The sequence below is a fragment of the Engystomops pustulosus genome, chromosome 1, assembly GCF_040894005.1.
Source record: "Engystomops pustulosus chromosome 1, aEngPut4.maternal, whole genome shotgun sequence".
NCBI lineage: Eukaryota > Metazoa > Chordata > Amphibia > Anura > Leptodactylidae > Engystomops > Engystomops pustulosus.
This window is the reverse complement of record NC_092411.1, coordinates 58999979-59131957: the sequence shown is the minus strand read 5'-3', so window position 1 is coordinate 59131957 and position 131979 is coordinate 58999979. Positions and strand designations below refer to the sequence as shown.

At 38.4% G+C, this 131979-nt stretch overlaps 1 protein-coding gene across 2 annotated transcripts; it reads right to left on the bottom strand.

The window, feature by feature from the left end:
* Window positions 1-47759: 47759 nt before the first annotated feature.
* On the bottom strand, window positions 47760-131689 carry PRDM6 (PR/SET domain 6). 2 transcript variants are annotated; one of them, XM_072119745.1, is made up of 8 exons: window positions 131568-131689; window positions 130472-130925; window positions 115569-115876; window positions 72117-72244; window positions 65000-65124; window positions 64542-64884; window positions 55021-55197; window positions 47760-48580 (listed from the first exon to the last, which is right to left on the bottom strand). In XM_072119745.1, exons 2-8 carry the CDS (start codon window positions 130914-130916, stop codon window positions 48466-48468), a joined length of 1641 nt encoding a protein of 546 aa, XP_071975846.1. In that variant the 5' UTR covers window positions 130917-130925; window positions 131568-131689; the 3' UTR covers window positions 47760-48465. The 2 variants fall into 2 exon arrangements, with proteins under 2 accessions (XP_071975846.1, XP_071975925.1); XM_072119824.1 differs by lacking the exon at window positions 47760-48580 and adding an exon at window positions 52975-53207.
* Window positions 131690-131979: the final 290 nt, after the last annotated feature.

Here is a 131979-nt window from a genome sequence, read left to right as displayed (position 1 = left end):
GACGTGACGTAAATCACTTTGTTTCATGATGTCTATAATGTGCTTTCTGTGAGTGGAATTTAGTGTTTCCACCTCGCTTTATTGCTTACACACCATAGATCAACATCATATTCTGCAGCCATTTTTCAGCCCGGATGGCAGTCAGGTTCCTATAGGCAGATAATTCAGTTATCTTCACAATGTGCCAGACAGCTTTTGTTTTTAGAGAAAAAGAACAAATGTGTTAAACGTGGATAAATCACCTAATGGTGGAAAAAAACATATTGACAATTCTCTACAGTTATATACACTTAATAGAATAACTTCAGCACAAAGTGAGAAATGTAGTTGGAGTTATTGCATTCAAACTGTGTATAACTTTACTATATACAAATAAGCCTCTCACACAGCTAAATCAGTTCCCTACACTGTGCTGAAGAGATGCAACCATGTTGAAACAGTGCTGTCTGTTCTTTCTGAAATAGTTCTTACTGAGTGTAATTTATCATTAGAACAGTTCTATGTCTGTCTTTAGAGTTACACTGCAGTCAGATTCATTATAGTGGCTTTGGCCCTTGATAAATCTGTTGCCATTGTCTTATGCCATGTGGGTTGTTATCGACAGTTGCATATAAAGTCACAAAATATCATCAGAACAGACCAGAATAGGATCTGGCAACAATTTGTGCCAAAACTTGCGCCTAAAAAGAAAAGTCGAAAATCATGAATTTAGTCCTATTGTGAAAACTAGTCTATGCAAATAATGAATTCGGTGCAGTAGGGTCTATGTCACAGTGATTTTGCATTGTCCTGTGTTCATTTGACAAAACAGAAAGTTGCAAAACAGCATTTGTACCACAACTGTACCAAAACAAAGCCCCACATAGACAAAAAAATCAATGATAAACTACCACCACTGTTTTGGTTTTAATCCCATATTATGTCATTAGCCTTCCTAAAAGTCATGCTTGATGGTAAAGGGGCTGCCTTACAAGGTAGCAAAAGAGGTGTGGTTTTCCATGTCCCATCCTGGAAAACTTATTTGCATATTTCCAAGAATCCCCTAGTGGATCATCAATGGCTATAAATCTCCACACACCTGTAAGGCAGCCTTCATTGACAAAGTCTCCTTAAAGCGAACTCCTACTCCCTGACCCCAGCTCTCCCATAAGCATTTTAGAATGTGATTCTCATGTTTGAGTTGACAATAATAATAATGATAACAAACCTTTATTTATATAGTGCCATTATATTCCTTTGCAGATCATGGGATACATATATAAATTAAATAAGACATTACAGAGTAATAACATTTTTGAAACAATAGGAATGATGTCCCTGTTCTATGAGGATGAAAGGGTTACATAGGCGGTGACAATGCTTGTACAGTGGAACAGCCATTCTTCAAGATATAACATAATTAAGCAAATGAATAAATATTGCTGAATGAATCAGTTACCAACCGCTATATATAATTACAGAATCCAGGCTGCATCTGTCTGCTGATTAAGCTGTTTAATGGTATCAAGTGGCGAGGAATTACATAGAGCAGAGGTTAGTGAAAAGCAAGTGAAAGTTAGATGCTGTTCCTAAGTGTGATAACCCTGCCTATTTTTTTGGGGGCACATTTGAAACTTTGATAACTGGGTATTAGTCTGAAAGTAGGAGGAAAGTATTCCAGAGAATGGGTGCAGCTCAGGTAAGTGGTTCAAAGAAGAGAATAATCTTCGATCACTGGCAGATTAAAGAGCACTGGTTTGGTCATATACTGATATGAGGGAGGGTAGGTAGAGCAGTGCAACAATGTGGAGAGCTTTGTGGATCAGGGGGATTAGTTTGAATTGAATACGAAAGGTGAAGGGCAAACAGTGCAGTTTCTGGCACAGGGTGCAGGTGTCCGTGTAATTTCTTGATGTCTGAAACGTATATTAAGAATAAATTGTAGAGGTGAGAGTTCAGTGAAAGAACCATGAAAAAGGGAGTTGCAATAATCAAGATGAGAGTGAATTACAGCAGCAATTATGGTTTACATGTTTCCATGTCTCAAAAAAGTTTTACATTGGGCCATGCACCAGATTTATGTGCTTAAAGGAAACCTACCACTTAAGAGTGGTAGTTATTCACATAGATACATGGCACCAGCTCAGGGTGAGCTGGTGCCGGAACATATTTTCTTTTTTTTTTTTTAATTAAATTCTTTTTATTTATGATTCAGCACAACATAACAATAAATGTACAATTCATCCTCTGTCAGATACAAAACTTTGTACATTTCCAATATACACTTATTGTAGAGATCCTTAACAGCTTATTTATGAATATACATTAGTGGTCTTTCACAGATAAATATAAATATACATTTTTTTTTTATTATATTCCCTTTACAACTCCCCACCCACCCCCCCCAGCGACTGGTGAATCCTAGCTAACCAATGTCTATACTCTCTTTTCCTAATTCCACTACTCCCATAAACAATTCATCTTACTCCTCAAGAGCTTCATCAGCATCCATTATTCTCATATGGTCCATTCTAGTTCGCCACACTTGAAACCTAGGTGGATCTTTGTTTTTCGCCGGAACATATTTTCATTAGCAGAATAAAGCAGAATAAAGATTTAAATGTTAATATAACTTATATCTCGGCGCACCGCACTAAGGCACGGTTTCTCAACTTTATAGCATGCATGGAAAAAGTACTTTTATTCATCTCCTCACCTCGCTAACATGCAGTCAAGGAAAGGAAATGGGGAAGCAGTAAAGCATCCCTGATGGCTGTCTGCACTCGCCACCCTCTCTTATTGTTGATGTCACTTTCTAGCTTGCCAAAGTATTTGCGCATGCGCACTGTTTCTTTGATCCTGGTGACAGCCCAGCACATACCCGGCCGCCATCACAGTCAAGTAGCTGAGTGACACTCCAGCCATGCAGTACTGAAAGCTGTGCCGATGATGGTGGCTGGGTATGCCCTGGGCAATCGCCAAGCAGCAGTGGGCAAGGGAGTGACTGCAAATTGGAGAACCTATTTGTGGTTTTGAAGGAGTAAGAGAGGAGACAGCTTCCCTTCCCTTTTTTAATTGTTTTTATCTGTCCATTTGATGTTCTCTCTTTGTTGTAGATACTTATCGATTTTTATGCTACATAACACATGTTGTCTATGCATTTTTGATGTAGACACACCACACTCCATTCAACTTTATGAGAATGGTGAAAATAACCAAGGCCGTAAATTGAATTGAATAGAGATCACTGTGCATGCATGGCCACCTATCCATCCGACCCCTGACTTCCTACCTCATTCTCAAGATATATTTAGGTCCCAGAGGCGGTACCCATATTGACATCTTATCCTGTAGATATTAGTAAAAAACACTTAAAACAAGAACGTCTGATAAATAAGTCCTTATACACACTGGTGTCTATGTAAAACAGTACTCAGTATTTTATCCAGCAATCCCTGCGATGGGTGTTGAGCAGGATTGTTACAGACCCGTTACATGTTTTGGTTTCTTTGGGATTCCTAGAGTAAAGAATTACATGTTTTTCTCATTATTAAAACACTCTTTTGACTGTTGTGAAATGTTTACCACTTAACACAATATTTATGACCTCATGAATGAAGATGAAACTTAAAAAGGAATGAAACTCTGCTTTCCCCAGTACATTTGCACCTCAGTCAGTTACTAGAAACCTCTCATTGCTTCCTGATTGATCTCTGTAGCATAAATACAAGCTCCGCAGATGTACCTTTATGGTTTGCCCTAATATTATAGAAAATGTTGCTATTTCCAAAGGTTAAGTGGCTGCAGACGCATGTTTAAAGTATAGTAATCCCATAGCTCCTCTGTGATGTACTTTAGCCTGATCTTGTAGGATTACTTGTAGTGTGTATTGCTTCACAAGAATATGGCTCTAGAATGACAGTCTGCTTGGATAGAGTCCAGGATGTAAAATAATAGGATTAGGAAGTGACATATAGTTGTTTTAACTTGCTATAGCATGAAACGTGCACACGCTTTCAGAACATACTTACTTCAATGTGAAGGATAAGTCACTTGCGCTTCTGTCTTATGTCATATATTTTAAAAGGAAATGTATGATGGCTCTTTAAGGAGTATCTGACACTATTCTGCGACCAGTATTACATAACATATTTAGTATAGAATGTGTGTAGGGCAATGAGTCCAAATCGTCACCTATTTGACAAATCAGAATGTAGGTCGTGTGTCAGGCCAAATTGTTTGATACTATGTAGTAAGGGCTGTGTAATTCTATTTTACAAAATGGTCTGGACCAGGAGAGATGCCTTACTCACGAGCAGTTATTACTATAAAGGTAAATGGGTACAGAGGCGGCAGGGCATGTATTGTGTTAGCTGATGCTTTAACCAATGCCTGTAGAATGGAAAGTGAGCTCATAAGGGGAATAATTCTGGCATCCTCTTCTGTACATGCCAGTACCTCATGGCATCCCATTATGTTAGAAGCATTTTGGAAATGTGAAAGACCGGAGTTGAGAAAGTCACATTTCCAGAATGCTACAGGTTTCTCTTAGGCCACTTACACAGATTAGGAAATTTTGACAAGAGTTTTACTTTAAATTAATCGTAGATACATAGATAGTATGCTATAGCAATTGATTTTGTAAGATAAAGTCTGTAAGAAAGCGCAAAATGCCTTTTACCAGGTCAAAATCTACTGTTGGACTATAAACCTCCCATGTAAATGTGTTTTCTAGCGATTTTCTTATATACCCCTATTCATTACTACTACCCATGCTTCAAACAGAATATGGTTCAGATAGATTGATAGATATATAGATAGAAAGATGACATTCTGATGTTCAATACTGTATCTTGTAATATTTAAAGGGAAAAAACAAAGCTGACAGGGAAGGGGAAAGTGCATATAATTTATACTGATGCTCCAAGAGCTAACATTCAGGCACAGATAACCCCTTAACAACTTGGCTCTTTTTTGTTTTTTCATATCCATTTTTCACTCCCCACCTTCAAAAATCAATAACTTTTTTATTTTTACATGTAAAGAGCTCTGTGATTGGTTGTTTTCTGCGCAACAAATTATTCTTCCATGCCATGTACTGCGAAGCAGGAAATACATTTTAAATGCAGTGAAAATGGTGAAAAAACGCATTTGTGCCGTTTGTGGGTTTGGATTTTACAGCTTTCACTTTGCGCCCCTAATGACATGTCTACTTTATTCCTTGGGTCGGAGCGATCATGGGGATAACAAATTTGTATAGGTTTTATAATGTTTTCATACATTTACAAAAATTAAAACTACCTGTACAAAATTTATTTTTTGATTTTGCCATTTTCTGGCGCCAATAACTTTTTTATACTTTGTTGTACAGAGCTGTGGGTGGTGTCATTTTTTGAGACTTTCGATGACTTTTTCAATGCTATAATTTTTAGAATCTTATGCCTGTTTGATCATTTTTTATATTTATACCATTATTATATTTTGATAGATTGGGCATTTTCGGACGCGGCGATACTTAATGTGTTTATAATTTTTATTGTTTATTTATATTTATATGAGTTCTAGGGAAAGGGCGGTGATTTGAATTTTTATGGTTTTTTATATATATATATATATATATATATTTTTTTTTTTACTTTTTTTTATTTTTCTATATGTCTCCTCATTCATTACAATGTGCAATTATCACATTGTAATGAATGGGTTAAAAAAAGACAGCCTCAGGTCTTCGGAAGACTCGAGGCTTTCATAGCAACGGATTGACGCTCCCCGCTGACGTCATGGCGAGCGATGAGGGCACTGCCATCCTTTTGAAGCCGCTGGCAGCTCTGCCAGTGGCAAACGGCGAGTTAACACCCACGACGGGTGCAAGCACCGATTGCGGGTGTTACCGGTAAGTCTTTGCTGCTTTATGTAACATATATGAATTTGTAACTGTAGGAAAATTACAGTTCTGTTCTGATTATGGAACTAAATCTGACATCACAAGGAATAATCAGTCCCTTCTGACAGCAATGTCAATAGAACTTGTTTTTGTCTGCAGATTTCTATTGTTGGTAAATATCCATGTATGTTGTTCATCTGCATTGATTCAGTCTTACAATTGAGCCGTCACGTGTCAGAGGATCCAACAGAAAGATTTCCTCTCAAATTCCTTCCCATCTGAATTCAATAAGTCACTGCCGTAGTGTAATGCTTTGGACTGGCAACTGATAACATCCGTGTTTGAAGTTTCTACATGTTATAAATTGTTGAAGAATTTCTTTTCATACTCAAAAGAGATCTGTAAATATTTTAAGATGTTAGGAAAGATTGTTCTATTTTCCCATACGTTGCAGTATTATCTATAATACACACTCTCATCAAAGCACAAAGTCTCACTTCCATCATCAGACTTTGTGTCCGAGGAAACCTGATGTGAGGCTTGTGAGCTAAATGTGAGCATATCCTTGGAAAAGCTTTATCATACACAGAAAGTTCTGGCAGAAACAACAGTGTAAGGTTTGGTTCTGATCAACTTGTGACTGGTTATCTTATTGGTAAAGGGATTTCAGGTTTAGGAATGGTTACTGATGGCAACTAATGGTTGGAGATGGGGTAGCGAAATTATATATTTTGAATGTGGGGATAGTGCTAAAAAGAAGGTAGGGAAAGGTGCAAGGGGGAGTAAATGCAAAAATAATCTAAACATTTACAGGTTCCCAAAGCACATGAAGGTTTATGGCATGATTATATGCAAGACACTATTGCTCCTGTGGATTATAATCTATAAAGTTATAATATTCGGGGTCGCAGGCGCACCCGTGCCCCTCTCTGCTGCCCCGGTCCCAAGCTGGCTCACTTACCTTGGCGCGATCGAGTGCTGACTCCTGTGGTACAGCACGCGTACCCGCCTCCTAGGGTGCATGCGCGCCGGCTTCCTGAGATTTAAAGGGCCAGCGCAGCGATAATTGGTGCTGGCCGGCTGCCAATTTCGAGATAATTCCCAACCCCTTCCTGTGTTCCCTGCCAGATCTGTGTTTCCCGTTGTGACGTCAGTTCCGTTCCTGATTCCGATCCTGTGCTGCCTGTCCTGACCTACTTCTACATCCCCGATTCTGATCCTGAATTTGCCTGACGATTCTGTACTTCGCCTTGGCCGCCACTGTGGACAAAGTCGCACCTGTGGAATGACCTGGTGGTACCACACCGCAACAAGTCCAACCTGCTTTTCGGCGGGCTCTGGTGAAAATCGGGTACCACTTAGACTCCGGTCCCAGGTGTCGGCTTACCTCATCGTCCATAGTGGTCCAGTGGGTCTCCTACCCCTGGTTCCTGACCAATATCATATGTTTGGTAAATTGAGTTAAACAGGGAGCATAAAGTGAGCGTTGGTTAAATATTTGTGCACATGAAATGTATTTGAGAGAAAGAAATGATTGGACATTATTGCATGTTGAATGTCTATCTGTCGCTTAACTATCTAATCCATTCAAAGTCTCCCAATGTTTTCTGCTGAAGGAGAAAACATAACAAGACAATTGTATCAATGGATGTCCATACAATGCCTGTGTCAAATTCATTGCTAAACTCACTTGAAAAGGTTTTTTATCTTTGTGACTTGTATTCTCTATTGTGTTTAGTTTGAGATATTTAAAGTTCTATGTTTTTTTGTGAAACATACAAATAATAGAGATTTGTATTCACCATAACTTGTTTTACACGTTTTTACACATCCTCTATTGGTGGTTTTGCGTAGCTACCTTTCTGCACTTTAAACAGCTATAAACCTTCCTTGGGGCTGGATTGGCCTGCCAGTCATTTGGTTTATGTAACTGTGTGTTTATTTTTCTTCATTTGTATTTGAGTTGCCTACTTTCTGCTTTGTTCTCTTGCCTCCTAATTTCTTATCACATTTTTTTTATCATCCATCAAGTTGTGCCATTGGTCTATTGACTACTTTTCTGAATCTGATTTGTCTGGTGCACTCTCTCTTGTTTTGACTTGCCTAGCTGCTGCTGATTTTGTTTTTTCCTTCTTGCTATCCCTTTCATTAGTCAGAGTATGGAACATCGCCCGATTGAATGCTGACATTTAAGGCAGTTTTAAGTAGGCAGAGTCATGGGAGGGGTGGTAGGTCTTATATATAGGCTCACTCCACCTCTCCACCATCCAGACACACATAATTAAACACACACAAACTTAGGTTTTTATACACCTGACCTCTTTTCCATTATTGCTACACCTGGTATGTATCAGCATTTTTTTTCTTATTATAGTCAGATGCAACAGACTGTGTTTTCCTGTACACATGGCCACCTCAAAAAGATACATACATGTTAGTTATAGAGACTGTAGTATAACAGTGATAATTTAATTCTTCATCAAGTTTTACTAAGTGCCTACATCTACAGATTCTGACAGATGATTTATGTCAGGACTGGACTATTAGCCATTGTTATTGAGATTTTCAGTAGACTTTAAGATCAATCAATGGCTGTAAGAATGCCTGTACAATCACTACTTATTGAATCATTGCTCCGTGAGATGCCACAGATAAAAGAATGTAGGAAGCAGGAAAAGTGAGGAAAGTAATATTTTAAATAACTAGGGAGTTCAGGTAAACTAAATTTATCTTTCTCTTAGGATACATTTTTAAACAACATTTTTATATTTTTTTTAGGAATCTTTGATGGTGTTTTAAATTTTATATCAGTATCTATATCTAAACTGTGGTTATATATCTTGCAATTTTAACTTTAAAGGAAATCTACCACCACGATCAAGGAGTGTAAACCAAGCACCCTGTGTGCCCATCTGACAGGATCAGCTCTTCTTTAAGCCTCTTATGCCGTTGTTTTTAAGGAAAAAGGCTCCATCAACAAATCAACAGCCCGGAGCCCTTGAGGCTCATTTCCATAATTTTAAAAGCCTTTTTTTTGTAAGATCCTGCCAGAGGGGGCACACACCAGTATGCCAATGCGTTTGGTTTACAATCCTTCATCCTGGAGGCAGATGTCCTTTAAGTTGGCCTCATAAAAGTTGTGACACTTTTGATGCTATTACCACATTTACATTACAGACAATAGGAATAAAACACAAGATAACACATCAATGCAAAACACCATCACTGCGGCAATGGATCATTTCCCAGCTGCATCCTTCACTGACATGCCATCTAAAAAAAAACACGAGTAACTAAAAATTTCTATTCTCATATTATATGTGTATTATATTTCTCTCATTTAGGTTTTATATTTCTCTCATTTATACCAGATAATAATAATAATAATTCTTTATTTATATAGCGCACACAGGTTACGCAGCGCTGCACAAGCATGTCAAATTGGTCCCTGTCCCCATGGGGCTCACAATCTAAACAACCTAACAGTATGTTTTTGAAGTGTGGGAGGAAACCGGAGTACCCGGAGGAAACCCACACAAACACGGAGAGAACATACAAACTCTTTGCAGATGTTGACCTAGGTGGGATTCGAACCCAGGACCTCAGTGCTGCAAGGAAGATGTGCTACTCACTCAGCCACCGTGCCGCCCTAAGATTGTAATTGTTGTATCACAAAACTCTGATACACTACCTTTAAGTTAGTGATAAGTTTGTGTTTATATATAATGACTAATCAGTGGGTGAAGTAATGCAGATATGAGAGGGAACCAATGAGGAGACAGCCTGAACCAATGGGGAGACAGCCTGAACCAATGGGGAAACAGCCTGAACCAAGGAGGAGACAGCCTGAACCAAGGAGGAGACAGCCTGAACAAAGGAGGAGAAGCCTGAACCAATGAGGAGACAGTCTGAACCAATGATGAGACAGCCTGAACCAATGAGGAGACAGCCTGTACCAAGGAGGAGACAGCCTGGACCAAGGAGGAGACAGCCTGAACCAATGAGGAGACAGCCTGGACCAAGAAGGAGACAGCCTGAACCAAGGAGGAGACAGCCTGAACCAAGGAGGAGACAGCCTGGACCAAGGAGGAGACAGCCTGAACCAATGAGGAGACAACCTGGACCAAGAAGGAGACAGCCTGAACCAAGGAGGAGACAGCCTGAACCAAGGAGGAGACAGCCTGAACCAATGAGGCCACTGGGGGAGTGTTTCAGACCACCACAGGCTCCTTGTAGAAAACTATACCTAAACATGCAAAATTGGGAAAGAAAAAGATCTTTTATATTATACATTGATCTAACTTGAGATTTCTTAGTTACCTTTTGTTTAAATTTCATAAGCCCACTAATCATTTCACGGTTACCTTTGGATCACTATGGAGTGCTGCTGTTTCTTCCTCGATTGTACCTTCCTGGACCCATGCAACTGCGATCTTTCTGATGCGGACACCCACCATTATGTAAACAGGCCCAGATTGGGCAAATTTTTGATGCTGCCCCTTACCTTGTTTTTTGTACCTAATTGTAGTCACGTATCATATTCTGCACTAAAGGGGATGAGCAGTGAACAATATTCACAACTCTGTAGTGTCATATAATGAATATATGTATATATTTTACAACAAATTCATTATTAGTAGTAGCAAGTATTGGAAATAGGTAAATAAGAATCCAGAACTTTGTGGTAAATGAGGAGTTATTAAATGTTCATTTGGTTTTGTACATAGAAAAGTCAGACCGCAGATTGTGTTTATACATGGGCCCCACTATGACTAGGTGAAAGAGGCAAGCAAACACACTAAGAATAGCACAACCATCATTTATAACAGCTGAAATGACTCTCTTAGGAAAAAATAATGTAGCGACAGCTTTTCAAGATTTGGTGACGTCTCACAAATTTGCGCATAAATGCCTTGTCAGTTAAAGTATCAGGTTTCCCAATTCCCCATGGATTACATCTGTGCAAGTCTATAATATATTAAGGAATCAAAGCCGCTTATACAGAACAAACAGAGGATTTAGCTTGGATAAACAGAAGAGAGCTCAATGTCTTTTATGTCCATGTCTGCGAAAGGCAAAAAAACGAAATGACCATAAATCATCCTAGTAAAACAACATGGTGTAAAATGCTGCGTGTTTATATTATACTTTATCCAGCCATTTGTCTGGAGTATATAATTCAGCCTGAATGTGCTACACAGGGACTAAGTTTGGATAAGCTGTCGTAATCAAAGACAAAAAAATGTATCTCGCTGTTTTATGACCAAAGCTTCACATAACTGAGGCCACTTGGACATTTGTGCCCTGTACACATTGCAGTTGTTTAAAGGGATATTTAATAAAAGCAGATTAATGGTGTATGCATTTTACTCCAAGTACTAGAATACTTTGTCTGAGTAACAAGAGGATAGCTAAATCCTCCATGGGAAGATACACAAATACCTGTCCTCCCCAAGAAAAACTCTATCCGTGTTATTATATCAATGTTTCATTCCAAACATAGGCCAAAGACTTGACCTGGTTTTTCGCAAATAACCCATCTGTGTTTGTTGGCCCTCATCAGCACCATGCAGGGTTGTGGTTAGTTATGTCATCACCTTACGGGAATACCAGTTTTACATAAAGAGAAGCAGTCATGCTGTATTTTTCAAATTTTAGTCCCTAACTAATATTGACCTAATAGCCATTGCAAGGACATAATTCAATAAAACCCACAGAAAAACATCCAGTGGGTGGCGCTGTTATGAATACAAATAGAACCACACAATTATGTTGTTGTAATTATATGCCCCCCCATAAAACACAAATTCACAGAAATATATGGGTAGAGATATAAATTTTAAAACAGGTTCTGGACCTCACAAGCTGAAAGTTTGCCGTGGTCACTTGTAAATACACATTTGTTTGGCAGAAAAGCCTGGAATGCTGTCATTTTTTGGGATTTATTTATGGATGGATTGAGTCTACATTCTTAAACTTGTACCCAAGTATTATATTTTTTCATAGTGCTGCTTTCCTTTTTCCTTTATAAATCTGTACATAAATCGGGTGTGCATATAAATTTGAGACACCATTACTAGCCACACTGCAGTAATGCTTTCATTTAAAGGAATTTACCTTTAAAAATATACTAATGAGCCAAGAAGGCACTGGGGGGTGTTGCCAGTGCCCCTCTGATCTGTAGCTTCACATGCTATTACAGTCTCCGCCTCCTCCCTCTGCACTTCCCACTCCTTCTACCTGATGTAATCTCATTGCAGCAAAGCAAGTTTCAGCACACAGTGGGAGGGGGGAAGTGCAGTGCTCCCTGCACGTTGTAACATCCTGTAAAGCTGCAGCATGGAAAGGCTCTGGTAACAAGCCCAGAGCTCTTCTGACTCATTAGTATAATTTTTAAAGTTGGCTATGGATAACAAATATAAGAAGGTTTATCATTCTTAATTTTGGTAAATTTCCTTTAGCAAACTCAAGTAAGAATACTACCTCTATTTTGCATCTACTGAAATACACTAAATTAGTTTTTAGCTTTGTAAATATTTTATTGTACAAAGCCATTGCCTACAGTGGCACTATATAAATCATATAAAAATAATAACTACAAAATACTTGTCTATAGCAGAAAGAAACTAAAATAGTATATAAAATCATATATAATATAGATGGAACTGTGTGTTTCCATTCCTGAGGAATGCTATTTAATAATAAACTGCTTAAGACGGGAGAGAAATATTAATCATATGTGTATAGCTCATTTTTCTCATGTCCTTAAAGAAAATTAGAATTGAGGTTAAGCTAATAGGGTGCCGCCAGAATCGGAGTTTGGGGACTGTATACAGTACCTGGCTCCCAGATAATGAGGAGATTTAGATGAGCATTCCTCATGTGCACTCCCTCTAACGTCGGCTTTAATGTACTAAGTCTCTTTAGATGTCTTCCATTTAAAGTGCCTCTACATGATAAGAGATGCATTTAGAAGACCTACCAGAAGACATTGGTAAATTGCACCATTGTAAACTTTTATGAATTTATATTGGAATACTGTATTTTTTTATTAAAGTCATAGACTTAAAGCCTGAGATTTCACTACTATTAGGTGCTGAATATCTGCCAGGTACATTGTATACAAAGAGACCCTGCGTGCATTAAAATCACTGCATCCGTCCCAGGCTCTGTTCACACTATATCACACTTTTCATCCATGTGGACGTATCTGTTATTATCGGCGTTAATCGGTTACAATTTGTTTTGTGGTTCCAACGTGAGATTAGTTATGATGAGTGTCAGGATTCGGGATCAGTGGATCATCTGGACCACCGTAGGAGGTGGTACTAGCCGACACCTGGGACCGGAATCTAAGTGGCACCCGGTCTTCACCAGAGCCCGCCGCAAAGCAAGATGGTCTTGCTGCGGCAGGGTACCACCAGGCTTTTCCATAGGTGCGGCCAGCCCTTATTTACAAAACTGTCCTAAGACAGAAAAAGAGTCTTATTGGTCAGGCCTAAAACTTTTATTAAATTACTATTAGTAACCAATCACAAGTTTAAAAATTTCACATGTTGTGGCTGCTGAGATTCATATATGAGAATCGGTGAAGGAGTAGCTACTCAGTCGAGGTGGCAGCCGAGGTCGAGGTACCTTAGCAGTAGACAGTCTACTGGTCAGGTCCAGGCACCGGGTCAGGGCAGGTGCCAGAAATGCAAGGTAAAGTCCAATCCGGGGTCAGCAACAGGAGGTCCAGGCAGATGGGAACGGTAACACAGGTACAACGGATACAGGAACACGGCAATACAGGATGCAGGAACACACTGGAACGCAGGAATACTCAGGAATGTCGCAAGGAAGCTTTCTCAATGGCGTAAGAACAAAGATCCAGCAAGGCATGAAGGGAGGTACCAGATTATAAGGTAGAGGTGTTCAGCCAGTGCACCAGTCAGCAGTGCACTGGCCCTTTAAATTTCCGACAGCCTGCGCACGCGTGCCCAAGGAGGCAGGGACGCACGCGCATGGAAGTCCGCTGGCGAACAGGGTAAAGGAAAACAACAACGGAAGAGGGCGGCGCCTCGCGTAATAACGTAAAGACAAGTAGGTGCCAAATGTGGTGAGAGAATGGGTGCTCACCTGGTGACCACTTGTGGGTAAGTGGTTTTAATTATCCAATAAGGAGAAGGTTTCTTGTTGTTTGTACAAAAGGTACAATTTAAGGTTACTGCAGCAACTCCTAGGCTCTCTAGAGAACCGGTAGCCAAGGACACCGTAACGTAAATGATACAAAATGAGAAAAAGAGATCTTTTGCTACCAATAAATATTGTGAATTTTGCTACCCTTGAAGATTCCATTCTACTCATTCTTTCCTACATTTTTTTGGTTACAAACGCACCCACCTGGCTCTCTCTCTTTTTCTCATTTTGTATCGCTGGCGAACAGGAGCTGGGACAGGTGAGGGGGGGCACACATAGGGACATGGATGCGCCCGTGATCCAAGAGAGGGATCACGGGAGCACACGTGACAATGAGTCAGGTTTCATCTCTGTTTATTGTCCTTGAGCTATAGTGCATTGGTCAGGTTTCCATGAGGTATTGTTTCTATATTTTGTTATAAAATAGCACATAATGGTAGGTTCCATTGTTCCTGAATAAGCAATAGAGATCTGGCAGAAACAAGTAGCCCACATGTGAGCAGAGTCTAAGTGGTTAGAGTCACATTGTTTAATGTACTACAGTATAAAATATGTTTAGGAACACTATAATAATAATAATTCCTTTATTTACATAGCGTACACAGATTATGCAGCGCTGCACAGAGCTTGCAAATCAGTCCCTGTCCCCAATGGGGCTCACAATCTAATCAGCATAAAAACTTTTTGCATCTGTTGACCCTGGGACTTGAACCCAGTACCCCAGCATTGCAAGGCTGTAATGCTAACCACTGAGCCGCCGTGCTGCACTAAACACAAAAAATACACATAAAAATACAAATATTTCAGCTCTATCCCTTTATCTCCTCCTTTCCTTTGGTGCTACTTTGTCTTATATGAGAAATATATAAAATAATCTGCTGTCTTCCACGAGCTCGGCCATTTCTGTTAAACAACTGGCTGTAGCAGTCCCTTCCCTGCTGTTCTTACAATGTAGGATTTGTACAGACTATTTTTATTGGTATAACTCAGAAAATGCTTTGTATTGCTGGCCATATGCTGAAGATAGCTAGTGTCAGTCAATGCTACCTGTTGTAATACGCAGCACCGCACCTGTTCATGGATCACGTCTCGTTTTACATTTTAGCGCTATTGTAGTAGACTATACAGCCTTGCAAAGGGGATATACACTTATATACACTCACCGGCCACTTTATTAGGTACACCTGTCCAACTGCTCGTTAACACTTAATTTCTAATCAGCCAATCACATGGCGGCAACTCAGTGCATTTAGGCATGTAGACATGGTCAAGACAATCTCCTGCAGTTCAAACCGAGCATCAGTATGAGGAAGAAAGGTGATTTGAGTGCCTTTGAATGTGGCATGGTTGTTGGTGCCAGAAGGGCTGGTCTGAGTATTTCAGAAACTGCTGATTTACTGGGATTTTCACGCACAGAGAATGGTCCGAGGGTTTACAGAGAATGGTCCGAAAAAGAAAAAACATCCAGTGAGCGGCAGTTCTGTGGGCGGAAATGCCTTGTTGATGCCAGAGGTCAGAGGAGAATGGGCAGACTGGTTCGAGCTGATAGAAAGGCAACAGTGACTCAAATTGCCACCCGTTACAACCAAGGTAGGCAGAAGAGCATCTCTGAACGCACAGTACGTCGAACTTTGAGGCAGATGGGCTACAGCAGCAGACGACCACACCGGGTGCCACTCCTTTCAGCTAAGAACAGGAAACTGAAGCTACAATTTGCACAAGCTCATCGAAATTGAACAGTAGAAGATTGGAAAAACGTTGCCTGGTCTGATGAGTCTTGATTTCTGCTGCGACATTCGGATGGTAGGGTCAGAATTTGGTGTCAACAACATGAAAGCATGGATCCATCCTGCCTTGTATCAACGGTTCAGGCTGGTGGTGGTGTCATGGTGTGGGGAATATTTTCTTGGCACTCTTTGGGCCCCTTGGTACCAATTGAGCATCGTTGCAACGCCACAGCCTACCTGAGTATTGTTGCTGACCATGTCCATCCCTTTATGACCACAATGTACCAAACATCTGATGGCTACTTTCAGCAGGATAATGCGCCATGTCATAAAGCTGGAATCATCTCAGACTGGTTTCTTGAACATGACAATGAGGTCACTGTACTCAAATGGCCTCCGCAGTCACTAGATCTCAATCCAATAGAGCAGTGGTGGCGAACCTATGGCACTGGTGCCAGAGGTGGCACTCCGAGCCCTTTCTGTGGGCACCCAGGCCTTCATCCCAACAGAAAGTTTGCCAGACAGGACTCAGGATTTCCTCCTGTGGTCCAATAGAGCCCAGGATGTGCCATTTTAAAGCAATATCATTGACTTCCAGCACTAAAGGAAGGTGTGGATAGAGATGGATTACCGTTGGAGTTCCTGCTCTGGGTCCCCTGATTCTCTCTCTTCTGGGGACCCTGGAGGGGTCATCTTTCTATTGTATTGGTGAACTCAGGACACCAATACGATTGGAAACCTTTGATACAGCATGGATCCATAAGTTACTACTTAAATTGTCATGTTGGCACTTTGTGACATGTAAATGGGTATTGGTTGTAGTTTTGGCACTCTGTCTCCAAAAGGTTCGCCATCACTGCAATAGAGCATCTTTGGGATGTGGTGGAACGGGAGATTCGCATCATGGATGTGCAGCCGACAAATCTGCGCAACTGTGTGATGCCATCATGTCAATATGGACCAAAATCTCTGAGGAATGCTTCCAGCACCTTGTTGAATCTATGCCACGAAGAATTGAGGCAGTTCTGAAGGCAAAAGGGGTCCAACCAGTTACTAGCATGGTGTACCTAATAAAGTGGACGGTGAGTGTACACTTATCACTTACGCACACCATAGAAAATAAGTGATTGTAAATAAATAAAAATATGAAATTGGAAATTAAATTTACCGCTGTAAATGGTACAAAGAGTCACATATTTGCTTCTTTGTATTATATATAATGAAAGTAATGTGCAGTTATTACCTGTTATTACCCATTTATACTACTTACTAGGTTTTTTTTTAACATTTATTCTCTGGTTATACAGATGGAGTAGATTTTTAGAAAACCATGGCATCTGCCAGAAATATAAATTTACTGGTTATAATCACCTATAAAAATATAAATAGGCACTCAACAACAGTTGAGTATCTATTAAAGTAAAAATCAATTACAATACAACACGTAATAAATCAGCCATATTGATAATGGGATGGGCTAAAGTGTTAATGAGCCATTAGTCCAATGTAAATATTTTACTTATATTCAATAATAATATTAGCACATAATTATTGTTTGGCTGATCTTGGAGATGCTTCATGCTCAGCAATATATGAGAGCCATCAATACATCAGAAATCTCAATAATCAATGTCAGTAAATGGACAGCAAATCACCCAGGTCCATATCCCAAATAAATAACCAATGATTTTTAGATGAAAATAATTGCACAATATCCTATAGATATAAATAAACATGTCAATTCACTTAATGGCTTTCAAAATATGTAAAATATTAAACTCATTATGGACAACTTGACATTTTTAGGTTCTAATCATAAAAGAAAAGACACTTTTGGAAAATTAAAATCAGCTATGTTGAATTTCTGAAATCATAGAAAGTTTTGGTATCATTATGAAACTGCTATTTTATGATAAATATCTTTTTTTATTGAAAAAAAAATCTTTTCACAAAAAAGAGAAATTATGCCTTGACAAGATGTAATTGAGACAAATGAATCTCTTCTGAATTGCTACTCCTTATATCTAATATTAAAGTTTTTCAGATGGGGGTCAACATTTCAGAAAATAAAGTTATTGTTTGTACAGTGAAAAGTTATATTTTTTTCCAATATACTTTCTTTATTAATTCCTCACAGTTTTCTTGATCTCTGCTTGCTTTTATTTTATAGAAAGCATCTATATTTACTGTGAACATCTCACGGGTGCACGACTTGTTATATCACTGAGAATGATCAGATCTGTGTGTTATAATGAACAGCACACTTGTGTGACATCACATGACCAGGGACAGATTTCTATCCACAGGAAGTAAACTTAGAAGCTTTCTATAGAACGACAGCAAGCAGAGATCTAGAAAACTATGAGGAATTGATTAAGAAAAAATTTGGTGCTTTAAAATTTGGAAAAGTATGTTTGGGGACCTGTTTCAGGAAATGACACCCGTTTTCCCCCATCAAAGAAATTCAAAGAAATTTTGAAAATGAATGTCATATTTTGTTGCTGTAGACTAGAGATTTTCGATCAGGTCACTGGAACCTCGTTTCGTTGATTTCTAGCAGAGGTGTTCTTGGACATTTGCGCTAGATGCTCCAACAGTAATCAGCTATAAGAACCATAAAAACTCATTGCATCAACATCTCATAAACTAGACCTGCAAGAGGGCAATGGAAGGTATTTTTGGAATCAGCAGCTAACCAGAATTAGGTGAAAAGCTCTAGGCACCACAAAAGTTTTTTTATTTGTTCCTCAGTGTTATTTGCTAAGATGTGAATACCCCTTTAACCTTCAGGTGCAGAAGAATAGTCCAACTTTTCGTATACATGGTGGAACTATAAAGATATTGGGGCTAAGGGACCGAACACCGCAAATCAGTGATTTGTGCCGAATTGCCCGGGATTCTGGCACCCGAGATCGGATTGTGGTGCATCGGCGCCGGCTTTCATGCAACAGAAATCAGGGGGTGTGGCCATCAGACAACCCGACGGATCGGAAAAAAACCGAAGAATTTTAAAAAGAATCAGCACTTACATGCACATGAAGGTGAACTTCGGCGGACCTAGGCGCAGCAGCGACACCTGCTGGATATCGGGTGCACAACCTTAGTGAATTCCAGCAGACCCGAATCAGCGTTGGACAGTGCACCGGGGATAGCGACTGGAGCAGGTAATTAAATGTGCCCCATTGTTTCTTACACAGGGAGCTTTGTCCTTTTCCATTCCCCCTTTCTTACCTCTGTTCTTTTTGTGTAAAAGTAGAATGTGTTCATACTGTATCTTCTAGCTGTGGATTCCTCTATAATCCTATAATCCTTAGGCCACTGGGCATGATGTGAGTTGTAGTTTTACTGGAAACAACAGATCTATGTCTTGAGCTCAGGTCTGGTCGCCTTGTATGGCTGCCGCTTGTCCCGCTCTTGTATGGTCCCCCCGTTCTTGTATCATGCACTCGTATCATTCCAGAGTTGATGAGGTTTTGGGGGGCAGGGCCACCCTCTCTGATTTTGTGGAACTGATTGTCACGCTGCAGTGATCACCTCCATGGACCATGTTGTGCTACGGTCCAGAACAGGATCAGGGGCTGGCCTTCATCAGCTCGGGCGCTGATCTTCCAGGCTCTGGACATCAGTTTGGGGCTTGTCTCAATTCTCCACATTCTCTTCTGCATGTCCCATATAGCTGTGACCATTACTGCATGGTGGAAACTTATACTGGTAAAGAACTACAACTCCCAGCATGCCCTGAATTGTGTGGTCCATAGGCCTTGTTTATCCTGTTACTGATGGCAGCCAATCAAAGTGAGCCTGCTTTGTTAATAATAAAGCTTTGCTATGGTTGATTGCTATGGGATACCAGGTCTACGTAGCACTATGTGGCATTGGCGGATGTTGTTTCCCCTAATTCTTTTCCATAATGTCAGTGAAGTTTCATCCTCATAGGCTGTAAGCTCTTGTGAGCAGGGCCGTCACTCCTATTGTTCCATATGACTGTTTGTACACTGTAATGTCGTATTTTATTTGTTTATTACCTCTATGATTTGTAAAGCGCTATGGAATATGATGTTGCTATATAAATAAAGATTATTATTATGGACATGTTGCGTTCAACAATGGTCTCAATAGGGAGAAAGGAGTAAACTGGTGCCAGACACCTCTGAAAAAAAGCTTCTCTCTTGAGAAAAAGGATTGAATCTTCCAATCCAACATGCCTGACGTTTCTACCATCACCCTACATCATCCTCTGAAAACAAGAACATAAACATGCTTAAGATGAATCTCAATACATCCCAAAATTCATTTTTCATACTCAACAGAGCAGAGCAAAAGCATCCACCTGTATACTCACATTTTGACATTTCATAGTATTGTTCTAAATACTTAGAACTCCATTCTACTGATTTCTACACAGAGAATATTTGAGGATAAAGTAGTACTAAGAGAAAAGTACTTTCATCATTGTGGGGGCTTTGGGCAGACCCTCCAAGTAATGCCCTGCCTTACAATATGCTTTTGGATACACTAAGTGTATGAGTTCATTGAAATATTATTACGATATTTGCTGTGGGAACCTTCTACAGTTGTAAATGTGAAACAAAACAAACAGGGGTCATTTAAACTGAACAAAATCCACTTGGCCAAGGGAGGACAATCTCTAGAAAATGTTGGCGGGCTTAGTTCAGAATTTATATTGAATCTTACTGTGTGGCCATTCAGCGCATGCCTCCATAGGGGATAGATTATCAACATTGTTTGGATGCTTACCAAGCAGTCTGTTTTGTATGTTCCTGGTTTAATATATTCCATATTTTCTTGTGTTAATTATTTGGGTGCAGCATTATTATTGTTGTGTTTGTGAACACCTTCCGAGACATGATATTGCTGTCCATTACGATGAGACAGCATATACAATTAGACTCTTCACTGAGATTAAGTTTTCATGCCGTGTTATGTTTTGTTTGTTTTGGAACATTCTGTATTTTTTCTGTTATTGAAAAATTATTCTCTTCCAGACAATAGTGTTTGCAATCTCATCAGTTGTTTTACAATCAATAATGTATTTACATAAAATGTTTTATGAATTCAGGTTAATTAGAAAACTATTTATTCTTATTATTTTAATTAATGAATTTTAAAAAATTGCAAAACCTATGACAGGAAAAGTTTTTCTGTCAGTCTGTCTTAGTCAGAGTTTTTTTTTAAAGAGGCTTATGAGGAGGGCAGTATTTGGCTCACCGGGACTTTTATTACTTGGGGAAAGCAGGTAAATCTCTTGGGAATTGAGCAGATTGTTCAAATACTAAATGGTGACATTGTCAAGGGCAACATTGATTTGGCAAAAAGGATGGTAGGTAGTGATGAGCAGACCCATTCAGGTTTGGGTACGCCGAGTTTGGCAGAACTTTAAATAATAATAATAATAAAAATAATCTTTATTTATATAGCGCCAATTAATTCCACAGTGAATTACAGATTCTGGGGAACATATGTAAATAATATAAGACATTAAGAGTAAAAACAGTCGTATGTAACAATAGGAGTAAGGGCCCTGCTCACAAGAGCTTACAGTAAATCAGGATGAGGGGGTGACACAAGAGGTATAATAGCTTGTATAATGGTCCAGCCATTCTTTATAAGGAAATAAAAGAGCCTAATAAATAAAAATGCTGCTGCTTGAACCAGTCATCAGCTGCCATCTTGTGTACAAAGTCCAAGGTCATTGAGACTACAGAGAAGCCTGGAGCTTGGTATCTGGTATCTGGATAACAGACAGGAGAGTACACAAAATTGGTTAACAAAGAGAGAGTTTGAGTTGCAGATAATCAGTGCTAACAAAAGTTTGGTTCAAATACCCTAACCTAATGTGAAACCCACCGGTAACACTTAAATGTCACCCGCAAAGCCTCTAGGATTATTGCTCCCTGTGACATCATGTTGTTACTGGTGGCGGTGAACCCAAATGCCAAATAGGGAATTCTGGCTAAATTTCTGGCTAAACCCTATGGGAATAGGTCATCTAACTACACAGACAGGTCATGTTGGAAAAAATGCTCTGGATCTCAATTTGACATGTGAAAGAGCCAATAGTGACTATACAACATATGATTTTACCAGATTGTCACAATAAATCAGAAATTCAAAAATTCTACTTATATGATGTAATGATAGAAAAGTACAAGTAGTGTTATATAGTTAATTTTGATGTGAATAGATTTATGTGCAGTGTAACTTTTATAAGGTATTATTCACACACAAACCTAATGGGGCAGATTTACTTTCCAGTCCCTGCGCTATCCCCGAGGTACGTTCCCCGAGGAGAATGCACAGCTGCCGCGATTCACTACCAGCGTGTGCCCGATATCCTGCATCTGTCGCTTCCCCGATCAGGTCCGCCGGAGTTCACCTTCTTCCCGGTGGATGTAAGTGCTTGGCTTGTAACACAATTTAAATGTTAAATCCCACGGTTTGTCCGAATCCATCGGATCGTCCGACAGCCGGGCCCCTGATTTCTGTCGCATGAAAGCCAGCGCCGATGCACCAAGATTCGATCGCGCGTGGCACAATCCCCGAAGTTGGGAAACCCGACAAAAATGCGGCCGCAGGACCCTTAATAAATAAGCCCCAAATGAGTTTCTTCTGTAGCAACATTCTTTCCATGTTTCCTAATATTGTAATGTTTTTATCTTATCAATACTGATATATCTGTCGAGTTTGATAGAGCTATAATGGCGATGCAGTGTGCTAGATACAGTACAAGCAGTGCAGAACGCTCATATATTCTACTGAGGGCAATGCTGACTTTTAACATAAAATTGAGCAAGAACATCCTGCCCTGTAACTTCTTACCAGTTTATTGTATTATTCCCATAATATAATAAATGATGATTGATGCCCTGAGATTTTACTATATTTTTCTTGCAGATAACTCTTATTCCCGTTAGATTCCTTCTCTGATATCATACATTCTTTATTTTGCAAGTTGCCAGTTTCTTCAAAGATAAACAGAAAATAATGTTAACTTTTCTTCCAAAAATCTATGAGCAATAACTATATGTGTGGCTTGGTCCATCGTGAAGAGAGACATGCAGCTTTGGCCAGCCTAAAAACTGTGTTCCCGTATCGGTACAAGTAATTACAGCCTGCTCTCACTTGTAAGACATTCTCATGAGAAATCATACTCTCGGACTCTTTATATGACACAATATGATTAAGATGCCAGGCTTTTTTTTTATTAAGATGTGTTTTTGGTACCATTTATTTCAAAACATATTAGATATTTTATAATAAGAACATACAAAGTATGACAATCATGTAAGCCACGTGCCAAGACCCCCTTATTCGCATCGTAACACTTGGTGGTAAAAAGGGTAAAACTAATGATTCGCGTAGCTGATGATTATTTGTGGGTGGTGTCCTAGGGAAGGGTCTTTAGAAACTTGCAGTAGAAGTAACTCATATAATGCTCATCCAGGAATCATGTCTGTGTTTTATACGATTTATACTGTTTTGATATCTACTATGCATTTTCTACAAATATAGTGCTAGAACGTCTATGTGTGTCTAAGAGTGTCTAAGTGAAAAGTAGTATAAGAGGGAAGGAAGGAGGATGACGTATAAAGTACATGGAGAAAGAACACTTTATAAGTCCCAGAGTCACTAAATTCCTTAATCCACTACAAGTCATGTGTTAGAACCCTTCGTTCTGTATGCATTGGAGGACACAGGCACCATGTGATGATGCTGCCAGAAGAAGAGCGAAGAAGGGGTCGCCTGGACTAGCAACTGGCCACATGTTTCATTCACATTTGGGGGGGTGGGGTGGAGGGGGCTTTATTTATAATTTTTACTGGGTGGAATCTGTTTATGGGGGTGTGAATACTATTATGATGGGGTGTGAAAACTATTATGAACAGCCCCATGCAGTACCGTGCTACGGTACAGCGGGCAACGACGGTGTGAATGTAGCCTTATGTGTATATGTTAAGTGTTTTTCACAAACAAAGTCAAATGTTAAATACATAGTCATATATGATTTTAAATACATGTACTGTAATTTTGTAGTATTAATGGCAATCCTTCATATGTGTCGTCTTCTACTGGGTGCTGCATGTAAGTGAAAGGTGCTGACCGTAGAGCCCTTCTGGTATGTGCCCTTTGAGAAGGGTGGTCTACTGAAAGAATATAATAAGACTGTTAAGGAATTTGTTGTCTCTGGTCAGTGTTCCAGATCACTTTCCATGTCATGGTTAACATCATCTTAACCATAGGATAACTTAACAGCCTTTTCATAATTACTTTGAACACTTATCATATAGTTTATGAAGTACCGAAGATGCATTTCAACTTGTTGCCTTACGCCCATCTTTAATCAGACACAACATTTCTTTACCTGCCTAGTGTGAGGTCTGCTGAATAGATTGAAAAATGTATTCAATTTTCAATTAACGAGTTTGGGTGGGGTCATCCAGACTCTTAATAAAGTGAACATTTCCTTGCAAATTGCTTCATTTATTAAAAAAGTTCTTCCTTTTAAATCCCTTACTACCCCAGGTGGGCTTATTCATCCTTCCCAATTCCCTGCTGGTGTCGGATTATATAAGGCACAGCCATCACATTCCAACAACATGAACTGTCTGCAGTCATACACTAGACTTGCAGAGGTTACCACAACAGTTTGTGGTTTACTGGAGTGGTCTAATGCAGCTTGGCACATTAAGGCTCCAGGTAATGTATGTGGTGAACTGTGAAGGCATGGAGCTGGTTGGGGTGGAGCCAAAGCATCAGTAGAAGGTGTGTATGTTTCCTTAATGATGCAATTTGAAATAAAAGTATAAAGTACAAAAAATGTAAATTATTTATTACTTATAGATATCTGTTAATTCTTGTAATATACAGCTGAGTTGGATGTAATCCATTTTATAGAGAACTAGCAGTAACTCCCGGCGTTGCCCAGGATAGTAAATTACTGCTCTTAGCTATAACAAAATAGAATAGGTTAACATTCTTCTCTGTCTGTCTCTGATCCTTTCTGTCACTATCTGTGTCTATCTGTCTGTGTCTATCTGTCTTTGTCTCTGCCTTTCTCCAAGTGTCTCTGACTTTCTCTGACTGTCTCTGACTTTCTCTGACTATCTCTGTCTATCTCTGACTGTGACTGTCTCTGACCATCTCATAATTTGTCTCTGTCACTTTGTCTACGGGAGGGTTTATCAGAAGATTCTGATAAATCTGAGCAGAACTGTTCTAGTTGCCCATGGCAACCAATCAGAGCTCAAGTTTCATTTTCCCACAGTTGTTTAAAATTATAGCTGATCTCTGATTGGTTTCCATGGGCAACTGGAACAGTTTTACCTAATTTCTGATAAGTTTCCCCCTATCCATCTTACCTCACACATAAGTGTCTTATGCTCATTGCCTATAGTAACCAATCAAAGCTCAGAGCTCATATTAATGACCTATGGTAGAATAGCAACCAATCATGGCTCAGGTTCTAACTGCCACAGCAGCACCAAACAATGCCTCCTTTATATGGTGGTTAATAAGTGTACAGGCAGTCCCTGGGTTACGTACAAGATAGGTTATGTAGGTTTGTTCTTAAGTTGAATTTCTATGTAAGTCGGAACTGTATATTTTTTTACCCCAGCCAGAATTTATTTGGCCCCGGTGACAGTTGGATTTTAAAAATGTTGGATTGTCATAAGAACCAGGATCAATAATAAAGCCTAATTGCAGACATCTTGCAGATAACTGTTATTGTCTACTGTAGCCTAAGGATAAAGTACAGTAATTTAACAATATCCAGAGGTCCGTTTGTAACCTCCTGTATTTTCAAAAGTGCAGGGTTAAAATTTCGGCTCAAAACTTAGTCTATGACGTTCCCTAAGAGCGGCTGTGCAAAATTTGGTGATTGTAAATGTGGCGGTGCAGATTCCTTTAGTGGACACACGCACACACTCAACTTTATATATTAGATACCCAATCAGTTCAGGATCGTGATACACACGATGCTTGTTAGAAAAGGACCAGAGAGTTGATTTCAGGAGATCAGGCAGTGATGTTGGGAATACTCTTTAGCCAGATACATCACTGCCCCTTCGTCCCTTAGGTTCCTTGCACAAGACCCTTGCTTGTGAATCACACTAATCGGGGTGCAAAATCCCCTAGAGCCCTTGACCAAGATGCTCTGTGCCATATATGATATCTTTTCATATCAGTGGAAACATATCAGTGATTTCTTCCTTACTCCAAATGTGAGACATTTGTGTGATGATATCTGGCAGATGTTGTATAGGTACATCTACTTCACCTAGAGGTCTTTTAGAATGTGAAAAATATATCATAACGATACCTCTATACTATGTTGTCATAACTTACGTTAATTGTCAATGTGCATACTAAATAAAACTGTTATTGAACCATAGAATGTGAAAAATACAGATGCCACATGAGTATCTACTGTCCGTATTTGTTAATCATTTGAGGCAACACAATCATGTAATGTTCATAGGACAAGATAATGATATAATTTGCCAGCCTTCCATTCTTAGATATGGATCATACATAGGCTGTTTTTGCAGACATATGGCTCAGAAACATTAAAAATACTGAAGACACACTGACCTCAAAAATGGACAAGGGTTCAATTGTTTGTTGGCAAAGAAATTAACTTTTGTGTGCTGGTAGCCGGACTTTTAAGAATAAGGCAATATTCAGGCCTTCATCTGCTTTGTACTATTTTTGACAAATATTGTTGGTTTCTTTCATATGCATCAGGCACCAGGGGTAGTGAACCCTTTGGACCACCGCAGACGATGACTTAAGCTGACACTTGGGACTGGAGTGTAGGTGGTACCCGGTTTTCACCAGAGCCCACCGCAAAGCAGGTTGGACTTGCTGCGGCGTTCCACAGGCTTGACTTTTTCCCCTGTGGAAGCCAAGGTGAAGTACAGAATCGTACAGCAAACACATGGTCAAGCAGCACAGCAGCATGGGATCAAAGTCAATAACGGAACCAGGGTCACAACAGGAAATCACAATAACAGTGCAGGGCATAGGAACAGAGCTTTCTCTAGGGCACAAGGCACAAGATCCGGCAGGGTACACAGGAAGAGGCAGGCTATTTAACAGCCGGCCAGCGCCAATTAGCCGGCCACTGCCCCCAAAATCTAAACAAGCTGGCGCTCGTGCGCCCTAGTAGACAGGGACACTAGCACTGAGCCACGAGAGACAGTGCTTGAGCACGGCAAAGTAAGTGAGACAACAGTGCACACGGGTGCACCTGCAACTTGAGACATGGGTCACAGGGGCACCCGTAACAATATTTGACAATTAGTATTGCAATATTTCATGTATATGCCTTCTTCTCAAGGAAGTTCTCCTCCTCTGAAGGCAACTACAATGTGGGTAATTGTGAACTTTTGTCCATCAAATGAGCGTTTGAGAAATGGAAACACTTTCTTGATGGGGCTAAATACTGAATCACTGTAATCTCTGATCAAAAGAACATATTCTATTTGGATTTAGATTTGTGATTGTCTCAGATGCTCGAGAACAAAGGAAAGATATATCCCGCTCTCAGATTTTGGAGTAAACTCTTTGACTATGGTCTCTTCTGTAATTATGGGTACATCCTAAATTCTCATCCTGCAGAGTCTATGAATCCCTCTGCCAAAATGACATATGAACAACTGTGCACAGTCTGGGCCCAGGTTCTTTCAAACCCAGCTAAAACCCATGAAAGGCAAATAAAAAACAGTCACCTCAGTTTGTTTTGGGGGAGCATGTTTGGTTGTCTACCATAAACTTTTTCTTTACAAGTTACCTCACACATCCCCTTCCGTTCATGATCTAGTTCATTTAATGGGTTATGAGGTCTTGAGGAGCGGCAATGGATCTCTCAGCCTTCATGGTCCATGCCTCCTCAGGTTATATCTTCACCATAATCCTTCCAGTCTATTGACCAGTGGCCCCTCATAAAAGAAGGGGTACTTTTACATATTTGCCTGTAAGTTACGGCTAAGGATGCTTTGATATGTCAATTTGCTTCATGCACCATACCTGCTCGAGTTCATCAATAGCTAACCTGCTGTTTATGACTAGAGTCTCTCTCCACTAATGTTACTACCTTGTTCTTCTGTCTTTTCTGAATTTCAGAGTTCTGGTACAATAACATAAGAGGTCTGTCTGCCACAGGCCCCTTGTCTGCAAAGTGTTGGCACTTAGTAAGCTTGTTGTGTATCCTATTATTCTGTGGTCTGAAAATCTTAACCCTTTGCTTGTATTAAAACTATCCTTTTACCTTGTGATTTTGTACTTCATTTGCCCGCTTCGATATCTGTTTGTACTGTCTTGTCATTGTCTCTGTGTTTTGCAATTTGGTGCAGGAAGGTAACGTCAATTAGGGTAGGGGAGGAGAGCAGTCATGGACAGCTGAAAGAACCTTTAGTTTCAGGACCCACTGTCTCTGTCACATAGAGCCCACTGTCACCTGTCCATTTCCAAACCCTACATAACAGAAGTATAACCTTTTTTGAGTCAAAGACACATAACCTTTTAATAGTCAAAGCTTATATTATTTTAAGCATTTTTATGTATATAATGTACACCACATAATAAAGGAATCACAAGGAATAAAAATTGTATTTCATGTCTAACCAGAAACAGCAATAGACAGCTCATCAGTATCAAGTATTTGAAATGTACAGATCTCAATCTTTTTTGCTCAGGGACCTATTGTGGTTCTTTGAAGTAAGGCAGTATGTTTGTAAAACCGATGGCGAAAAAAGAAAAAAAGATACATTGTGAAAGGTTATGTTTGTTGATCAATAAATCATGATTGCTATTGATGACCTGCTGATTCTTACTGACATGAAGTTGAGAAATGCTTTTCTACTCTTAGCACCAGTTGTGTTATTACATGGTAGAGGATACATCAAACAGCAAAAAGTTCTAAGATGAAAGTAGGTATTTAATATAGTCCCTCCAATGGTTGTTTTAAGCTGTTTATACTGGAACGGGTTGAATTTCAAATGGTTTAAACAACTCAGACTTCTGAAAATAGAGTCACTTTCCAAACCCGTGTAAACAGAACAAGCCTCGTAATGTAGAACGTGTTTTGTTGCTCTGTCAGTCACTGTTGACTTGCTGGAACAAAACAGTATAAAAATCAGGCATCTGTAATAAATTCAATTCATGTTTGTTCTTTCACATTAGCTTTTCTTTTTGCATTCTAGTAAAGAAAATGTAAATATATATTTTTCTATAATTTTAAATATTTTGTCTTCTGCAAATTTTATTTGCTTTCCTTTTAAGCCTTTAAATTGTATATTAAAGGCAACGATCAATGTTGCCAACTGTTCATAAACTGTTAGAAACACCTGAAAAGGGTTACTCACTAGTTTGTATGATGTCCCATGTGTATGATTGTATAATAATAATAATTCCTTTATTTATATAGTGTACACAGATTACACAGCGCTACACAGAGCTTGTCATATCAGCCCCTGTCCCCATGGGGGCTCACAATCTAATCAACCTACCAGTATGTTTTGGAGTGTGGGAGGAAACTGGTGGACCCAGAGGAAACCCATGCAAACATGGAGAGAACGTACAAACTCTTTGCAGATGTTGACCCTGGGACTTGAACCCAGGTCCCTAGCGTTGCAATGAAGTGGTGTGTGTTGTGACCACTGTTCCTGCATCATTTAAATGAAAAAAGCGGATGTCCAAAAAGGATAAGATAAATACAATCACTTTATTCGTTCATCAAAAAATAAGAGGATAAAAACATTTAAAAAGCACATAGAGGTGCTATACAAAACCTAGTGTCCCCAGGATACCAGTATAGATTAACAATCATGGTAAGACAGGCTATATTTATGCACAGTATAAATTGTTAGCAATTAAATACAATACTTCAATAATGATACCCACAAGAATGGTAAAAAAAACATTATCAAACATATAGTACAATAATAGCCATGCATTACCTAGGTAAACATAGGTCAGTGCTGGACACTAGAGACAATGATATCCACGCGTTTCGCCTGTGTATACACTGTCATTCCTGCATGTAGGCAGAAGCAGTTGACCCCATGCTCTCTATATTGGGCTTAAAACGGATGAGGCCGGCACTCTCTTGTTCATGAATAATCGGGAATCCTTTATAGGTCCATGGTAAGAACAGCAGTTACAGACTTGTACAAATGAGTAAAATGTTGAAGCTAATATGGCGCATTTCAGACCTGTTGTTCTTTAGGCATAGTCTATAGTCAGAGACTTCTATGACTTAGGATCAACAGGTCTGAAATGTGTCAGATTAGCTCCACCTTTTTACTCATGTGTACGAGTCTGTAACTGCTGTTCTTTCCATGGACCTATAAAGGATTCACGATTATTCATGAACAAGTGAGTTCCGACCTCATCCGTTTTAACGCTATGTTACTTGGAAAAAGAAAGGCATTCCTGGAGGATTGTGCACCTGGAGCTGTGCGGGTTTATTGGTGTGTGTGCATACACATTAGTGTCATGCTCTCTGTACTGACTGGAAGCCTCCATTACAATTGTGGCTTCCATAGAATTGAATTAAAGCTGTGGCTTTTCAGCATAATAGTTAGGTGGGGTTGTATGTTGGTATGTTGCAGTTACATCATAAATATAAATTCCTGGCCAAATTCCTTTGAAGATAGGGAACATTTTAAACGTTATGTGATTTTTCTTCCCAGATGGGTACCATAGGTCAGATTTTGTTTCTAAATAATAAAATATAGCAAGGAAGACTAGGAAGACACTTGGAATAATAACACTGAATTGGAAATGGCTTTCATGTAAAATTAGCATTCCTGGCTGCCTGTTTTCTAGAAATAGACCTTAACAACCATATATCTCCCATTCAATTCAAGATAAACCCTGTCCATATGAACCCCCACGTAGGAGACAAACAGAAGCCCTTCTTCTTGGAAACTCCACTCATTCATGTATTACATAGACATCTATTCATTTAAATGGCCCCTATGCAATATTGGATTAAGTCCTGTTAACCACAAGGGAGTTTATTGCATCAAACTCGCATTGTGAGCTTGCTGGAACACCTGGCCCGACTCACAAATTGGAATTGAACTGAAGCGTTGGTCCAGATGTTACAGTAAGCTCACAATGCGCGTTTGAGGTGAGTTTGACGCATCAAACTCACTTGTGGGCAAGAAGCCTTAGATGTTTTGGTGCATCATCAGCCCCTTGTTCTGTTTGTTTAAAGCCATTATCAGCCATGAGATTTTCTGTGACCATAGAAGACGTGACAAAGTTTATAACAAAGCCTTTATTTACAATGTGATGTCAAATAGTTTTGTGTAAAAAATCACAAAGCTGTTAAAGCAATTAGATAACCAGAAATCTTTGCAAGTTTTCAGACCACAGAGTCCCATCCCCAGTCACATGTACACATGAATTATATGTGCCACATTCGGGCTAATTTGTTGCCCAAAACACAGCCATTTACATAAATTCTTGGTGTCACATCAACTCTTTGTGATGGAACATTATTAGAATCAATAGGTTGTGCTCTTATGTTGAAAGTAAAGCTATATGCACATTTTATAGCCAGTTATTTTCAATGTGTCTGTAACAAGAACTTAGTAATTTAAAGCAACGCAAAGTAACAGAAAATGCTGCATAAGTAAGAGAAATGCAAGACAAAGTGCATTTTCTGATGTTGTTCTATATATCAACCCCCAAGAGTGGTGTAAATGTTTCAACAACATCACAGCTGGAAAACATAAAACCCTGTGCCGGACCTCTGTTCCTTCTGCTGAGTAGTTTTTAACATTTAAGATTCCTTGAGTGACTAAACATACTAGGGGAGATTTATCAAAAGTGTTGCAAACTAGAACAGTGCAGAGTTAGACTAGACCAGATATATCAATGTGTCTGATCCTAATTCATAAATGTGGAGTAGTGTAAGAATGTTATGTTGGACTTTGCATCTAGTGGGGCAGATTTATCAAGCTGTCTGAAAGGCAGAATATTTCCAGTTGCCCATGGCAGCCAATCACAGTTCAGCTTTCATTTTACCAGTGCTCATGAATATTTTAAAGTGGAGCTGTGATTGGTTGCCATGTATTTTTCCTCTCCTCCTCACCATCTCCCTTCCTCTCCTGCCTGCTTAATACATATGGCAGGAAGTGGGGAAGGGGGAAGGAGTTGAAGGAGTGTGGAGGAGAGGAGACTGAGACAGGCAAACATAGGCTGCAGCTGCCCCCAACCATTGGGACTCACTACACAGAGCTGGCAGGGAGCAAGGTTATGTAATATAATCTATTAAACTACTGAAATGAGTCAGAATGCTGAATTTAAAATCAGCATAGCAAAGGCTATTGCAACCTGTCACCATCTAAAAATTACATTGCTGGTGACAGGTTCTCTCTAAAGTTATTGAGCTGACAGCCAAGAAAATAGAAAAGCACCAGGAACTGAGCCTATGTTGACTAGACTACTGGGTCAGAACATCTAAAATTTTCTTCTACTAGACATGTAGCATTCGAACAGACCTGTGACCTGCTAACTAGCTGGCAACTTACAGTACAGCAAACGGATCCTAATATAAGAGAAGTTCCAATTATTGTGAAATAGCATGCTCGGTCTGAAGCAGCATTGAGATATCTAAGAGTTTCTTCCTAACTACATTTTACCCACATAAACCACTGTAACTTTTAGAAGTGTCAGTGTCATTATACACTGCTAGAATTGCATTTTATTCATTAGAACAGTAGAATCATTGTCATTTTACTTGTTATACTAGATTGAAGATCAGATGTTATGCTGTGTACAGAAGTTTACACTTTGTTGCAAAATGTAATTCTCATATGCCTAGCATTCATGTCTATGAGCAATGATAGTATTAAAGGTGGAGATTTCTCATGAAGAATAAGATGGCACATGTATCAAAGTTTTGGCTTCCCTTTTTCTTAAATTTTTGAGGTTTTCATGGTTCCTGTGCTCATTTTTAATTGTTTTTTGTACTTAAAACAGTCTCCTTTCATTTTCTAGTTTCCTGCAGTGTTCCCTCAGTTATCACCTTAATCCAGGTGTGAAATTTGGGACTTTCTTAAAAAGTTGCAAAAAAGTAGCACATTTTTATCACAAATCTGCAGCTTCCTCTGACCAGGCGTAGAAAATAACTGGGGAACTGTTTGGGACTTTTGTTTTAAGAAGTCACAAATTCCCTACAGATCAAATGGCACATTAAAACACGTTAATACATGTGACCAGCAGAAAAGCCAAGAAAAGTCTAAAAAACTGTAAAAGCAAGACTCATGATACATGTGCCCCAGTGTCCTATTGTTCTATGCATTTTGCTATTTTACTGATAGAAATATGTGCTTTGTACTGTAATAAACTGGAGTCAATCTTTGAGATCACAACTGGTCTCATCATGAGTGACTCAACGATTACTCGTTATGCTGATGCCTTTTAATTTATCTATTTAGAGATCAAAGGCGGAGTGAATTTCTATCATTCTTCTAAAAAAGACTTTTATTTATACATTTACTAAAGATCCAGTTATTGAAGTGGGGAAGGGGGCTCTGGCATGGCGTCAAGCTATCTCGCCTCCTAACTGATTCTAACACTGCTAACCCTGCCACCTTAGGAATGAAAAGGTGGCTGTGTGTGACACTGAGGAGAATTCATGAGGATGCTGATTTTACTTCAGCAAGTCACACAAAGCCAGCTACTCTTTTAAACCCCTCATTCACCCCTCCATCAGGAATTCTCTTCAGCGAGTCAAAAGGCCAATATCTCCCTCATTCCCGAGTGTCAGTGTCAGTTAGTAGGCAGGGTGGCTTTACTGTTTCTTTAGTAACAGAGAACATCACTAAAAGTCTATTTTTATAATGGTGGCTCCAATCCCATGGGGAGAGCCTATAGTGAAACATGACATCTACATTATGTAGTTTGTGAGGGAGCGGTCACTGGTGACAGGTTTTTTTAAAGTGTAAATTGAGTACAGGCAGTCCCCGGGTTACATACAAGATAGGGTCTGGAGGTTTGTTCTTAAGTTGAATTTGTATGTAAGTCGAAACTGTATATTTTATAATGGAAGTTCTAGACAATTTTTTTTCTTTTGCCCCAGTGACAATTGGAGTTTCAAAATTTTTGGTGTAATTGGACCAAGAATTATCAATAAAGCTTCATTACAGACATCTTACAGCTGATTATTGCAGCTTGGGACTATAGTAAAGCATCCAGAGAGCTTCACCAGAGGTCACAGTGGGCAGAGGGGTCTGTCTGTAACTATGGGTTGTCTGTAAGTCGGGTGTCCTTAAGTAGGGGACCGCCTGTAATTATAATATATAAAGTATTTTTCCTGCTTTTATGAGTCAAACGCACCTTCCTGCTATTTTATCCCTCATAACATGTTGCAGTATAGTTCTCACATGAGCACCTTATAATGTGCATTTCTACATTGTTACAATGGGGCAGTAGGTCAATTGCTTTTAATAATCCATTGCCATCCATTGTAGAATGAACATTTATGGAAGGCTAATGATAAAACCCAGCACCGTACATCATTAGCATCAGTCAATAAAACACATCATATTAGTGCTGAAAACTCATTATTATTATTAGTGTAACAATTATCTATTTAGTTTTATTTAATTGAAAAGAATTGTCAATTTTGGGATTTTTGAAGATGTATCTATTTTTTAATGTTCCCCAAAAAATAGTTTTCCTCACCAAAAATACTGTCAATAAAGGTTTAGAGAACAACATGAAACAAAAGCTCTAACATGAACATCATGAAGCAAAAGCTCTAACATGACTAACACAGCACCCGATATCTGCTTCCATCTATCATCAGGCATACAATGTCAGTAGTTATTGATTATGTAATGCATTCACATTTCATTTACCCATAAGTATTATGTTTGAGCAATATAATACAGGACAAATCCATTTGCAAAAAAATATGCAATCACACATAATGGTATTTTTATAGGTAAACTCATCGCAGTACATCTCGGTTGTGTTGTACCACGAGATATAAAATTATTTTATTTGTAATAAGTACATTAGACTTTTGGCAAATTATCCAGCTTTACAATGAATGGACGTTCAATGTAAACATCTATCAATATTGTAATGCAGTTTTGAACAAGGTTAAGGATAGGATGAGCTTAATCAATGTGAATTATTTTTTTTACTGCCATAACTGAAAATAGCAATATATTTCACGTCTATAAAAATAAAGTAAAATACAAATCTGATATATGCACATCTCAATGCCATAAACAACACAAATACAATAATACGCCAGGAGTGGAATGTTAGAAATGTAAAAGTGATGGAATGCCCAATATAATCAGAGAAGAAAATATTTATTTTTTACATTCGCAGGTGTAAAGAAGCAATTTTAGGCCTCATCAATCAGTTAAAACACTTTATTGGATTCAATAGAGGTGTATTATTCATGCCTTCCACTTTAATGTTTTGACTTATATTTTAGGCTTTCTATGCAATAAGGTAAGTAAACATCTGTATACCGGCTTAATATACAGATCTACTTGAATCTTTTTTTGTGGCAGAGTTAGGCCCCTTCTCCACTGGCGTTTTTCACGCGCGAGTTCTGCGCGTGCATTTGACGCTCAGAACTCGCATTGCACTCTGTCCCATTGTATTCAATGGGTCTTTCTCCATTAGCGTGGTTTTTAACGCGCGTGCTTGCGTTCGTTTGCACGCGCGTCAAAATCGCAGCATGCTCTATTTTTGCGGGTCACGCGCGTTTTTCACGCCCCATTCAAGTCTATGGAGATGCATCAAGAACGCATTGCACTCGCAATCATTGCAAGTGCAATGCGAGTGCAATGCGTTTTAAACGTAAGGGTTGCTAGGTGACCAGAATAACATTATTTCCCCTGCTCGCGATCGAGCATTTAATTAAAAAAACACAATGAAGAACAGTGAAGAATAGAATAAAATCATTGTACACAGTGAACACAGTGACCACAGGATCATTTAAGATAAAAACACAGTGCAGAACACAGTGCAGAATAGATTACAGATGTTCGGCACATCTGCTACTTGTCGGGAGATACGCGCGGAGCGGTGTGAACAAAATAGCATGTGAAGAACAATATATATGTGTGTAGAACACATTGCAGATGTATTTAAACATCTGCAATTTGTTCTTCACACACATATATATTGTTCTTCACATGCTATTTTGTTCGCGCCGTTCCGCGCGTATCTCCCGACAAGTAAGCAGATGTGCCGAACATCTGTAATCTATTCTGCACTGTGTTCTGCACTGTGTTTTTATCTTAAATGATCCTGTGGTCACTGTGTTCACTGTGTACAATGTTTTTATTCTATTCTTCACTGTTCTTCACATCTGCTAAATTGTCGGGAGATAATATACGCGCGGAACAGTGAAGAATAGATCGCCGATGTTTGCAAATTATCAGAAGACATTATTTTTCAATTAAATAACACATTTTAATCCCAAACCATGGTCCCTTTGAAATATGCTCGAGTCTCCCATTGAATCGCGCGTCAAAAATGCGCCGAAAACGCAAAAAAAACGCAAATTACTCCAAGGAAAAATGCAACAAAAACGCAGCAAAAACGTCAGTTTTTCACGCATTGCACACGCACGTGAAACGCAACGCTAGTGTGCAAGAGGCCTAAGAGGAAATATATCACTAATTTTCTTTTTGACGTATTAAATAAAATAGAGAATCATATAACTTTTTTCACATTTTTTTTCAGTTTTTTAGACTTTTTAATTCTGTTCTATGTACTGATTATGGGGGCTGACTGCGCTTCTTCTAATCTCAGCCATAGGCAGCAAGCGACTAGCAGACTCATTGGGCTCTTTGAAGAGTGTCCTAGACTTGCTCAGTGTAGATAAGAGGTGTACATGAGCTGTGACATCCGTTGTCAGTACTGCAGGCAATGATGGGGTTTTATATAGTGATGCCTATCTTCTATTGTGATCCTGTCTTGTCTGTGATATAAATTAGATAATAGCTGCAAATACATTTTTTACAGAAAAACTTGCTTTACAAAATTAGGTCACCTTTTGGTACCTTTTGTACTATGAAAACAAGCTACGACAAGGTATGGGCAGCAGTTGCAGAATAACAGCGACACAGACAATCAAAATTGCAACCAAAATATATGTTCACTTGGTCTTAGATGTCTTTTCTGCAACAACATAAAAATGTCTGTGTTTACTGTGTGGTAAAATAAATCATTACCTTTTTTTTTTTAACTGATTTTATTAGTAATCATGGTCACAGCGTTCATTCAGCTTACATTGAGACAACAACATCTGTATACAAGCAATTGGAATGGTATAAATAAAACAGTACAGCGTATAACATGCTTGTGCATCGTATTGAATAAAGATACTGCAATGAAATCTCTTTTCTGTTTGATTGTACAGTTGTGCTATGACATGAATTAAATAACAAAAAAACAAAAACAATACTAAAGTGACTAGAGTCTTCACCAGGCCCGGCGCCAGCACCCGGCCAACCCGGGCAAGTGCCGGGGCCCCGGGATCAATTGTACCAGTGTCGTTATAAGACACTGGTACAATTGATCACCATCCGGATCGATCACTTTTCTGCCTCTATGCTGCGCTGGTCGGGAGCGCAGCATAGAGACAGAATCTAAAACTCACCTGTCCCGGTTCCCACGATGCGGCGCTCCGCAGGGTATGCGACGGCTCTGAAGCCGGCGCACATGATGACGTCATCGGATCACGTGTGCGAGCTTCAGAGCCGGCCGTACGGGAAGCCCAGACTGAAGACAAAAGACAGCTGCAGGCGCTGCTCTGGGCGAACCAGGAAAGGTGAATTCTTTTTTCTTTCCCAGAGGAGGGGGGGGGGGGTCAGTGTGTCAGCAGGGGTGGTCAGTGTGTCCACAGGGGGAGGGGGTTCAGTGTGTCTGCAGGGGAGGAGGGGTTCATTGTGTCAGCAGGGGGGGTTCAGTGTGTCCGCAGGGGAGGGGGGGGGTCTAGTGTGTCCACAGGGGTGGGGGGGGTTCAGTGTGTCCGCAGGGGGGGGGGGTTCAGTGTGTCCCCAGGGGGAGGGTGGGTGAGGGGGTCAGTGTGTCCGCAGAGGGAGGTTGGGGGGGGGGTGAGTGTGCCCGGAGGGGAAGGGGAGTTGGTTAGTGTGTCCGCAGGTGTAAGGCGGGTAGTCAGTGTGTCCGCAGGGGGAGGCAGTGTGGCCACTGGAGGGCGGCCCACGGAGGGGCCCACTAAGGCTCTGTCGCCCAGGGGCCCACTAATACCTGGAGCTGGCCCTGATCTTAACTCAACTTTTCTAGTCCCAACTGTGTATCAACTTCAGGTGAATAACATGTCAGCCCCCCCTTGGGTTTGTACTCCTGTTATTCTCTCAGCTTCTGTATCTCTTTTCCCCGTTTCACTCAGAGCTGATCAGCTATCTTGTCCAGGGTCATTCTCCCTTGTGGAGGGTTATATCCAGTCATTGGCGGTACACTGCTGCTTTATGTTGTAGTAGTAAGATCCCTCAATTCCTGCCTAAACCTGCGTACTGAATAATTTGTGTCCCCCGACTCGCACCAGGTCCCCTACACTCGTTCAAATTTGTCTGGGCATCTTCGATGTTTGTACACCAGTTTTTCGTATGGTAAAATTTGGTTGATTTGTGATTTCCACATATTCAAGTTTGGAGTATTAGCATCATACCATCTTAGAGCTATGCACTTTCGGGCCATAAATAGAGTTTCCCTTAGGAATATAATTTGGTAGAGAGACCAATCTTCTTCAGAAAGTAGGCCCAAGAGGCATGCTTCAGGGGACATGGGGATGGGAATGTGCATTAATGTGGACAAGAAGCTAATGATGTCCTTCCAAAACTCCTGTATCGGTGGACAGACCCAGCTCATGTGCCAGAAATGTGCCCCAAGCTCACCACCCTCCTTGCCATGCATACTGGTGTTAGGTAGGTCTGGTGGGTGAAGTATAACTGAGTCATTCTATTATTTGCTGAGGGGGATACTTTGGTGTGAGCAACGAGTAGCTCGTTAACAGACTCATCCTCTAATGTTGGAATGAGTATCCTCCATTTATCCAGCTCCCTGAGTGAGGTGGGTGTATAATGCAGATATGATACTCCTAGGGCCTTGTGTTTTGCAGATCCCAACTAGGGTATGAGGAGATAGGTGTCCTAGGGGGAGGAAACTGAGACTCCAGGGCATGTCACAGTTGTAGGAATCTGTAGAAGAAATTCCTCCCTAGTTAAAATTTTTGTTGCAATTCCTGGAAGGAATGAAGAACCTTTGCGTCATACACATCTCCAAGTGTATGTATCCCCTTGCTTTCCCAGAGGGCTCCCCCCTCCGGCTGTTGTAGCTGTGGTAAAGATGGGTTATTCCAGAGTGGCATCTCTGCTATGATGTTAGTAAACCCTGTTACTTTAGTCGTCACCTGCCAAACTTGTCTAGCTAATCTGTGCAGGGGGAGTAAGGGAAGGTCTAGGTCAGGGTTAGGTACCAATACTGGCCATAGGCTGGGGATGCCCAAGTGGTGCTGGAGGTGATGTTCTGTGTTTGGCAGTGGTTGTTCTATGACCCAGTGTCTGAGATATTTAAGCTGACCCACTATATGGTAAAGATAAAAGTCTGGCAGGGCCATCCCCGCCTCGTCTTTGGGGCGTTGCAATGTAGTTAGGCTTAACTTGACTCTGGATGTTCCCCATATGAAGGTGCCTATAAGGGAGTGTAGTGTTTTGAAGAACCTCTTTGGGATCAGGACTGCTGCATGCTGCAGTACGTATAGGCATTTGGGCAGAATAATGAGTTTTACCAAGTTTATTCTTCCGGCTGTTGAAAGTGGGAGGGTTTTCCACGCCTTACAATTGTCTCTAGCAAAGGACAACAGTGGGTCCGTTACCCGTTTACTTGTGTTATGGTATATCTTGAAAATAGTAATCCCTAAGTAGGTAAATTCACTGACCACTTTCAGTCTTTCAACAACCTCAGGTCCTGTCCATGGGGATGAGCCTACCGGCATGTACACACCGATTTGGACCAATTCACCAGTAGTCCCGAGTATTCCCCAAACTCACTTATGAGGGAGATCGCGTGTGGTAGGATAGCGCCTGCGTCAGACATAAACAACACCATGTCATCGGCATATAAGCCGACTCGGCCCTCTCTCTCCCCCACCCTTATGCCGCAATAGACTTAAAGCCGTTGGCCGCAACATTTTTTTGCCAATGAACCAGCTGTGAGAATAAATTTTCTACAAGGACCTGAGAGGGGATTGGGTCTATTGTCTAGCCAAAAATGTATTTGTATATATTTGTGCACCCCACCGTAACTCCCTGTGCTTTTCTGTTTGATGCATCCCCTACTTACATTGTTCTTTTTCCTGAAGCTGCCCCCTCCCCTTTTCTGTAGCTGCTCCCTTCCCATGTCCTCTTTCTTGTAGCTGCTCCCTTACCATGTCTACTATCCTGTAGTTGCCCCCTCCCATGTCCCCTTTCCTGTAGCTGTCCACCTTCAATGTCCCATTTCCTGTAGCTGCCCCCCTCCCATGTCCCCTTTTCTGTAGCTGCCCCCTCCCATGCCCCCTTTCCTGTAGCTGCCCACCTCCAATGTCCCATTTTCTGGCACAGATCCTTTTGTCTGTGTCGCTCTTTTCTCTGGAGGATCCAGGGAGCATCGGATGATGTCACGCTGCCTGCTTCTTGACACAGAGCAGAAGGCAGGAGTGGAGCCGGGCAAATGAAGAGGACGCGAATGGCTGCGTGGGAGCATGACTGGATTGACTTTAACAAAGGGCTGCATATTATAAAATAAGGGAGGCTATATACTATAGATGGGGGGCTGCATATTATATAATAAGGCGGCTATATACAATATAATTGGGGTTGCATATTATAGAAAAAGGGGGACTGTATAAAATAAAATGGCTGTATATAATATAAGGGGGGCTGTATAAAATAAGAGGGCTATATATAATATAAAAGGAGCTGTATTTAATAAGGGGCTGTATAAAATAAGGGGGGCTATATATAATATAAGGGGGTGGTATATAATATAATTGGGGGTGCATATTATATAATAAGGGGGCTGTATATAATAAATGTGGCTGTATATAATATAATTGGGGCTGTATATAAAATAAGGCGGTGAATATAATATAAGAGGGGCTGTATATAATAAGGAGGGCTGTATATAATATAAGGGAGCTGCTTATTATATAATAAGGGAGGCTGCATATTAAATAATAAGGAGGCTGTATACAATATAATAAGAGGGGGCTGAATATAATATAGAAAGGGTGGCCATATAAAATATAATAAGGGGGCTGAATATTATATAATAAGGGGGGCTGCATATTATATAATTAGGGGGGCTGTATATAATATAATGGGGTATGTATATAATTTATTTAATTTTTATATATAAATTAAATTAAGATGATGCTGTATATGATATATGAAAACGGCAAGGTTCAGATGAGAAACAGTGAACTGGCGCTAATAAAAGTGCATGAATGATGCTCTGCACCCAAGTAATTTTTTCCTTTTCTTGTGCTGCCCTGTTCATAAAATATATATATTAGGGGGTCCAGTAGGGTCTAGTAGGGTCCAATATATATATATAATAAATGGGGTGCTATATGTACTATAATTAATTAATAGTATATATTATAATAAATATATATATAATAATAAATGAAGAAGGGCCACACTGTGGATTCTACATCCACTGTGTGCTGGGGTAGCAGAAAGGTCCATTGTGTTGTGAGGTTTATATGATTTAGGAACACTGTTATTTAGTTGACCTTACTGTAACCGACTGTGGTGTTTTATGGTTTGAGTACGGAGATGTGGTGCTGGTAGAGTAAGATATCTGGCAGCAAATTCAACAGTCATGGGCGGGAGAAGACGTAATAAAGTATTTTTCCCAATGGAGCAGATCGTCTGGTACTATTGTCTGTGTCACTGAACTACTACTAGCTCTTAACATGTGTGGTGTCAGTCACAGAGACAATTACTATTTTTTTTTCAGGTTCTAGATGCTTGTGGGCCGAGCAAATCCTGGAAGCACGGGTTGTCCGGTGTTGGGGGGGAGAATTATCAGCATTTAAGAAGGTGCTACAGTCATGAAATTATCACCAGATGTAGGCAACAACCCATCCAATCCACACTGCCAAAGAAATCAAGCCACACATTATGTGTTATAACGAGAAATGAATCAAGAAAAAATTATTGCACAATGCACAAGAAAGAGAGGTGCAAAAAACTATGGATAGTCATCATACCACCTGAAATGTATCAGTAATTAGAAAGCAATCCTGCCACTTACTGAAAAATACTATAAGATGGTAGCACAGATGGCCTATAGAAAGGTGCCACACAATTAGGTCTCATGATGGGTAAACCAGTGAGTTGTCTTATGACCTTCACAACCATACTGTTGGCCCTGGCTACAGAAAAGTTTCTAAATTGTTGAAGGTCCAAGTACACACTGTTGGGTGCATCAGTGGGAAGTGTAAAGAACATCATTTCACCAAAAAACCCTGACAATGTGCTCCACTTAAGATTTCAGATATAGGCTTGAAAAGAACTAGAACACATTTTTCCTGGATTAGTTTATAGACATAGTGAGACTAAAGCAACTTGTGTATCAGGTCTTCCTTATAATTCATGACTTTGTGGTATCTGATTTAACTTGTTTAGTATTTATCTTGCGGGTATGGCTAATGACTATCTCAGAGATGAGATGATGAGATCCATTAGCCTATTGCACACAATGTCAGCTGTCCTATATCTCTGCTGTAGCTTGTAGTTCTCCTCATGCTGCTGCTGCCGGCAGGATGTCAGTGTATGTGTCAGTGAGAGCTCCGTCCTGGACTGCAGGGGGCAGGGCTAGAATGCAGGGAGCAGAGACAGGGAGAGAAACTCAGCATGACGTTCAGACAGAAATCCAAGATGGCGTCCCCGGCCCTAAGTCAGAAGTTACCGGGTCGTGTCTAGGGGAACTGAAATTTTGTACACATGGACCAAGACAGGTTGTAATTATATCTGTGAAATGCTGTATTTTGGTTAATAACAGTGAATTAGAGAATGTGTTAGTTTATTATGCTGAGTACATTTAAGAAACTTGTCTTTGTGGGAATAACCCTTTAACCCCTAATACTCCTGATATATCAGTAGAGCTGATGCTGAATTAGCTGGAGATTGGAGTTGGACTAGAATCATAAGAGAGAGAAGAGAGTCTTTGATCACAGTTCCAATGATACTTGTACAGGCAGTCCCTGGGTTACATACAAGATAGGGTCTGTAGGTTTGTTCTTAAGTTGAATTTGTATGTAAGTCAGAACTATATACTTTATCATTGTAATCCGAGCCAGAACTTTTTTGGTCTCTGTGACAATTGGATTTTAAAAATGTTGGGTTGTCATAAGAATCAGGATTAACAATAAAGCTTCATTACAGACACCTGTGATAACTGTTACAGCTGTTTATTGTAGCCTAGGACTAAAGTACAATAAATTACCAATATCCAGAGGTCCGTTTGTAACTTGGGGTTGTATGTAAATCGAGTGTTCTTAAGTAGGGGACCACTTGTATCATGCTGCTGGCTTCGTCCTAGCCTGAGATATATCTGGTATACATAAAATTAGATTTAGATTCTGCTAATTCTGATGTGGGTGGGCACTTCCTGGTTGTGACATTAGCTCACCCCACTGAAGCTAGAAGCGGAGAGCATGTTTGTAATTGTCAGATCACTATAGGTCCTTTCCATTGAACTAAGTACTTTCAAATGAAGCAGGACAGCATGTTTGTATTAGGCTGCCCTGAAGCATGTGATAAGTCACATGCTTGTGACATCACTACAGGCCCTACAGACCATCTCAAGAAGCCTTCTGTCATCTCTTGTTGTACTATACAGTTGCCTGTGACAACCAGAAAGCATGGCAAATGGAGATTAGCCTGCAGGGCAAGGTAAAACCTCTGCTAGCAGCTAAACGCCTGCAGACAGCTAATTATAGTAAATTAGAGAATTGCCTTTCTTTTTATTAGGGCAGAGTTAGGCAAAAGTTTTTATACTTCACAGTATTACTTTAAGGAACTGACAAAAATATACAAGGATCAATGCACCTCCTGGTGGGAAGTGCAAAGTGGAAAACTATTTTAAGAATAAAATTGTGCTCAGTGGATTAGTAATCAGGATTACTCTTACCCCAGGCAACACATTTAAACGCCCCATTCTTATCACTAAATGGGAACAGGAGGCCATGGCCAGTTCCCTAAGATTTGTGCAACTGTTGCTTGAGGAAGAAAAATTAAACTTCGACTCTCTAGAGAAAAGACTACAGGAACAAATCAATATAGTTTGTAAATTTCACACTGAACCGGAGCTCTTCTTTTCTTCAAATCATCTCCATATCCACTTCACAGCTCTTCAAAGTGTTCACCGGGTGTGAATAAAAAGTACCCAATGAGAAAAATCCACAATCAAGACCATAGGCAATGTAAAGTTTTCCTCTTTAACCTTAATATCATCATTTTTCAGGTTTAATTTTCTAGAGGAAAAATTGTACAGACAGAGCATAGTTTTTTGTAATAATAAATGAATTTATTGTATTTTACTCATATTTAAGAGGATAAAATGCGCACATATAAAAATATCACAACGATGGCAAACCACCGTGCCTGACATAATTCACATTACTCCTCTTTCAAAATTTAAAATCCCAATACTTTCTTCTTATTTAATTTATACACATATTCCTATCTATCATCAGCATCTAACTATATACAACAATCAAATACCCAATTTGCTCTCTATTTCTTCTTATATTTTTACATTTTCACAGCATACAACTTATTTTTAGCGTTATTTCGCTTTTTCATTCAAATGGGCATGTGAACTATCTCTACCAATCCTGCTCCCCTTTTCCTAGACCAATTGAGATCATCGGTGGGCGATTCTTTTCTTCCAATTGTTAACATACTGTATATACTCGAGTATAAGCCTACCCAAGCATAAGCTGAGCTACCTAACTTTAACACAAAAAACTTGGAAAACCTATTGACTCGGGTATAAGCCTTGGGTGGGAAATGCATTGGTTTCCAGTCAGTATTAAGCAGACCAGCACATTTCCTCCAGTATATAGACTGCCAAACCCTGCCCCCCAGTATATAGCCTGCCAGCCTCTGTCGATGCTCCGGTGCCTCTTCAGGTCGTTTAGCTCCTCTTCCGGTTCTTCGGGTCCACACCCATGTCCGGCACACACAATGACATCAGCTGCTTGCTCACATCATTGTTTGTGAGACGCCATCATCAGGAGGGGACCTGAAGAGGAGCCGAACTACCTGAAGAGGAGCCGAAGGACCTGAAGAGGCAACGGAGCATCAGAAGCAAGAAGAGGACCAGCCAGGGGGCGTCAGAAAGGTGAGTACAGTGTTAATTTCTTTTTATAGACTCAAGTATACAGGTGTCATCATCCTGCACCTATGTCTAGTTGCGCTTACAATGAAGCGATCGCCTGTGAGTAAGATTTGGGAGGTGGAGCTTATATTCTTTAAATCCTAGTTTAGTAGGTGATTTAGGTTGTTATCTTTGTAGGGCAATTTCTGCAGCCCTGCCCTTGTTAGGACGGAACTCTTTATATAGGTGATAGAAATAGCTATTTCCCCATGTTTTCCCTACCAGAGCGGCCATCTGGGATGCTGTACAGACATATGTATATCTAGTACTGCATTTACATTTGTGCTGGATTAGCATATAGACATAGTGAGAATAGGGAAATTTGTGTATCAGATCTTTCTTATAATTCATGTAATTCATGACCTATACATATCTAATTTAGCTTGTGTATTAAAAAAGATTATTAGAAGAGTTGTTACTGAAAAACCTAGAAACCAAAGGTAATGTGATCATTTCAAAACAATATCAAAAGCAGCTTTAGAAATAGTTTTATTTGGAAAATTGGTGACATGTCCAATACTTATTCCACCTGCTGTAGATGTTATATTTAGTTCAACCAGAAAGTGTCGATGTGTTTTCAGGGTATTTTTCCATCTCATTTTCCCTTTCCATTCCTACTGCATAGATGTACTTAAAGACCTGTCACCAGAATTTTACCCGTCACACCAGTAATTTCTGCTGGTAAAAGGTTAAAAGTCCTCCCCATATCACCTAAAATTATCTGCCACTGAGGTTCTGTTCCTTATTAAAGCTGCTTTTCTTATATGAAAATGAGTAGACAAAGAGTCAATACTGAAGAGAAGAGTCATGTTACTCCAGGTTGCCTGTGAACCACATCTCCTTCTTTTGATTGACAGCTCTGTGTCTTTTCAGATCTCAGTCTAAGCAGACAGGAAACCCTCTCCCTGTCGACTTCATGGTATAAGGGTTTCTGGAGAGGTGCTGCCTTCCGAGAGTCTCTTAGAGCAGCCGGATTGATATTCAGGAGAAACAAGAGACAAAAAAGAGAGAAAACAGGTGTGCTGACCTTGTGAGGTAGTTTTGACTATTGCACTAGAAAAGCGAGACAGGTTAACCCCTCACCTGAAGGCATATAAATATGCACATGTAAGATGTAGACGATGCACACCGGCAGCCAGTGGTCCCTTGGTGTCCGCAGGTCCTGTCCCAGTCAACGGAGTTACAGAGGTTCAAATGGAAGCACCCAACAGGTAAGATGAGGGATGTTATGGCGCCGTGTGGATCCAGGACACTACACTTGTGTAGTATGACTCAAAGGAGCTTTTATTGAAGGTAAAAAGCCATTCCAAGCATGCAATGGCTTTTTACCTTCAATAAAAGCTCCTTTGAATCATACTACACAAGTGTATTGTCCTGGATCCACGCCTGTTGGATCCTGTCGACTTCATATCCTTACCAGAATGCTGTCCCTCTCACTGCATGGTGAATTTAGCAGTGAGCACTTTGTGGGAGTCTGTAGATCTCGTCACGATTTCACGCACTCTGCAATGGGTTGAGCCAAACTGCGGTGGGCGGAGTCATCATAGACAAAGGCTTAAAAAGTTTTGGGAACAACTTTACTGGTGGGCGGAGGCAAATTTAAGCTGGGACACCTGCACTGCACTTTTTAACAAAGGCACAGTGGGGGGTGAATGAGGGTTACTTCACCTGTTCTTTAAGGTTCTCTTTAAGTTCTCTCTCAACAGAAAAATCCCTATTCTGCTAACTTATTGTAGAGTGCAAGATGATTATCTTTTCCATCTATATTCTCTATAACATGAATATACAATCAGGGATTTTGCTCCATATATAACGTGTGTATCTTATTATCATGAATAGCTGTGATAGGTGGTTCTCCCCACCTTGTACTGGGAATTGCCTGTGTGCTCGGGTCCATCTCAGGCCACTTCTGGTACATAGGTGACACATATAGTAAATCTCTATAGCCTTAAGTAGAGAAAGTGTTACATCAGAGCCTTACCTATGATACAGGTAGCAACAGCAAGGGAAAGAAAAAAAATGTACAAAAAATGAACATGTACTAAACAGGGGCACGGACCAGAGAGACGGCAGTGCAGGATGCCAGGAGGGACCGCGGAGGTAAGTAAATGTTTATTTTTTTAAGCAGCCCCCTCACGGAAACATATAATTTTTTTAAGGTTTTGGACAACCCCTTTACCTTCTTTAGATTTTATTCCCTCTTGTACTCTTCAGTTTGGAATAAGTGATTTTAATGACATTTCAGCCATTTCATTCAGTGTATTGTTCATATGGATGCCATAGAAGGAGTCACTGGATTGACAGTATAATGGATTATGCCACAAAACCAGGTAAGAACCTGGCATGTAATACAATAATAGCCATGCGATTGGAACCAGAGAGATTGGCTTCAGCTGCTCATTGGGATGACTTCATTAGACAACCATTTATTTGTAACTCTATTAACCCATTTTGAGCACAATTTGAAGAATAGCCATTTGAAATATCTATACATATATATTTTATTTGGAATATTGCAACATGTTTATTTCCCCAAACGATCCCACTTATCATAAACAATGTCTATGAAATTATTTAACATGAAAAGTGCACAAAGTATGATTTGTAAGTCGAGTCAGTAGAAGGTGGATGAGTGAAATGTCCTCTTTGGTCAGTAATCAGTTCCAAATGCCTCAAACATGGCTCCTACTACAATGTCCCATCATATCGGCCGGGCAAATACTTCAAATAATCAACATCATCAACATTTTCTTCTCGTCTTTTAAGTTCCATTGTCTTTAGGACAACCCTTATTGTCCTGACCCCTCACATTAGAGGAATGGTATCATGCTACAAAAGGTGCTTTACTAAACATGTCCATGTGCCTTCATCGACAGAAGTGTGGGATTGACAGAAGAACTTGACTTTTTGCTTTGGTATTAAATAACATTTTTCTTTACAAAATGCATTTAGAAATAAAGCTATATATAGATGTTGGGACTGAAAAGGTTAAGTCCCTTTGTCCTTTCAAATATATATCACCCCCACTCATAAATAAATAAAGTCTTTCTTGGTCTCTCTTCCGTGCCAAGATCAATATCTCTTAACATCTTACTTATTTTATTACTGCTTTTGGTTTTCTGGGCCTGATTGAAAGTTGTTCGGAGGAAATCTTTGGTTTTGCTTAAGTGTCCGTGACATTTAATCATGACTTTCCTTGCAGTTTAATTCCAACCAGTCAATCAGTTAATCCACTTCAATTGATTCTGTGCTCTCTGTTATCGGCTTGCACTCATTGGGCATCCTCTGATGTCGACTCAGCTGAGTGGCTTGTGTGAAGCTCCTCTCGCACCTCTCGCACCTAGTGGAGGCAAAAATTAAAAAAAATTAAGGCTGTGGATGCTTTGGTGTTGGAGTCAGAAGTTTTATCAGTGTACTTAATAGGAAGAGACACTCAAAAGTGGCCTCTGGTTATATCATCCAAAAAGGTCTAATTGGTGGCTACTAGCAATGTCTTAGTGACTATAATGGGGCATGGTCTGTCTGACTCAGATCACAGAAACCTGTCAATAGGATGGGGGAAGGTGATTTCTCTAGAGAGGCCTGTCTTGTCCCTCCGCTGATCACTGTCACATCAAATAGATAAAGAACAAAAAGAGATTTTTAGGAGAGAGCCATCAAAGTAGCATCTAGTCTGTGGTTTTCTGCTCTTCCAGCTCTTGAAAGAAATTGATGACAAATAGAATTTCACTCCCTGCTAATGTGAAATCTAGAATTTAATACGTTGGGTTCTTGAAGTAAGACATGAACTATGATGTATGCATTACTGGAGTTAAGAGCAAATACATGTTTTAAATGAATTATAAATAGATGCTTTTATCATATCATACACACATGTTTTACAGTTTCACATTTTTAGTATTTTTCCCCCAAAATTCTATATCTCTACATTTACTTTTTTTTGATAGGTCCATTAGATATGAATACAATTTTGGTTTGATGACAAATGTTTGGGAAAAAGCTGTTATTGTAGCATGTCAGAAGTTTTGGGTGTCTAGGTGTGGAGGCCTCCAGCAATCTCTGAAAAGAATATGTAGATAAGAACTTTTGTTTCTGATGAATTCTACTCAGCTCACATGGAGGAGAAGTGTATGGATCCATATGCATTGAATGAAGATGATATGGTATTTGAAAAGAACCTTAAAGGCGTTCTCCAGAAATCCCACAAGTCACGCCAGTCTTCAGGTCTCCAACACTGACAGCTGTAAATAGGTCATGGGACCAGCCTAACAGTGGTCTCCTTAGACAATGAGACTTCACTTCCTCTTACAGGAACCCTGAAACTTCGAGCTAATAACAGTAGCAAGAGCTGAAGCAGGGTTAAGTACGATTTGTTTTATTGTAATTGCGCCCTGGCTATAGATATTAATTACTCATCCTTACAGAAGGTTATTAATATCAGCTTGGTGGGGATCTGACACCCACCAATCACCTGTTCTCAGCAGACAATTGCTCAGGTCACCCTTCTGCATGTGTTTCCTGCTGCTGCTAGATTACACAGGTGAGGGAGAGAGTAGGGAGTTGGATGAGACATGTTCTGCTCATTGTAACAACTTGTGAATCTGCAGCACTTAGGGGCTCTGGTAATGCCCCTAGAGCGTTTTAAGCTCATTATCATAATTTTAGAAGGGAGGAGGCCATGGATAACAAATATAAGAAGATTACAACAGTCACAGTCCCTGGATCTATGAGTAAGTGTCCCTGGTTTTTCATGCTTAACTTTGATGGTAAATTTCCTTTAATTACTTAATAGGTCATATAAAACTATGATTTCAAAACTGAACATCCCCTTTCGAAAATTACACTTAGGATAAAAGAGAATTCTTTAAAAAGTGGAAAAGTGAAACTAATCTTTCTGTTCTTTATTTAGTTCTTTACAACACATATTATATATTGTTTTCAGGAAATGTAAGCACATGACGTGTTCACAAAATATCTTCTCAAAGAGAAAGCTGATGGTTGCAGGTCAGTGCAACCTGGCCCATTCGAGTCAGTGACAGTACATTGGCAGAACAACTCTAGTTTATAGGATTAGATTACTGTGATTACTGTATATGGGAGTTAAAGATCTTTTTTTTTTTAACCTTAGATAAAATAAGGTTGGAAATCACTAACAGATGATATCCAGTTACAGACGGAAAAGTTGCTCTTCAGTTCAAAAGCTCTAGGGAAGAAGATCTGACACTCGGTTAATGTGGATTTCACTCCATTATACTAAACTTAGAACCTCAGTCTAATAGTCACTGAAAAATAGACATTATTATAAATAATATAATTGAGGTGTAATGTACCTCATGCCTCCTAATGTAAACATTTCCAGTGCTGAGTGCTTTTTAAGCCTACACTATATCTGTGACTACCCGGTCTGATGGATGCATTTTAAATCTCTTTACTTTCATCAATTTGTCTCTGTCCCCAGTCCCACACTAAATATACGCTACTTAAAATGCATGAAAATGTTCCTTTAGACTTCTGGCAATATATTCACCTAAGCGGCTGAAGCCGTTAAGCATATCCTTCTAAATAAGTTGTTTTTCCTTGATTGTCTTTCTGGGAATATTCTTAGCAGTCTGTTCTACTGTTAAAAAACTGCACTGTGATCTTGACAAATGTAAAATGTCAGCTTTAATGTATCAGACCTATCAGCTCAATGAAAATAACTCAGAAGTATTGATTGTCTAATGATTTTTGGTGTATTCATTAATGTCTATGGGCAGATGATCCTCTCCGAGCGCCTGGAGTGCTGATGACACATTAGTGTATTGCTGATTGTTTATTAGAAAACTGATTAGTTAGTGGATTGGTGCGCCAAAATATACTACCTTTTACTGCATGACAAACTTGGAACAGAGGCATTTACAACTTCCCAAGTACTTACAGACCATTTCACAGGTCTGCATTGCCCTCCCTTTAATCGTAATGTCGTTCCAGCGTTAAGGTGATTGTATGAGGCAAAAGAAAAGGGGTTATTCTCTCTTTTATACAGTACTGACACTTTTGATGATGTCTGTGTGCGGTATGCAGATCGGCCCTATTTATATGCATTGGATAGAGATTTATCATTAAGAACATGTACCACCAGGATGAAACACTGTGTGCAAATGAGCCTGAGGGGCTCCAGTTACACCCATGGAGTCTGTAGCCCCTTAGGATCATTTGCATACAGTCCTTCATCCTGGTGTTAGATGTCTTTTAAGTTTCTGAGGTAAAACTATTTTAGTTGCCAATGGAAACCAATCAGAGCTAAGCTTTAATTTTATAAACGGCTGTGGGAAAAGCTCTGATTGGTTACCATGGGCAACTAGAACAGTTCTGGTTTAAGAGACTTATAAATCTCTAATTCCATTTATCGTATGTTCGCTGAATAAGCTGTTTTTCTCAACCAATGTTCTCTCCAGAACATTTTACCAATGGAGAAGGTAATCCATATGTGAGACAAATCATATCACTGGACACAAATTACAATATGCCTTATCTTGCATTAAATTATTTAGAGGCATGGATGGTATTTTTCAGGAATTTATCAGGTGTAGAGGAAAACGAGACCCACTTCATCTAGAACTAAGGACCAGAGCAGGTCTGGAACGCGTCAAATGGCATCGCATATACTCATGGCTGTATGTTTGTAGTGCTTTTATCCTGAAGAAATAAAGAATATTCCACCTTTTATTCAAACAAGTGAGTGCTGATCTTTCTAGCCTTATCATTGGCCAATTGATCCAATGAATGGCCTCCTTGGACCAGAGGATAACATAGGAAGCGGAGTCCCTTAAAAGACAGAAGTGAGATCCCATACTCAAGGAGGCCAATCATTGAATGAAGTTACCAAGGTGGGAACCAGGAGCTGGAGTGGGATAAGTATGTGTTTTCTTTTTTATTTCTTAGCCCTCACTATTGCAGGCCTATATTCACTTTGGAAAAACACCAAATTCAAATGATTCCTAGTCTGTGAAGAATTTAAGGTTATCATTGATGTTCATTGGCCAAAATAATTGGATCTACATTGGCGGGTCTGGCCAACCATTTAATGTGTATGCATGTTTGACTGTTGTTTATTTGACATATGTTGAGAATAAAAAGGTTCTGGAATTAGAAATTGGAAATTTTTGATCAAAAGGGGTATAGTTACAGCCTGTTGAGTGTGACTACTGGGTCCAGACCCTTAAAGAGGATATTTCTTCAACTACAACTATTTGATTGGCATTGTTCCCCTAAAACAAGCTAATAAAGACTGATCTTGAACAGGCTTCCAATAAATGAAATTTTCTCCTATCTATGGGATAGATGATAAGTGTTTGATCTCTGGGGGTCCTACTGATAAGATTTCTGGCAGTCATGAGAACAAGGGCCCAATATTCCCCTAAAGTGACCCATGACACCCAGCCTCCACGTCATTTATGTTAACAGACCTGTGATCTGTGGTCATCTTAAGTTCCACAAAAGTGGATGAAGTGCATGTCAGGTATTTGCACCTCCACTGCACTTTTATGGGTCCGTTCACGTGAAATGGAGGACTACATTTTATGGTTGCTGTGATATTTGTCTTTTTGGATGTGCTATTTTATACAATGTTTAATGTAAAAAAAATAATTATTCGACAAGCAATAAATCTACATATTTGACCACAATTCATTTTATTTTAGATACAATGACATTTTTTGGAAATCATATATTATTAATACATATTTTGCACTATACCGGATCAGAAATAAAGGTGTAATGCTAAGGGTAACAGATACTTAAGACCTTAGCATTAAAATAAATCTATTTTCCGTTTTGACCTCAGAACCTCTTCAATTAATTACTAAAATCTATTTACACAGCAGTCAGGGGAAATCAATTATATATCTGACAGGATTTCACTATCTCTTTTTCCATTTCTTCAAACAGCAAAGCCCTAATGGGGACTATTTATCACAGCGCACAACCTGTGAATACAGGAAGAGGATACATCATAACATACAGTAACTCTGTTGCATCTTTCTTCTGTATTTCAGATCTGGAAACATCTGTCACTTTCCTTTAGGATGTACATTTTTTAATACTTTCTGTAGGATTACCCCCAGGAATTGTTCAACAATATTAATTCTAATACCTATGACAATCATATAATGGGGTAGTTAATTTCCACTATCTTTGTATTTCAATCCACATGATTTTGGCTATTTGCACAGGTTATGTTAATAAATTACACCGTAAAAATAATAGTAAAAATGAATTCTATGTCCTTTTTGTCAAATATCTGCAGTTGACTAGATGATAACAGTCAAAACCAGGGTTTTTCTCCTAGTTCAATTTGGCTACTTATTCCAATCTCTTATTTCTAGTATATGAAGCAATAAAACTACAGTTGTTGAAAAAAAAATTTGTAAAACACTTTTTAAAAAATATATCACTTTAAAAAATAAATATGGAATCATTTAGACCACTGAATTGGAGTCAAGGAGGATTATTACATTCTTTTCTCCTTTTTGCATTCCTTTTTGCCTACTTTTTGGGCCCATTGGTGAATTTGTACCTATTTTTACATGTTTTTCCCATGCCCAGTAAAGCTCAGCCCCACCAAGTTTCCCAGTGTTGTGCTTGATGTATCTTTGGAATCCAAATGTTGCACAACAGCTGCAAAAAGTCCCAATTTTTTGTGCAGATGAACTCTAAGATTAAAAGGGGTTGCTTTGAAAATTAAGACTTTTAAAGAAAGAGTTGCAAAAATACAACAGACTTTTAAAAGACATCTACTACCAGGATTGAGCAATATAAGTCTGGCACCATCTGGCAGGGTCTGCTATTCTTTTAGCTTATTCCCTGGTTTTAAAAAAAAGGCTTCTACAATTATGCAAATGAGCCTGAAGGGCTCTGCCCTCCATAGTTGTTAATGGAGCCTGGAGTCCCTCAGACTAATTTGCATAATTTTTTAAGCCTTTTTTTGAAAAAAACCACGGCATAAGAAGCTAAAAGAAGAGCGGATCCTGCTAGAGGGGGCACACACCAGTGTGTCAGTGTGCTTGGTATACAATTATTGATCCTGGTGGTAGATGTCCTTTAGGGCAGATTTAAAACCCTCTAAGATAAATCAGCCCAAACCCACCAGATCAAGATAAATGACTCCCAATGAGTTTGGTTTGAAACAGAGCCAAAGATTGTACAAATTATCAGACTTCTCTTGCATTAAACTATATTTGTTGTTAATAATTTAGAATTCATATACCTTATTACTTTTCCTGTTTTACCACCAGTTTTCTGTCTGACTTTGCACTAGAAAGAACGTACAAACTGCTTGCACATGTATTTATAAAGTGTCTGCACCCGAGTTTGTGACTCGTTCAATAAAGCGACTCGACAGAATTCTGTATGTTAAAGGTTCACCAAAAATATAATGGTGCACACTTCCTGTGCAGTGCAGAAGTGAAGAAGTATTCAATAATCTGGCGCACCCTGCACTTTCAAGCTCACTTTTCATAAATCTGAGCCATTGTGGGGTTCCTTACTATTGCCTACAATACAACAATTACATCTGCCACTACTGAATTTATATATTATGACAATTTACTTGATTTTATAAAATTCTTGAAGGTTCCCATTGCATTAATACTTTTGATGAAATACGTTATTTTCTTAGAATCTGATAGCAGTAAGGTCTCAGCCTTGGGCCTCTCACTATTGAAGTCATATATTTAAAAAAAAAACATAGTTTTCACATTTAGTTAATAGTTTAGTAAATGTTGATAACTAACTACTCACTTAAATGGTTTTTCCCCTGTGTGTGTCCGGATGTGGTTGTTTAATGTAGTTGCTCCAGCAAAGGCCCTGCCGCAATAGCCACACTTAAAGGGACGGTCACTTGAGTGGGTAACAACATGGTTCCTTAATTCTGATGGCTGAGAGAACGACTGGGAACAGTGTCCACACTGGTAAGGCCTAAATGGAATTAAAAAAAGAAATCAGATCTTTCTAAGTGGACCCAGAAGATGAGAACTTTAGGACATAATTTAAAATCTGCATCACTCTGAGCTAGTATTACATCTGACATCATAAAATAAAATCTGTTAAGGAAAATACAAACTATACAGCAAACATTTGCAGCAAATATATTATAACTGTCTACTATAAAAAGGGGGCAATTGATCAATCTGTCCACGCCAGAATTCAGGAGTAATTTCAGCCTGAAGTGCCAAGTGCCACATTTATTGAGGGTTTTTGACCATTTTCGGCCAGTTTAATGACTAGTTCAAAACGGGGGGCGTTACCTTGGAAAATAGGGGCATTGCTTAACACAAGTGCCAGAAAATTCAGTCTGAGCACCAGAAAATTCGGACTTTAACTACGTCAACAAATAGCTTGTCAACTCCACAATTGTAAACTACTCCAGATACATCATCCAGCATGATTTATCTGGTGCAGAATGCTACTGTGGAGTCTAACTCTGCACAGGTCTATTCACTGACACTTTATTGAATCTCCCCCAATACTGTATGTCTATTTAGAAACCAATCACAGCACACCATTATTTTTTTAACAGCAGAATGCAAAATGAGTACTAGGATTGGTCATTACAAGCATCAAAGGGAGTTTTATAAATCTCAAGCATTGACTCTTACTAGAAAAAAATTATGAACTATGGAGCACACATGTCTTCAAAACAAATGCAAAAATTTTAATGCTAATGAAAAAACCCCCAGTTGAGAATTGTGAAACATGTGACTACGAGTATGACATGATAACATAATAAACTTGGCACATAAAGAAGTGAACCACTTTGACACAATGACATCAGACATCAGATTGTGTTCATGGTGTTCAATTCACCATGGAGCAGTCATCTATTACGTGGAAAAGTACTGAGGTTTCATACTGCATCACTTTCTAGGTAGTTAACTAAAACTTTAAAAGTAGTTTACATTTGTAATGATTCTCAATATTTTTATACAGGTTTGCCTTAGGTTTAAAAAAAAGGGTAATTATAAGCCCTAATCTTAGACTTAATATATGTGTCAGATTTGTTATGGTTTTGCCTAGGGATCACTCTCTAATATGTAAAAAATAACAATAATAATATTGAACAATAAACTATTGAACAATTAATAACAACAAGATTTACTTCATCTGAGAAATTAGTTTCAGATTCCTTTTTCAAAAAGTAAAAGACTTAACCACCGTTCTATAATGAGACTTTATGTTTTTGTTATTTATTTAATGACCATTTGTATTAACTCAGCATTTACAACAAGTGAGATCTTTGTACTCCATTCTTTTATTTCATTACATAATGCTGGAGATTCCCTGGGGATTTTGGAAATTTAGACTCTTTCTGATGATTGGGTCACCTGGTTCATTAAAACCATTCTGCTAATGGCTAAAACGAGTCATTTCACATTTAAGGGTCAATAATTTGTATCTTCGCTTCTTAACTTTATTAGGGGAATGTTTTTATTTTAATACACAGAACATGTTAGTAATATTGAGCAGATTTGTGGCTCATGGCCTCTGTTAATAAAGGCATTTAGGTGCCCACAATGGAAAATAACTCAGAGATAAAAAGGTGGTGCTGGCAGCCACTCAAGAGTTTGGCTCCAAGTATGAACTTTCCATCTGGATATAGTAAGGTGTTTACTACAATGTTTATACTAGAACTGTTTCTTCTGTTTAGTGTATAGTATTTCATTTGACGGATACCTTAAAGAAATATTCATTTGAAACATACACAGGAGTGCTGCTATAGAGGTCGTAGAGACACAAGTATATCTGGGCTGTGGAACCTGAGGGAGTTAAAAGGGGTTCCAACTTTCGTCACTTAAAAGTTTCCGAGGTAAAACTGTTGTAGATGCGCATAGAAACCAATCAGAGTTCAACTTTAATTTTATAAACAGTTTTGGGAAAATGAAAGCTGGGCTCTGATTGGTTGCCATGGGCATCTAGAAAAGTTGTGCTCTCAGACACTTCTGATAAATCTCCACTAACGAATCCATGTTCACTAAAATAACATCACTATTCCAACAGCAGTGAAGTATCATACAATTCTTCTCTCATGGTGGAAAGGTAATTTTGCTATTTTAATGAACACCATGGGAGTCTTGTATCTTTAGTTGGGTCATTTGTGCGTGTCTTGTCTTGTTTATTCCAACTTTTGTACTTGTTTGAGTTATCTTCACGGTTGATATATATCCGGCATCTGAGTCTATGAGGTTTTGTTACTTTTTATTCAAAAGTCGCACAAATCTCTACAAGTTTTCTTCAACTTCCTTTAAAGATTTTTCTACGCATGGTCAGGACTAAAGTTTATTTGCAATTTTTTAAATTGTGACTTTTGCATAAGTTCACATCTGGATTTGAAAGATATATCAGGCGCAACTGAATAATTATTGCATGGCTAGTTTTGCTAAGCGAGTGGAAAAGTTCCAAATTTAGGCCCAAATATGTGAAATGTATCCAAAAAAAGTTGCAAAAATAAAAGAAATAAAGAAGAAATTTGTAAGATAAATGACCCCCCATGAATAAGTATTTAGAATTATCGAAAAAGCTGAATAGTGCCGGATTGTTTTCCGCCTGTGGTCTGGACCCAAGCTTTACATAATTTTAATATCACTTTTTTGTCAAAACCACGGCATAAAAAGCTAAAAGAAGCACAGATCCTGCCAAAGGGGGCATACAACAGTATGTCAGTGTGCTTGGTTTACAATCCTTCATCCAGGTAGTAGGTTTCCTTTAAACTCAATAGGCTTCCTGAGATATGTAGAGTCAGAGGTGTCTGGAAGCCACTGACCTATTCATTGTGAGACATTACATGTTACTAAACATTTAACCATCTAGTGCAGTTGTAAAGGAGTTAATAAAAAAGTTCTTCCTACCCACAGGTATTGTACAGCCAATTACAGCCAATTACTCTTCTATAAAGTGTCAACCCAAGTAGTTTGCAACAACTGCAAAGTAATTGCTGGTAGTATTGCTTATAAACTCTGCTGTCACATATTACATTGTGAAATATATAGTAAGTCATGTACTGTAATCATACCGTATTGCTAACCAATTAGTCTAATTAGCCAGGTGCTAATGTGAACAAATACTAAAGGAATGTAAAGGTTGACAGTATTGAATGTACAGGGATTTGCTTACGGTAGTTTGTTTTATACTTTGTCATCTAATGTATCTCAACTTCTATTACACAGGTCCTGTAGATACTTTACAAAGGCAACCAAGCGTATAATAGGAGGCATTATAAATTAACCTGCTTGACCTTGCTGTCAACTAGGAACACAGATTTAATTATTTCAAGTTTACGGGCAGCTCATAAGATTCTCCTATGCAACGCTTTAGTTTTACTTTCATAGCGATGCTCCTTCTGTTTCATAAAATGCTAATTAAGGAATCATTCACATACATATATTACAGGGCCATAAAGGGACACATGTAGAGGTGCATCAGGCCTCATTGAATCTCATATATTAGACAACATAGAAAGTAACAAAAAAAAAAGTTGAATATGTGACATAGAAAATATAGCTGAAGCAGATGATTAAACCCTGTGGTTGCTCGAGGGTCTTATACTGGTTGTACTAGCCCTACAAAGTTCCTGCTGATTCTCTGGATGGTCCAGACTTTGACACAAAATTATTGGCTTCCATAGTCCAGCAGAAGGCGTCTTCATTGGTAAGTGACTAGGGCGATCACTTACTGAGCTATTTCTTATGGGATGATATACAACTATTATGGATTATTAGAACTTATGGATGATGCATCCTACATTAAATATGCATATCCATTGTAAATGGAGGGTGAGCCCTCAGCATCAGCACTATGGTAGAGCCATGGTACCAGTCTTAAAACATAAAACATAAAACAGCTGTTTGTTTCAGGTGTGGGTTAAGACTGCAATGGGCCCTGGGTTGTATGAATATAATAGACCCTACAAGTCTGGTATCACTTCCTACATATGGTACCAGAAACAAGCTTCCTGGAGAATGCTGAATGCGCCCCCTCTGCCTGCTTTCAATCTGTGGTTTCAGGACCTTTGGATGGCCTTTATGTGCTTTGAGAGCATAAACAGATGTATGAGGATCTCATGGGTGAATGTCCTTCGGAATATGAAATATGGTTTTAGTGGCCATTGGTCCACTAGAAGGCTTGGGCCCCAGGCTACCACCCCAATCGTCTATATTATAATCCACTACCATTTCCCTGCTTTCCTTTCTAAACACTCAAGTTCCTACAAAAACTTTAATCTATGTCATGATTATTTAGCTTTTAGCCTGAAAAGGGATTATTAGCCATCACAACATTCAACTGCTTCTGGTGGAGAGTCGTATATACTTCTTCCATAGAGATTAGCTTATTTGACTTAAGATAAGATACAACTAAATATTAATGAATATTATTTAAAAAGTTAAAATATGATGACAGATATTTACATCATCAGTATGATCTGACATCATGGCACAGAGGGTTGTCATTAGTCTTAGAGAACTGCAGATATGAATGCCCCATTCTAATGTAGGAATTATTTCCCCCACTACATGTTGCTATGTCATAAGCTAGATCTACATGTGTGTTGTTTAATACAGCTACGGGGAGTCTTGGTACCTTCGTAGTTCACCAACAACAAAAACTTGGCATCCAACTCTGCTTAAAAGTGTTACTTATAAAATTGTCAAATGCAGATTATTTCCTGCTGAAAGTAGATCAGTCTTCTCATCAGTATTGATCGCAACTCTCCATGAAAATGCTGTTTCTGTAAATATAGAGAATAAGCTGCCATAAGTCAATTTTATTTATAGGATTTTATATCTCAGGGTAGGAAGATCTGTTCTTGCACAGTCTGCAGTTTAATGCTGAGGTCCCTGTATTTTCTTTACTCTCTATTGGAAAAAAACTGCCATATTTCCTTCTATATTATGATAATCCATGGAGAATCATGTTCCCGCACATCTGAGTTATGAATTCAGCCCATGCAATTAGCGCCTTACAGTAGTTGCCTTAATGTGAGCATAAATCTCCTATTGGAATCCTGTCACATAAGCCGTTTTTGGTGTTATGGAGCCGCAATGCTTGGTAGAGAAACATTAGTCATTTGGAGAAACATGAGGTGCTATTAACACTCAGAACAATGTTACTAAGTGTTTATCTGTGGCCTGGCAGAAATGTAGCATCCCCAATCAATGGCTTTAACTTATTATAATAATGAAGATGTGATCCCTGCTCTGTAATAATGTTGATCACTACTTGGATTGTCACCCTCTAAAGGCGCCCCCCCCCCCCCCCTGTCCCAGTGGATACATCAAAAGACTTACACCTTTTTATGTATCCATCGGGCAGCCCCGCCACTGGGTGAGTCTATGCCAGACCCAACCAAGCATAGTTTCGCATAAAAACCTGAGAACAAATTTTTGCAAGCTTTTAGAAAGTGCGCGGGCACAGGACAGTTCACATGGCTTGCACACAGCCTCATGCATTTCAATGTGGGGAACAGTTGAAAAATAAAATAATGATCATGTTATTTTTCTTGTGAGTCCTCTAAGATAGCTTTGGACAGGTGCTAGACATGGTTTTCATAGCTAGCACACGGCCTCATGCATTTCAGTGGGCTCATGCAGTTGGCCGTGGTTTTTACACCCCCGTGTATGAGCCAACTGCCCAATCTGCAAGATTCAGAGCAGATCTCCTGTTTTCTTATATGAAGGCAGCATTTGTACCATTGAAATTGCCAAGTATTGTGTATGCTGGATAAAAATGTCAACTGCTTATTCATCAGCTGGAGAAATTATTATGAAGAAGCATGTCCCCAATAATTGGCCGAAAAGAGTAAAATTAAGTGTAAAGGGGTTAGACTCCTTGAACTTGATAAATGGAATTGATAGGAGGTTTTCTACAATTATAGCTTAAAAGGATTTTAATTTATAATGGTATTACTCGGAAATGGCATTTGAGATGCTTATTAACTGAAAAGGAGCTCCCTTAAAATGTCTGCTTTAAAGATTACTCATTTCAATGTTATCATTCTGGTGCTGGGGGGGCTACCTAAAACAGCAGATTGGACAGGGTCCCAAACAATGAAGCTGGACCAATCTAATAGGATAACCAGGGCCAGAATATATGGAGGGATCCAGGGGCGCATGTCTCATGGCCCCTAACAGTTTACTCATAACAAGGCCCCAACCAGCACTGTACATGCACCTCCCTCCAAACTGTGACAGTGACCCACTGGCTCTGTCAGTGATAGCATGCCCACCCAGTCTACCTGTATTTAAGCAGTTTCTTCATGCAGCCTGTTTTTAAGGAGCTGTGCTGAATACAAAGTGACACTGGTAGGCTAAACTGGTTGCCAGCCAAGTTCTAGCAAATCAGTGTTAGGTTTACTTTCTCCCAGATCAAATGGCCTAAACTGTGAGAAGAAGAGAAATAACTCTGGAAAGCAGCGTGGGACTGGTGTGACGACTAAGAATAGTAGTCAGTACTACTGCCACTGTGCCAGCTGGGCCAGCAGCTAGGCTTACATGGAAGTAGGAGAAATTTTAGATATTAATGATAATTTAGAATAGTAATGTGTTAATTTAATAATAGTAATAGTACTGTCTAGGCTACATTTTGTGGGGGGGGCAACACCATATTGTGCACCCACCTACCTTAATCGGCCCTGAGAATAATAACCTTGTTATGGATAAGTTATCAATAATGTCATTGAGAAAATCCCTTTAACAATACAGGCGGTCCCCTACTTAAGAACACCCGACTTACAGACGACCCCTAGTTACAAACGGACCTCTGGTAATCGGTAATTTTCTGTACTTTAGCCCTAGACTACAATAATCAGCTATAACAGGTATCACAAGTGTCTGCAATGAAGCTTTATTGTTAATCCTGGTTCTTATGACAACCAAACATTTTTAGAATCCAATTGTCACAGAGACCAAAAAAATTTGTCTGGAGTTACAATGATAAAGTATATGGATCCGACTTACATACAAATTCAACTTAAGAACAAACCTACAGACCCTATCTTGTACGTAACCCGGGGACTGCCTGTACTCACAAAAAAGTGGGGATTCAATTGTATTCAATCACAGCTCTATAAGGCACATAAAGGAACATGCTGTGGACCTCATATTATTTGTAGAAGCCTGTGTATTGTAATAGATAATAGGCATCTAATACTACTGTGTGCATGATCCTTTAAATCATAAATGATCTCTATCTACATATCAGTTTTGCTTATTCAATATGAATATTTACTTTTTCCTGCAAAAAAAAAGCAAGCAAGACAGAATATTAGATGAAATTAATTAGATCTCTTTCTCGCCTGCTAGCTATCAGGATTGTCAGATAAACGAGCTTTGATGCATAAATAATGACTATATTATATCCACGGTGCCACTGGCCAAAGTACCAGAAATTCTAATTCACTTGTTCAGCTAAATTTCATCTTCACTTCCCAGCCATAAAATTCCGTATTGACAAACGTTCAAACCAACTTTGACTCTAAGGTATCTGGTCAACATTTTTCTTCTATATGGATATTAGTTTATTGAATAAATGGCATCTGTTTTCCTCCACATCACCGCTAGAGCAGGTATATCTTTTTGACAGCTCCACACGATTTATGGCTTTGCATGCTCTGAAGAAAAATAGTGCTAAGCAAAAAATTCCAATTCATTGCCTCTTAGTACTTAATTAAGTTCCTACACACTGTACACCGCAGGTGAACCCGGCAATGACTGTCACATAAGCACTGAGATGCAAGACATTCTCTCTCTGGGAGACATAAAAGCATTTATACAATCTTGGCTTGATGTTTTCTGCCTTTGACAGTCATTAATCTGCCCGTGTATGATGGCCATGAGAAAATAAAGCATAAATCGCAGATAGGGACACACTGTTTTAAGGTCACTGCACCTTTAAAATTGCATTTCAGCTCATTATGAAGACAGTTGTTGCTTTCCCAGTGTGTAACTTTTATCCTAATAAAGCTCAAAGCAAATTTAAGAGGAAAGATTTTTGCTGCAATGACGTAATGGACCATGGTTTTGATTAGAGATGAGTGAATTTGTAGATTTGGTACAAATCTGGCAATTTTTTTTTTCACAGAATCAAATACGAATATTTCTTATAAGCTTCGAAGGAATGTTGAATATATCATAATAAAGGAACCCAGATGCAGTGGCCTAAGATACTAATAAAATCACATTAGAAAATGTACATCTATTAAGGACCTCAAAGGAAATCTTCCATCAAAATTTGGCATGATAAACCAGGGACATTTACTCTTAGATCCAGGCACCGTGACTGTGCCTTCCTATATTTGTTATGCATGGCCTTCGTCCTTCTACAATCAACTTTTAAAATTATGGTTATGAACCTGAGGGGCTACCCTAGCCTTTCCGTGCACATGTTCTGAAGGAGCATGGGGGAGGGGAAGACAGTATATCAGTCTGTAGAGCCAGTTCACATAGTGGGTAGGGTAGAACAATATAAAAAAATTTTTTAGAAGGATAACAAATATAATAAGATTATCATTGTCATGGTGCCTGATTTCCTTTAGCCTTAAAAGCTATATTATTGGTCAAAGTGATACTGTGTTTAAATTTTACTTATGTGTAAAGCTGCATTTACACTAACATAGGTGGCAATGGGCACACAAACCAATATGGTGCCACACTGCTCCATAGACAGGGAAAAGATAGGACATGTCCTATCTTTCCCCATTTGCATGGCCGTACGCCTTGCATCTCTATGGGGACGGGTCACCGGGCAGCCAGGCTGGCATACATTTCTGTGAATTCGTCCTAAGTTGGACAATATATTTTTATCATAATAAACAAAAGGAATTTGTGCAAACAACATCCATTAATAATGGGTGAGAATTTTCCTTTTAATATTGTAATATTTTCAAAGGTTTACTTTAGGTGACCATACACTTGAGCTTATTTTTGTCCAAACCATCCAAATCATTTTCAGCAGGACTGGCCCACCCTCTAATGAGTATGGGGGTGTCCTGACATATCTTTAACATAAGCACAATGAGCTGTTGGATACCAACAGATGTGTATGGTGGTGCATTACTTTCCTTTCCCTTGGACTAGAAATCAGCCAGATGACCTTTACCTGCCTGTTGACAGCAATTACATGACTGTGATATATTGTTGTTCTTCCAAAGTTTAAGGGAAATGGGAAACAGCTTTAGTAATTAAAAAAAAATAGTAAGTGCCTCTGTATATTCTAAAAGAGACTACAGCTAAAACAAACTTTATGACACTACTCATGTCATTTTGTTTTACCTGTCTGGATTCTGCGTGCATACGTGCATCTGTAGTAGAATCCTTTGGGTAAAAGTCTTAAAGCATTGTCCACATTTCCACAGATGCCAATCACTGAATTCTGAGTTGAGTTGACTTGTTGAAGTTGGGCTCGCAAGAACTCGTTGATTTTTGGCATTAAGCTGGTTATATCCTGTGTCCAGAGGCCCGGATTTATCCAGAAGAGAATAGTTTCTATTGCATGGAGTCTGTGGAAAAACTACGGATCGCTGCAATGTAGAAGAAGGCAACTTGCCATTTTTGTTGAAGGATTGTAGAGAGTCTTGTCTGGACATGGCTTCAATAACAGGTGATGGAACGTTCACTAGAAGACAAAGTTATTTCATTGTTAAAATATAGAGGGATACTCGATGCTACAAAAATTGTGCATAAATTGAGCATCATTGAAAATTATGACAGTGTAATGAATAATGTCTTACAGTTTTCATCCTGGGCGATGCATTGTAGTGGAATCCCAAAGAACGACGTGTAGCTGTCATTGTACCACACCAATAGCTCTGTACCCCGGGGAATGTCAATACAAGCTCTGTAGAATATGCTTGATCTGGTGAAATAACAGAAAATCAATCATACTTGATCTATTTCTTCTATCAACATCCTTCAAGCAGAAAAATGACACAGCATCAAAATACAGACAGTTTTTGACCATATATCAAGCCGTGAAATCCACAATACTGACTGCAAATAGTTACAGTTAAAACTTGAGTTTTTTTATCTTGCAAAGAAATTTTTTTTTCCTAATTTTTGATGCAGTAGAGCAATTACTCCACTTACAACACCAAATACACGCAAGAATGTACAGAATAGGATATGAAACATCAGAATTGCAGGTCAGGCAGCTTTGTGGTCTTTGAAGGTAACAAAGTTTATTCTAACAAATCCAGAATGTTCCTGTTTATCAAAGTAATTTCTCAGGTTTAACACATGAGATTTACGCTTCTCAAACCATTCAAAAAAGATATTGCTGTTGTCTCAGGGAAGACTTTTTTCTCTATGGAGGGTGGGTGGCAATGTGTTTTTTGACTGGAGTGATGTTTTTGTGTTTGTAAAATGAAGCAAGAAAAAAAAATTTAATTACTTGATTAAAAAATGTATACATTTTGCTCTAAAGTACTACATGGTTTCAGATAAAACCTAGTTGACAAGCAACCTGGAAACTGGTAAAGGGTCCAGTAGGCAAACTTGTGCTGCCTTTCCCCCCTTGGCTTCACGTGATTGACAGCTCTCTCCCTGTGTTAGTCAGATTGGGAGATACATTTGGCTCCAATGACCACTTTTTCTTGTTACCAGCTTATTTCTACATTTACTTTAGTGGAGGGTGAAAGACCCTGATTTACTCCCATTTACAAACTATATTATATCCAAAGCTGAAGTCTCTATTCAAAATACCACACGTAAGAGAGACCTTTTGTAAAGCAAATAACCTTGGTAGTCCCACATTTATATACTTTTATATACCGTATATTCCGGCGTATAAAACAACCTGGTGTATAAGACGACCCCCTACTTTCCTGTTAAAATATAGAGTTTAAGATATATTCGCCGTATAAGACTACCCCTTTTCCAACGCATACAAAACACCGGTAAAAATTTAAAAAAAAAACAGATTTGAATTTAACATGGTCCTTTTTTTTTATTTAAATTCTTATGACATGCAGGTATATAGCAGGAAAACTGTCGCTCATAAACATAAGGCATACAACAACAACATTACCATCGTCCATTTTACTGTAAATGTTACCATACTGTACCTTAAATTTTTATTTTATTAAATATTCCATGCCATGTACTCAGAAGAAAAAAGAAGAAAAAAATTCCAAATGCAATGAAAATGGTGAAAAAACGCATTTGCGCCATTTTCTTGTGGGCTTGGATATTACGTCTTTCACTGAGCGCCCCAAATGACATGTCTACTTTATTCTTTGGGTCGGTACGATTAAGGGGATACCAAATTTGTATAGGTTTTATAATGTTTTCATACATTTACAAAAATGAAAACCTCCTGTACAAAAATTATTTTTTTGATTTTGCCAACTTCTGGCGCTAATAACTTTTTTATACTTTGGTGTACGGAGCTGTGAGTGGTGTCATTTTTTGCTAAATTTGATAATATTTTCAATGATATCATTTTTAGGACTGTATGACCTTTTGATCACTTTTTATAGATTTTTTAATATTTTTCAAAATGGCAAAAAAGTGCCATTTTCGACTTTGGGCGCTATTTTCCGTTACGGGGTTAAACGCATTGAAAAACCGTTATCATATTTTGATAGATCGGGCATTTTCGGACGCATCGATACCTGATGTGTTTATGATTTTTACTGTTTATTTATATTTATGTCAGTTCTAGGGAAAGGGGGGTGATTTGAAATTTTAGGTTTTTTTATTATAATTTTTTTTTAACTTTTTTTTTTTTTTATTTATACTATTTTTCAGACTCCCTAGGATACTTTAACCCTAGGTTGTCTGATCAATCCTACCATATACTGCCATACTACAGTATGGCAGTATATGGGGATTTTCCTCACTCATTGTAATGAGGGGTTAAAACGGATCGCCGCCCCCGATGACGTCACGGGGAGCGGCGATCCCAGATAAGATGGCGGCGCCCATGCGCCGCTATCTTTTTGAGGCTGCCGGCAGCTTTGCCGGCAGCCATCGCTGTGAAAACACCCTAGCACCGATCGCGGGTGTTACCGGTAAGCCTTTGCTGCAATATGCAGCAAAGACTTACCGGCTATGGAGAGGGCTCAGCCTGTGAGCCCTCTCCATGCAGCGCGACCGGCGTATAAGACGACCCCAGACTAAACAGAAGATTTTTCCGTCTTCAAAAGTCGTCTTATACGCCGGAATAAACGGGTATATTTTTTGTGTTTATAGAAAACTAAAGACTTTAGAGCAGAACTTCTTTAGTGGAAGGTTCATACATAAAATTTGTCCACTAAGACCCTGATCACCATTTATTGCAATTCAAATAAAATATGGTGGCAAATGTGTAAATTAAGGTCATGTTACATGGCAATTGGGGACTTGTAAACTTGTCTACTATTTACAATAACGGTGTTTTGTATGGTAGGGTGCTCTTTGGGTCAAACAGCAGGGCCAGAATAGCTTGATGTCATCCATTTGCAACTGTTTTGGTCATTTAAGAGAAGACAGAAGCAGCACCTTCCTCTCAGTTTTCTCAAATACAGCGTTCACTCGAGGCAGCTGCTTGGTCCATCTACATCAATTACTGTCCAGACTGTGACTATTTGTCATTATAAAAGTGCTGTTTTCACCTGTAGCTGGGGCTGCACAGCAACCCCAGTAGCAGAGGAAAAGTTAAATGTAAAAAGAGAACCAAAAATAAAGTTCCCAAAGGTCTATTCTAACATAAGGAAAAATACATTAAGTAAAAATAAAAGTAAAGAAATGGGTTTTTTTAAATATACCACAAAAATCTATTTTCCCTTCTAGTTGCTAATGTAACACTTTACAACTTACCCTAAACCAGACATGTTATATATCAAAATTTGTGTTATAGTAAAACACTATTATAATGTCTATTTTAGGGAAACACTTTGTTACAGTGAGAAAAAAAAGCTAAAAAATAGATATATACATATATATTAGTATTATATCAGCTTTTAATCCTAAAGTAAAAAATTGGACCAAAAAAATAAATAAAATAACAATCCCATATTTCTCACAAAAAAAACACAGCATAAATTTCATAGCCCAACAAATTTAAAAATGTAGAGCCATTGAAAGAACACAAAAAATTAAAAATTGAGTCTGACCCAGAAGGCACTAATTGCTTTGGTCCTTACCCCATAGATCGTTGTCCTATATGGGGAGTTGTAACACAAACTATTAGCTACTAAGTCTACATTGCATTTTACATTACATTTTTTAAGAACTGAGTAACCCTTGAAACTAAGCTATGACAACATCATACTGCGATGAAAACATTATTTTCTATAACGGAAAAGGGACTTGTTTTTACATAATTAATTATCATAATCCTTATTCTGAATTTCTCTAGATGAACCTGTTATACAAGCACTTGATATAAGGTATCATCACCTTTCAGTAAAAGAAATTTGTAACAAAGCAATTTGGTTGTAGTGTAACGCTGCCGACATATGGGAATCCTCCCTTGCATTTTTCACCAGAGTGAGATATGCACTTGTCAACATATTTTGTCACCACAAACTGCCTCCTGGCAACAGAATCATAAAGATCAATAGAAAAGTGCAGATCCTCAATATTTTACCTGCAGCTGCAAAACTTTCATTTATCTTGTTATTCTCTCTATTTACAGCCATTTTGTCTCGGGAGGGCACTGCTGGCTAAGCAGAACATTTCTACAGCTTTCTATGAATATCTGTCAGAAAATCTCAACTTGGCCTATTTTTTTTTTCTGTACTTAAACTTCCACCTTCGCTATAATTCACAAGTTTCTTGACTCCACTGCAGCAATGAAAATCATTTTGTTGTAGATTTAAAAAGAAAAAAAAAATCAATAGTAGGTTCTAAAACTCGAGAAGAATCAAGTCTACTCTGCGCTCGACCATTCCAAACATTTCATCTTTCACTTTGGCTCTCCGTAAAGTAAACAAAGCGGAGTAGCAATGAACGTACTAAAAAACCAAATGACACAGTTTGCTGCTGAAAGAGCAGAACTGTTTTCAGGCGATGGGTGGTCTCTGAGGGTAGACCGAAAAATAGTGTAAGCATACACCATTTCTTCCAAGCGGATAATGCTTCCAAAACTCGCACAACTCTCTGCATGCTGAAGTACATCAAAGGGTTTTTTCTCGTTTTGGATAATATTTCCTTTGCTGACATGTATTTAGTATTGTGGTTGGATGACTCATAAAGATAGCTTCATGGCGTCCTAACGCTGTTGAAGTAGAACACATGCCAACGGACATTATTGTCAGCCTCAAAATAAAAACAAAACGTTCAACCGAGGGTCAATCAATCACACAGTTCTTTGAAGAAAATTCCATTTAGATATTAGACATCATAACATAGTCAATTCAAACCAGCTGACTTTTCGTGAAAAGGACAACTTTGGACAACGCAGAAATAGGCTGATGCCTTAAGTGTTCGTTCCCTGAGGCTCCGCACTCTTTGGTGACTGAGCAGAGTTTATTTAATTTTCATGGTTCATTGCGTTGAAAGCTGAAACAACTGAAACCATACTGTACTGAGCTGTTAACATCTCATCTGGATGTCAAAAAAAATGCTATTAAAATGTCTGATGCATGTAACTGTTTGTATTTTCCCTGCTTGTAACTACATGTTTTCTAACTTCTACTTAAAATAGCTTCCAGAATTTAAGCTGGATTACAATATGAGTAATATGTTAGTCCCATCTTTATAGGACATGTCTAAATTAACGTTAGACCTCTCCTATTACACCTCACTGTACACCTTAAAACCTGAAACCTCAAGACCATTTTCTCTTTTTGAAGAAAGCTGTGATGACAGCTCCAAATGGTGTAGTATATTTTTTACATACACAATTAGTGTTAACTTCACATCTCCAGATTTTTGTAAGTGAAAAGAAACAGAAGACCTTGATGGATTTATCAAAAAACAAACATAAATAGACCCCAGTGGACCCCATTCACTATGATGTGGTCCATCAGATTGAAAAACTTGGCTTCTTGCTTTTACACCTGTAATTTTTGGAAGAATTTTTGATGAGGTCTCTGATAAAAGACTCCTCTGATATAGACTCATTTATATATGTAAATAACCTTAGTCTCAGTTCACATTTGCGTTCAGCAGGTTCTATTCCTAATTCTGTTATGAATTAGAAGAAAAAATAGCGCTGCAGCCTGCATATTATTTCCTTTATTATATTGGAATTACAACAGAAGGCAAGCTCCCTTGGGCTCATTTTAAACTACTGTTCCGTCACTCCATTAAAAAAGGAAAGAACGGAGGTTTAACGTGTCACTTAAAAAGCCCAATAGTCAATAGGAAATGGAACAGAGACTTTCCGTTCACCTGCCTTTCTAAGTTTTTTTTACACTCTCTTAAAATGGAGATTGTATCAGAAACCCCTGACCCAACCTAAACTTTAGGCATAGGCATTCTTTATATACATGTGCATGTATGTAACAAAAAAGACTTCTAAATGTAACATTTCATCAGAGGTATCACTATAATGTGTATGGAAGTTGCAGTTGTGCCATGACCCATTAGGATCCATGCACCATGGTGCACCATTGTTTCCATAATTCACATTGGTTCCAAGTAACTTCAGTATTCTCTCGATTTATGTAGTTGCCTGAGAATATCAATATTCTCATATGTGTTAATCTTCTATTACTTTTTAATTCCGTTGGTAGAATGTTAATAAGATTTGATTATGCACTGGCGTATAATTAAGGTTCTGCCCTGGATACATCACGGGATATATATGGCGGTCGGGCTATGCAGCGTACTATTGCCTGGAGGGGCCCTGCCTGGTGTAGAATTTTACTGTTCCTTGAAAATTCACTGGCTGCAATGTGTAAGCGTGGAGCAAAAAAACGCCTAGCGCCGGCCCACTCTGCTGCCGGCCACACCTATTGTGTCTCTACGACCATTTGGCATAGAGGTGGTGTAAAGCAGATAATGCTCACAATATCTGGAGGTTCACAAGATTATTCCGGTTCTTGTAAGCCTTGGCAAATTTCCCCGTTTGATACTAAAATTGGGTCTGAATTATGCCCAAGATTGGAAACAATTTTAGCCTTGTAAGTAATGTTTTCACATGTATGATTTTTGCTAAAAAATAATGACAAAAAAGTGCACATATTGTCATTCATATTAGTGTATTGTTATATATAAAATCTAAAGATTACATAGTTGTGGTCAGACTTACAGGGGTTGGCTACTTTACCTTACGTGTTACACCACTTTCCTGTCTTTAACCTCATCAGCCAGACGTTCCTGTCCATAAAATGGCCACCGGTACATGGTCATGTGACCATTATCTGTCCATGAGCAATCGCCCTGCCAGGTCCTTATGATAGTATTCATGAATAAAAGATTAAGGTTCTGACAGGACAATTGTTCATGGACAAATAAAGATCACATGTCTCTCCATCTGGGGCCATTTTATGGACAGGAAAGTCTGATGAGATAAAATATTTGCATATCATTAAAACAGAACTTTTCATAGATGCATATCGGTAAATTACCTATTATCCTGCCCCCATATTTACACACACTGATGTGAATGAGCATCATGCCATGATATGAGTTTCCAAAAGCTTCCCAGTCTTTACATATTTCTGAATTTAGTGGGGGCTCATGCCAGGTAAGTATAAGTTGAAATGTTAGGAAATAAGAAGAATTCCACCAAAAATGAATTTTCCAGTCTAGGTTATTTTAAGAGCATTTCTGTTTTTTGAAGTCTAGCAAACATACTGTGTGATATATACATTGTTCTCATTCCTATGGCCTTCCTAACCGAAAGCATCTGTATTTCTAGAATCTTCTTTTATCAAAATGAATTGAGTAGTGGAATGGTATGAATGAGTACTTTACCTGTACTGAACTACTGTCAAATTCTGTTCCCCGCAGTGCCGAGCGCATCGGACGTACCTCATCCAGCTTGACTTACTGGGTTCTCCGCCATCAATAAAGTGCTGAAGTGTCCCATCTTGGTCATATATCTAGAGGGGAAGAGGTTGCAGGTTCAATGTGTTATTCATCTACATTAAGAGTCAGCATTCATTTTCCAGTTTGTCACCAGTGCCGCAATATATCTTTGATAGGAATTTAGTACTCGGTCATTTGTCAACAAATTATGTGACAATCTAGAGGGTCATTTAACTTGAGAAAGAAACACATTGTGATGTCCTATAAATTCATCCTGTTTTATCAGTCCAATCTGAGGAGTATTAAACACAGTTACAGAACATCTCTGATGTCCCTGTGCTTCCCACACAGTATTTTGGCTTACTCATTGTGTAATGAGCTGCCAAGCAAGAGAAATTAGTAATTAGATGGCAAAGGCATGCAAAAAGATAACTTATTTATTCTTGCAAAATCTACTTTGTCTATTATGCTCTGGATTTTTCTCCACTGCCATGCTCATAAGATAATGCAGAATCCACATAATTCCAGGAGCATATGAAAACCACCCATATAATACATGTATGGATATTAAGTCTTATGGGTCTAATAATATGTTAAAGTAGATAATCTAATTTTGGTGCCTCTACCTGGCAGAATCTTTGATTCCTCTTCTCAGCTGTTACATTCTCAGTCAATCTGAGAGTGCGCATCTATGGAGAAGTTTGGAGGACTTGCTGTTGGGGTAACACGTGATATTGTTGGTAAATGGCCACTATACAAATTCTCTGTTTTCCGCCTACAGTTTCCCCTACAAGCATGCAATGAGGATAGGCATAAGCCACTTCCAGACCCCTCAAGCGGGGACTGATACAAAGTAATTTTGGACCTGTTCTTTCTTGCATTTGTAGGACAGGTGGAGGGTCCCCATACACAAAGAACAATTGTTCAATCCTTCACATGGGCAAGCACATGGTTTAGTGGATAGACATAAAATCTATGAGAAAAGTTGAAATATCAACTGTAATGTATATCAAGAAATATGACATTTTACATCTATAAACTACTTGGCTGTTTAAACTATAAATTATTTGGTGAATTAATACAGTCTCTCCACTACTGCAAAGGCAGCACAAGTAGCTGTAGCTCCCAGGTTAGTAAATGACTGCTCTTAGCTATAACAAAATAAATTGGTTACCAAAAACTTTTTATATGTATCTATCTCTCCCTGTCTGTCTCTCACTCTCCCTGCTTGTTTCTCTGTCTTTCACTCTCCCTGCATGTCTCTCTGTCTCTCACTCACTCTCCCTGTCTATATCTCTGTCTTTCACTCTCCCTGCATGTCTCTCACTCACTTTCCCTACATGTCTCTCTGTCTCTCACCCACTCTCTCTGCCTGTCTCTCACTCACTCTCCCTGCCTGTCTATCTGTTTCTCACTAATTCTCCCTGCCTGTCTCTCTTTATCTCACTCACTCTTCCTGTCGATCTCTCTGTCACTCACTCTCCCCTCCTGTCTCTCTGTCTCTCACTCACTCACTCTCCCTGCCTGTCTGTCTCTCTGTTGCTCACTCACTCTCCCTGCCTGTCTCTTACTCACTCTCCCTGCCTGTATCTTTGTCTCTCACTTACTCTCCCTGTCTGCCTCTCACTCTCCCTACCTGTCTCTCACACACTCTGCCAGTAACTCACTCACTTTTCTGGCCTGTCTCGCTGTCACTCACTCTCCCTGCCTGTCTCTTGCCTACTCTACCTGCCTGTCTCTCACTCACTCTCCCTGTCTGTATCTTTGTCACACACATACATATACACACAGATACACTTAGCTTTATATATTAGATATTGGTGCCAGTGCTTGTACTACATTATTGATTTTCAATTTTTGTTCCTGCAATACCAAAGTTATAACATGAGCACAACTGCTCACAACCTAAACTGACACTCGTGCAAGTGATGCCGCACTATGCCAAATTGAATCTGTAAAGAAACTGATCGGCCATATTGCATTTTGTTTGTTTGCAGAACTCACATCCTTGCTTAGTCCATGGATTGGGTGATTATATCTCTTGGCTTATGATTAGCCTTACAAAGAGAATACTAGTGGTAAAATCAATAATACAGGTTATTGTAAGCATAATTTATTGTTATTTTTATATAAAAATAAAAAAATTCTATAATAAATTCTGAAACTTAACATACATATATCTGAAATATCAGTGTCTGGGTGGTTTCTGCCCCCATATCATACAGTCAAAAGTTCACATATGTTGTAAATATTCATTGAAAAATCTCCTTAGATCAGCAGCACCGCACATACATTCAATTAGACGTTATGATAATATTGACTTTTGAATTTTTCTTTGTAAAATAAGGTTATTTCTGAGGTTTAGCGGAGTGGTAATCTGAACGTTAACTCTTTGCCCGGTAACCTGTAATGTGACAGATGTGGTACAACTAACCCCAAGTTACAATAAAGTAATACAAGAAAGTCTGAAGAATTTAGCTAAGGAAGGATTATATATAGATACAGAACGATTACATTAACACAACTATTTGGCTGGAACAGTTTCGTGGTCATGTTAAACTGGACCAAAAGACTCTCATAGTTTGTAGAGGGGATAATTCCCTCTAGATCTGGAGCATTGCGAGCTGTGTCCAATAATGTCTCCATTATATTAATATTTTCCATTCAATTACTGGTTTTATTTACAAAGGCAAATTATTGATACTATAGAAAATATTTTTTTTTCGGAATCCTACATCCATTCTGTGAATGAGTAACACTATTTTATTATTAGGGGGATATAGGCAGACAAGTCACTGCACAGGCTGCACTTGTCTTATCATGACAGCTTTGGAGAAGTATCTTCTGGAGGATCACCAGAGCTCGCTTCTTATGTTGGAGTTCCCCATCACTTTGTAAATAAACATGTAGTACTTTTGATGTTTGGCCTAACAGATATGGTAATCCCTGATTGGCGACAGTCTAAAATTAGTCTTGGAATCTAAAAGATTTGTCTGTCCCTATCTTAACGATAGAAGCAGTTAGACCAGATACTCAAGTATCTTCAAAATTTGTCAAGCTGCAAAAACTTGTCTTTTAGTCACTCGTATAATGTCTGAATGGACTTTTTATGAGTAGACATAACAAGAAATGTCTTACTACGTGAACTGTATCTGGCACCATATCCAGTATAAATACTATAGTAATTATGATGAGGTTTTTATAAATCTATTACTGAGAGACAGCTGGTGATTCATTAGCATCATACAAGAACTGATTTACTGTATTTCTTCCCATGAATTAAACAGTATTAGCTCTTCAAAGTTAAATTATTTGCATTTTTGTAAGAATTAAGCTTTTTTGTAATTATATAAATAATATTAACTTATCTGCAATCAATTTTCCTTTCTTTTAATTTTGTAGCTACATCCTTAGACGAAAAACAGAAAGTTCAGAGCAGCACTGCATAAAGCTGGGTGCAAATCTGTGGGTAGAGGACATCAATACATACTTATAGGAACAGGCATCACTCCAATGTAGTGTCAAAATCAGGGTGTCTTTACTCCATATAGCGAAGTATCGGTGACGCAGCACCTTCCTCAAACATAGTGTAAGCAACCAGCAAACAAACATATGCACATGCACCACTGGTCAGAGACCGGACCGTGTAATCATCAAATATATACATTAATTTAATACAATACAGTGTTAATCCTTCTGTGTGAAGCATAGTAAGTGATATAGGTTATTAGTACAGTGAAAAAAAATTATATAAGGTATAGCACATGTGTTGGTGCATATAAACATTAGTTGTGCCACCTATCGGTGTTAAGACCTCCCCCAATTTCTGTTCATAATTCATAACTTTATAGCTACATCCATAGACGATTAGGTTGTATTAACATTGTGTCTTTGCATTATGTTATGGATGCATTGGGAGGATTCCAAATGTGTCTTTATGACGTATGGCTAGGACGTATCCGTCTATATGTGGATACAGTGGGATCTGTCCTCCGGGCCACCCGATTGAGGAGGGAGGAGTGAACATTGATTGGATGCTGCCCTTGTTCAGGGTGTATCCACAGTGATGTCAACGTCCTTATATGGACAGTGACATAACTGTGATCTTCCCTAAGGCCTAGGGGGAATGCGGTACTGCTGCATTGGCCCCCCATAAACTTCAGTGGCCTCCACTGAACGTTTTGAAATAGGACATAAACTGTGCAGCTGGAGGCAAAATGTATGCCTCGTATGCCAGTATATGCATACAAAAAACCCAATGTGAACCTAACCTTATATATAGTAGTCTATATACATTTCTACATGACTGTTAAGCTATTGTCTATACAGTACATAACCCTAGACTATGCCATAACAATGTAAATGAAAATGCCCTATGCTCACTGTATTCAGAAACAAGGGATATAATGTGGAATGAAAAAAAATTGTTTGACAATGTTATTTCTCCACTGAAAAGTGAAACAGATTTCATAGAAAGAAAACCACCAGCAACCCTGTTGTTTCCTCTGTGCAAGAGACAGACACAAGGATCTAGTATAAAAATACTGCAAACAAGTGCATCACCCTGGAGCCCTGTGGATCTGACATGGGGATAAGAAAGGGAAAAATTCTACTTTTCACGTTTGAGAGGTTGTACTCTCAAATTCACAAATGAATCATGGGGGAAGCTCCCATTAGAATACACTAAATAAGTATTACTATACATTAATAGGTAATAATAGACAACAATGTTGTGAACATTACCTTTATGTGTTGTGAAGAAATACTAAATAATCTGTGAAAGATAAAATGTGTAACCCCAATGCTAAATATTTAACAAGCCCCCCCCCCCCTCGGGTCAGAGTCTGGCATCTTGTTGGATTTACATTGTCTGCTCTGCTTCTTGTAAAGGGAAACCTTTCACTGGAGAGAACTTATTAAGAGCACATCAGACGCACTTATCAGACTCTTTATGTAATCCATATGTAATAACATCCATTACTCTAGTGCTCTTGGTGTCAGTGTAGGGAGCTATTGATGACCTATAGTCCATGAGCGGCTTTTCTTCTCTTTTGTAATTTAGTTGACATTTTGTTTTATAAAATAAGTATGGCTGATATATAGCTGTCACTATGAAAATTCTGTGTGATCTGCATGCATCATGTTATAGAGCAAGAGGAACTGAGCAGATTGTACACAGTGTCCTATCTGCAGGCAGGAGGAGCTGAGCAGATTGTACATAGTGTCCTATCTGCAGGCAGCATATTATATTGAAAAAGAGGTGCTGAGCAGATTGTACATAGTGTTCTTTCTCCAGGTAGTGTCTTATAGAGCAGGAGGAGCTGAGCAGATTGTACAAAGTGTCCTATCTGTAGGCAGCATATTATATAGAAAAAGAGGAGCTGAGCAAATTGTACATAGTGTTCTTTCTCTGGGTAGTGTCTTATAGAGCAGGAGGAGCTGAGCAGATTGTACATATTGTCCTATCTGCAGGCAGCATCTTATAGAGCAGGAGGAGATGAAAATATTTCTTTATGGTTGGTTTTGTGGAAAAATATTCAGAATAAGGTTAATCATTTCTCATTCTATGTCTAGGAGTCTTGTAGGTAGTCCCCATCAGTGATTGAGAATTGTCACTGTGTACACACTGGTGGGATGAAAGGGAATGTTGTCAATACATCATTAAATATACTGTTATACTTTTTCAGCAATAAATTAAATATCAATCTTCTCAGCTCATCCTGCTCTATAACACATAGTCCTCAGTTCTAATACAATGGTCAATGTGACAGGTTCACTTTACTGAAAAACACATCCTATAATATTACCATAATATCTCAAAGAAGTATAATAATAAAAGCAGATTCCTCTGATCAACTGATTTTTATGGTTCGTTGAATCCCAGTTAGGTTTTCCGTAGGATGGAGAAGCAACAGCAACTGTCACCCAGAAGGAATTTCAACTAACCTTGAGCTATCTACAAGAGATGTGGTACTGGAAGAGGGAAATGTAAAATGAATCCAGCACCAGGCTACAGCTGGAGCAGGGACTTTTGTGGGAGTAGGTTCATTTTAGGGGCCTCTCATGGTAACTATTTAGACATTATGAAAAAGTTGTTTAATAATATTAAGGATATGGTACTTGTAAAATTATACTTTATAATTTGTCCTTGTGTTACAATGCTGGATGACATAACCTGATCATGTTCTCAAACATCTGGAGCTTCATTCATGACTTTGATCCTACAAAACGCAATGCTCTCTACTAAATTTGCAAAAGCACAAGATGGTGCATATATTTTTTCTCATTATAATTCCATAGTCTCTCTATGTAACAACAAAGTATTTCTGTAAATTGTTAGAGGCTCATCATTTCCTGCCCAACTCTGAATGTTCCTTATCTTCTAGATTGTCAGAGACCTGAGTACACAGCGGCTCAATCACTCACACTGGTGGTCTTCATTTGACAGAAGAAAATGACTAAGGATTAACTACTATCTTGCTTCAGTCTGTAGCTGTAATATGTCTTGAAATGTTTTACTTTTTACTTTCAAAAAAAGGTTGGGGTGATTCAAGCATCCAGTATCTTTCTGGAGCCAGATGACGCTTGACTAGTGAGACCGGCCTTGCTTTGATGTTCCACTCATTCAAGAAAGACCTGCTGGGAAGAGAATTTTATTCCTTCAAATTAAAGTGAAATATTTCTTCATCCAGCTGTTACGTCTGACATGCCTGCCATTTCTCAAGACACTGGAGAGGCGCCATCTTCCATACTGTGATGTCCACCTATCTGAGCAGCATCTCCCTTAGAAAAACAATGTGCAATAAATACTGGAGTCATGGAGCTGACTAGAAATGATCAAGATGCGGCGAAGAATAAATCCACTAGTCAATCATAAAACTATTAGTGTGAAATTTGTGCTGTTTGCCTCAGAAACATAAGCCAAGGTAAATTTTGGAAATGCTATTATTATAAGTAGGTGTATTATAACTGATCTATAACAAACCCTCTATGATATACTGAACATGATATCACAGTGTATCATATTAAATTATAGATTCTCCTTAATAAAAAAACATTTGGAATGTTCTCATACATCCAAAATTTACTGATAGCTTTTGAAAATATTTTTCAATTATCCGTAAGCAGTTGTTATAAACAAAGTTCGAGGAACCTTGGCGAAACGGATGCTGAGAACCTTTTCACTTCTCCCCATTTAAACTGTATCTGTACCATGTGACCTATTATAGTTTAAAGTTGCAGTAGTAGGGAGAAATAAGCTCCCCACTCTGAGATTCAGCGCTGACCTTTACATTAGGGGACCCCCAGACATTATTTTGGATGCCTCCCCCTTCCCTTAGATAACTTATCTGCCTGTAGCTTGTAGCTTCTCCCTCCTCATGATGTGTTGTTTGCTGGCAGGAAGTGAGTGTCTGTGAGCTCCATCCCGGACTGCAGGTGGGCGGGGCTAGAGAGCAGGGAGCAGAGAGAGAGAGAAACTCAGCAGCACGTCGTCACACAGAAATCTAAGATGGCGTCCCCAGAGATTACAGGGTCGTGTCTAGGGGCAACTGAAATTGTGTATACTAGAACTGATAGGGGCAGGTTGGACTTATATCTGTAAAATGCTGAGTATATTTAAGAAACGTGTCTTTGTGGGAGGAATACCCCTTTAAGCAGTTTGTGTAAATCAGCTTTCTGTCCAGTATCCAATGAAAACTGAAAGATAAAAGAGCCTGATAAAGTGTCCAATGACTTAACTCTTCACCGGATAGTCTAATCTCCTCAGAGAGCTTATCCATCAAGGGAACTATTCTCTAGGTGTGGAAAGAGTTAATCATACGTCTTACTATGTGCCTGAGGTGGATGGAGCTCTGAAGGCTTTCAAATACACTGCAGATGGAAGAACAGAAACAAGACACAGAGAAGCTGCTTTACTAGATCAAGTATATTATAGAGTTTACTATAATCACCTGCTGTATTCATTTTTTAATTAAAAAAATGCTTTAAAGGTTTAATAACTCTTAAAAAAAATATTAATACCCATATAAAATGTGGGAAAACAATATTCATGAATTGGAGAACAATTAGAATACATTTGTCAGTGTAAAATTTGACCAGTATACCAACCAAATTGGTAAATGTTCAATGTATATATATCTACATATATCTAAATAATGTTAACATTATTCAAACAGAAATCTAGGTAATATAGCTTTATCCTGGGTACAACGTGCTGGATCAAGGGTACTTATCCTTTTTGGGGCCAATGGTGCCTCCTGTAGCAGTGCCAGATATACCACCTGTACACTCTTCATTCACATGCTCTACATATGAATTTCCTATAACTTTGGGTCTACTGATAACCATATACAAACAAGCTGAGTGTAGTAAGAACCACAATCTCCTCCATCGTCCTCTAACATATATATCAAACACAGAGAATATAGATAAACAAGCACGACTCTTGTTGGTTTAGGATCTGTAGACATAAAACAATAGGATAGTTTTTACCAAGACTTTTTGAAAAGTTGCTTTATATTTTTATTTTACATGGAATAAAACAATAAAATGTGGTAGGGAATTTGGAAATATCCTGTATCTCCAATTGCAGATGATCATAATAATTCTTTATTTATATAGCGCACACAGATTACGCGGTGCTGCACAGAGCTTGCCAGATCAGTCCCTGTCCCCATGGAGCTCACAATCTAATCAACCTACCAGTATGTTTTGGAGTGTGGGAGGAAACCAGAGGACCCGGAGGAAACCCACGCATACACAGAGAGAACATACAAACTCTTTGCAGATGTTGACCCTGGGACTTGAGCCAAGGTGCCCAGTGCTGCAAGTCTATAATGCTAACCACTAAGCCACTGTGCTGCCCCATATGGAACACACCCAATAACCCGCACCAATACGTCTAGAAAATAAAACAGACGGTAGGTTTCTCTCTTCAGTGTATACAATATAACATAATATATGACTTGTGTAATGTATTCTAGTCTCTGTGACGTCAGTCCTAAATGCATTCTATTGACAGCAATAGTTTTTGTGTAACAGGACAAGTTCTGTTTTCAGTTTGGGTTCTCACGAGGCTTTGAGTAAACAGTTAGTTCAAACTAATCATGGAAATCTCTATCAGCTTATATTTATGAAGTGAAACTTTCCAGGCAATAAAACCCCCGTCATAAGATTCATATACTGTTAGCAAAATACAAGAGTTATTCCATATTTTTCTCATCCTTCAGAGGCTGGAAATTCATAATAACATTTTTATTTCAATGTTTTATATATTTTCTTTACATATCAGAATGGAAACAAATATAATTCACTTTGAATCATGGTATTATGTAGATCTCTGGGAGGATGGCACCTAAGCCTATGGCGGCTATAGACACTTTTGGATGGACTTGAAGATTTTATGTATCTGCCTCGAGAGAAAAGTCTGAGCATTTGTTAGGCCAAAAGCTGATTTTAATCTAGCGATGTGCAAGATGAGAGTTGATCTACTTCTACTACTTCTCTGCTACTAGCAGTATGGCTGCCGAAGGAGTAAGGTCCTGATGATAGATAGATGTCTGGTATCTATTTCCATGTGTTACAACATATAAAACATGATACTGGTAAGTAAAAATAGGAACACCTCTATGGTAATAGAAACTGTGTTAAGAGGCCAATAGACCAATTCCAAAAGTATAATAACATTGGGCTAATGTCTTGCCAGGCATATTTTTGGTGTATTCGGCATGAAGAAGTAATAGTTTCAGCTGCAGTGCCTAAAAACTGCAACTTTTAAGCCATTTTGCATCACATTTTTAGTGGGTATAGCAGGTGTGGAACAAGGCGGGCAAGACAATAACCTACATCACAAAATTGTTGCAGGTTATTATGAAGATGAAATGTATTGTGACATTGATTTAAAAAATGACTAAAAGGTTGAAACAGGTTGTATGCTGGGAGCACCGATGATTAAGACTAGCCACATAGGGGCAAATTTACTTACCTGGTCCTGTCGCGATCCCTGATTCAGACGGTCCGACGAAGATGAAGTCCGGCGCGATTCACGAAGCTCATGCGCCCGAGCTCCTGCATCTGTCGCTTCCCCGCTGAGGTCCGTCGGAGTTCACCTTCTTCTTCCCGGTGCTTGTAAGTGCGTGTCTTGCGACAAAATTGGTAATATCAAATCCAGCGCGTATTCCGAATCCGTTGTGTTGTCCGACAGCCCGCCCACTGATTTGTGTCGCGTACAAGCTGGCGTTAATGCGCCAAAATCCGATGAAAGTCCGGGAAACCCTATGAAAATGTGCTCTGTGGACCCTTAGTAAATGAGCCCCATAGTCTCTGTTGGGTATAGCAGTAGCAATCTAGTGTAGACCATGGGTCTCAGACAGCCTTTGAATTGCACTTCTATGTACTTCTTTTCAACAAAACAGAAGATATAGGGAGGATTTATCAAGAGCTGACCAACTCCGAACATCTCCCTGCCCACTTGGCTTGGGGGCAGTGTAAGGGGGAAAAAGTCACAATTCCTGGCATTGTGCCAAGTGTTATGCTTATATGCCGATACAAGTTTTGATAAGTCACCCCCGTAGAATGGATGAGTACTCTTACATTGCTGCCTAGTTAGCCCTGATTATGTCATGGCATTTAAAGCCCTAATAAGTAGATTAACCAGTGGAATTTATGTAGTTTTGTCTGAAAACAGTTAAAATGCCTCTGCTTCCAAAATAACCACACATGTAAATCTATAAAGATCACAATGTACTATTTTTATCCTCATTTTGCTGCTTTGTACTCATGAAACCACTCACTGCATTTGTGGCACCAACTAAAAAAGCATTCCTCCACTCACTCACAGTTTATGCCTTGCAAAGCATTGGAATAATACAGGATCTGGGAGCCTCAGTATAGATTTTAGAGAACCAGAAGACAATGTGCTCAAGTCCATGTGAATATTTTCAGAACACAACAGCTACATAAACATGGGATCATTTAACAGACAAAGCACATTGTGAGGTTTTGACAAGTGATGGCAGAGTAACTACTTCCCGTGTTCAATCTGATGGCGCTACAGTCAGACGACAAAGAATGGCTGAGAACAACTGCCCTTACATAGATGACCAGAAGTTGCAGAAAATGTTTATTTTATTGAAGTAATATTCTCCTGTGGTTTTACTTCTTTCCAGAATTGATTACAGTTTTATATCTCGGGTGGAATGCCACTTTCTAAATTATTATGTTTTTCTAAGTATCCTGCATTCTTTCTCTCACCCGTATAAGAAAGCTCCATTCTCAGACACTCCATACTTTGGCAAAGTGACCTCTTGCCTACAGAGTCTCAGATGACATACAATTTCAATATTTAAAACTATTAGTCAAAACATTCCTTCTGATCAGAGACTCGGATCGGCTCTGGTAGTTAAAAATGAGCTGGTATGTTTGCTTCTGTAGTACTAAATGAAAATTGTTATAGCTCTGGTCACATGGTAGGAATTGAAATAATTTGATATCAAATGATGAAAGTAGCTCATTTATGTAAAGTAAATACAATGGTTAGTTACGGTGGTGCTCAAGCACAATTTCTAGGCAATAATTTGTTTCCTGACCTAAGTTTCATACAATATAATATAGCTCCTTAGCTCATACTGGATTGACTAGATGGGCAGGGTCAGCTCCAAGTTTCAGTAGGTCCCTGGGCGACAGAGCCTCAGTGGGCCCCTTTGCAGTGTACTTACATGGTGGCATTAAAATCCAGAAAACAAAACAGTTTCCTGTTTCCTAAAATATTCCCTAGTTTATCAACCCAAACAGTCCCTCTTGGTTATTTTATATAGCCCCCTAACCCCATATGGATTCATTAGATACAGCCCTCCTCAACCCATTGGATTCCTTATGTACAGCCTAAAGTTGCCCCCCCCCAGCAGCTCTGGGCCCCAGCACTTGCCCAGGTACGCCCAGTTCTGGCACTGGACCTGTAGTATATATATCAGATACTCTACACGAATTGTTAGGTCTACACAGTATCCCCTGGATGGGAACAAAATAATTCACAAAAAATGTTGAGAAACTGAAATGCAGATCCTTGTCTAGTAAGAGTTGATTTATCCTGCATGTTTTGTATTTGAAAACAGGTTGTTATGTGATCAGTAGAGATGAGCAAATAAACCAACATTTGATTAGTAGAAGCTTCATCAAATTCTTCTAAAGATTCACTCGTCCAATTTGAATTGGTCTGAATCGAAGTTGCTACAATTAGAAATTGGTATGCATTGATATATAACCCCTCTAGTCTAGTCATTGAAAACTCCTATCCCATTTACTAATTTTTTACAAATGTTTGGTACTAGCCACCATTTTGAAAGATTTGTCCATAGAAAATCTGAAAAAAAATTAGATTTGGTCTGAATCTACAAACTAATAGAGGTGTTCATCTCGCTAATGCATTCCACTACTACTCCCAAATCATCTTGGACCTTGGGGAGACCAGGGTGGGGTGACTGGAACTGCGCTAGTTGGATGGCAATCATTCAGGAAAGGTGTCCACACTTCATAAGTATTGGTTTAAATGTTGCTTTATTGATGACGTGTTTCGGAGACACACCGTCTCCTTCTTCAGATCAATGCGTGTAGCAAGTATTGCTGATAGAGGTGGACTAACTAAGTTAGTTTCTGCCGTTCAAGTCACCCCTCCCTGGTCTCCCCAAGTACTAACCACCAAGAACAGTCTACTCACTGTTCCTGACTGTTGGGCAGCTCCTCCTGGAAATTTAATGAAAGGCTTAAACCCCCACCCTAATAGCGATAAATGGGGGTCTCCACCGTTTGATTGTGATTTATCTACCTTAGAGCAGCGCAATCTTGCTTTTATATTTCCTAATATATCATCTTAGAGACCAAGTTCTAACCAATTAATTCATTAAGCCTTAGTCGACTGGATCCTATAAAGGAATGTCTTTGTGTGTCTTTCAAAGGGAAACTAAGGTAAGTAACTCTCCTTATACATGGTATGTAAATATGCATTTGATTTATAACCTTTCTTCATGGCCTGGAAAAATAAGTTCACTAATATTTCTTCTGGAACACATGGGGTCTGAGAGATGAAGAGGTCTAACTGCAATAACATTTTTTCCACTTCACACAATTGGTAATTCAGTTATCTGTTATTGTAAAGCAAATTGTAGAAATAAGTGTACCAAACCAAATATGTGAACATACGAAAATGAATTCTTGCAATTCCTTTACATACAACATAAGAATACAAATTGGGGTATTGTCTTCAGACAGTTTTTTGTCTGACTTTGCACATTCTTTTTAGTGAAAACTGCTTGCACAGGTAATTAAGAAGTGTCTGAGACACCTTTGTGTCGCATATGACTGTTTTGCAGCGCAACTGCACTATTCTTCACACAATAGAAATAAGCGGTGTTCCGGTGCTCAGTCGGACTGTGCGCCAGATTTACCATGCAAAGTCCAACAGAAATGTGTCACACGCCCTATGTTAAAGATGCACCAAAAAAAAGTGGTGCACTCAGTCAGGGCAGTGCAGAATGGGCACCAGAAATCCTGAATCTGGCACACTGCACTCTATATACTCTATATAGTGCAGTTTGCCCTGGTCTTAGTAAATGTGCCTCAAAATTTTTAATCCGGATTTACATGTAGGACATGTACAGATATATTTTGGGTTTTCTTTAGAAACTGAAAATAATTCTCATGTTTCTGCTTCTCTTTTTTTTATTTAAAATTATTCTGTGCCATACGCAAATTTTACATAACAGGTTATTGGGGCAGAGAGCTGACTCCATCTGGTCTAGCAGTCATTGTGGATGGCAAATATTGGTGCCAACAAAAAGCCTTGTGATACATCTATCAAAGCTTTTAGGACATTTTTTTTGCAAAAGGGGCGTGGGTGGGGGCGTAAAATAGTCTGTAGACCATAAAAAGCTAGTGCCGCACCAGTCTGAAGTAGAACCCTACGATCTAATATAGTGCAGGAATTCATCATCCCAGAAATACAAGACTAGTTTTGTTAAGCTCTGCACTGTAGGACCAAGCAACACATTATTAAATCCCCCCTATATATAATAGAAACCATAATGTTCCCTTCTTTCCCATACTGTCCTTAGCTAAAGTGTGCAATAAGAAAATAGAAAAATAAACCTGAACAAGCTACTTTAGCATTATTCATGTGGAAAATGCCTTAATTTCTAACACGATAGATAACGCAGTAGATGGGCATCCTGCCAGGCGAGACAACTAGAATGTAGCCATCATTTACCTTGGCACAACACAAAAATATTGTGATGCAAGTACGGTACCTTTCTTTGGGTCAACACAGCTGCTACAAATCTCTGTTTTCTTTGGTTGACATCTATTTAATGTAACATTTTCTGAATATGAAATTAACAAAGATCAAAGTCTGTCTTCAAGTATAAGTGGTATGAGGCTACATGTGGTTCAAATCTGGTACCGGCATCAAGTGTATCGTAGAAGCAAAACCACAATGTTCGGATCATATTTCTAAACAAATAATTGTATTTCACCATGTCATGCTGAACTTTATTTGATCTTTATATGGATAAAGGCTTCACGTGAGAAAATAATGTTTTGAATTAAGAATACCACTAAGGTTTATTATGGGAAACATAATTAATAAAGTAACAGTTACCAGTCATGACAGGTATTATGTATTTTGCTGTCAAGAAATGTAATGTTCATTAGTGGTAGCAATGTCTATTAATATTTTATTACACTTAACATACTGCATAGCAGTTCATACTCAGTTCATTTTGCTATAACATAATATGAAATATTTGATTTTTAAAATGTGGTTTATGTCTTATAGAGTTCAGTAATTAGAAACAGGCATGGATATTTCTATTCTCTCATGCAGTATATTGCGCCCATTAAGTCTAGTAAGATATATGTGTCGTTTTTACCTTGTTGGCATATATACTACTTCTCCATAGATTTTCAAGTAAGAACAAATTAACAATTGGTTCCTGTACAAAATTAACTGCAGAGTTCATTGAATAAATGTGGCGCTGCTGAGGAAGGACTAGGACATTTCTACATAAAATGTATGTATACAAGAATGCAATCAGCAATTTTTATACTGCCACCAAGTTACTTAATAAAACTCCTAGCCTAGGCAGATATTTCAACTTGTATGCAATTGTCTCTACCCCATGCAATTCATTCTAGATTAATAGAAATACCTGATAAAGGTGGGTCACACTTCTAGGATGTGCACCTATCGCTAGAACAGGGGGCCTTTGTTGGGATTCAGAAAAAGAGCTATTTACAATTTACATTGTTAATGGCTCCATGTCCTTTAAGGGACTGTCCACGTTCAGCAAATAATTAATATGGTTTGTGTAAGGAAAAGTTATATAATTTTCAATTCCTGTATCAATTCCTCATTTGTAGATTTGTAGATCTCGGTTTGCTGTCATTGCATAGGAAGCTTAATTGCTACCTCCAGTGAATAAAATAATCTGTCCATGGCCATGTGATGGACATGCATGTTAATAAGCCGTTATATCACAGCAAGTAATCAGGGCTGTGTGATAATAACAGCTCCTGCACCTGTGTATCTATCACATGACCATGGACAGATTTCTATCCAGTGGAAGTAAGCATAGAAGCTTTCTTTAGACTGGCAGCAATCATTTAGAGATTTAGATAATGCTGATGAATTGGCACAGAAAGTATGTTGAAAAATTGTATGACTTTTCCTTACACAAACCATATCAATTATTCGCTGGAAGTGGACAACCCCTTTAAGAGCACTAAAGTAAACCTACTGTGGCTTTATTCATACAGTAAGGAAGGAATTCCACATCACAAACTACATGATGATCATAAGTTTCTTAAGCTGCACATTGGTGAAAGGAAAGCAGCTGACTTAGACAGAAATATATATATTTTTCATGAATACAGTCCTCTGACACCCATGGATAGACAGAACATACAAGAAGAATCAGTAAAGATGGTGTCATGATCTCCTCTCTCCCCTGATGACCATGTGACTTTGTTCTCCTTCTTCCTTCTTAGGACATGTGCACCACATCTTGATTCCTTCAATGTCACTATCCAATTTCTGTGGCACCTTACCCCAAAGAAATGGGCTTGAGTTTTGTGGTCCTTAACTTGCGAATTCCCTGTAAAAATGTTATATAACTGATATCTTACCTCACTTTTTCTGTCTCTTGTACGCTTGTGTCCTTGTTGCAACAAAGTCTGGGTCCCTGTACCAAGGTTTAAGAGTGGAAACCAACAGTATCACTTGGTTACCACTAGTGATGAGCGAGTGAACCCATTAAAATTTGGGTTCAACAAAGTTCAAAAAACCTGTTTGGGTTTGAACCCAGACCCCAACCAGTAACACCTGCAATCAGTGCGGCAACAATTGTAGGTGTTAATCCCATTGGCAGAGTCACCAGCGGCATTTAAATTATGCAAGGTTGCATGCCAACAAATACATCATCAGGGAGCGATCATCCACAAAATGGCAACGCCCTGCACTGCAGGCAGGTAAGTACCACATGCAGCCGCTGTAATGTAAATGCTGCTTGTGACTTTACCAGTGGCATTTAAAGGTTTTACTAATGTGATCATGCCAGCATTGTTTGTAGGCATTAAGGGCGGGTGGTTGAGCTGAACTTTGCTGGGTCCGCTCCACACTAGTTACCACTCTATTAGTAGATCCACATGACACAAGCTATTTCATGTGGCCTTGATGTACGGCATAAATGTTACCCCTAAAACCTTTAGATTTACATTTACCTTTCCCCGTTATGTCTCTGAGCATGGTAGACTCCACCTTCAAAAGTTGATCAAAGTGTGAATCAGCCATAAATGTGTGTCTGACCTCTCTTGGTCCTTCTCTGGATACTTGTGACCATTCGGAAATGAAAGTAAGCATTGAATTTCTGTTCATATGTTTTCTGCCCACATATTAACTTCACCATGACATATGTATACAAACCTGCAGTCCATTAGGAACAGTCAGAAGACAGTTCCTTTCATTTATCTGTTAAACATATTGTTAGATTTATGATTTGACGTTTGTCTGGTGTCTGCTTAGGAGTTAACCTTCCACAGTATTAGTCAGGACAGATCACACAGAGAAGTATGTTGTTCCTCCAACACTATGTCATGAAGACTTTCTTCTTGATGAATATTCCCTACATGTGCCCAGTCGGCTCTGAAAGTTAAAGTCTGAGTCCTTCACTTTTACTTGGCCTGTTTCTGCATTTAGAAGATGGATACAAATGGTTTTCAAGCTAAGTTGACAAGAACACAATAACAGTTCAACTCCCCCTTGACCCGTGTGAGGTACATCATTCTGTCAGCATATAAACAAACATGTGATAGGCGGCAGTTTAACAGATGCACTAGATATCATGTTAATATCTATCACAAAGTTCACAGCAGTGACAGCTAAGGAGGACTTTGAGAAATATTGATGAAACTTAACAAGAGTCTACTGATAACGAGTCAGTATTGATGCAGCTCGTCCAGCACTAATGGACGTAATCTCCACATCAACGAGAAAAGATGGCACAGACACGTAACAGAAATTTCATCCTAAAAAGATCTTGTTCCTGTGTGAAAAGCAAAGCCTTTAACTGTATTAAAATTATAATGATGTATATCTAATCTTCATTATGCTTCTTTTGGCCGACATATTGCAGTATATATCATCTAAATCATAGACATTTGTTAATGTTTTTGGAGAAAACTACATGAAGATTGCATAGACAATATACCTATGTAGTAACATAAAAAAAAACACTTGGGGGCATGTATGTTGTGGGTCTTGATACCCCCTCGTCCATGTGCAGGCTCTACCAGCTCTCACTACAATGGACTTTAGCAGAGGACTGGTGCCCACTGTAGCAAGCTCTAATGCCAAAGTTTCTGAATATGACGGAGGCCGGTAGTCTGGATTTTTCCTCACCTAAACCAAACCCTCATTTTAGAAGTTGTCAAAGTTTGTGGAAAACCGAAATTTGAGCAAAACTTTTTGTTCAAATGGAGTTTCGAGAAAAAAGCCATCCATACTCGCCCCTCTATATTTTCAATTATGCTTGATATTTACTTAGCAACAGTCTAAAGTTTTGACACAATTTACACCTTCTTTTTTCAATAAAACCTCCCCTTTTTATTATCTAAAAAGGGGAGTCTGTCAAAATGTGAAATAAAAATGATTGGTTTATTAGAGGCATGGCTTACCATGTCCCATTCTTACACACATATGATACAGAAAGGTTATGTATAAGTGTCCCAAGAAGGAGGTAGCTCTAAACCTTTACTAGAAGCACAGTAGTCCCAATATTCCCAACGCAACTATTCTCCAAATTCTCTCCATTCTCAAGATTGCTACAGTTAAAATATAGATAAAACCGTATACAATCAAAACAAAATAATCAGCACAAATTTAATTTGATTTTATTTAAGGTGTTTACTTTCATAGCAAATTCTGAGAACAGTATCCAAACTGTAGAGTAGCGAAACATGAGCCTGTAGGTATTAGGGGAATACCTATTACACTAGAGGCAAACATTTTTGGCATTTCGAAGAACATTTCTAAACATTTTCTCCTCTAATTCTTTAGTCAATGAACCATGCTTCCCGAGGGACCTGTAATTCCAGCATTTAATCAGTATGCCCCTTAAGCCTGACTTTATGTTTGCCTCTTTTTATCCATGTACTGTATATCTTTGTGAGGTTTTTGACTGTTCCACACAGATAGCTGGTATGCAATATCATGGTGTTAGTGAATGCTTTGCAGATCGGAAGACACATGGAGGTCAGAGGAGGAGACATTAAACTCTGAAGTTCTTGTTACGCCTGTGTAAAATAAACTGCTCCCAGCAGCTTGACATGCTCTCACTTGCCATGTTTGGAGAATGATTTCCAAAATAAATCTTTACCAAGATCAATAGACTTTAATATTTGAGAAGACTTTTTGCTTCTTTGGTAATTCATTTAAGAGTAATTTAATTAACACAATGAGAAGAATACGAGTAGTAATGAAACTATATCAACTCCAGCTGACTGCAAAAGAATGAGCCATTTACCATTATATGCCAACTCTACATTTTACTCCTTAGTGTTATTGACTTACTAGCGCCTTCAGTTTAGAAATCTTGTTGCACTCCTTTGTTTTTAGATTTTATGTGATCCTAACCTGTTGCATACTTGCCCATAATATTACATGTATGATATGTATGTATACAAAATATATATTGACACCCAATCCATATAGAAAAACTAAGGGATGGGGGGGGAGTATCATCTTCTGCTGATATGTAGTTAATGAGGATTGCCAAAGGGTCTATTGTTGAAGCTATATCCCTTTATAAGTTGTAAGTTTTTATCTATGATGGTATTTATGTATCAATATTCATTATTCCCAGCACATATCAAGAACATGGCTGCCTTACAATGTTATAAAACATTTCCTCAAGAGCTCATCATAATTTGGTTATTCCTATAATGGATAAGTGGCACAATAGCAAAACAATCAGAGATTCCCTGGGTACAAAAACACACATTTAACAAGACGGAGGATAATTAGAGTGAAGTAAGTGGGAAAATAAGAAATGTTCTCTAATAAGACATATACATATATATAAAGTTTCTATTGTAATATTGATTTAAGTAACGTTTCTTAAAGGGGTTATAGCAAATGCACATTCGCATACATGCATTTCTTCCATTGGATGTTATTAAATAAAATATGTACCTGTTTGAAGATAATTTCCCACAAATTATATAGTCTATTAAATTAAGGACAATTGTACTTGGATGCGACCACCACAAAGAAACAAATTGTTTTACATATGAAATGGCTTAGAGTTACTGCATGTTCCACAGCTATCCTGTGTTAATGATCTCTGAATCCAGGCGATCGGTTACCTCAATAGCACATGTGTGGCTGCATGCGGGAGTGGTCGTATCCACGTACAACTATATCATTTCTAAGGGGCAATGGGAAATTATCTTCACACAGGAATATTGTTTTTATAACATGTACCGTATATACTTGAGTATAAGCCGAGTTTTTTACCACAAAATTTGTGCGTCGGCAGCCGGAAACGAAGACAGAGCACAAGAAGAAAGAAGAGGACCTGCAGAGGCGTCAAAAAGGTGAGTACAGAGATTCTTTTTTTATAGTCTTAGCATACTCGGGACAGGCTAACTCTATACTGGGGGCATGGGCAAGCTCGCTATATACTAGGCGGCATGTGCTGACCAGCTGGGGGAATTGGGCTGGCTAGCTATATGTATATATGGCTGTAGGTTTTCCAAGTTTTCTGTGTTAAAATTAGGTAACTCGGCTTATACTCGAGTATACACTGTAATTTAAGAAATTTATATACATGACAGTTGAATTAAATTAAATGTGAATGACCAGATAAGAATACCTCTTTAACCCAAATCAAGAAAGTAAAGGTATATTCTATCAATATAGAATAATCTGACTTCAAAGAATAATGGATCAGATCCTGGTCCAATTGGATCCAATACTTTGCATATTTTTTGGAAGCATGTGATAGTCACTAATTAAATTGGTTTTGGCTCAAAAATAAAAATTGAGCCAGAATAAAGCCAACAATTTGCCACTTAATCTTAAGGAACAGTAAACCAAAAAAAGTACATGTCTGGAAGAGGTATATTATTTATCACACATTCTTAGCCACTGTCAAAAATTTGGCAGGTTTTCAGCCTGGATTGCCTACAAGTTTATTTTAACTTAATATTTGATGGAATTAGTGAAATAGATGGCAATAGATTGTATTCAATGGGTGTTAATGCTCATTCTCCTAAAGTTCTACCTGTGACATGTTTAAGGCCCTGTGCATACGATTGTGCTCATTCCCTGAAGTGGTCGGATCCCATGAATTGAGCACAGTGTAGTGTACAAGAGTACTTGCATCATAGAAAAATATGATGCAAAGACTCTCTGTCCACCAGCCTAAGAGCTATGTCAACATTGTATTCTACTGTATTCTGCATTCTGTTGGGTCTGTCGAAACTGAGCAGCACATGGGTCTGTTTCCAAGTACAGAGCACTTTCATGTGCAGGGGGCTTACGTTTGTAGAACTACTTGCAAAGAATAGAGAGTGGCCATGATCTTCAGTAAGTGCTGGGGTCATCTAAGTTCCACTAGGCAAAGCAAAATAAGGTACGGAGAACTATGGAAGGCTTCCAGTGCACATCATAAATAAAGTGAAAGCGCTAAAGAACTAAGATGTCTACAGAAATGAAAAGGTCACCATAACTCTCCATTTTGATGTATAGGCGCGCTACAGACAGAACCTCCACCCTGCACAAAACGAACTTCCAAAGCAAAAAAATGAACGCCCTTTAAATAGGTGTCTCTTAGCAATGGAAAACACTTCAAAAACGCAAATACATAATTATGTTATTACAAGTGAAAACGACCTCATAAATATTAAAATGTATCACATTATATAATATAAATATCATTCAGGTCATATTTTTTGAAGGCTTTCACTTATGTAGTTTGACCTCCCTGCCAGCAATCCCGTCTGATCCCAAATGTCACAGCTGCGTGTGGCTGCAGTGATGATATATGTGCTTTCTTTGGACAAGTATAAAGAGATATGTGATATCCACAAATGTATATTAATAAGCCAAGTGTGCTGGTGTTGGGCGTGCCTCGGGATGGTTGGCCACAAAGGGAAAAAAAGGAAAGTAAAAAGAATAATCGAGGTATATTTTTAGGCATTCTGTTCACTTTTAACTTACTGAACATATGTGGAATACTGTAATTCTAATCATGATGTTAGATTCTTCTAGAAACTTAAAAATATTAACAAAAAGTTTGATAATCTTACACTATGTCCCAGGACAGGGCACCCACAGTAAAACATCCGAAATATGCACATGGTAATGATTATCTTTGCCGATCATCATTGAACTTTATTCTTAGCCCTTACTTCTTCAAACCACAGATTATGGTTAGATCTACTCTCGTTTAAAAGGTTTTTGGTTTTCCTCTGCCATATGATATATGGCGGATGTCTTTGGTTCCACCACAGTTGATTGGTTTCAAACTTTGACTATTAAAAGTTTTATAAATTCTTGAAACCTTGCTATTCCCATATATTTATTGGTAATATATTGCAGTGGGACCTACCTGCAAAATGCAGTTGTTTTCTATGCCGTGTTAATGTAATCCTCAACAATGCTGACACATAAAACCCCAGCCTGAATCAGCAAAGTGACTTTGCCTGAGGTGGAAAATGTATAGAGGTGCTGCTGGGGAACCCCCACGTATAGATCACCAGTACAATTAAAATATTTTTCTTCAAACTTAAAAGTTCTTACAATCTGATAATCTTTTATAATAAAGTCATATTAAGGCCAATTTAAAGGGAATTTGTCATCAGGAGCCCTTTTTCTGGCTCCCCTACGTCCCTATAGAGCAGTGGTGACGAACATATGGCACGGGTGCCAGAGGTGGCACTCGGAGCCCTTTCTGTGGGCACTCAGGCCTTCACCAGAGATGACTCCAGGTATCTTCCTGCAGTCCCAGACAGCCCAAGACTTGCTGCGCTCAGTGCAATTTTAAAGTGACAGTGCTACCTGGGACTACTGGAGAAGTGGGAAGGTGTGGACAGATCTGGATTATCATTGTAGCTCCTTCTCTGACAATTCTTCCTGTTTATGGGACCCTGGAGGGAAGCTACAATGATCATCCAAATTTCTCCTATTTTCTGCTTTATTGATGTCCTCAGAGTGCTGGTATCAATGAAAGCTGTGACAGAGTAGGGAGTATAAATCACAAATGAAATTTCTGTGTTGGCACTTTGCGATAAATAAGTGGGTCGTGGTTGTAGTTTGGGCACTCGGTCTCTAAAAGGTTCGCTATCACTGCTATAGAGAATAATGTACACATTGCCAAATATTATAGTAAAACTGGCTTTTTGGAAACAAAAAGATAAGTTATATAAAAGTTTACCTTTCTGTATGCAGAGCTGTGTCCCTAGTCCCTTGGGAGTGGCCAGTGAGGAGTGATTCCCCCCCCCCCCACTGGGAAATCGCTCCATCAGGCAGCGATTTAAAATTTAAAAAACAGCCATATGCACCATATCTCCTCACCCCACCGCTTCCTCCATCAGGACATCATAAATGTCTGCCCCACTCCTCACTGGCCACTCCCAGGGAACTGGGAACACAGCTCTGCATACAGAAAGGTAAACGTTCATCCAACTTAGCCAGTTTTATTATAAAACCTCTTTTGTAATGTTTACACAATGCTCTATGGCAGTGGTGGCGAACCTATGGCACGGGTGCCAGAGGTGGCACTCAGAGCCCTTTCTGTGGGCACCCGGGCCATCGCCCCAGCACACCAGAGAGGATTTAAAGAATCTTCCTGCAGTTCCAAGCAACTTAAAAGATGTTACTTTCAGTCATATTTTGATACTTACTTCGCTACTTGGGACTGTAGGAAAAGGGAGAATGAATAGACAGGGCTGAATTGTCTTTGGAGGACCTCATGCTGGCCCCTACAGGTCTACAGAGGGACACTGGAAAGAAGCTAAAATGATTCAAATTTTCCATGTTTCTACTGTGTTGCTGTCCTCAGGAGGCAAATATGATTGTTGAAGAACAGGGAGCAGTAAGTTACGGCTTTAATTTTTGGTTGGCACCTTGCGATAAATAAGGGGGGTTTTGGGTGTCTTTTTGGACACTCGGCCGCTAAAAGGTTCACCATCACTGCTCTATGGGGACATGGAGGAGCCAGAAAAAGGGTTCCTGATGACAGGTTCCCTTTAAAGGAATTCTGCATTATAATAATAATTATTATTCATAATAATAATAATAATTCAAAAACAATATGTTTAAATAGATTTTTGAGTGAAGTAAGCAAATATCATTATGAAAAAATGAAAAACGATAATCTGCACTTAAAGGAGTATTCTCATCTGGGCATTCACATTCAGTTTCATTAATCTACCATATATAAACAATTAGATGTTATTAAAAAAAATGTTCCTGTGTGAAAATAATTTCTCATAAATGTAGCCATGTTGTCCCTTAGAAACGAGATAGCTTCCTCGGTTACGACCACCCCACACTCTGGCAGCAGTGGCCAGAAATGCGCTATTGAGCTCTGCCTGACCACATGGCTTTAGCAATCGTTACCACAGGATGGATGGGGGACATGCAGTAACTCCCGGACATTTCATATACAAAAACTTTTTGTTTATTTGTGCAATCCCTCCAGGAGAGGTGGTCGTATCCAGGGACACAGTCTTGTTTCTAAGGGACCTTATCACTACATTTATGAGAAATTATTTTCACACAGGAACATTTTTTTTAATAATATCTAATTGAAGAAATGTTTATTTATGGTAGATTAATGAAACTGAATGTGAATGCCCAGACGAAAAAACCCTTTTAATGTATATGCAGAATTTGCCAGTCTGTCATTTATAATCTATCACAACAACTTGATTTATTCTTTGCTACTTCAGTATTCATGTTACTCTGATCTGTAGTTGTTTCACTGGAGAGATCCCATGCGAGTGGCATTGTTTCATTCAACTCGTGTGACAGATCTAAGTGGTACTTAAGCACAAGTTAGCAGCTCTTGAGTCTCTTGGACAAGACTCTTAACCCTAGGTCAACAATATGCTGGAAGGAAGCAGGAGCTCATTTGTACAGAGACTTAAAGTTAATCCGCTGCCTTTGTGTAAGTGCTGCATTTGCTTTAATAAATTATAAACCAAGCAGAAATATCAGAATGTAAATATTTGTGTAGAGGAGAATGACTGGTTTTACAATATAGAGATGACAGTCCAAAAACTGTGCCTCACTGCTTGTCTACATTTAACCTGGTTAATTCTGTGTGCAGCTATGTTGTCATTGGAATGTGTTTCCATCTACCGGTATATAGGTAAATTATTGGCAACGTCATAGTATCATAGTTAAACAACAACATTGGCACTTCAAGCCCAACCCATTACTCTTACATTATACAGTTTTGATCCAGAGAAGGCAAAAAAAATCCCTGCAAGGAACATGGCACTTGGCCAAATTAGGGAAAAATTATTTCCTGATCCAAATGTTGTCAGAATAACTCCCTTATCTAAAACTTGTCATTTATAGATCTTCAATACAGCCGATAAATATTTAACTATTATGATTGGTTCACAACCTGAACTCTACAACTTGCTGTATATACAGTGGGTAAGGAAAGTATTCAGACCCCTTTACATTTTCCACACTTTGTGTCATTGCAGCCAATTGGTAGGATTAAAAAAGTAATTTTTTGCTCATTAATGTCCACTCTGCACCTCATCTTGACAAAAAAAACTGAAATATAGATATTTTTGCTAATTTATAAAAGAAGAAGAACTGAAATATCATATGGTCATAAGTATTCAAACCCCTTGCTGTGACATTTATATTTAACTCACATGATGTCCATTTCCTTCTGATCCTCCTTTAGATGGTTCTTCTCCTTCAATTGGAGTCCAGCTGTGCTTAATCAAACTGATTAGCCTTGATTAGGAAAGGCACAAACATTACAGCTCACAGTGCATGTCAGAGCACATGACAATCATGAAGTCTAAGTCTAAGGAACTGCCCAAGGAGCTTAGAGACAGAAGACCGAGACAAAGCACAGATCTGGCCAAAGTTACAATAGAATTTCTGCAGCACTCAAGGTTCCAAAGGCCTCCATAATCCTTAAATGGAAGTTAGGGACAATCACAACTCTCCGTGACCTGGCCATCCAGCCAAACTAAGCAATTACGGGAGAGGAGCCTTTGTGAAAGAGGCAAAGAATATCCGAAGAAGAGTCCCACAAAGTCAACTATCACTGCAGCCCTCCACCGGTTGGGGCTTTATGGCAAAGTGTTCTGATGGAAGCCTCTCCTTAGTGCAAGACATATGAAAGCCCGTATACAGTTAGTAAAAAAACACACAAAGGATTCCCAGGCTATGAAAATATGGAAATAAGATTCTCTGGTCTGATGAGAGAAAGACTGAACATCCTGGTGTTGATTCTAAGCGATATGTGTGGAGAAAACCGCCATATAAGTTGTTACATTCCTTCCTGGCTTATGTAAAGCGCGTGCAACCTTTTCAGCGTTTGTCACTTTTCTATGGAACTTGTGACTCAAGTACAAGAACTTTACAAACAGAATTATTAAAAAGCCAAAGCCCCTTTAATAAATCTGAATGTCAGTAGAGCACCAATACTATAGAATTGTCCCAAGGAGCTGCCCTCATAACTAACCCCCAATCTGTTAAGGTAGTCTGGTTTTTCTTACACCATAAAAAACTAAATGCCTTGCATCATATTTCTAAACCTTTTAGACAGATTTAGATACTTTTATAACTAGTACAACAAAAGAAGTTGGCACTGAAAATCATGTAAATGGCTCAAAATTTAGGTGCATTTTTCACTTGTCAACTTATATAGGATGTACAAATTTAGAATAGAGAGTCTTAAGTTTACATTTTTTTTTAGATACTTTTGAAAAATCTGCCCCATTGGTTTTTTTTTGCAGTATGTAGATGGAAGGTTGTTGAAATCTTATCTACTACCACCATGTATAAACTGCTGTGAATCTAAATTGTGTTTCCTAGGTTGGAAAATGCTCTAGATCTATATATATAAGGTGACAAAGACGCAAGTCAAAATGCTCGGTTATTCATCTTGTATATCGCTGTAACTGCCTTAATTTTTATGGATATAGAATAAAGAATTTTTGAATTTTATTGGAGCCCTCGGAGTGCAGGATTTATTTATCTTTACTATATATGTAAGGTGCTTATAAAGTTTGACAACCTAACATATTATAAAAGAAGTGCTCCATAGGAAAACATTTGGAGGGGTTGTCTGGGATTACTTATCTTTTCAGTATAAATAAAATTATCATACTCAACTTGCTCCATGTCTCCCGTGCCATAGATGGTGCCTTGGGGGTGCCGGCATCTATTTGCACATAGAGGCTCAGCTCTGTTGCAGTGGTTGCACCGGCTGCAGCCTACAGCCCGGCATCATAAGTTGTAGATGGTGCTAAGATATCTAAATGATGTCCTCTCTGATCCTCTGTGTACAAACTGTGGCTGGCAGTGAAAGGCTCGGTTGTGCTGTAACTCAGCAAGGTAAGTATACACTGTTTGTTGTTTTTTTATTCCTCCTGGGAAATTTTCAAAATAATTATTAATCCGGGACAACCTCTTTAACTGGGATATTTTATCATTGACCAAGGAAATCTACCATCAGAACCAACGATAGACCCCTAACACTTACATGTTCATCCAATGAAGTAGAGTCCTGTGCCGTGTTTTTTTTTTAATGCAGGAATATGCGCAATTTGTAGAAAAAAAGCCTTTTCGTTTCAAGCACAGAAGGATCATACAAAAAAAAGGGCCACAATGGGTTGAGGCTATCTAAGCATAGTGTCTATTGTCTATTCGCTTTAATACATTGATGACGCAATAATTTGGTTTGTAAGGTATGAATAAGGCTGTGGTTGTATTTATGGATATAACATCCTGTACTTTAATAAAACAATCATGTTAAGAGTCTGAAATCTCTCTGCTTGGCAATAGATGGCAGCAGATTTCTATTACACGGATACAGATAACAAGAGCGAATAAATCTCCTATATTTTGCTCTGTAAACTGTAAGCAATAAAAAGACTCGATTAAGAGTTGAGACTGCTGTCATTCATTGTACTGAAGACTATGTGTCTGGATCAGGCTTTTGAAGGGAATAGCGGATCAGAGTGACTTGCCCCTCCCATGTGACCGGTCACAAACTGACTCCAATTAAAAGTGCTCAGTAAGCAGGCTTGGCCCGTAGAAAGTGCTTTGAGAGAAATGAAGCCCTTATGTTCTCTGCTGTCATTACATTTGTTAGGAATATCATCACAATGTGGAAGGAGTTAGCTGCAGATTGAGAATTTAGATAGATTAAATCATCACATGGACAGGATATTTATAGCCGATGATTTATTAACTGCAATGCAGCAAGAAAACACTTTCATCCAGGCAAAGGGTTTTGTGCTCTAGTTGTCATCCTCTACTGGTTATTTTCCTTATCAATTGGTGTAAATGAGTTTATTGGGCTTACGTGTATTGATTGATATTCTACTAACCTAAAGGGGAAACTGCCATCTCATATGTCCTATGCTGTATATATGGAAAACAAGTTATTTCTATCACATTCTGTATGACTTATTGGATGACAATTACAATAAATAATAATTGTTGCTATAAGCTCTTTCTCCACTATAACATAATTACATAATTTGTATAAGTACATAGGAGATTATGTACTATGTCATTTGAATGTGCACATTTTTGTGTCTGCAATGGAATCTGTTAACATTGATGCTATGGTTTATGGTCTTTAAATATCTGTGCAGGAAGTGATGGAAGTTCTCATCTGATAACAGTTCTTTTGATTTATTATAATACGTCAGATTTCTTTAATTAGTAGGCCCCAGGGCGACAGAGCCTCAGTCGGCCCCTGTGCAGCGAGCTAATGTGGCAGCTCTAAAAATTCAGAAACTGAAACAGTCTCCTGTTCATTAGTTTTTCATACCAAACAGCCCCTTCATGATTATTTTATATAAACCCCCCTGACACCCTATGGATTTATAAGATACAGCCCCCCTCAACCCTATGGATTCCTTATGCACAGCTTTATGTGGGCAGCTCTGGGCCCCAGCACTTGAACAGGTACGCCCAGTACTGGGACCGGCCCCCGATGAGGAGCATAGAAACCATTAAAGATTGTGGAATGTTGTTTTTTGACAGAATAATGGAACAATAAATAGTGGTGGATCATCAAGTGAAATAATGAATACGATAGGGCACGGTCATCTTCATACAGGGCCGGTGTCTGCTGTATTATAAAGCAGACACCTACTATTAACTGGCCCTATCAATGCTGGCACAGATTATGGGCCTAAGGTCATGGCATGATCTCTCTGGTAAGGGAAGAAACATATTACCAATAATCTGCAATACAGACTTAAAAAATGTACCATATATACTCAAGTATAAGCCTAGTTTTTAAGCACAAAAAAATGTGTTGAAAACCCAAACTCGGCTTATACTCGAGGAAAAAAAATATATAGGTTTTACCAGGTTTTTGTGGTAGAATTAGGGGCCTCGGCTTATGCTTGGGTCGGTTTATACTCGGGTATATACGGTAATTTAAAAATAAAAATTCAAATCACCCCCCTTTTCTCTAAGCATCTGAAAATGCCAGATTTATTAAAATATTGACAGAAATATCCCATATGATGAATGCCGTAATGTTAAAAAAATGTTTTGCCATTTTGACACCCATAAGTTGACCATCTAGAGCAGTGATGGCAAACCTTTTAGTAGCCGAGTGCCCAAACTGCAAGCCAAAACCCCCCTTATTTATCGCGAGGTGCCAACCAAAAATGAAAGCAATGTACACAGAAAACCGTGGGGCCGGCAGTAGGTCCTCCTAAGATAATTCGGCCCTTCTCCCACTTCCTACAGTCCCAAGTAGCGAAGTAAGTATCACTTAAATATATGACTGAAAGCAGCATCTTTTAAGTTGCCTGGAACTGCAGGAAGATTCTTTGAGTCTTGTCTGGTGTGATGGGGCGATGGTCCGGGTGCCCACAAAAAGGGCTCTGAGTGCCGCCTCTGGCACCCGTGCCATAGGTTCGCCACCACTGCTCTAGAGGATCTGTGAGCCTTGACATACAAGAAGTAGAGGGTGAATATACTGATCAGCTGTTGGAATCCACAAAGAAACAAACATTTTTATTTTCATCAAAATTTCTAGCAGATCACCTTGTGACTACAGGGATGGAATCCGAGTCATGTAAACTAAGCCCTGTGTTTCTTTTTCTGAAAACTAGTAAATAGCATAGGACATGTCAATCAATGGCTTCCTGTGCTTTTATCCCATCCTCGAGCACTTCTCCAGTACAAGTTCCCTCTCAGCAGACATTGATAGCAGACATCATGGTGAAGTAGATAAATGGACAGAAGCCAAACTTCAGCTCGCCTTGAATGATAACTTAAAGAGCATGTCCTGGTCACTTATTGACAATTATCCCATCACCCCTGTCACAAAATGTGAGGCGAACAGGAATTACAAAGAGGCAGGAACTTAAATTATCTTGATTTACCACCAAAATGACAGCTGTAATATGTGGCCTAGAAGCCAGAGAGTAAAGCACATGTATTCATTATCTAAAGTGATATGTATGGATATGGCTGAGATGTAAATAGCATCTACAGGGCTGTTACCTAAATGTTTAATGCAAAAGTTTATCATGTATATTCAAAGTTTAATTTAAAAGGTGTAAACTTTTTTTTTAATCTAATAAGAATATTATAATATTTATTATATATATTTATATGTAATAGTAAAAAAAATACAAAAAAGGAAAATAAGGTAGGGTGCTATCCTTACCCCAAAATTAAGTGCAGAAGAAAAACAAATCCAGAAAAAAGGCCGCACTTCCAAAATGTGATAAGTTGGTGCTTGAGAAAGGGTAAAGCTAAAACGTTACATGAGATGAAGTAAATCGTCCAACGTATCACATTTTGGGAGTGCTGCCTTTTTCTGGATTTGTTATTCTTCAGTACGTATACATAATAGTAGATACATATTATTATGATAATATATTTTATTCATAATAATGATCATTATTATTGTTATAACACTATAAAGAATAAAATATATGTATATATATACATTACATAATAATAATACTTTTCTGATAATAATAATCATTAAAAAATATAAGTAGTGTCCCACTACACATGTATGATTGCCTTTATTAGAGGAATTAAAAACAATATTAAAAGATAGTATATAACATGTAAAGGTTGTCTGAGTTTAGAAAAAAGGGTCTTTTTCCCAAAACAATGACACTTTTTTCATTCCCAAATACACAATTGTTGTGTCTAGAGTAGTAGCTGTACAATATGACATAATTGTTTCATTTTATAAGCTGATAATAAAAATCTGAATATTTATACATGATACATAAAAAACATGACTTTGTTGGGCTGATGCTAGATACTGATTTTGATAAAGCTATTACTTTATATATTTTTTTTCAAATAGAGACATCATTGCAATTTTTTATTTGGCTGGTTGAATTAAGGAACAATTGTTCTGTGCCTTTAAGCAGTTGATTTGAATGACTCCTGCTCTGTCAGGGAACATTCCTTAAATCTCAATCTGTGTAACCTGACATTTATGGCGCGCTGATTGGCCTCTGTCAGTAGCACCGGTTGTAAATTCCCTTTGAAAATCTATGTGTTAACAGCTTTCAAACCAGCAACAAGATGACTGTCCTAATCTATCTGACAATGACTTGAACCTCTGCCCCTAGTGAGTAGGTAATTCAGACTGACCTAAATAATTTACTGCATCACATCTACAGTATTTATACATAACGGAAAATTAAGTCTAAAATACCTTAAATAACTAATATCCATATCTTTTTCCATACTACTTATATTATATGACAGTGTATAGTTAAAGAAAAATCATACAGTCCGTGTATGAAGAAACCAAGAATGATATCTATAATAATAATCTTTAATAAATCATAGGGGGCATATACAAATAAAATAAGACATTACAGAGTAATAACAGTCATATGAAACAATAGGAGGAGGGCCCTGCTCACAAGAGCTTACAGTCTATGATGATGAGGGGGTGACACAAGAGCTTACAGTCTATAAGGATGAGAGGTGACACAAGAGGTAAAAGAGATTGTATAATGGTACAGCCATTATATATAAGGGAACAATATATAATTAAATAATTTGTAGGAAAAAAACTCTAAATTACTTAAAGATATAATACCAGGACAGCGCAGTACACAATAAATGCTGAATATCATGTAAGAATATTAGAATATTTATCATTACATTTTGCTTTAAATGTAACTTTATCTTCAAAAGTTTTGATCTTCATTGTTTTTTCTATGTAGAAACGAAAAGATTGATAGAAAGGCTGACATCTCAGCAAATGAATTCATATATACACAGTTTATGACAATCTATAATACAATTTGCCCATTTTTTCAGTAAGGGCAATGTATCTTGGAATTCTACTTCAAAAATGGCCTGGTGTGGTTCCTTCCATCTAAGATAGGGATGGTTTACATTACACTGTATTCAACAGTTTCAATTCAGTTCCATGTCCTTAAAGGAACACACCAGCCAAAGCTAAAAGGTATCATAACCTATTTTTTTTTGACCTTCCAAAAGCTGCAGGAATTTAGCCAAAGCTAATTCACTCAATAATGCGTGGCACAGGGCCTAAAGGGAGGAGAATGACTCATTTGCATTGTATTCCTAGAACCTTGCTATAACCTAGAGTCATGCTCCTTCCTCCAGGCCCTGCACAAGGTATAATTCAATTAATCAGCTGTGACTGGAGAGGAAACATGAAGCGGCTTAAACCAATTCAGACAAGATACTTGTTCACATTCTTATTTTATTTTCTGATGTTTTATTCTATTTCCTGTACACAATCATGATGCTAGTAATACAATTACAGGTTTTCCTTAAAGGACGAGTAAGGGGGAGTGAATAAATTATACGCTGAGGTGCTCAGAGGCGTTCCGATGACATAAGCCGGAGCACCTCAGATTAATTTGCTTAATTTTTAAAACTCTTTTTTGGCAAAATTGGACCTTTCTGGATTATAGCAAAAAAAAAAATTCTTCTAGAAGAATCGTAAGGAGCATGACAGTAGGACTAGTCTACCATCAGCTAATCCGATGGTAGATATCCTTTAAAGTTTGATAAATAAATGAGGGTATTTTCTTCTTGTAGAATAAGGCATTTTCTCACAATGGTATGTGATGTCATACTTCTAGGGCATGCAATCCCGTGCCAATTAATGAGGGTCCAAATGTTAGAAACTGCCCAAGAGAGACAGATATAATAACCGACACCACTACAGTTTACTAAATACTTTCCTTCCCCACATTTAGGGTCTATTTGTGCAATCACTGGGTGATACATTTCTGTCTGGGTCAAGAAAGATACATGGAAGAATCACTGAAGATGGCCAAAACCATCGAAATCCCATTATTACAGACTTAAGCAAAGGCTTGCCAAGCCAACATCAAGTAACATTTTCACACGCTATTCAAGAAGCTAAAAACTGAAGAGTGAAATAGGAACAAGCGGCCGTGCAGCAAATGTCTGTGAACATTCAGAGCAAATATAATGGCCATTTAAATTGAAAACAGAACTTTCAAGAAGTGGAAAATCCTAGATGACAGATTGCTCTGGAATATAATTATAACTTTTACAAATGTTTGGCACACATTTCCTTGTGTATTAGGATAATGTGAAATGGAACACTTATTCTCTGTGTACAGCAAGGACTCCACAAACAGTCCAGGCAGTTATTTATGGGAGGTAGGGTGGAGCTGACAGCCGTTCCCCTAGTCATTAGTCTACACATGTTTTCCTTAAAGGGGTTATCCAGCTGTTTACAACTGATCCCAAGGATAGTAGTAGTGATCCAACACCTTGCAAGAACAGAGCCAATGCCCATTTAATGGCTTATGGTTGGATAAACCCGTTAAGGATAATGTTAGAATGACAGAGTTACAATATGCTACAAGGTGTGACCTATGATACATGTGTATTGCTTGCACAAGATGTATAGTATGACATGTACTCTAAGAGGAGAACCTATTAGGAAGGACCCAATTGGCTTAGTATGTATTCTATTATGTATAGACAAAGAATTAATGCTCTGAACAAACAGAAGTTGGCTATGAAATCTTATCTACCAAACATAGTTGCTCTATTAGAACAACTGCTACATGACTATCTCCTGATCAGTAATATTGTCTAGGTATCGAGACCATAATTCGGACATATAGCCAGGCTATGGCCAAACGCTGCAGTTAATACAAAATTTCCTTGAGTTACCCAGCAATTGTTTCACTAGATCACAGATACTATTTATAGCAGTATGTTGTCAATGGACTCCAGACTAAAAGCTGCTATTAAGTATTTCCATTTCCCACCTTGGAAAACATGTGCATATTTCCCCGAATTCCCTAGTGGAGCATCAATGGCTTTAAGTCTCCACACGCCTACAAGGCAGCATTAATTGGCAAACTCTCCATTTGGAGAACTCCTACTTCCTGGCCCTAGCCAATAGCCTCTCACTCAACCAAACCAGTTCCCTACACTTTACTGAATAGACCCAACCAGGTCGAAACAGTGCTGTCTACAGTTGGGAATCTGTTCCTTCTAGAATACAAATACTGGTTTGGCTCAATCCCACATTATTTTATCAGGCCTCTTGTACGTGTTAAGGGGCTGCCTTTCAGGGTGCGTTCACACATTGCAGTTAAAACTGCATCGCAATCAGCTTTGAGGTGGTTTTAGGTGCAGTTTTGTCAATTGAACAGGTGAGACATGAACTCAACGAGTGAATTTGATTTTGAAGGGGAAACCTGCTCCACAAATGTCATTCACCCGTTCAGTTCATGTCTTTCAACTATTCAATTGACAAAACTGCACCTAAAACCACCTCAAAGATGATTGTGATGCAGTTTTAACTGCAACGTGTGAACGCACCCTCAAGGTAGCAAAAGGAGGCACTGTTTTGTCAACTTGGAAAATATATTTGCATATTTCCCAGAATCCCCTAGTGGAGCATCAATGGTTATAAGTCTCCATAGGCCTATAAGTTGGCCTGAACTGGCAAACTCTCCATAAGGTGAACTCTTACTTCCTGATTGAAATTTATTGAGAAGTATCAAGGATCACTGAGTAGACTATGAGTAACCACTGTATACAAATATGTCACAAACTTTATCAGTACAATTATTAAAATAGTACAATAGAATAATATAGTACAATTTATTAAAATGAGGTCTACATAGGACATAGGTGTGGTCTCCATTGCTTTATCAGTTTGTGGTCTATGAGGTTTCTTTCTGCTCCTATCAAAGGCCACTAAAGAGCACAGTTATTGGGTTTTGACACAATTTGGATCTGATAGACTCCAGCAGTCTCCATGCACTGCATATTAGCAAAATTTTCTTGAATCTTAGAAGAAAATGTGTAATGATTATATCCTTTAGAGTGGATCCAAGCTGGGGCTTTCCTGTTATCATTTATGTGTATTTATTAACAAAACCAAGGTCCGCTCATATTTTACAATTGTTAAAACGTTTCATTTAGAACATGTTGTTTTTCTTGTTAAACTTCCGGGTTTTCCCCCCCATCCCAATGTCCGCCTGCAGTTCATGCATTCCTGAAGTCTAGTCCTATAAAACTGTGATGTTAAGCAGAAAGGGGAAACCATGTGCGAGTAGATTAATTTATCTCCTGGGAATATAGACACATTAATAACTGAGATAATGTTTTCCTACATGCTGGAATCAAATGTGCCTTTTCAATTCTTTATTAGCAAACACATGAGAGGAAAATTATCTCACACTCATCCATAATACCTAATTGCTGAGAAAGTTTCGGACTTCCCTTGCACAAACATTATGGAGGGATCGTTCCGATTACTTCAAAATGAAAATGAGTAGGAATTTTCATAAAGCATAAAAAGTATTGTTGGCATATATGTTCTGTACCCGGAGAGAATGTTTGCTTAATTCGCCTCACACTGTTTTTCCTTGAAACTAATCAGAGTTGCATTGTGCTCGCGGGTAACACATGAATCTGCGAGGAATGGAACATTAACAATCGGGAATAATATTTTTGGCCTAGTGAAGCGCTGATATCACATACTCCCGGCTGCATGCTGTTTCTTTCTCGCCTTTTCCTTTTTATCTGTTCCAGAATTACCTCCTTATTTTATGACTTTTACTTCCCCTCCCAATTTAGAAATATAGAGGACTGATCGTCTGTCCTGTGTATATTGACACCTACGATCTGATTTATACGTCTTAGGGGTCATTTATTTTATTTCTGTTTGTTTTGCCTACTTTTTCCATCAGCTACTTTGGTAATTTATCAAGCTCACTTTTTCCTTGTGTTAAATGTTTTTTTTTTCAGATCTCTTTTTGCGACATATGTTACAAATGTCTCAAAAATGTCACACAAATGTCTCACTGACAATAAACTAATAAATTCATGTCCAGCAGACTTCAGTGCACATTTCAAAAAGTTGCAATAATTGCAATGAGCCAAGAAAAGTCACAAAAAAGGAGGAAAAATAAATATAAATAACCGCCTTAATATACATCATAAAGAACCATTTATATCTCAACCCATAGCGGTGAGGGTAAATCTGGCAAATTGTAATAATATACAGTAACAATGCAATTGTATATGCCAAAAGTTATCTATGGAAAGAAGGAAGAAACTCAAATGGTTGCTATAATGACTGCTTTTACCAGTTCTGAAACTATTTAACACAAAAGGAATATTTGGCTTTGTTTGAAAGTAAATACTGAAACCTCTGATGACATTCTAGTGTGCCTTATAAAATAACAATTTTGTATACATTTTTGTTATAACTCTCCTCTATATTGTTGGCCTGTTACTTTTACTAGAAATGTATGAATATACTGACAACTGGACATTAACATTCTGCCTGTCAAAGGAACATCCTCACAAAGCATAATACTGGTAGCATTGACTTGAAGTTGTAGACAGCCCTAAATGCAGTGTCACGCGTGGTGTTCCAAAGGCCCATACATATGTGGTATAGTAGAGGCTCATAACTGTGTAGTAGAGTAAAGGCTCACACTTACGCGGTATAGTAGAGGCTCATACATTTTTTATATATTAAAGGTTTATACATATGTAGTACAGTCAAGGATCACATATGTGGTATAGTAGAGGCTCAAGCACATGTGGTATCCTAGAGGCTTCTACATATGTGGTTTACAGGTGGCTTCTACATATGTGGTATACTAGAGGCTTCTACATATGTGGTTTACTAGTGGCTTCTACATATGTGGTTTACTAGAGGCTTCTTCATATGTGGTTTACTAGTGGCTTCTACATGCGTGGTATACTTGAGGCTTCTACATATTTCGTATACTAGAAGCTTCTACATATAATAATAATAATCCTTTATTTATATATCGCCTACAGATTACGTGGCGCTGCACAAAGCATGCCAAATTGGTCTATGTGGTATACTAGAGGTCTCTACATACGTGGTATACTAGAGGCTTCTACATATGTAGTAAACTAGTGGCTTCTACATTTATGGTATTCTAGAAGCTTCTACATATGTGGTATACTAGAGGCTTCTACATATGTGGTAAACTAGTGGCTTCTACATATGTGGTATACTAGAGGCTTCTACATATGTGGTAAACTAGTGGCTTCTACATATGTGGTATACTAGAGGCTTCTACATACATGGTATACTAGAGGCTTCTACATATGTGGTATACTAGAGGCTTCTACATACATAGTATACTAGAGGCTTCTACATATGTGGTATACTAGAGGCCTCTACATACATGGTATACTAGAGGCTTCTACATATGTGGTATACTAGAGGCTTCTACATATGTGGTATACTAGTGGCTTCTACATACATGGTATTCTAGAGGCTTCTACATATGTGGTATACTATTGGCTTCTACATACATGGTATACTAGAGGCTTCTACGTACGTGGTATACTAGAGGCTTCTACATATGTGGTATACTAGTGGCTTCTACATATGTGGTATACTAGAGGCTTCTACATATGTGGTGTAGTAGAGGCTTCTACGTATGTGGTATACTAGATACTTCTACATATGTGGTATACCAGAGGCTTCTACATATGTGGTATACTAGTGGCTTCTACATACGTGGTATACTAGAGGCTTCTACATATGTAGTATACTAGAGGCTTCTACAAATGTGGTGTACTAGAGGCTTCTACATATGTGGTATACTAGAGGATTCTACATATGTGGTATACTAGAGGCTTCTACATATGTGGTAAACTAGTGGCTTCTACATATGTGGTATACTAGAGGCTTCTACAAATTTGGTTTAGTAGACTACTTTACATATGTTGTTCAATAGAGGCTCACACATGTGGCATAGTACAGGTTCACATGCATGTGATATAATTTAGGCTCATGCATATGGGTACAGTAGAGGTGTGTCCGTTTGAAGTGTAGAAGAGGTGAATTTAGTGCAGACATAAATATCTTCATATTTATATTTTATTATTATTGACAATTTTTCCTTACTTTTTTTTTGCCCTGAAGTGCCAACACTAATAAAATGTGAAACACTATTAACCAGCACATAGAAAACCCCAGAAGTGTGCGGGTAAATACGTGCAAAAATCATGTTCGTTTGGCACCTCGTAGCCAAAAGCAGCATTTTTTATGTCTCTTTTAATTCTAGCAGCAGAACACATTGTGAAGTGTTTTTGTGCTCTTTGATGTGACTGCTGCCTTTATATATAAGCCACATTTGCTGCAATAAAAGTGTAATAAGATGAAAAATGGCCTCTGGGGTCCTTCTATGAGTTGTATAAATCAGAGGGTGGAATTATTAGCTCATACAACGTTATAGTCACTCCCACTAATGTTACTGTAACTACTGGGACTATGGGGCAGCCATATATTCTAACAATTGCAGCATTCATTTGTAAAATAAACAGCAAAAAGAAATGGTTTGGGTATTAACCCTTGCAGCAAACATGCAGATTTCACGCTTGTGTAACTGAGTATGTATTTTTATGTTGCAAGATACATTCTAAAACCACTTTATAAACTGTGACATTGGACTTATCTGTGTGCATCAGGACAAGACAAAGAAACTTTTGACATGTTTTTAACATGTTCTTATTCTTCAAAGTTTACCGTAAATTACATGATGCCATTGTGGTGCCGTCATGACATGGCAAAGACCTTAATAAAAGGTCACAGGGATTATAAAATAAAGAAACCTTCAGCAGAGATCGTATGCATAACTTAGCCCTTGAATATCATGAGATGTTTCTGTGTTCATGTCTAATGGTTGAGGGAAATATGCGCCATTTTTGTTTCCAGACTTGGCAATAGATGTGACCCCAGAGTATTTACTTTAAAATAGAACTTCTAACATAATTTAGAGTCTTTCACATTTACTGGCAAGAAAGTCAAGTATCTAACTTAAAGGTTTCCAAATCAACAGAAATTAAGTCGTTAGCAACTGTTTCTGTAATGTAAAAAACATGTGAGAAATAGAAAATGAACAAAAACTTTAATAAAAAATAAAAAGTAATGAAAAGTAAAAGTTTGTGTTCTAAAGATTACTCAGGGAACACAAATGTATAGGCTGAGCAATGTGAACTACTATGACTAAGTAAACAATGCAAAAAGCAATAGATGTATATTTTAGAAAGTGTGTATGTGTGTATGTATGTGTGAGTGTATAAAATGCCACCTTTCCAACATGCAATACCATCAAATTTGAACTATGTTTAAGTTGTGGCCCACAAGCCAAAGACCACCATGTGCAATGCCAAGAAGCGGTTGGAGTGGTGCACTGCGCACCACCACTGGTCTCTGAAACAGTTGAAAGATATTGGGGCACATTTACTAAGGGTCCGCAGACCGCATTTTCATCGGGTTTCCCGACTTTTTCTTTTTTGCGACGCATTTAACTGGGGTTTTTGGCGCATGCAATCATATTTTGGCGCCAACTTTCATGCAACACAATTCAGGGGGCGTGGCCATCGGACAACCTGACTCATTCGGACTAAGAGCGGGATTTAAATTTCAAAATTGTGTCGTATACATGCATCGGTAAGAAGAAGGTGAACTCAGACGGGCCTCAGCGGGGAAGCGACTCATGCAGGAAATTGGACGTACGATCTCAGTGAATCACAGCAACTCCAAATCCTTGACGGACAACGCACCTCGGGGATCGCGACAGGACCGGGTAAGTAAATGTGCCCCATTGTCTGGAGTGATGAATCATACTTCTCCAGGTGGCAATTCTACATTTTTTCATACCCAAATAGAGACAAACGAAGTGTGAAATTAAATTGGGCTGATTTTCTTAATTTGGGTTGGGGACCTTATGTCCATTGCTTTGAGAGAAGTAACCAATTTTGGTTGAACTATCCTTTTTTTCTATGTGTCATTGCAATTATACCCTCGCAGATAATATGCAAATACGTTTTCCACATTCGGCCAAGGTGGTCTTAATTGGCAAAATCTCTGTGAGGAGAACTCTTACTTCCTCACACTAGTCAAAAGAATCCCCCTAGTGGAGCATCAATGGCTATAAGTCTCCACACGCCAACAAGATGGCTTTGATTAGCAAACTCTACTTAAGGAAAACTCTTACTTCCTCACAGATAATGTCAGGAGAATATGGATCCTGGTGCTATACACCACCAGAGATGTCTAGCAGAGGCTCCCCTTCCTTCATTGATTCACATGCATGCTCAGCCAAAGGAAGTGAGCAGGTATATCGGTAGATGTCCGGAGTAAAATAGTTGTTGACCACACTACTTGAAGATGTGTAGACACCTTTGCCTTCATGATTCAATGAAAGTACCTGGCCTCTTGTATACATTTTTGTGATTTGGGTTCATTAATATATATATGAGCCTCAGTAAACATATAGCCCATGATTTGTGTTATGCCATCAGCAGTTGTCCAAACAACCTAAATCTAGGCACTAAATTTATTTTAACAAATGGGTCGGGGCTGGCAACACCTATACAATTTAGCTGTCCCTCCTACCAGGCAAATGCCATGTCTGCTTATAATATCAATATCAATATATTTAGTAGAAATATTTAGTTTATTATTGCAAGGTCAATTGTGGTAATAAACTAAGCAAAATCTGTCAAAATTCAGTTGTAAACTGTGTGTTTTAGAGATTTTTCAAGGAACTAAGATGTCAAAAGTGGCTAAGACATCTCACAGAGAGAGAGATGTTGACAAAATGTTGATGCATTTTCTGGTGTAAACCAAGTTAAATATTAGGAGGTGTAAAGTTATACTAGACAGTCTAGCGATTAGCAATTCAGCATCAGACACATTTATAAGACTGTCTGACATTGCAAAGTCTACGTTTCAGATACCTTTTTTATTTGTTTGCATCACTTAAAATTTATATAATGTTTGAAGGAACATTAAATACAGATATTGAGCCAAGGAAAAAAATGGAATGTGTAATTTTTGTCCTTAACTATGTTATATAAAACATGCACATACACATAAATGCAGTTGCTTACTCCTAATATTGTTTGTTTTACTATATGTTACATCAGATTACTAGAAATAACTCATTTCTTATGCATACTACAAACTAATGAGATTGTTAAAAGGGAAGAGTGATAACATGTGCTGTCCAATGTTCTCCTACAAAAATAGAGATCTCAAGTAAGTAGCAGCAGAAAGCAATAAACAACACGTTAACATGCTGATAAAACGATAGATCGCCACTGAGTGGCCTACTAGTTCAATGTCTGACTCCAGGGAGCAAAGACACAAAGAAACTCTGCAAACTAACCCAATTCTATATCCTGAGATTTGATCTCTGCACCTCATGATTGATTTAATACAGCAGAACTATCCCCTTTATGCCCTATGTTTCAGAAAAATAGGAAGGCTTCAATTAACTGTATGTCCAGCTAAAAGGATATACTTCATACTTTCATGGATTATTCTCGGGCTTCAGTAGCTCCAGAAGCCACAGTGTAAAGATTAGGTGACAACTGTAAGAAATACAACCTTGATAGCAGACATGAATAAATAAAACAAAGAAACTTTCAATTGAAATATTTGCACAATTTTTGTTATATAGTTGAGTTTAATGTGGCTCTATTACTTTTTATAAACATTTTGAATCCAAGAAACTTTGCAATATATTTTACCAGAAGAAGCCATCCTTTTACAGCTGCCTTTGAGTCTCATCACCCCTCCTCCTTCCTAATATTATTTTTACCCTAAAATCTATGCTAAATTCCAACCTGCTAGAGTGTTGGTTTACAACAGTGGGGAGGGTAACAAACAAGTCACAATACCTGGGTCTGCAACATACAAAAAGAACTAGAAATTATACACAGAGTCTGTTAAGTGGAAAACCTCTAGAAAATGATTAACACAAATCTTGTAACTTTCATAAATAGTGTTTCTCCTCATGTATACATACTGTACTCTAGATTTACGCAAAGCTTCTTGAAAGGTTAGATTATAATTCTAATGTTGTCATTGACAAACATAGTTTCATAGTAGACTAGGTTGGAAAAAGACACAGATCCATCAAGTCCAACCTTATAAAACAAAAAAAGGGTTTTGTTCCCATAAAGTGATATTTTTGTTCTTAAGAAAGACCTGCAGGCCCCTCTTGAACTCGTACAAAGAATCTGCAAAAAAAAAACTCCTGTGGCAGAAAGTCTCACAGCTCTTACAGTAAAAAATCCTGTTCTGTGGTAGAACCACCTCTCATCTAGGCATAGATGATACCCCTGTCTATGGTGATGGTACAACCTCTCCTCTTGTTGTAGAGGATGTTCTCTGTCTATTCTGATGGTAGAACCACCTCTCCTCTAGGCATAGAGGTAGGCCCCTGTCTATTCTGATGGTAGAACCACCTCTCCTTTAGGCATAGAGGAAGCCCCCTGTCTATGGTGATGGTAGAATCTCCTCTCCTCTAGGCATAGAGGAAGCCCCCTGTCTATGGTGATGGTAGAATCTCCTCCAAGCGTAGAGGAAGGCCCCTGTCTATTCTGATGGTAGAACCACCTCTCCTCTAGGCGTAGAGGAAGCCCCCAGTCTATGGTGATGGTAGAACCGCCTCCCCTCTTTGTGTAGAAGATGCTCCCTGACTATGGCAATGGTAGAACCGCCTTTCCTCTAGGTATAATGGATGCCCCCTGATTATGGCAATGGTAGAACTGCCTCTCCTCTAGGCATAGAGGAAGCCCCCTGTCTATGGTGATAGTAGAACCGCCTCTCCTTTAAGTGTAGAAGATGCTCCCTGACTATGCAGATAGTAGAACCACCTCTCCTCTTGGTATAGCGGATGCCCCCCTGTCTATTGGGAAGGTAGAACTGCCTTTCCTCTAGCCCTTTTGTCCTGCTCTCAGGCATAGGTATAATTAGATCTCTGTACTGCCCATTCAGGTATTTGTACATTGAATTGAGGTCTCCCTTCAGTTGTCTTTTTTTCTAAATTGAATAACAATAATAAGTTTTGTAATCTGTAATTTAATTATTTTCTACCCATTCCCTAAAAAAGTTTGGTTGTTCTCCTCTGCACTTGTTCCACTTCAAATATGTCCTTTTTATACACTGGTTCCCAAAATTGTACATAGTACGTCGATCAATGATTTGCGAGCTAAAAAATGTATATTACATAACATAACATATTAATATGGTATAATAAGTTTTATATAGGTTTTATAACTTCAACTAAAAAGTCACTTACTTCCCAAAGGTGCTGGGTGTTCCTTAGAGCTCCTGCTTGAACTTTGTCTGGAGACACGATAACCCCTTGAAAGGGCCCTATCCATGTGCCCTGTTGGATTCTTTGAGCCGCACAGATACCATATGCCAGACCTGGCACGGTACTGGTGCACAGACACACTTCCCGCGGAAGATCCCGTAGCCACTCAGGTATCTCAGGTGGAGGGGCGACAGATGCTGTGCTACTGGTGCCCACGAGACGTCGCAGAGAATGCAAGGGCCCATGCATGGGACATTCTCCATTCCGATTATCTGCACACATGTCACAGCCTGGGTTGAAAAGATAAGAGAACATAAGTGTAAATATTCTTAAAATTCTATCTTTATTGTGAAACTTTATTCTGTAACTAATAATACTGCTATAATAATGCTATAAATATCATTTACTATGCTAGGCGCCCTACATATATATATAGTCTTAGAATGGATTTTCCGTCTGTGACTTGCACACACCTTGGAGCTGGGTTAGTTAAAGACATGCACCCTTCCTTTGGACTACATCCTCATTATTCATTAAACTGCTGACCCTCTATTTTTGTTGGCTTGTTTCAAGAATACTTAAATGATGATCCAACTAATTATTTATAGGTGAATACTAGAGCTGGCTTCTTATAAAATTAACTGGTCAAACGGCCAAGGTAATCAACATGAATAAGGAACCTAGCAGGTTTAAGTAGAACATTTGATGGTCAAATCTAAGGTGGAAACCCATGAAGATTTAACAAAAAAAAACCTACTGTTTTCAATACCTTTTGCAACAATTGCACCCACTGATGCCCTAATTTATCTAAGAGTGGTTACAGAATTGAAGCAGTTACAAAAAAAGTTGGTTAGTTAAGTGTCTCTGTTGCACCAGAATATCTTATTAAGTCTCAAGTTCTAGACATAACCGAGATCTAAACTGAGGCCATAGCCACTGAAATGAAACATGATATTTCCAGTGATGAAGTTTCAATGATATAAAAGTCTATTAATTGTGTCTGTCTATGCCTGACACCATAAATATTTGTCAAGCCTTTCCAAATTTCCCTGTAATCAATAGCATCTCAGTCACTTTAACTTATCCCAGACTAAATATTTAATGTATTCCCTTACTTGATACTTTCCGAAAAATAGAGAACATGTAGTATTGTGGCATGGTATTATGTAACATAATAAATCTGATGCTGAAAAGCGGTGTTCAGGATCTAACTGCGTTTTATAGACATAAAGGAGTTGATTTCTTTAAAGAATGAGGTTCTACTGAATTTAATTAGGTTCCTACTGTATAAATTCCTGGTTATTGATGGTTTTCCTGGAGACATGTTGTCTACACATGTAATATAAAAGTCATCCATCCCACAAATCTTAGCAGACAGTGATTCTGTATTTGAGAAGTCTACTTTCTGTCACTTCTAGCCCCTCTGCGCTCATATTCGTTTTTTAGAAGAATGTAGTAGGAGGTTAATAAAGTGATGGATGGAAGAATAAATAAAGTTGGTATTGACTTGTAAACTATTGTAGCAGAAGCTGTTGGAAAGCACAGACGCACTGACTGAAATCAATGCCGTTGTAAGATTTCTTGAAAACAATGAAACCTGATGTCGTATAGTAGAGAATTAAAATAAAGTAGAAATCATGTAATATAGATACAAATGTGAATTACTGCTGTAAGAGGAAGCAGGCCTGGATGATTCATACAGACAAGAGCCAAAGCTCTCAAGACTGTAGAGTATTAAATCTACAACTGAAAGTTGAAAGAACAAGGTCAGAAATAAAGTTTAAATCGGTTGAAGTTACAATCCTACAAATCACATTACCTACAGTCGTATAGAGAACCACAATCAGATCATGGAATAGAACATGATTCTGCAGCACAAACCAATTCTTGTGCCCTTATTCAACTAATCTAAACCAAGTTAGAATAAATGTTTTTTCAGCTCTGCACTCATGTTTCCATTTTAGGTTCTAGAACAGAAAAGCAAAAATAATATCAGTGCGGAATCTGTCACTTGACATTATTGGCTCCAAATTGATCCGAATTGCATTGATCTGGTATCCCTCGCCATGAAAAAAATACAGGCAGTCCCCTACTTAAGAACATCCAGCTTTCAGATGACCCCTAGTTACAAACGGACCTCTGGATTTTGGTTGTTTACTGTACTTTAGCCCTATGCTACAATAAACAGCTATAACAGTTATCAAATTTGTCTGCAATTAAGCTTTATTGTTATTCCTGGTTCTGATGACAATCCATCATTTTTTTAAAATCCAGAGACCAAAAAAAATTGGCTGCAGTTACAATGATAAAATATACAGTTCCGACTTACAGACAAATTCAACTTAAGAATAAATTTAGAGAGCTTACAGATCTTGTACGTTACCCCGGACTGTCTGTACAGCACCTCCTTTTTCTAACTTTTTGAAAGGAATTTGCAATGGTGCGAACCTATCCTTAGCTTAATGATTTTGGAAGGCCTCTATGGACAAGATCAGATTCTCTTCTAGAAATCTAGAACTTTGCATTAAATTTAATGAATAAAGAATCGTCTTTGAGATTGTTAACAATATACTTTAGTGAATACATAAATTTATGCCATTGCATATCACAATTTTAACATTGAAAAGGTGAAAACAGATATTAAATCTAGAACAATGGGAAAACACAATCTTCCAGTTGGAGATAGCAAATGTACTACCGAAAACAAATTTTATTTGGTATTGGTTGGTTGGGTTGGTTCAATCATAATTTGGCAAAAAAATAAAACTTTGAGTGTCTGCTAAATGTCCCCTGTTATCCACAGGGGTAATAGAAGCCTCACTCCTATTGTTTCATCTGACAATGTCATTAATCTGTAATAAAAAATGTCTGAACTAGCTGCACACTCACGGCAATCCAGTCCATCCAATGTATAATTCCATTTTCCACAGAGAAAAAAACAATCCAGTCGGACGATCACCAAATTAAGAGAAAAAGGATGCAAACTCCGCCACTAATTTCTTTGCTGTTAAAACGTACCATTTTTTCTATATTGCTCAAAATAACAATAGATTGCATGGAACCTTTATGGACTTACGTGTTTTGAACTTTGGTTCTTACTCATAGTCAGACAAAGCCCGAAACACACAGGTCCGTGGGGTACCATGCAATCTGTTGTAACTTTAAGCAATATGGGATAGATAGTAAGTTTTAAAAGCAAATAAAAGAATCTTTTTTTTCTCTAAATTAATCTGTAATGTCTTACTTTGTATATGTACCCCATGGTCTGTAAGTCGCTGCGGTATATGATGGCGCTATATGAATAAAGATTTATTTATTCATTTTGATTTAAAGACACAGCAGATTCTCTAGATGTTTTGTACAGAAAATATAACATTTTTCTACAGAATACACATAAAATCCTTACACCTCTAAATGAGATATTATGATCATAAAATAATAAAAAATTAAGCGTATATCTCTAAATGAGTTTAATTATTCTTCTAATTACTGCTATAAGTTATGACTTGGGCTACTCAACTTTCTATCCTATGAGCTTTTCCGGAAATGGTGAGTGTCAATATACCTTGTCAATAAGCCGGATAGAAAATGCTGCCTTCAACTTTTTTGACTGGGCGCCCTACATCAAACAATGTCTACACTGGAATGCTGGGTATTTGTGAATGCAAATCAGATGTATATGTGGGGTAGTGTATAATATCATAACTTTATTATATTTATTATATTACTCAATAATTTATAGACTGTTAATAATTTATGCCTGGTTAATTTGTGTATATAGATAGATGTATTTCTGTGTTTGTGCTTGTTTTTAACCTCATATACAAATGTATGTGTATTATGTGAACCACTCCTGTAATGACTTAAAATAATGGTTTCTCCTGACAACTTGTATGGCAAATGAAAGCACTTTTGTTCAATCCAGCTCAGGTCAATAGTGATCAAATGTCAGTGTCCTTCCCAGGAGGCATGTTGAGCAGTGTTGGCGAAATCCATTGCTCTTCTCAATGTACTTATTAGTGACAGGTGTCCACGCACAAAAACTGGTATAATTGGGGACTCGTTGACAGTCAGAGTAAAAGGCCAACATCAAGGCACAGCAATGGATTGTTCCCTCGACACTTTGCTTTTCTTTTCTCATAATTCCAAGTTTAATCCAATAGTTGGTTTTAAATAATATAAAGACATCAGGCAGTGACACGACACCCGCACCCACACATGACACATACGTGCATCTCTACTAGTGGGTGCCTAGTATTCAGAATTAGAAGTGTAATTCCATCGGCTCACACGGTAGTCGTTGTATTGTGATCTGCATTACACTTTGGGGAATAGAGCACTTTTGACAACCATATTATGAATTCTTGACCTCTGGGTTAAGAATATTAAAAAAGGCGTCTACGACTTTTCACAATAACGCTACTTTAATCACCACAAACTTTCCAATATTGGTAGAAATTGCTGGTGGCTTCTGGAGCTGACTACAAAGCTTTTCATTGTGTAATTGCAGGACCTCTGCTGGATGTTATACTAATGACAGGTCTCGTGTCTTAGTACTTTTCCTATTAAGGTAGCCCTAGACATAAAGATATGGTCATACTTCAATGGACATTCATCAAAAAGGGGTCACAGATTACAACATATTTTTTACAATATGTGCAAAATATTTTTTTTTACTTATGCATTGAAAGCAGAAATGATCGGTTTAATGACTGAAGGTTCTCTTGGAATCTGGGTAATAGAATGCTACAGAAAAATTATTTGGATTCATAAATGGTTTGAAAGTTGTATGTATAGGTATAATATATTTTATTCAGGAATAATAATTTTGTCCTAGTTGTTTCTCTCTTTCTTCCTGCACTTTCCCTCCGCCTATGTATGAAGACAACAGATAGATAAGGAGAAGTTGCTAATGTTTCTAGTGACTTTACTCCTCATGCATATGAACATTGTTTCCTCATGTGACACGGCTGAGATTTTTGGGGCTTTCTCATGTATTTCTATTGCTAATACACACAAATAAGGATTCCTCAGTCCCGTGTCTTCGCCTAGTACCCCTGAGAAAAAAATATTCTTGGCCGTGTTTGCAGCCTACTTTTTTATGATATACGGGTGACATACGGCTTTTTTTGCAGCCATACGAAAAACTTTTACACACATGCCACAAAAGTGGCCAATAGAGCCATATTTTGTGGCCATAGGAAAGATACTTTTGTGTACAGAAGGCCTTACATACAGTGACTTCATTGTCTTATCTAATGATGAGAACTGCAGAACCCTTTGGCTTCCTACCCTCCACTGGTTAAACCCATAATCATTTGGATGCAGCCATTTTGCCAAAGATTGTTGCTCTCCAATGACATCACAGAGAGTGAGGATCCTCATAAAAATGGAGGCATGGTGGCATTTAAAGAGTTAACATCCAATTGCAGTAGTAACCAGCAGGAGTGAGCGGTGAACAGAACTTTCACTTGAATAAAACTGAACCGGAATGGGTCCACTTTGGTCTTCTCAGTCTTCTCTTTTTAAAGAGCTGAATTTGTAATTGAAATAGTCTCCAGGTGTGTAAGGAGCCCCCCTTCCTTACCCCAGGATTTATTTTAAAAAGACTTCTTATTTCAGAGGAAGAGGTGAAAAATTACAAATAAATTAAGTATTATAATATTAATAATAAAGTTTATTACAAAATGTTACTTATTGCAAATTAGTTTCCTTTTGGAGAACTAGTACTTTCTTTATAGACTACCGGAATAATCAATAAACAATCAATAAAATAATCTGCCAATAGTTGCAGTAGTTTTTATTACTAGGATTAGATATGACTTCCATGACAGATGTTAAAATATGATCTTTTTTTTTAAGGACAAAAGCACAAACAATCCAGTGTAAATAAATGTCGACATTCAATGGGGTTAGTGCTGTCAATGGAGCACAGATAAAATAGTATAAACCAAATAATAAAATCTATAAAATTCATAAAAGTGCGTCAACCATTCCGAAAATGAAAACTTTAAAAAAGCAACCCATGTTGAGGTGAAGCACCAGTATTAGTATTTCAACAACCTGATTAAAGCATAAATTTTCTATCTCCAACATTAGGGCATGCAATACACTCTATTACTTTGTACACTATACAAGGAACCTCATTTCGCAAGTTTTTACGATAAATCATATGCAAATGCTCTGGTGCCATCTATTTTCACTAACTTACTTACTATGTTTATATCAGACTCTTCAGCATTTAACCTCAACAGAAGTTGTTTCTGGGTGTTTGTTCCTCATCAGTGCAGAGCAGGTTTTTAGTTGTCTTAATAATCCTATCAGAGCTATGTACATAGTTTTCATATTCTATCCCATGAAACAATAGCACTAGATCATTTTCAGAGGGAAAGAAGATAATTCCCCACCATTGCTCTAAGTTATGTGTGTCTACAATTACAGTTGCATATATTAAAAATATAAAAAGAATTAACCAAACATATTACAATGTAAAAGACAAGAATAATTTCATATTGTCACATTTTATACCAGTTATTATCTATGAATGTCCTTCCCCGGACTATCACATTTCCTAACTGCTTGAAACTACAACTTTCTTTACTAAACCAATCTGTGTCCTCCTCCAGTATGTTATCCGGCAAACACCAGACACCAAGCTCCAGGCTTCTCTGCAGTGCCACTGACTTTGAACTTTGTATATAAAATGGCGGCTGATGGTTGCTTCAAGCAGAGAAGCTCTTGTGTTAGCCCTTCATCATTTTAGACTATAAGCTCTTGTATCAGCCCCTCATCCTCATAGAATGTAAGTTCTTGTGTCACCCCCTCATCCTCATAGACTGTAAGCTCTTGTGTCACCCCCTCATCCTCATAGACTGTAAGTTCTTGTGTCACCCCCTCATCCTCATAGACTGTAAGCTCTTGTGTCACCCCCTCATCCTCATAGACTGTAAGTTCTTGTGTCACCCCCTCATCCTCATAGACTGTAAGCTACTGTGTCCTCCCTTCATCCTCATAGACTACAAGCTCTTGTGTCCTCCATTTATCCTCATAAATAGCAAGCTCTTTTGCCCCCCTTTCTTCTCATAGACTGTAAGCTCTTTTGTCACCCCATCATCCTCATAAACTGTAAGCTCTTGTGTCTCCCCCTCATCCTCACAGACTGTAAGCTTTAGTGCCCCCCTTCATCCTCATAGACTGTACGCTCTTTTATCCCCCTTCATCCTTATAGACTCTGTGTTCTTCTGTACCCTCTTCCTTCTCATAGACTGTAAGCTCTTCTGTACCCTCTTCCTTCTCATAGACTGTAAGCTCTTCTGTACCCTCTTCCTTCTCATAGACTGTAAGCTCTTGTGAGCAGGGCACTTACTTCTATTGTTCCATATGCACTCTGTAAGCAAAGTATATCTCCATGTTCAAACAGTAAGTAGAACACAATCATATTGTACAGTAATATTGGGGGATAATGTCCTATTTTATTTGTACATTAAATTACTGTAAATTTTTTTACAGTATATATTTTTTGTATACTACAAAAAGTGGAATACAGGCAATGGCTCGGATCAATGGAAGTCCTACTAAACAATCCACAACGTGAGACTTTAAGAGCAAAAAGTTTCTTAAGGGACCATAAAAAGGCACTTTGTGGCATACCCTACCAAAGTAACAGTATTACTGCTATCATTGTATATTTTAATGCAGAAATTGATTATTAAAGTGAGTACATAACCTGGATTTTACATTTTACAGACCTAATTTTTTTCTGCAGCGATAATCCCCTGAATTATTATCTGTGAGCATTCCATTGGCTCCGGGACAGGAAGTTCTACTTGAGATATGAAACTATGAGAGATATTTTTCCCCTATGATAAATAAAGAGTAGTTAGATGTCTCATGAAAACACCATACACGTGTAGAATATATTTTCCAGAATGCCATCATCTCTGAAAAATCTAATAAACCATGTAATAAATACTAACAACCTTACAATAAAACTGATTGCACTTATCACAGTTTCTTTAGACTTGGACAAAGTTGGACAAGTTCTTCATGTCAGTGTTATGGGTTACTCAAGCAACAACTTGAGAAAATTCATATTTACTCAAAACTAAATTACATTTATAAGCAGCCATAAATCAAATGGATGGACACAATAATGGGAATCGTGGATATGTCAATGGGAAGCCTGAAGACCCAGACAGAAGATGGGAAGATGGGAACATGTCAATTTTGTTGCATTTAGTTTTTTTTGTAAGTACCATAAAATATAATGACAACAATAAAACTATCATAAAGCACCATAGCAAAACAACTCCACTGATGTGTGCTTGATGGGGAAAATACCTTAAATGAAGGCTGGGTTGTACATAGGTGGGAGTCAAATATCAAATAAGTCTTAAAATCTACTTTAAATTCTAAATAAAAATAATTGTATAAGTGAACAAAACTTTATACAGTACATGCAAGTTAAAGCTGACATAGGCTTGCCCGATATCATTATGTATAATAGGTAGGCCTTAGATAACTAAACTCAATTATATTACCTCCTTTTATTGTATGTATGCATGTAAACATTAGATAGATGGTTTAGAGTCTCGATCTGGATGATTAGTGGAGGATCCCTCCAAAATAAGAATATGTTATATATGAATTAAGAAATATAGATAGCTCCTAGTCAAGACAAGTGGGGCACTACATCAAAGAAGTAATTTAGGGTTAAAAGCTGGATTACAGTATTTACTTCAAGATGATAACGCTTGATTGTTGAAAATGAATCTATATTTAGAACATTAACACCTATGTCATACCAGGAAGTCTTACATCGCAACGCAATGACCAAAGGCTCAGATGACTAATTATGTCTTTAGGCCATATTTATTGGTGTCGATTGTACATGTATATGTCTGCCACCTAAGAGAAATACGTAAAATAATTTCTTAGATTTAATAAGGTGGCGTCATCCAGAAGAGACTGGAATATTAGGAAGCACTTTGCTGCAGCAGTCACTGCATTAACGCTCGGAGATGCAGAAGGAAATAACCTCCTGTTGTCTTTGATTTCTTGTCTTCCCTTATTAAATAAATTGAAGAAATTAACAATATAACTATATTTTTTTTATTACCAAAGTCATCATCTTGTTGCAGTCATTAAGGATAACCAACATCATTTTCCTATATATTTGCTACAAACCTACAGACACATTTGCATTTTTACAAAACTCAAAGGTAACAAAGGTAAGTTTATCCGAATAACATTGACAGAAGACTAAAAAACTATACAGCACAAGTATTAACCATTTGACGTGGCATAATATTTTCTATGTGCAATCACCACTTAACATTACATTAGAAAATTAACACTAAGTAATGCAAAAAATAAACACTATCAGTAATATCCTAGATTTTAATACATCCTAATTACAGTCCGTTCACATATGATTCTTATATATATGACACCGATAATGGATTATGCCTGGAAACGGACAATGCTCAATTCTCAAGGTATTTGAGATGTGTCTTAAGTACCACTGAATACTAGGAGCCTAACAGTATGTAGATATTCTATTGACAGCTTTAGAAATAAATGTGAAAATGCAAATGCCAAGGTTGGATCCTCAGTAACTGTGTCTGTATTGGATTTCACTTGGAGTGTAAACCTTCGCTAGCTAATTAGGAGTTAAAATCATAACTCAATTGATTTTACTGCCCGGGGCGGCTCCTGTACTGAGGATAACGCTGGCAGTGCCCAGGAAATATATTATATATTTGACATTATAAGGTAGTATGAACTGTATTTAACGCTGATCATTGTGAGCGTTTAAATATGTCATGGATGGATAGATAGATAGATAGATAGATAGATAGATAGATAGATAGTTCAAAAGAAAACCAAAGCAGCACAGCAAACGTCCACATCAACAAACAGGTAACATGTGCAAAGCCACAAAAGAATCAAGATAAAAAGGAGCCTCCGAATAATTTGATGAAAAGGCAGCACAAAATTTAACGTTGAAAAACTGTGGCTTTAAATACATAGGTGACGACATTTCGGCTCTTACAATCCTTGAGACTTTCTCAAGTCTGAGAAAGGCTTCGGGGATTGTAAGAGCCGAAACGTTGTCACCTATGGTTTAAAAACCTCCGTTTTTCAACTTTATATTTTGTGCTGCCTTTTCATCAAATTAGATATAGATAGATAGATAGATAGATAGTTAGATAGATAGATAGATAGATAGATAGATAGATAGATATAAAACAGGCAGCACTCCAACTTTAAAACTGGTAGGTGTCTTTACGCATATAGCTATATAGGTGAATAAACCTACCAGTTTTCATGTTTTAAAGTTGGAGTGCTGCCTGTTGTTTGTTTTATTGCAAGTGGATCTATATGATCATGTGCTGGGATAGCAACCATCATTCCCATAACTGTGCTGCTTTGTTTCCATTTTTAGACAGATAGATAGATAGATAGATAGATAGATAGATAGATAGATAGATAGATAGATAGATAGATACTTTTTAACATCTTAAAGTCAACCTAAGACCATAAAGGATGATGTCATTTTCATGTAACCACAGATACCCATAGCAATCATATCCTATGTTAACACTCCATCATTCACCTCCTGCAATTCCTTTACAGCAGAAAAAAATGCTAATTGTAGACTTTGGAGTTAAGGCTCATGTATCAATACTGCCCTTGATATAACACATTCACTTTACTACCAGCACTTTGAATAAGCAACAGATTTATGAACATATCATAAGGTAGATCATAAATTTACTGGAGCCTGAACTGAAAGGAAAGTCTGCATGAAAGCTACTGTCTACACAGATATACTCAGCCATATGTCAGTATGTAGAGGCTAATAATCCCCTGCCCCTATCAGCTCCAACATATGCAACTGTTAGGAAAGCCATAGTAGAAATATTGTAGACACGGCCTACCATATGTGTATATATCCCATATTATACTAAAACATCAATGTTATAATACATAGATAGATAGATAGATAGATAGATAGATAGATAGATGATAGATGATAGATAGATTACTGCTTATTTTTTCCTTTTCACTAGATAGGTAGATACTGTTCATAGCTAGTTCTGATGGTGTAGTTTGATATGACATAGGTGTGACAGTCCAATCGGTGAATAGATATATAGATGATAGATAGATAATGTATGTAGATAGTTATGAGATAAGGGGTAAGTTGATATGACATAGGCGTTACAGTTCCATTGGAAAATGTATAGATATGGATAGTCAGATAGATAGACAGATGGATAGATAGACAGACAGACAGACAGACAGACAATGCAACCTGCATTGTTATAGTCTGTTGTGTCCATACTAATGTTCATGCAGTTTGATTTGCTTCACCTTTATAACTTGTAAACTGCAAGAACATTGTTCACATTTCTTGTTGTTTTCTCAACACAATGATTTAGCAAAATGTTCAAGATTGCTAAAATAAAATAAAATGCCATTCATAGAGTAGATGGCCATTAATGACCTATACTTGTATAGATTGCCTAGATTCAGACAGGAGCCAGTTACATGGATTCATATGTGTACGTTTCCTCCCACACTCCAAAGAGTGTCCTATAACATCATCCTTTGTGTATCTCTGTGTGTGACTTGCCTGTGAGATAGATTGTGAGCCTCATGGGGACAGGCACTAGCATGAGTCCAGCCTGTAACAATAATACATTGATATTTCCTCTATTACAGCCTATTCCTTATTCACATGTAGATACAAGGAGTTCTATATTTATGTCTATAACATGTGCCTGTATGATTTTTTTTTAGTTTTTCCCCCCTACTCTTTTGGAGTCATAAGATGTGTGAATTTAACAAGGTCCACAAAGCAGCTGTAAAACTTACACCTTCACTAACTCCAGCCACATGATTCTATCCGCAAAGCCTTTCCCTTCATGGTATAGGGCACCTACAGGTTAACAAGGCCCCTATATACTGGAGAAGCTGTGATCCATTATTACCTTCCCAAATCACTTCCTAACACCTTCCCCATATTATAACATGGGCAACAATCTAAGTGTAAAATGAGGCACATGCCATCAGATGGTAAAACTGACAAGTGCCCTCACATGCTATTAGTTATCCAGATTTTTTAATTTTACATTTAGGTAATTCTGTAGTGGTGGTTTATGCTAGTGACAATAATTTACAAGTATATTATGTACTATTTATATAAAGTCACAGCTAATAAAATCATTCTCTGCAAATGCTCTGAACTGGCTGATAACAGAAGGTAATAGCCTGCGGTTTATTTGAGAACAATAGTCTTTGAGAAGTTTCTTATGTACATTTGTGTGGATTGTAAGATAAATGGTGATGGTTTAATTGTAAATTTATAATAACCTTTTTCCTAGAAGATCCCTTATCTCTCTCTCTCCACCACTCTGTATATATATATATATATATATATATATATATATATATATATATACAGAGAAGAGTTGGAGCATCTCCTAAAGATTGATTTGATTAGTGAATTAAATGTTTGTTGTCAGCTGGAGGAGGTTGAGAGGAGAATATTGTGTGTATAAAGGCTGCACCCCTGGCCCTGAGAGACCCCCATATACAATGTACAGATGATGAATAGGAGCTGGGAGCAGGGATCGATGCTGTCTCTGTGCTGGCTCCACTCTCTCCTACAAAACTATAGGGCAATTAATTGTGCCTTGTCCCCTCATCCTTCATCTGCTTGTGGCATATATCGATGGAGATTACTGCTGATGGACCATTTTATCACCTTAAATAAACAGCCACCACCTTTTCTAACCTCAATCTAATATATGACTGTATGTCCTCCTTTATATGGGGAGGGGGGCATGTAATACTGCTGGGTACAGAACCAATAACACGGTACCAGGCAATGTATGCCACAGCCAGTAGTCCAGACCGTTGCAGTGCAGCTGAAGATAGATATCATCATATTAGTTATATGGTCACATAATCGGATATAGAAGAAAACAGATGTAGTGAGATGTGGTACACAACACAACTTGCTACAACCTTAACGTTGCCTTTTTGTTATACATGTTTGTATATTATACATAGACTCTTAGAGTGCTATAGAGTATGGAAATAATCCAACTACTCAACTACTAACTCAACTCTGCTACACCTGTAGTGTACAGGAAAGTTATCATCTCCAGTGCTGCAGGTCCTACACTTCAAGATATATATATATACTCTCTCCGTCTCTCTAAAATATTGGGAAACCACATATGGTCCATGAAGCAATATCATTAGTAACAGAGTAGTAAGTAAACTTATTCCTCCTGAGGGTCTGCTAGTAATGGTCACATCCCTTTACATTGTACCGGACCAGGCAAAGTTGTGAAGATAAAATATTTGTAAGTCAAAAGTGATGATTATAAAACTAAAAAGTAATGGTAATAATAATATGTTATTTTGATGATGATTAGTGTTTATTGCATAATTACCACCACTACCATCTATTCTGAGCGCTAAAAAATTTTTATATCTTATTTGTCATTTTTACTTGAAGTTATGCTATAATTATCCATGTTGTGACATGATATTTATTGTTTACAAAACATCTGGGAACTTTTATATAGAAACTTAAAATTGTATAATTTTTTTGGTCTCAAATTTTTTTTCTGTATTACGTGGAAATCAAAACACATGCAAACAAATACATATTCAATTTATAATAATATAATTTATTAATATAATCAGTGATATATCTTTAATTATAAAGCCTTCTTTATATATTACAACAAATTACAATGAAAATATCAAATTGTATTTTATCTTTGGACACCGGTAATAATTGATTGCTATTATTGCAGCTATAGTAATTTTTTTACACTCTGTCTTATAATAATATGGTCATTTTTTATTGAAACCAACCCGGACATTGGTCATTTCTATATCATATTATACCTGCATTTTATCGAGATGACTATTTGTTCTTGCAGATCCATCATTATACAGTATCTATCTATCTACTAGTAACATTTGACAGAATTGCCGCAGAATTACCTCTTTTTATATGCTGTAAGAATGTGACTAATGACTCAAAGCTCCCGACAGTATAGAAAGTAACTTTCTTCAATGACAAATAGTTGATATTTCTTTTAAAGTACCATTTCTAATATACATGGCTTCAGCTGTCAATATAGTATTTATCTCTAGTAGTTACATTCTATCGTGTTATCCATGGGATAGTCCTAATTTTGAGCATTTATATTAGTTTTAATGTACATATCATATTGTATTCAGCCAGATGAGTGAGCCTCTCTTTACAACTATAAATCTATAAGTAAACTTTTACACTTTATGAAACAACCTATATATTCAGCTGGAGTGTATTCAGCTACATGTAGCAGGTGATGGTAGGAGAACGAATAGTGGGGTAATAATGTGTGTAGTGTAATGGTGTGCAGTGGAGAAGGTCATGATATATGGTCGTGTATGGTAACTACATGTCCTGCATGTATTGTGTATGTGATGAGTTATAGTAATATTTCCTGTGGTTGCTGGAGTGATATTGTGTGTATATAAGGTGTATTAAAGTGTGTTATATACTGGAAATAGTAAAGCTACATACTGTAGGGTTGTTGTGGGGGTCACTAGTGGACTGACACTATGTATAGAAGTTATATGAAGGTGACAATATTGAGGTCACTGGTGGGGTGACATTATGTAAAGAAAGAAATATGGAAGGTGTCAGTAGGGGTACATACGGTTGTTGGGGTCCCTGGTGGGGTGACATTATGCATAGAAAGCTATAAGGAAGGTGACAGTAGGGGTACATACGGTTGTTGGGGGTCACTGGTGGGGTGACATTATGCATAGAAAGCTATAAGAAAGGTGACAGTAGGGGTACATACGGTTGTTGGGGTCACTGGTGGGGTTGCTGAGTGGAATGATCTCCATCCTCTGCTGTCCATACAGATAATAGTCCAGCTCCTCAGGGGTGCACTGCAGGCGGCCGGGGGTCGTCCCCTCCTGACAGCTGGAAGCCACCAGTTCTTTCCTCTGTGGTCCAGGGACTTCCATAGTTGGAGCAGCTCCCATCATATTGGGGATTGGGGTGATCCCGGCCAGTGAAGAAGGGGCAGAGGGTGCAGGGGTAGAGGAGGCCGAGGAAGTAGAGGAAAGGGAGGCCGGGCGCAGGCGGAGGCTCTCAGTTGCTGGGGGCTCCGGGAGCGGGACGTGGCTCAGGACCCCGGCCTTCACATGATGAGTCTGGGGGAAGAGCTGCTGCCAGTGCTGGAGGTACACAGGGTCCACTTTCAGGAAGGCAGAGCCTGCTGCTTCCCCGGGCTTCAGCATGGCCACCACCTGCAGAATACAATATAGCAGTCACCACCTGGTAATACAACACAGCAGCCCCCACCTGGTAATACAACACAGCAGTCCCCACCTACATAATACAGTATAGCAGTAACCACCTGCAGCATGCAAAACAGCAGTCCCCACCAGCTTAATACAACACAGCAGTGCCCACCTGGTAATACAACACAACAGTCACCACCTGCATCACACAACATAGCAGTAACTACCTGCATCATACAGCAGTAACCACCGGCATCATACAACACAGCAGTGACTACCTGCATCGCACCACACAGCAGTCACCACCTGCATCATACAACACAGCAGTCACTCATCTACCTACAAATGTATGTGTGTGTGTGTGTATATACCATATGATATGTTTAGTGCATGTACTCTACCTTGCATGTAGTCACATGTGTACATTTTCCCTACGTACAGGAGTATATGTGCATTACACACGTGCTGGCAGATATGTTATATACTGATGTAATGCAGTTATACATAGAGTCATTTTTATAAAAGTTGCTGTATACTGTATTCCATGAATGCACTTGTGCTATGGGTAACTTCTGCTGCATATGTTCCGCACCTGACAGACAGCGCACATGTCTAGCATGGTACATATACACACAGGTGAGCACCTACCTGGGAATGTTCCCTCCAAGTCAGGTCTCCGAGGAGGAGGGTGTACAGGTCCAGCTCTGAGCCGGGGAGATCCAGAGCAGCAGTGGATGGAGCTGTGTGAGGCTGGGCAGGCTCTGAGCACACTGTGCAGGGCTGGAGGCTGAGCTGCTCTCTGGCACACTCCTGCTGCACACACAGGGGGGGGGGCATTAACCCTTCTCTGTCACACCTCCACCACCCCCTGCTACAGCTCCTGCATACAGAGTGCAAGCTCCACAGCCCAGCTGATATGTCCCTTCCGTGCAGCTAATGTTATGGGAAGTTTCATTCTACACATAGTAGGACACGCTGGTCTCCTTCTTAGTAATGACAATATCTGACTATCTATAATGCCTGTATATTATTTAGGATTTTTAGCATTATGCTTTGTTAC

Excerpts from the sequence above, each read along its gene's own strand:
- PRDM6 (XM_072119745.1), bottom strand. The coding sequence starts at position 130,916 with ATGCTGAAGCCCGGGGAAGCAGCAGGCTCTGCCTTCCTGAAAGTGGAC. Across the intron at positions 72,245-115,568 it reads ACACCCAGCACCTTTGGGAA|ATATATGACCAAGATGGGAC; the intron begins GTAAGTGACTTT and ends CTTCCCCTCTAG. Across the intron at positions 55,198-64,541 it reads TGCACGCAGAATCCAGACAG|GCCTTACCAGTGTGGACACT; the intron begins GTAAAACAAAAT and ends AATTCCATTTAG.